General features: G+C 48.0%; 2 protein-coding genes across 4 annotated transcripts in view; both read left to right on the plus strand.

Annotated features, from left to right (window-relative positions):
• The first annotated feature begins 7,130 nt into the window (after nucleotides 1-7,130).
• On the plus strand, nucleotides 7,131-102,350 carry LOC144110716 (deubiquitinating protein VCPIP1-like). Of its 3 annotated transcripts, none has more exons than XM_077643784.1 (16): nucleotides 7,131-7,358; nucleotides 10,262-10,538; nucleotides 25,847-26,292; nucleotides 27,906-28,236; nucleotides 33,690-33,932; nucleotides 38,268-38,477; nucleotides 43,182-43,269; nucleotides 54,704-54,847; nucleotides 60,089-60,222; nucleotides 61,601-61,806; nucleotides 66,017-66,271; nucleotides 69,791-70,010; nucleotides 76,077-76,145; nucleotides 90,062-90,261; nucleotides 97,931-98,386; nucleotides 101,740-102,350. In XM_077643784.1, the coding sequence occupies exons 2-16, from the start codon at nucleotides 10,304-10,306 to the stop codon at nucleotides 101,815-101,817; spliced, it is 3,315 nt and encodes a 1,104-aa protein (XP_077499910.1). In that variant the 5' UTR covers nucleotides 7,131-7,358; nucleotides 10,262-10,303; the 3' UTR covers nucleotides 101,818-102,350. The 3 variants fall into 3 exon arrangements, with proteins under 3 accessions (XP_077499910.1, XP_077499911.1, XP_077499912.1); XM_077643785.1 differs by having other exon boundaries at nucleotides 7,133-8,126; XM_077643786.1 differs by having other exon boundaries at nucleotides 7,133-7,358; nucleotides 10,262-10,542.
• A 26,273-nt stretch (nucleotides 102,351-128,623) lies between these two features.
• Nucleotides 128,624-144,179, plus strand: part of LOC144109812 (endothelin-converting enzyme 1-like) — a 16,617-nt gene continuing 1,061 nt past the window's right edge. Inside the window, exons 1-4 of the mRNA XM_077642598.1 lie at nucleotides 128,624-128,977; nucleotides 129,947-130,174; nucleotides 133,765-134,175; nucleotides 140,416-140,705. Of these exons, the coding sequence (XP_077498724.1) occupies nucleotides 128,624-128,977; nucleotides 129,947-130,174; nucleotides 133,765-134,175; nucleotides 140,416-140,705 (1,283 nt within the window). The remainder of the gene's footprint in view (nucleotides 128,978-129,946; nucleotides 130,175-133,764; nucleotides 134,176-140,415; nucleotides 140,706-144,179) is intronic.

Genomic DNA, 144,179 nt, shown 5'->3' on the forward strand with positions numbered 1-144,179 from the left:
CATTGGCCATTGGCCCATATTGGAATAAATAATCTCCAGTGTTTCTAGGGTTTCCCGCGATAGCCTATCTCGTCCTCTGCTTACGATGACGCCACGAAATCGGGAGTGCATTTCTTTTCGTTGATGTCGATGCTAATTTTGCATTTCTTGCAGTGCATGACCAGATGCCCGCAGATGGCTACGTTGCTAGCATTGTTTTGCATGTTCTTCAAGTCTGATGTTCATAAACGTATACGTGTCTGACATATGTGCCTTATCCCACATTTTACCGGTACAGAACAGATTACTCCAGTGTCACAGGGGACGTAATGTTCGGAGAGCATCTGCCCGCACCCATGAGGGACTCTTAGGAGCCGAGAAGTTATATCTACGCCTGCGCGTTGTGTGCACACCATAAGGTTGGCCATATGCAAAAAGCGACGCACGGCGCTGTTGGTGTGCCGGCGAAGTTGCGCAGGTTGTATATGAGATGTCAAAGCAGACACCAGGTTCGCGCTGCGCCTAGAATGTCATGAAGCATAGTGCAGAAGCAGTGCCAATTGCTGCACGTAAGTTGTTGGGTTTATTTTTCAGCCTCTCAGTCTGTGAACACAGATATTCGCGGACGCAGTTTACGATTACGGCACTGCTTTCGGCAGCACCGTATGAGAGAGTGTCTGGTGTATCCTAAAGATGCAGAAGATGGAAGATGCTTCAGTCATTCCCAAAGAGTCGTTTCTTGCGATTCTGCCCTTTCCTGTTCCTCTCGTGCCTGACGAAAGGTAGTCCAGTCTACAAGATGAACCTTAAGTTCGGGCATGCGGCATAGTCATCGACAGAGATGTCCGTTTGCAATATACAATTAATGGTCGCTGCTGAGATTTTCAAAAGCATGCGTTCACACACAGGCGTGGCCACAATGTTAGGAGCGCTTCCAATTATGTTTCCAATAATTCAAATTTCAATTTTTCCTATTCTTTGACGGTTCTTTGACGGTTCTTTGACCCCTCCCCCATCAGCCGCGGCGCACTTGTGTTTTCTGCGCTTTTTCCTTCGTGACGTCAAGGAACCTCCTCCTCACTCCACTTCTACTCTCAATTCCACCCCACAAGAACAGGCGGACGCCTGGTTTTCCTTCACATGGCCGTTGTAATGCTTACGCATTAACACCGCATCCTTCGATAAACCTATCATTATCCCACGACGTTATCCCACGACAACAACAAGAATTCAGAACGGAGCGCAGCTAAAAGCAGAGCCAATGGTGAGATAACATATGGAACTGGTGAAGAAAGAGCAATGCTAAGGGCGGCAGCAAGAACAGTGACAGGTACATCGAAGCAAAATAAAAGTAAAAGTTAACAATTCGCTACCAAAGAAAATCAATTAAACATAAAAGGCAGAGCGAAAGCTACGCCAAAACTACAGCCGCCGGAACAAAAACACGCAGCAGTTTAAACCAAAAACAAACAAAAAAGAATTAACGCAAAAGCGCCGTCAGTAAATCGACCAAAAAGCAGTCTCTGCCAATCAGAATTTCAACTCTGCTTTGTTTTGCGTCATTAAATCCCAGGGATAGCCCCCAGATATCCTATGCTTGCAATCAGATATCCCTTGGTAAACGAAAATGGTATCGGGGACGCCCCAAGCATAACTTCATGGCCGCTTGATGCGTTGCCCGGAGAGATCTTTCCGCGTCCGCACGGGACTTATAAGGGACATATAGGGAGCTCTGTATATCTGATCTGTTTATTGATGCCCTTCACAATCAAGTTGTTATATCGCACTGATAATTGCTTGCTTCGAGGGAGGACTTCTTGTGTCCACACCAGATTGGGCAGGGAACGCACCAGGGCCAAATTCGACAACGGTTCCTTCGCATTTGTGAGCTGCGTTAACATGAATGCGACAGTAGTGCATTGGATTTCCTAGCGTATCTCGCGGAGCCAATGCGCAACTGCTTACACAAACCGCATCAAGTCTGGCGGGACAGTGACCCTTTACCCATTGCTCGCGGCAGAGCGCCCAGTCAACCCTATCTTGAGCGAAATCTGCTTGGAGGAAGGACTCTGTCCACCCCATTTCCATTCACAGCTGAAGTCGGCTTGCCATTCTCGATCTACCCCCGTCTGGCGCACTGATGCGACACGCTTTCTTAGCGCATTATCACCGTTTACATGAATTCGATGCGGCAAAAAGTTGGTGCGATGCGCTGCTGTCGTATCATGTAAACTCGGCTATGAACATTCATTTAGACACTCTACACCATTGCCTCGACTCGGCATGAAATAGTCCTTACACTTGATACCTTCTTTAGCTTGCTGTGAGAAATTTTGGTTTGGAAGTACCAAACAGGTGACAACAAAAGTTTCACGGGACACTTATCCACCGACCACAATCACATATAACGTTGGCAGACTTTGCTTTCCGAGCGGTAAAAAAAAAAAGAGCGTAGGAACGCGTCGGACCAGTCTGACATTTACAAGCTGCGCAGGCATCGTCCGTATTACTCTGGGATCACCTGTGGGAATGTCCCTATCAAGTGCGGTGCACTATCAGAACATTGGAAGGTGTTTTGGGTACCCCTGGGATGTGGTGTTTTCACTGGGTAGCTAGGGCTAGCAGACGGTAACGAAAGGAAACTTCGTCTCTGCCAAGCATTTTCAAATGATATCCCAAAGTCTGCTGCACTAGCAACTTGTCAAACATCATAGGCGCGCCTCAGCAGTGTGCGAATCTTCGCCAAAATCCTCGCTACTTCCTGCAAAGAACGCCTGCATGTTTTCAATTCTTCTGATAGCGCTAAACAGAACACAATGAATGAATGAATGAATGAATGAATGAATGAATGAATGAATGAATGAATGAATGAACTTTATTCCCGTCATCATGGGGCCTCAAGGTCGGGACGCAGCAATTAGGAGGGGGTGCCTCCCGGCCGGCTCTCAGCACCGGAGACCGCGGAGAGTCCTGTAGTAAGCTGTCTCCGCCTGACGGATGACGAGTCTGCTGATCCGGGTAGTGGCTCCGGATCAGCTCTTCCCAGGTGGCAGGGTCTGGGATGCTCTGTGATTTAGCCCCAGGAGAATCCTTACACTCCCAAATTAAGTGATTTTGCGAACTCACTTGACGCAGCTACTTTCGTACTGCGCGCCATATACGAAAAAAAAAAAAAACGGAACTACTCGATATGTGGTGCTTGGTATAGCGGAGCGGTGGCGCCACCTTCTTTCACCTTCTTTCACCGCAATTTTTCAGGGAATTTTTTTTTATTTACTTCTTTCTTCGATGATAGCATAAAAAAAGGTTTACTTTCATGTAGAATATAAAGTATGAGGTTTTTGCACTTTTAGTAAATTTAGTGTGAAGCAGCAGCTTAAAAATAAAATCTAAAATTAATACCAATATTATATTTTTCGTTTCCGTAAACGCGTGGGAAACTAATTTTACTTTTGATATGCTTTCAGAATATGCATCGCGTTGTCAGCTGCAAAACACAATTTAGCCTTTCACATGCCTCTTCAGGGGTTATTAATTAAAAGTTAAACACAGATGTTAAATAGACATGATCTTTTCTGACGAGAAACTTTCTGACGATGTAGTTTAAATTCTCTTACACATGATGGTCATGTAAACTAAGTTATTAGGAAACAAAACTGAAACCAAAGTATAGTTCTGGTTTTCACTTGCTATTGTAGTAGCGTGCTCTTTTACTTCAATGGCCGATGTTTGGGACGATGTATTGACGACGCATGAAGCAGTGCTGCCAACCCTAGGGATTTTCCCCTAGATCTAGGGAATTTGAACTTTGTTTAGGGGGAAAGGGATTTTTGTTGTAATCTAGGGAAATTTTACTTTCCGCATGTGTCTTTTTTATTTTTCGATGTGAATCGGCTCCTTATTCACTGTTTCTTCACCACCTTGATTTTGAGAATCTGGCTATGCGCCATGTGCACGAGGGGAAAGCGTTGTTGGGATCGAGGTGGCGTGGTCAGGCCGGGAGGAGGTACGAGGATGACGGGACTCAGGGAGACTTTGGAGGGACAACAAGACATTCTATTTACATGGTGAAGGAAATGCACGGACTGTACAGAGATGATGAGGGAAGCGCTGGTAGAGACTCGATGGGTAAGGCGGACGGGCGCCCTGAAATAGGGTTTGCCTCCGGTTCCTGCCTTCTTTACCCGTTAAGAAACAAGTCTGGCCACCGCCCTTGAACAGAGTCGATGGCGCATCTGCCTAGGCAAAAGTTGGGACGCTTCCTTTGCTTCGAATTTCCTGGTCGGTTCCTGGAACAGTCTAGCTTTAGCAGTACCAGAAGCACGCTGTCCAAGAAGCACGATTCCTCAAAATCACGGCTGAAGGTAGTTGGGTGTGTTTAGAGGAAACTGACGCCAACCAATATTTTTAACTTTAGCCAAGGTTTCTGGACCAACGCGGTCTCTTCTTCAGGGGTGACTAAAGTGTGCCAGCAGCAGCGGGTTGCTGCCTTCGTTCTCCGTTTGTTAGCGCGTGGCGCACTCCATGCACTAACGTACGCGGAGGGGAGTGTTGCTGGAGTGCTATTCATCGACACCTTTGTCAGCCGGATGTGCCATGACTCCGCAGTCGCCTCTTGAACCGGTTTGGCTCCACGGCCAAGACGCTCACCTCCTCGAAGGCTATCCTGTGGTCGGCGCGCTCGCAGTGTTCGGCGAGGGAGTTAGATTCTGAATTCATTTGCCGGATGTCATTTTTGTGTTGCCTTATTCTTTGGTGGAGGTTTTTTGTTTTGCCAATGTATGGTGCCGGGCACTTTGATCATAAGATTTTGTAAACGACACCTGGTTGTTTTTCTCTGGGACACGGTTTTTCGGTCATGGCAAGAAGCGGTTTGTTGTCGAAACAGGTTCGTGAGCCTATGTCGATTTCATGTTTTCTCAGAATGCGTGCGAGTGCCTCGCTGGTTCCCCTCACATATAGAAGCACAACACGCGCGTTTCGTTGTCTCATTGTTAGCTGGTTGCCCTGTCCTCTGAGCTTGACTGGCGACCAACGCGCTGAATAAAGCCACATGTGTAGCCATTCTTCTGTAGGCCGGCGAGAACGGTGGATTCTGCTTTTTTCTCCGCTTCAGAGGAGCAGATTGACTTTGCTACTCCAGTCAATCTGCACCGCACATTCTTCGTCACCACGTCATCATCATCATCATCATTTATTTTTCCCTTAAGGCCCCGCCCCTTCACAGGGTATTACATAAGGAGGGCTTCGTACATAGGAAAATACAAGAACAAAGCCAAAGAGGTTTAAAAAAAGAGATTTAGTAAAACATATATAAACATACAAAGAGGGAAACTAGGACAACGATACAAGCAGTAACATCAAATGAGAACACAATTAGAACAGTTAAAAAAATTCAATCGAGCAGAGAGAGGAAATTACAAACGAATTGTTTCAGCACTTTAATCTAAGGGTGAGCTGCTTGTTGGAAGGGCTGATCTAGGTTGGACTCTCTTGGCTGGGTTCCGGTGAAATTCCGTAGAAAAATTCGTGACGAGTCTCCTTAGAACCAGACCCCGTGACTCGCCAGTTGAAGGTGAAGTGGTTAGTCTTTTAGAGGCCCAAGTCGACCCGGATGCAAGCAGAAATAGTCGTTGCTCTTTCACAACAGCTTAGGCGACTTCATATGAAGTCTCACAGGCGTGTGTCACCACTTCGCGCACTTTTGCGTGCACTGCCAGACACCCTTAGAGCGTGTGGGGGTAGCGGTCTCGGTCACAAAGGAGATGCCCTCGACTTAGCGTGACATAAAGCCGATCTGTTTGCGGGATGTACCGTTGGAGCGTGTACCGTACAGAGACCCAAAGAACTTCATACCTCTTGAGGAGATATACCTCGGCGGAAAAGTGATGTCGGCACTGTCGGAACCTCACGGCATAGACCGAACCATTACTCATAACTTCCGCCTCAGATGTTTGGAATTTTATATTGAAGCGGCAAGCCAGATATTAACCAGATTCCTATTGGACAACGTCCAGATCAAGAGACTGGAGGCAATCGACCCGCAAGTTGTCATCGAAAAGCGGATTTATTCAATAGCCCCACTTGCCACATCATTCCCTTCTGTGGTGCCAGAAAGAGAAATGAACAAAACTGAAGCAGAACGGAGACTGCTCCACAATAGAGAAATGGACCTGCCGGCAGATGCAAGCGTTCAACGCTTTTGGAAACGAGTGAAAGACGCCTGGCAAGGAGATGGGAGCCCAATGTTCCCTCTCTTGAGCGACTTCGTCTACAAGCTTCTCTGTTTGCCGCACTCCAGTGCAACAGTGGAGAGAGTTTTCTCTCAGATCAACCTGATGAAAACAAAGACCAGAAACAGCTTGATGACGCAAACCCTGGCAGCTACGCTTCACGCCAAGCGGGTTCTAAGAGGGGCCAACTTTTATGACTTTGCAGTGAAAGAACGCTTAATTGGCCTCATGAAAAAAGAAATGTGTATGCAGGAGTGAAACTCAGTCGGGATGCCACCCGAATGACGTGTCCTATGTTTTAGCGTTTGTTTGTTCACGCCAACATTTGGGCACAAAGTGGATTTTCCCTCGCTCTTTGACTGCAGCCGGTGAGCGTAAGTGTTCACTGCGAGATTTTCGTTAATTTCAGGGCTTAGGCCAGGATTTATTAGGCTTTGATATTAACTAATGTTTTCTTTACCCGTGATCACGTGGTACGCGAGTTTGCATGGGAAATCAATGTGTTATTTATATCAAAGTTGCTACCAAAGTGTGGTAAGAGGGTCTCTGCGAAATATAAGAGTTCACAATTCAACTACGCACGTTTTTTCCATGCCTGAATATTTTTTTTCGCATCTAGGGAAATCTAGGGAAGTTTGAGTGAAAATTTGGGGGAGAAGTGGCTTTCGAGGTTGGCAGCACTGGCATGAAGACACTCTGTAATCTTTGTTGTCAAATAGCGTTTTCGAAATGTACTGATGAGATTTTCAAAGCGTTGCATTTCAATGTATTCTATTGAATTTCTGCTTCCTGAGGCCTCAGATAAATCTGCGATAGGACACATTTTCGGTTTTTAAGGCGGTTTCGGTTCTGCATCTTTGGTGACGTCAAATGAAAGAGAATTGACGGTGGCTTCTCTACCCTGGCGCTACAGCGAACGCACTCAAAGCCTGGCGTCGTTGTGGTTGCTGTGGTGGTGACTCGGAGCTTGGAGATTTTCCGGTGTCTGCCGGATAACCGCATTTTCCCAGCTGGCTGCGCACCCCCTATCAGCGTGCGTGCGGGAGCGTTCGACATCGTCGCGAATTGTCATGGGAAGCACGGGCAGCTGAGAATGGATGCGATGTTGCTTCTAGACCTCTCGACGGCGCGAGCGCCTCTACTCGCGTAAGTTCATTCTTGGGATAAAAACAGCCCGTGAAGCCTTCCGCCTGACTTGGAGCTATCTGTGCTAACTGCACCACAAACAAGAGGAGAACGCGTTACCAGCGGGCATTCGCACACTTCGCATGCATGGTTGTTGTTCCTTTCCTGCTGCTGTGATCATTTCGACGGTGCTGTGCTTTGAGAAGTCTGTTTGCTAAAATGCCTAAACGTGCTTTTCGTTTCGTAGCTTCGCGCAGCTCGTATCGGAACAGAAACTCCCAACTGGAGGAACTCGGCGCCCTGTTCTCGTTTCGCCGTGTTTGTGCTCGTCGTTTCCTGCTCGCTACAAGATTTTTGAGGCATGTTGCTCAGTGCGATGAAATAGCGATCCTTTCCGTTGTAAACAGCGGTCTGGCGTCCCCCAACGGAGTGTTTTTATTTTGTAGGACCCGTGAAAATTTTTCGCATTGTAGGTTTTAGTTCAAGGACTGACGCGCTGCGCTGGAAAGGCGTCCGCGTTTAATATTCAACCGCCCCAGATAATCCCTCCTTCGGACCTCGGCGTCGGTTTGAAGGAAGAAAATAGACAACCCTGCGCGAAGCGAATGCAGCGTGCTCTGGACAGAAGGGTAACGTTCTTTTGTTGACAAGTTTTCGACTCGCAGTCCGCGCGTTATGATTGCGCTGCGTTCGCTTAATTTCCGTTCCGTTTTTGCCGCCCTTGCTTAGTTGTAGCGAGGCGCTGTTTGTTTCGCTACACTTCTGATCGCGGCCCTTGAAGCTGACGCGGTAAGCACTATGGTTTGGCATGTTGCCGCGGGAGTTGTAGGCGTGTGTTCTAAATACTGGGCAAAGGAGTAGCTTCTGCCGAGTGTTGTGAAATTTTTATGTCGTTGTCATGGTCATCCAGACTTGTAATATTGACAGCATAAACATATGCTGATGTGCTGGATGGTTTTTCATACTCAGATGAACCGGAGCAGAAGAATACAAAGTTCTGTTTTTTTTTGTCCATCTGCTGTCATTTTGGCTGGTACACAAAGCGTAAACATTGTTATTTTGACGTACTTGTGTAATGTAGTAATAGCAGCTTCTGAACATTTGCATGACTGATCATTTCAAAAAAAAAAAAAGATTTTGCTGCAAAAATCGATGTTTAACCTCTTCTGTTACAGCATGTTCGAATGCTTGTTTAACTTAGATACCGAACCCTCTGCTAGCAAGCTCTGTGGCTGGTGTGAGTAGCACCTGGTTTGGCTTTTGTTTGTTCTCAACAAAATTCAAACATTTTATTGCAGTACTTGCAAAGCTCGCCACTTGTGTCAGTTGTGCAACAAACAGGCGCAACAATACGTGTATAGCGCTGTGTATTGTGGACGCTGTCTGTCTTAGGGAGTGGCCAAGCCACTCTTTTAAGACCATCCATTAGTGAGAACACAGCTAGTTTATATTATGGCAGAGATTCTCTTGCATCATGCAAAGCTATAGGCCAGACTGTAGCATCTGTTTACAAGTTTGAATCTCGGTGCATAATATAGCTATCTATTTGTTTTTTCACATCTTTTGCTACACCCCATGTTAATGTTTCTACTCAACGTGGAAAGGTACTGGCACGTGTGTATGCAGGACATTACACAAAGGCACTTACTTTCCTTAGGTTCTTGAATTATATTGCAAACTCATTTGTTTGTTTTGATTTCGATCGGTCTAAATTTTTCATCCCTTCTCCAAGACAATTTTAGTTGTTTCTTGAGACCTCTCACAGGCCTTGTGTTCAGAAAACTTGGTGGACAACTATATAGTTTGTGCCAGCGCTGCATCTTGTTATTCATTTGTGGTGACCCTGACATCTTTCTTCCAAAAACTGGCCACGATAGGTGACCAGGTTTTTCAAGTAGAGTTTCAAGTACTGCTTTAAAGTTGATGGTCTTTCAAATTCACAATTATTTATTTTCCTTGTATAGCTCGGAAGCAGAGAGCGGAATTTTCTCCTTGATTTTGTGGCCGCATAAGTAGAAATTGTCACATTCCGGAGGCTTGAATAAAATGAATAAGGCATTCGGCTGCCTAGCCCTTGGATTTGGGACATTTTGTTTTCAGTGAAATGCAAAATATGCCAGTCTGCTCTGCAGTGTCACTGCGTGTTAAACCCCAGATGGTCTAAATTATCCAGTGCCCACAACTTCACCACCTTTTGCAGCCTATGCACGGTTTTAGGACACACCGTACCATCATTTTGTTCAGTTCTATTAGTGCGTGAGCATTCGAATGATCAGTGCAAGTAGAAAGCGCGAGCATTGCTGTCATTAGCCGGTGGCAAGTGGCCCACCTGTAACGCTGGGCCACCAGGCTACGAATAAACTTCGCATTTTACCTCGGCTATAACGAACCTTAGTATGCCACCTCATCTATAATTATCTTTCATGTATTAACCTATGATATAACAAACCTTTAGTGTTAACCTCAAATACAACAAACCTTATTGTGTTAACCTCAGATATAATGAACATTTATGTGTTACCCCAGATATAATGAACCTAAGTGCACCACATCGGATATAACAAAGGTTTGGCTGCTAACACATTGAAACGATGCCCTGAAGATTGCTTAAGAGTTTTTTTTTCCTAGGACCAGAGAAGCTACTGTTCTATTTTAGTTCGCTAGTAGTGAGTGCAACCTGCCAAGGTGTGCATACGTGCCCACACACACCCACGCACACAGACAGGCACAGAGAGAGAGCCTGGGCAGGGTGTAATGACTTTACAAGGTCATGTGACTTGGGTGGCAGGTAGGTGATAAACAATGCAGCGCTAGCACACGTAAATTGGATTTGGCATAACTGTGCAGATCGACTGTCATTTTGTTTTCGCTGACTTAGCACTCAACTGAAAAGAAGATTTTCCTCCTCTTCTTCTCTTCTGCAGGTGATACCACTTGTCAGCTAGAGTGACTTTGTGGCAGTGGAAATGGACGCCACATCCGCGGGGACTCAGTCGCTCAAAGAGCCCGCGCAGCCCCGTGTGCTGAGTGCAACGTGCCCCGACGAGGCTTGCTGCGCGCGTCTCTTCTTCCCGTCCTACGACCAGAGCGTCGAGTGTCCCCAGTGTGGTCAGCGCCATGATCGCACTGCTCTGCGCGACGTCAAGGAGGTGTCCAACCCCGGCATCGCCTTCCACTCGCTCATCCGCAACATCCTCATCAGTTAGTGAGCTCTACAGTTGACTTGTGTCATTATGGCTTGCAGACACCAAATTTGGGTTGCATGTTCTAATAGCTGTGACCTCAAAGGTGGGTTTAGTTCACGTGAGGCATGAAAAATTGCAATACGATTGCTGCTTCGTCATTTTAATTCACTGCAACATTAAAGGGGTACAGACACAAAGTTTTTCGGCATTCATTTTTTTTTGCCTTGAAAGAGTCCTGTGGGACTAGTAATCATGAAAACGAGCTCTAAACAAATGCGTGGCGTGACAAAACCATTCTGTGTCGCCAGTTTTTGTCTCAGTCGGCCTTGGCGCTGAATTGCACCTTGATGTCACGATCGACTGGCCAACCTGGCTACCACATTCCTAATGACCTGCCGTGGTGGCTTAGTGGTTATGGTGCTTGGCTGCTGGCCCAAAAGATGTGGGTTCGATTCCGGCTGCAGCGGTTGCATTTTGATGGAGGCGAATTGGTAGTGGCTTGTGTAGTGTGCATGTCAGTTCATGTCAAAGAACCCCAGGTGGTTGGATTTTCTGGGGACCTCGGCTACGGCATTCCTCAGGGCGTGAGCCGCTTATGGATGTTGAACCGTATAAACCATAAACATTCTTAATCACGTCAGCGTTACCGGCAAGCACTAGAGTCGAGCCCACTTATAATGGCCGCACTTTTAACGAATGCTCGCTTATTATTGACGAATGGGGTGCCGCAGTCAAAATATCCATTATGGCAATGGGGCTACATCGCATACAAAGAACAGCCTTGGCAGCGTAACTTAGAACGAACTTAGAAGGTGCCGTAAACTCGTCCCCACAGTCTAAAAACCTTTGCTTTGGGTAAGCGCTGAGATCGAAGATGTCTCCGGGTGACCTTGACACCCTCCCACGGTAAACATGAGAACCCAAAAGTGCAATAAAAAATGGGGACATATTGCCAATAAAACTGCGTAGGTTTACCAAGTGCTGCTATCGAAAATGTTTGCCTTGAAAGATGATGTGTGCACTGATGAAAGACATGGCAAGGCATGTTAACATCCTACTTTGCACGAGCTTGTATTGCAACGACCGGCAGTGACCCATTTGCAATTGGCAAGTCTTGCACACTGCATTGGTTCGGCAGCTGCGTTTCAGTATGCTACAGGTTGACCACAGAGCCCTCAATAATGCTTGAGTTTTTGATAGTATGTGATTAGAGTGCAGCCAGGCATAGGTTCCAATGCCGCGGTGGGTATCGCGTATGATTTCGTTGTCAAGTTGCTTGTTGCGTTCGACCATGACATAGCGAAGAAAATATGAGCTCCAACTCGTGCTTGACAACTTTGAAACGCACCTTGTGTTGCTTTTTATGGCTGTGGTAACAACGTTCCTCTCTCCACCAAATGCCAAATGAAAGATCCAACCACTGGACATCGGCGTTATTCACGTGCTCAAGGTGTCCTATATACATGATAGGCGCATCATCCAGCTCATGCTGAAAGCAATTGACAAGCCAGATGGAGACGTTTCCGGTTCGAATATCTTTGTTTGCTGCTGCAGAAATGATTAAGGCCATGTGCTTGGAATTGATTGCAGAGTGCACTGGGAATTGCTTATGTAAAACATGGTCTGTAGGCCAAGGTATGACTGAGAACACTGTTGAACATCTGTGTACTTCAATGCATATTGGTTTGTAGCAACGCGTTTTTTATGTGCAGATGGCCGGACAGGATTTCGCCAGTTAAGACTTAGTGCAGATCGTGATGCGAGCATTGTAAAGCCACACACCGATGAAACCGTTGTACGTGAAGTACGAATGCTGCCCAACTGCCGAGAATCTGATGACAATGAGTACAGGGCCGACCTGCCACCAGTTTCCGTGAACGCTTAAACCCACGATTAGTATATCGTGTTCTTAATTAAAGCTAGCCTAATTGTTGGCTCTTGGGGCCTCGACGAGGAACATAAAGTATGACCTCTCTTGAAGGCTTGAGCAGTGCCTTGATATAATCTTCTTTGAAGAAGCCAGCACGAATGACAATTCTTTGTACAAGATAAACTCTGTTGGGCTTTGTATTTATGGCTGTAAAATGAGAAGTTCACTTAATACGAACCTCAGATACAACGTACGCAATCCGTGTGACCGATAGGTTTGTCATAATTGGGCTCGACTGTAGTTGCTCCTGTGAACCACTGGGTTTGTCGACGTCCCAGTAACTGGAGCAAGTGCAGCTTGACGTAACTCAGTGTGGGGGGAAATGCCGAGTGGCTCCTCAGACAACATTCTAAACTGAACTACATCCCTCACTAAGCCTGTGACTGAAACTTGCTAGATTTTGCCTCCTTACGCTGCTAAAACAAATCATACCATTTGTTTGTGTTTGAAATTTTGTGTGTTTACCCTTTTTGAGCCGGCCTGCCTCAAGAACCCGAATCTCAGAGTGGCAGCATGGTCGTTTGCGTACTTCATTGTCCGAGTCATCTTTTGGCAGTTGAAACTGAAGCAGCATGAGAGAAGGAATAATGAATTCTGTAGCGCTCATAGGTAGATACCACATGGTAATCCATATATACCAGCGTCTTAGTGCATCATTGTAAGGAATAAAATATTGCGATGGAAATTTGCTGTCTGAACTCTTTTAATGCAGTACATGTACCAAATCATGAATTGCAGTTTCCAAATATCCCTCAAGAAAAAAGTATACAACAGCTGTATCTTATCAGTACTCATCTGTGGGGTGGAAACGTGGAGGCTAACAGAAAGGGTGCAGCTGAAGTTAGACAACGCAGCGGGATATGGAAGGAAAAATGGTAGGTGTAACGTTAAGAGACCGGAAGCGGGCAGAGTGGTTGAGGGAAATAACGAGGGTTAACGACATCCTAGTCGAAATCAAGAAGAAGAAAAGTGCTTGGGCAAGGCATGTAATGCGAAGGTGCATCTATGCGCCGGTGCATCTGGGTGTCCTGGGCACGTTGTGAACTAAGAAATGCTCCCGTGAGGTTGCGCTGCCTCATTGGAGGAGATGTGGAGAGGGAAAAATCGGCGTGTGATGTGTGAGGCCGGGTGAACATGATCACCAATAATAATAATAATCTCTCAATGTTAGCGGCAGCATGGCGGCGGCAACGAACTGCATGACCCCAGAGAATTGTACTCGGCTTGCTTGTAAGTTTTGGCCTCGAATGCTTCCGTAGCATGCTGTGGCTAGCTTTTGCTTTTGAGCGGTGGGTGATGCAACCAGCGATGACATAAAGCGAAACCGACGCGGCGCAGCATCTCCAGCACTCCGAATCCAAAGCCACGCTGTCGTGCACGAGACCGTGACATGCGCGAAAAAACGAATTGGAGCTTTGGCTTTTGTTTGCGGCGCATATTTTACACGGTTTTCCAGTGCCCTTTGCATTCGATTGGTTGCAAGCAAAGAAGGCAGGCAGATTACGGTGTAGTAATTTAGAAATGTCGTCAGTCTGCAGCAATTAAGGCTTAAAAACGCTTCACTGTAAGATTGAAACTCTGTGGGAAGTAGACGGCAGTATGTTATTGAAAGAGGATATCGCCAAAAAGCAGAGTACTCTCATTGGTTTGGCAGTATGTGCGACTCGGGCTCGGAAAGCAAAATCGGGCAGATGTATTTGTGTGGCCGTCCTGGCGTCTTCTGTGTTTTGACCTTAACAATCGCGCAACCTCGCGACTCACAAGTGTGAATTCGTTGCGAGTCGCGGAGGTTGCGCTGTCATTTTGCTAAAAGCGGCAGTCGCGGAATGGTAGCATGCTGCTCGATTTTCCAGCCTTGCGACCATGCTCACAGACTGTTGCTCGGCCTACACGACTCCGGTGCAGTCCTCTGCTGTGCAAGTTCGGATCCGCCTCTCGCCTCTTCTGTTTTGATGATGAAGAGGCTTTCCGAAAAGTCCGAGCTTTAGAACAGAAGGTGTTTGCCTTCCAGGAAAAAAAAAGCAGAAGGTGATGACGAAATACTTTAGAATAAAATAACACGGTAATTTCACTACCAGGCTGCTTCCAAAATGTGTGTACTGCATATTCTGATAACTTTCATTAGTTCGAAGTTCGGTTAATTTGAACTTCATCGGTGTTGTGATGACCCCCATAATGCGCAGGTCCACACGGGACGGAGAGGCAAAGAGACACCGTATGGCTCAGTTTAAACAAACAGGTATATTCAATAAATACACATGATTAAGATTATACATCAGAGGCTGGGGCGTCCGAGCTTACGTGCCGACGACTTCATGGGGGCGATGGAGTGGCTCCGGAGTTGGGCTCGAGCGGTTGCTGTCAGAAGCTGCACGCCGTCGGGCTTCGGCGCTGAAGGCCCTCTTGGCGAACGATGTCGTCCTGAGCGTGCTTGCAGTAGAATTTCAATAGTCGTCCGTTTCTTCGAGGATGGTTCACAAACCCTTCCTCTAGTGTCGTTCGGCTTGGAAGATGAACAGGAGGCGAGCTTGTAGATGATGACAGCAGAGCATAATTTTACAACATACATATACAGAGAGTTAAACTGGAAAAAGCAGAACTGAATTTACAAAAGAACAAACTTTGCACTACTTTACTCATCGACCGGGCAGGTTAGTGCCTAAGTAGCATCACATTACATGCTAAGCATGGAGCCCCAGCTCAGACTGGACTGCATCCGTTTACATGTGCTTTTAAGCACTTGATTAACAGAGGACTAAGGGCGGTCATTTCCAGTGGCCCGCCCAAAGCATCAATTCTCCAATCCAAAATAACATGCGAGATGGGGACCACCCCTTGGGTTGGGCTTAGCCTCGAACCCAGAGTCTGTTAACAATACAAACTAAATAAACAAAAACGCCACCACTCTCTCTCAAGTGAGAGTATACACAGGCTCTCTCTTCGGAGCTAATTCACTAGCGCCTGTCTTTCCACATTCTTGGCGAGTACTGCCTGTCCGCCATGACAGGTGTCCGTCACGGCCCTTCTGGGAATGCGCTTTTGTTCACGAGGCACGGCGGGAAGCTGTGGGTGCCTTCCCGGCGATAGCCCACGTCGAAAGGGGAAGGAGGGAAAGAATGTTGTCTTCGCGGTAGCGCATAGCGTCGGCTGTGGTACGGCGCGCTCTGGCCCGCTGACAGCTCCCTTGTCCTGGAATGTGCCCGGAAATTGGGGAGGATAAAGCCTGTTTCCCCGCGGCGGCGGCGGCGGGTCCGGTTGTTCTGGTCGTCAAAGAGCATGGCTGGGTAATTGATGATGCCGCTGTCACGGCGGCGGGTCCCTTCGTCTACGCCGCGCCGTCGAACGTGGATCCTCGTAGCACACACAAAGAAATACCTGGGTTTCCGTCTACGCCGCGCCGTCGAACAATGTACCTCGTAGCACACAAGGAATGTCACACTCGCTCACCCTCCAGAAGAATGTTCTCCGAACATTTGAGTCCCTGCAGCTCCCCTTGTCTTTCAGAATCGCCTCGCACAGTGCGTCCGACAAAACACTTTTCGCTGCACTCAACACCACTGCACAACACCAATGCCTCCGCTGTCATAACTGGCGTCTCCAGGGGCAGCACTGATCTTCTTTTACAGATAAACATGAAACTCAGCACCCAAGCCTCTCCTTTCTAGTCCAAACTGGACGAAATAAATTTACCACAGTTACAAAGGAGCTCCCACTTCTAGCACGATCACGGCACAGACAAAAAAATAGATGACGAAAGGAAGTAGGGCAGGTTCTGCATGCGCTCCGCATGCTCTCCTGTGAAGGCGTTACTTAATGACAGAAAGGTTTAACTACTAACTCCGATAACTTACACATACGCATATAGCAATGTTATGAGCTGCGGCATTACACAATTCTGACCAGTTCACAACTCCGCTCTGTTTACACCATTAGTCCGACTTAGCTTTCCGATTTCGCAGCGGATATCGGCCTTCATGAGTCATACTAAGTAAGTCTGTGACCCTTTGTCTGCTTTGGGACTCGCGAGGGCTCGTGGCAGGAGCCTCCCCTGGCGTTATCTGCGCGGCAACCTCGCGCGCTTCTTCTTCTAGCAATGCATGAAGTAAATCCGGTGGCATTCCGGCCGTCACCTCTGGCGCCTGCCGAACAAATGCAGGAGAGGGCGTTTCTTGCGAACTATCTGCGCGCTCCGCTTCACTTCTGTCCCCATCAAAATCCGCGCTCTCCCTTTCCTCATTTCGTGAATACTGAACTGGTGCCGACTTGAGGCGATTTGCGTGTATCCTTATCAAGCGCTGGTTCACGTCTCGGACTCTGAAGTTTACCGGAGAAAGCTTCTCGACAACCTCGCACGGTCCTCTCCACTTCGTCTGGAACTTACGAGCTAGCCCAATCTGCCTTTGGCAGTTTTCAATGTACACGCTGTCCCCCACATTAAACGGCGCGTCTCTAGCACTTCGATCGTGCACCTCCTTCCTGCGCTTCGCCGCTTTCTTTAAGGCCTCTTTTGCGATGTCCCTCGCCACTTGCAAGCGCGATTCTAGCTCAACCTTATAGTCGTCCAGTGAAGCGTATGGGACACGACGGGGGCCCTCTGGCACTTCACTAGGCTGGTCCGGGTCTCGGCCGTAGAGAAGAAAGAATGGCGATTCGCCCGTGCTCTCGTGTGCTGCGGAATTGTAGGCAAACATTGCATACGGGAGCCACAAGTCCCAGTCCCGCTGGTCGCGCGAAACAAAATGCGACAGGAACCCGGCCACGGTTTGGTTCAGTCGCTCCACCGCGCCGTTGCAAGCCGGATGGTACGGTGTTGTCTGCTTCTTAGCGATCTTAAGCAGCTCGCAAACTCTCCTCATTAGCTGCGACACGAAGTTCGTTCCCCGATCTGTCAAGAGTTGCCTCGGGGGTCCATGTCGGAGCACGATCTGTTCGACAAATGCTCTTGCAACCGTGTCTGCCTTCTGATCTGGGAGTGCTACCGCTTCCGCATATTTTGAAAGGTGATCGACAAATACTAAAATGTACTTGTTTCCGGAAGTGGTCGTGGGCAAGGGGCCCATTATGTCCATACCTGTCCGCTCGAAGGGAGCCGAAACCTCAGGGAACGGCTGAATTGGAGCTGGTCTTCGTCCCTTGGGTGTTTTTCTTTCGAGACAGGAATGACACTTCGCACAGTAGTCTCTAACATCCTGTCGCATGCCACTCCAAAAGTACAAACGCTCCACACGCCTGCGTGTCTTCGCTACGCCAAAATGACCGGCGCATGGCGCATCGTGAAACGCGCGAAGAACCCTTTCTGTCCACGACCGAGGTATGACGACTCTCTCCCAAGCGGTTTTCTCTGGTCTCCCTTTCCTGGTTGGCCTCGTGCGCCGACACAGGGTGCCGTCTTTGCCAATGAAATAACCTAGCTGTTCGGGGTGAGACGGTGCGCCCTCTAAGCTTTCGATTATTCGCTTCAGGTCAGGATCTTTGCACTGCTCTGTGCGTAATTCGGCGGGGTCGACTACGGGGACAAACTCATCTATAGCTGCCACGGCAGCTGTAGATGAGTTTGTCCCCGTAGTCGACCCCGCCGAATTACGCACAGAGCGCGGCAGCTGTGCGGCTGAGTGCATCAGCATTCAGATGCGTCTTTCCTGACTTGTGCTCCACTTCAAAGCAGTATTCCTGCAGGTGTAGATTCCATCTAGCGAGTCGCGAGCTAGGGTCTCTGACACTCATCACCCATTTCAGAGGATGGCAGTCTGTGACTAGCTTGAATTTGCGGCCGTAAAGGTAGCATCTGAAGTGCTTTACTGCCCAGACAACGGCGAGGCACTCCCTTTCCGTAGCTCCGTACTTTTGCTCTGTGGGGCTCAGCTGTCGGCTAGCAAATGCAACGGGATGTTCTTTGCCCTCGATAACCTGAGATGGCACGGCACCAACTGCGAACTTTGACGCATCTGTGGCCATAACGAAGGGCAAATTAAAATCCGGGTGGCGCAACAGCGGTGCACTCATTAGCTTCCTTTTCAGGGCCCCAAAAGCATTCTCCGCGTTTTCGTCCCAGCGAAAGGCGACATTTTTTGCTGTTAAGGCGGTGAGCGGCTTAGCGAGCTTGGCGAACTCCTTTATGTGCCTTCGGTAGTAACCGATCAGGCCGAGAAACTGCCGGACCTGGCGGACGCTAGTCGGGGATGGAAAATCCGAGACACACCTTAGTTTCTCAGGGTCCGGTCGCACGCCGTCAGCTGAAACAACGTGCCCGAGGTATTTCACCTCGTTTTTGAGGAATTGGCACTTAGAGGGCTTCAGCTTGAGACCCGCTCCTCTTAGTCGCACCAAAACCTGCTCAATATCGCGCAAATGGTTCTCAAAACTGTCACTGTATATGATAATGTCATCCATATACACGAAGCACAGCCTCCCCAGAAGACCTGCCAGGATAACATCAGCGGTTCTCTGCCAGACAGCAGGGCTGTTGGCCAGACCCATCGGCATTCTTTTCCATTCATAGTGCCCTGAGGGCGTGTTGAATGCCGTTTTCTCGGCATCTGCCGGATCCATTGCTATCTGCCAGAATCCCCCCGCCATGTCCACTACCGTGAAGTACCTGGCAGAGCCCAGCTGAGAAAGCGTCTCCTGTATATTGGGGATGGGGTATGGATCGATGCGAGTTACGGCATTTAGTTTGCGGTAGTCCACTACCAATCGATACGAGCCATCTGGCTTTTCCACCAATAGTGCTGGTGCTCCCCAGGGTGACTTTGAGTGTTCGACAATGCCGCGATCAATCAGGTCCTGCACCTGCCGCTCCATCTCCTCACGTTGGGAGTAAGGAATCCTGTACGCACGCTGGTAAACGGGCGATGAAGTGCCGGTTTCTATCCTGTGCTTTATAACGCCACAGCAGCCCAAATCCAGGTTGGACGTGGCGAATACTTCCGAGTAGTCGTTCAGCAAACCAGCCAGAGCCTCCCTCTCCCTGGATTTTACGTGAGAAAGATCGAACGACACCTTTGGAGCAGCCGAAGGACTAGCATGCTCTACAGTTGCGAGTACCGTATCGGTGGGCTCACGTTGCTCTATCGCAGAGGTGAAGAAAGCCAATGTTTTGTTCTTGGGAAGGCTCAGTGGCTGCTGGCTACAGTTAACCACCCGTAGGGGCACTCTGTGGGCGTCATTAACTGTCACGAGGCACGCGGCTGCCTTCAGGCCATTGCTGAGAGAGTCGACCGGCTCAAGCACTCCCACGGCGCCACTCTCTACATCTGAAGGCACAAACGCGTACAAAATGTGCTCCGACCAAGGAAGGACGACCGCCTCCTCGACCAGCCGGACGGCAACCCGCGAATATACCTTCTCCAATGATCCCACTGTTTGACGGGTGTCAATATCGGTAATGCGAATCTCAGCCCCTCTCCTGTTCAAAAACGGAACTTTTGAGCCGCCCGCATTAACCTCTTCCTCAGAGAATGAGACTACTACCTTCCCTTTTCTCAAAAAATCCTGCCCTAATATACCTGACACTCCGTTTGGCAGAGACACCGTGTCCAGGCATACGTAGCAGGGGTGCTCCAATGCAATTCCGCCGAGAGAGAAGTGTAACCGGTAGAGTCCACTTATGCCAAGAGGATCCCCCGTTATGCCTACAAATTTGGTTGCCATACCACCAGACGCTTTCAACACCTCGCGGTCCCCCTTCCTTCGAAGCGTGTTAAAACTGCTCTCCTTAAGCAATGTCACCTTTGACCCCGTATCTATCAACAATTCCATACAACAACCATTTAACTTGCAACGCACAACAGGGCATGCCTCGTCGGCCACACAAACTACCACCACCTCATCATCTACTGCTCCCTCCCCACGCTCCTCAGGCTGGGGAGGACTAACTAGTTTTTTGTCTCGGTATCTGGAGCCCCGCTGTAGGCTTGCTTAGGGCGTGTCTCGCCTGCTTCTCTTTGTGGCTCCCCACGGCGCACGTTTTGGCAGAACCTGGCGATGTGTCCGCGACCCTGGCAAGCGAAGCATACGATTTCTTCAAAATCTCGCATACCGCGCCTGTAGCTTTGTGGCGGTCTCCGGTTTCCAGCGAATGGGCGCTGTTGAGCGCGCGCTTCAACCTGGCATTCTACCTGCTGAGATAGCAGCTGTTCTAAGCGATCTAACCGCTCTGTCAAGAGAGCAACCTCAGGGTTGAGCACCGCTCTCTCTATGACGCGTACTCTCGCTGCGGCTGTCGTTAACGCCTCATTTCGTTCCTCATCCAATGCGGCCTCCACGGCTTGGTCGAAATTGCTCGGCTTGCGCGAGAGCACGAACCGGCGCACGGGGTCTTGCAGACCAGCCACGAACAAAGCGGTCATTTCCTCTTTAAGTATATCCTCCGCGTATTTCTTCCTTAGCTGGTCTCCTTCCTCCTCCCTGCTTAACGTATCGCGTGCTAGGCGCTGAAGCCGCGACGCAAATGTTCGCACGTCCTCCCCTACCATCTGTCCGGCGTCACGGAACCTCTGTACCCGCACGTGACGTGGTTCAGTGTCGAAATGCTCAAACGCGAGCTTCTTAAATTTCGCAAATGATTTTGTGGATTTTACTTTTTCGTCTCGCCAGGCAAAATCATGAGCAGCTCCTGCCATCTTACACCTCGCCATTCCCAGCATTTGAGCATCGGACCATCCCCCCATTTTCCCAATCTCTTCTAGCATGGAAAAGAAATCGCAGATTGGAACCCCTGTCTTATCTGCCGTAAACGTCGGAATGACGCTTCCTAATGCCAGCATGCTTGCTCCGAGCGACGGCTGTGGAGTGGGAGCTCCCTCAGATACAGTCATTTTTTTTTTTTTTTCAAGCCCTCCAGTGCCTCAAGCCTCTCAAATGGGGGTAAAAGTCCCACAAATCAGTCCCGTGATTCCCTTTTGATTACAATTTTGAAGTCATGAATGTCACAGCATTTAGAGGACATTTGCTTTTGACACCCCACTTCTGACACCAGTGTGATGACCCCCATAATGCGCAGGTCCACACGGGACGGAGAGGCAAAGAGACACCGTATGGCTCAGTTTAAACAAACAGGTATATTCAATAATTACACATGATTAAGATTATACATCAGAGGCTGGGGCGTCCGAGCTTACGTACCGACGACTTCATGGGGGCGATGGAGTGGCTCCGGAGTTGGGCTCGAGCGGTTGCTGTCAGAAGCTGCACGCCGTCGGGCTTCGGCGCTGAAGGCCCTCTTGGCGAACGATGTCGTCCTGAGCGTGCTTGCAGTAGAATTTCAATAGTCATCCGTTTCTTCGAGGATGGTTCACAAACCCTTCCTCTAGTGTCGTTCGGCTTGGAAGATGAACAGGAGGCGAGCTTGTAGATGATGACAGCAGAGCATAATTTTACAACATACATATACAGAGAGTTAAACTGGAAAAAGCAGAACTGAATTTACAAAAGAACAAACTTTGCACTACTTTACTCATCGACCGGGCAGGTTAGTGCCTAAGTAGCATCACATTACATGCTAAGCATGGAGCCCCAGCTCAGACTGGACTGCATCCGTTTACATGTGCTTTTAAGCACTTGATTAACAGAGGACTAAGGGCGGTCATTTCCAGTGGCCCGCCCAAAGCATCAATTCTCCAATCCAAAATAACATGCGAGATGGGGACCACCCCTTGGGTTGGGCTTAGCCTCGAACCCAGAGTCTGTTAACAATACAAACTAAATAAACAAAAACGCCACCACTCTCTCTCAAGTGAGAGTATACACAGGCTCTCTCTTCGGAGCTAATTCACTAGCGCCTGTCTTTCCACATTCTTGGCGAGTACTGCCTGTCCGCCATGACAGGTGTCCGTCACGGCCCTTCTGGGAATGCGCTTTTGTTCACGAGGCACGGCGGGAAGCTGTGGGTGCCTTCCCGGCGATAGCCCACGTCGAAAGGGGAAGGAGGGAAAGAATGTTGTCTTCGCGGTAGCGCATAGCGTCGGCTGTGGTACGGCGCGCTCTGGCCCGCTGACAGCTCCCTTGTCCTGGAATGTGCCCGGAAATTGGGGAGGATAAAGCCTGTTTCCCCGCGGCGGCGGCGGCGGGTCCGGTTGTTCTGGTCGTCACTCAAAGAGCATGGCTGGGTAATTGATGATGCCGCTGTCACGGCGGCGGGTCCCTTCGTCTACGCCGCGCCGTCGAACGTGGATCCTCGTAGCACACACAAAAAAATACCTGGGTTTCCGTCTACGCCGCGCCGTCGAACAATGTACCTCGTAGCACACAAGGAATGTCACAGTGTTCAATTCAATTCAATTCAAGGATTTTATTTGTTTCTTTCAAAATACAAAACAGTTGCTGGACCCATAGCCATTGGTTAGTAAAGGGTCCAGTGATGAAATGCGATACAAATACTAACACAGCAGAGGAGGAATGTAATTAACAAATACAAAATTTATCCTTGACGCACACATCATAGGAAGTGCAATAATATTGTGCCACAATTTGATTTAAACATTACAATAGGTTTCACAAAGGTATTTCTTTAGAGTTTGAAATAATGAGCTTTTACTGAGCAGCAGCAATTATATTGCAGTTTTTTTTAAGCCTCACATGACCTAAACTTATATTCGACGTTATAGCCAGCGCTTGGCTGCTGAAACCAACCGAAAGGACAAAAAAAAAAATGTGTATATAAATTTTTTACATGCATGGGTGCATCTGCACTAATATCTTACGCTAACTTAAAAGAAAAAAAAAGGAAACTGCAACCTAAATGCTTGGACGACCGTTATCGGGCTTCTGCCTTTTATTGTCAGCTGCTGTCGTCGGCAGCCGCGCGCCGGAAGGGAGGGAGGTAGGCCGTGGGGGGGGGGGGTTAGCCTTTGCCGCCAGTGCTTCTGGGATTTTTCATGAGGAACGACGCGCAACGGAGCCATGGCAGTTCAAGGTCAGAAGCGTTAGACTGGGCCTCTTCGACTATTCGCCTCTGGCTGTCCGGCAGCGGGCTGCCAGAGCGCGGAGCCAGGTGCTCGATTTTCTTGGGCTGCTCCGCGCACTTCCGGTGGCGGCCCAGAACGCATTCGTTTTTCTCTGGCTGAGCAGTTTTGGGCTGCCAGCGGGCAGCCAGACTCGCCAGGACGATTTTGTGCTGGCAGCGCTTGGGCAACCAGCAGACGACGGAGAGGTAATACGGTAGTGGGAAGCGCGTGCGGCAATTTCTATATGGAGTAGATGGACTGCGGTTCTTCATGCAATGTTTTGTTACGATCCCTAGCTTGATGCAGGCGTTCATTTCAACTTGACCATGGTGCACATTGAGTGTGTCGCCTGCAATAACGCCTTTTGCAGTAGTTCTCACTGTTTATTAATTTGTTTTGCATGCATGCGTAGGTATGTGTGCGTGATTGTATCGCTATTCTTGCCACCTCAGAAGCAAAAATGCTCAATTCATATTGTGATCGCATATTTCGGATTCACAGAATATTTCGGCTGTTAATTCCTTGTGGCCGGCCAATATTACGATGATATTCGAGTCCTTTCTCGAGAGCGGCCACAGGTTCTAGTTCTTAGTAGACGCTCATACACTCGCGTGCATGCCTTGTATTAAGCACATTCTTGTTTTCTTCACCGGGGTAAGGTGGATATGCTTTGAGAAATGCTTGACTGATTGAAAGAACGTCCTTTACTAAAAGCCCTCGCATGCACATAGCTCGAGGCATCTGTACAAGCATATGTTAACCCAAAGCTGTCACAGCGGCCATGGTCGGTGCTGATTTGGTCGTCGCTGACTGCCGTAAACCTTGGTGCTCGGCCCTTTCGCCACAAGTGGTTAAAATATCAGTTTACTGTATACGTACATCGCCTCGCATTTGTCTCATTAAAGATAAATTTTTCAGTGCGGAGCACCACGCATACACATGCAGTGAAGCACCGACATACAAGGCCGGATTGTAACGCGTTTCATTCGAGTGCGCACTGTCTGCAGTAAAGCGATAGCATACAGATGCGATATGCGGCTAAATTTGTAGTGTACGTGCGCTTCCTCGAGAAAAACGTTCGACCAGCAGAAAGGCGCGTTTGTCGAGATTATGCATACATTGCTTGCTGGCAGCAATTAACAGCCAGCAGACAACAGACTTCAATTGGGCAGGGCGTATCGTGATTATTTTCTGCTTACAGCCCACAGGAATCAGTTCAATGACCACAGCAGAGCCAGTAGGCAGGATCGATCGTCTGCGGTCATATACTTACTGGGCAGTTAACACGCGATAATCAGAGTGTACAGCGTGTCGTTCGATGACAAATGCACGCGAAGTTTTTCCTTTGATGTGATGTCGAATGAAAGGCGTTATAGTTCGAATGCCCGTCACATGCTTTTGAGGATTTCTCGAAGCTTACATGCAGACTTCGTCAGGGATGGCGTAGAGGTAGAGCATCCGTCTCGCTTGCACGAGGACCGGGGTTCGAATCCCGGTGCTGTGCAATTCTACACTGGGTCTAAAAAAAACACTCCACATTCAGTGCAATTGCATAACCAGGCCTATGGTGCGGCCTGATCTCTGTGACCAGAACCGGCAACGCACTGCCTCACCAGAGCAGGATTTGGCCACCCTGGTGTAGTACTTGGCCACAACCTCCTATGAACAAACCAATTAACCCTTGGCCCTCAGGCCACCATTGGAAACTGAACCTGGCAATGTTTAAAGCTAGAGCCTTATCCAGTGAGGCTAGGCTAGCAGTGCTGTTCGAGGAACTAGAGGGTAATAAATGGGATAATAAAGCTTGTTGCTAGGTTAGTTTATGACACATACTTGAATAAAAAAGTAGCACAAAAAGACGACCACATGAGGAAGACACCACAAACGCCGCCTTTTTATTCAAGTATTAAATGGCATGTCATAGAGCTTAGTGAGATTAGGACAGATGAGGTGCATACAGTACTAAGGGATGGGCATGTGCTGTGCTGTCGTGATTAGATTAGAGGACAGACAAGAACTAGATGTAGGATTCCTCAAAAGTGTCCCCAAAAATTAGATGTCTATACTCCTTGAACTAGAGAAAAATGTGTGAAAAAAATCAAATGTTGACAGTGATTTATAATGTCAGGCAGAAATTTTTTATCGTTCCAAGTTTTTGTGTTGTATTTTTCAACGTATAGTAAATGTGAAGCTGTTATTTATGGTCATCAAGATTCCAGTATCCATTCACAAGCCTTTATTACATTCCTCATGGAATGCAGGGGTCATTAAAAATCACAAGCAAAGTGGTCGCTCTATCTCTATGCCATCTTTGCTTTGCTGTGCAGATAAGCTATTCAGTTTGTAATGTTGGAGAAAGAATGAAGTTTGACTGTGTGTGCTGCTGTTTCCAAGTTGCGTAAAAAGCCTGAAAATGCTGCATTCACATTTGGCTTCATCTTTGCCCTACAGGCAACCTGGTCCCCAAGCATGGCGAGGACACCATAAAGGTGCGTGGCCTCTCCAATTACCACTGCAAGCTAGTATCGCCGCTGCTTACCACGTACGGCATGGACAAGCAGTCTGGTAAGGCGCGGCCCCTGTCGGAGATGGGCGCGGGCGCCCACTTCGACTGTAGTGTGCTGGGTGGCCGGGCCTTTCGCATCGACCCCGAGTTGGTGGATGTGGCAGGCTATGGCAGGGACGTGTCGGGCAGTCTGACCTACCTGCGCGGCACCTTGGCGCTGGTGCGTGCCCACAATGATGGCGAGGACCGGCTGCTGCCTGTGCATGTGGATGGTGACGGCCACTGCCTGGTACACGCTGTGTCGCGCGCCCTGGTGGGCCGTGAACTGTTCTGGCACCCTCTGCGGTGCCACCTGAAGCGGCACCTCGAAGAGCACCTTGCCAAATACAAGGTAGGAGTGCATGAAGTTGTAGAGTGGCAGCTGTCAATGGCACCACCGCCCTCTTCCGTGACAGCATAGATCCACACAGCGGAGAAATATGAGAGGGGTAGGAGAAGAGGGTTAAGAGCATTAGGAGACGAGGAAACAGGTGGGGGCAGGAGATTGATGGTTTCATTATCTCAATGATACCCTTCTATAGCTTCTGCAGCACCACCTAGCGGCAAATAAGCTCCTGCTGGTTTTATTCACAAAAAAATGCTGCAGTTTAACCCTGCTACAGAGAATGTTGTTACAGTGAAATTTCCGCAACACCAAAGCATTTCTGTTCTCCTTTTAGCAAAACGTGATATGTAATCCGAAGATTTCTCCCCAGTATAAACATTTTTCAGAGGGGTTCCACTTCAACGAAATGTAGCCAGCACAATGGCTCAGTGGTCATGGTGCTGGTCTGCTGACCCGAAAGATGCGGGTTCGATTCTGGTCGCGACAGTCGCATTTCGATGGGGGCAAAATGCCAATGGCTTGTGCATACTTTGTGATGTCAGTACATGTTAAAGAAACCCAGGGGGTCAAAACTATCCACAGCTCCTCTACACAGCATCCCTCATAGCCTGAGTTGCTTTGGGATGCTGAGCCCCACAAAACCTACTTCAACAAAGCACTGAAATTGTTCCGTTACAAAACATAGAAGAAACAAAGGATGAAAGGCGGAAGTTAAGATGTCACAAGTGCTTGCTTTGAGCGGAAGTTTCATTACAGGCACACGCAAGCCAATGTCATCTGTGCAATTTACGGCCTGCGGTTTCAGCAAACTTCAGTTATTAACAGACTGCAAGGGTTGAAGCCTATCAGAGGGCAGGGTAATTTTGCCTGCAAATTCAAACCTCACTTGAAATTCAGCACTAGCAGAGTCTTTCCATTCTCCTTCATCCTCCCTTTTTTCATGCTGTTTTATTACTGAACAGTGTTTATGAAGGGCAGAATGGTTTTGCGAGTTTATTTCTGTAGTAAGGGGAATCGGAGTTGCCATCCCTTGATAAAATTGTGCTGCTCTTGTGTGCGTTTCTGATGAAATTTTATATTACGAATTTCGGCTATACCAAACTATTTTACGATTTTTACTGTTTGTTATAATGAGTTCGACTCGATAACACTTCAGATGGTGGCATTGTGGCCGATTAAAGCTGCGATGGAGTTCAAGCTCCTCTGCACAATACAGCACTGTGTAGGGGCCGCGTCCAGAACAAGATAGAAAACACCAGCGAATGTAAAGCATAAGCCGCATTGCTTGGTGGCATTTGATGAGGCATGGCAGGACATGCATGGAAGTGGTGCAACAACCTTAGATGACATCACCACCAGGCTTCTCTGCTTGGCACAATGCTGTATGCGGTAGCCCGATCATTGTCATGGCTTTAATCGGCAATTGCGTCACCATTTTACATGCAGGTGCACAGAAACATGGCATGATCTGCCTACATGTTTCATAGGTTGGAACCCTTGAAGCTCATTTGAATTTTGAAAAAAAAAAAAGCGATTCAGCTTCTGTTTAAGAATCCTTGAGGTGGTTATTGCCTTGCCAATTATCAAACAAGTGGCTTTCCTTGCCTGCACGTGACCAGGAGCTGCTGAAGGACTTTGTGGACGAGGAGGAGTGGCCGGCGATCATAGCAGAGTGTGACCCAGACTTCCTGCCTCCGGAGGGGGAGCTTCTGGGGCTGCGTAACATCCATGTGTTCAGCCTTGCCAATGTGCTGCGGCGGCCCATCATCCTCTTGGACTCGCTGGCCGGCATGCAGAGTCCCGGGGACTATGCCGCCCTCTTCCTGCCCTCGCTGTGTGCCCCCGACCAGTGCCGGGGAGGGCCTACCAACCGGCGCAACCCGCCCCTGTGTCTTTCCTGGAGCTCCTCGGGACGGAACCACTACATTCCTCTGGTTGGAGTCCGCATGGGTAAGTAAGCGGAGACTTTGCCACTTGTTCGCGAATGGAAGCCAACAGTCATTGAAACAAATTAATGCATAGGGGGCATAACCGTTAGAGTTGTCATGCCAAAACCCCACTTTCCGGTCCCCTTCGAGTTCGAATTAACAATCTTTTGCTGTATTAACATCTAGGGACGTGCGAATATCAAATTCTTGGTCTCAAGACCAGTCGTGAACCAAACGAAATTTTTTAGGATACTCTCGAATATGAATATAGGTAATTCAAATAACAGTTATGACAGTTCCTATAACAGTATAAGTTCCTACAAAACTACGATTAGTGTCCAATGGTCAAATATACAAAGTATCCATGTGATGTGATTAATCTGCTATCCTTTGTCTGTATGTAACCGTACAGAGACTGTGCTGGTGATCTATTATGAAGATATTGTACATAATCGTTTTTGCTTGTTTGTTTTTACTGTTATCTGCCATTGCCGTGTTGAACTGCTATGGGAGATGGGAGCTTTGTTAAGCTGCATGTGCGGCTTTCTTTTTTTTCTCATCAGCTATTTTACATGACTGAAATAAACGGAACTGAATTTGAACTGAACTGAACGCAGAACTCTTTTTTTTTTTTCCCCACAAAGCACAGCCATGAAAAGAAACTGGTGTACTCTTGCACACCACTTTTATTTTGTTCATCATTGTCTGTAAAGCGCACTCTCTTTGAATGAAACCTTAGGAGGCGAGGAAAATATGTTCTGTTTTAGTTGAACCTAGATGTAACAAACCTTTATGTAGTGAATTCCGCATCATCAATAAGTTTCTCAATTTCTCAATACTGTCCCTATTGAAGTGTGTGTATATTTGAGAACTCATAATCAAGATGTTGCAGCGGTTGACATTGGTACAATGAACTCGCTATGCCATCTGTCTGTTAGCTAGTGGTGAGTTGCTTGAAACTTGGCCAAACCACGCGGAAGTTTCATGGCGGTAAAACATGAATTGACGTGAGAGAAACGTCTACGATCGCAATGAGTGATGGCAGTTGACACAATGCGCCGTGCTCCAGCATCGCCGACACATATACATGTCAAGCACAGCAGTCTCCACTGCTTCCACTTTTGGAGCGTCACACTGCATGGCACTAAAACAGTTCATGCTCAGGAGCATCAAAGAATAATAGGTCATAGCAAAAAAGCCATGCAATGAGCAGTGCACATCCATGTGGTTGCTCGAATGATTTGCGCTTTTGTGCGTTGGGAGAGGGGATGGCAGGGAGTGTTGGTGACACATGGCATAGAGTGCCTGTCCGGGGGCAATGCTGGCGGGCACAGCGAGAGTGGGAACATGCGGAAAGAAGCAGCTGCCTCCACGGCCGGTCTAGTAGTGATAGTGCAACCACATATGCTTTCCTGTAGCCCAGCCATGGTACCTCCAGCTACTCCCTTGTCACTCTCCCCACCCATCTTGTAGTGACATTGTGCGAGCTGCGGCGGAGGCGGCTGCCACCGCAGTTGCGCTATCAATACGGTCGCGAAATCTTTCTTCGTGGCTTCAAGTGATGGTATTTACTATGAGCGTTTTAAAGGTGATTTCTCCTGCATTTACAGTTGAACATTGATATAATGGAGTTTGTGATGCAACAAACTTTATTTCATTCCACTTTCTTGCTTCTATTGCAATGCATGTATTTTTTTTCTTGATTTAACAAAGTAGTTTCATGCTACAGGTTTGGTGCAATGAAGTTCTTGCGCGCACAAAAGGCAGATTTGGGCAAATTCTGAGTTAAAATATTTTTACTTGGAAAAACATAATTGCTACTGCTACCAACAAACAAGTGTTCGTAGTGGTAGCAAGGCAGCAGCCTATGAGCACCACGTACCACACACTCTTGAGCGTACATCTGGCAAAAAAATTGGATGGGACACTTAAGCTCTGCCTTAAGGTTATGACGCGATAGAATAATTGTTTAATTCTCATATATGCAGGATATCATTCTCTTTGTGTTCATAGATCCGCGGGAGTCTTCATAGCCCTCCTGGCTTAGTGGTGCTGCGGTTAAGCGATGCACCACTGCTCTGCGATGGCAGGCGCGGTGGGCCTTGTGCAAGGAGCAAGACAATACAGGAGGTGAAACTTCCGTCTGTGCGAGCAAGCGCAGGCGGCCAGATAAAGTCACAATTGTATGCGCCGACTGGGTCGCATGCAGTAGCGGCACCATGCGGCGCCTCGTAGAAGCAGCAGGAAAAAAAAAAATGCAGCGCCCGGGCAGGCGGCTCCGGTGCGCTCTCTGGCGGCGCGCGCTCAAAGCAGACGACAAGCAGACGACACTTGTGTTCGCTTCAGCAGGCACGCCGGGAAGTTGTATTTCTGCGCCCTTAAGTCAAACAGCAACAGTTTTTGTCGGTGTCTCTTCGAGGGCCGTAATACTAACAGCGCTCCTACGCGCAGTACGGCCTCCTTCGAAATTTGCTAGACTAAGATGGGGCGCAGGTGTTTTGTTCGAAATTGCAAAAGCAGTTACAAGTGTTGCAGGGAGAAGGTAAGGAGAAGGTGAGCATAGGCGCGTGCAGCCGAAAGGAAGCAACACACTTGACCGGTTGCCTTGGCAGCCGAAACGGCAGTAGTTTCTTTCCAGGCCGCCTTACGCCGCCAGCATGATAGTGGCGCCACGGGCTTGTGACCTTTTCTGGTCGCCGCAGACAGCGGAGTTTCCACTCCTAAATAGTCTTCCTCCGTGGCCTTGTGCGACCCAGGTTGCTCTTCCCGAGCAACCAATTATTAATTTAACTGCCATATGCCACGGTGGGCAGTTTGCTATCGGGTGGGCAGGTTGTGATGACTCCGCAAGGTCACATGACCTAGGTGGCTCACCAGCCTCCTAGGTTGCTCTCTTGGGGCCATGTGCCGGAGCCACGGCAGTTATTTTTTGCTCACAGTGCCGACAATGCCGACACAGGATTTGATGGAGAATGGGGCTTTTAATGCTATCGTGTTAAAAAACTGACTTCTTGGCTGACTAGCTTCATGGCTGAAGTGGATTGCCTTGTGCAAAGCTTGTACAGTCAAAGTTTCCCGTTTGTGAGCAGTGCTTGGTATAATTCGTGGCCATCTTGGCCTGTCGTGGTGGCTCAGTGATGTGGTTAGGGTGCTTGACTGCTGATCCTGAGTACGCGGTGGCCGCATTTCGATGGAGGTGAAACCCAAGGCACCATATCCTATTGCGCTCAGTATGAACTACACCACGCTAGCGCCTGTCAGAGTGCTTGCGCGGTGTAGCTGTGCGGAGCGCGATAGTACCATGCGATGTCAGTGCATATTTAAGAACCCCAAGTGGTCAAAATTTCCTGAGCCCTCCACTATGGCATCTCTCATAGCTGATGTCGCTTTGGGATGTTAAGCCCGTTAGACCAATCCACACCAATAACACCCAGTCCCGTGAATTGTGGACGCAGTCTACAGTTGGTAAATCGCCAGCAAGCGTGCACACATGGTCGGTGACATGGTGTACAAAGCAAGCCAAACTGCACCATTATGCCGGGACCTCCTGCTTGCACGTCCCATTTCCATCGGTGGCTTGGCTCTGCAAAAAAGTTTGACTGAATCGATATTGAGATATGTGATTTCGAGGTAAAGAAGCTTTACTGGAATACTCTCGCCGCTTGTTTTGCTTGGTGCTTCTTCTAAAATCGTTTGTAATATCATCATGAACACACATGGACAAAATAAAGCAGAATGTGAAGGTTTTAGGAATGTTCAAGATTATTTGCACCACTGAAAAACAAAAACCTCAATGTAACGCAATTCGCGACATAACGAAGTTCAGGCTTTGCTAACTGTGGTAAGGAGTTAGGCTTTGGTAACTACAAGTCACAAAAATGTGGTAGCATTTTGATAAATGGTGTCTGACGTAAAGTAGTGAAACTTTGAATGTAGTGATCATGAGTTGTAAAAGTTGAAGCCTTCTATGTGGTATTACTTCAAAGAGCAGACTCTATTAGTATGCAGACCGGGCACTTGATTATAACAAAAGGAACCCCTTGTAGTGGCACAGAAGCGGGCTAAACACGGCTGACAGTGAAGAACGTGCCTGCTTTGGGTATGTAATCGCATTGATTACGTATACGTGGCCACTACTGCCTAAAGAGAAAAGGAATTGAAACAGCTCGCATTGTATCTCACTGTGAGCTCGCTAAGGTCTCCGTATATTTGCCATGCTACTAAGACAGGAGTCGGGGCAATATGTGTCCGTTTTTATTACGACGTTGGAATTCTGTTTTGCAGAGCGCCGGCGAGGGTTGTGCATTGCGGTATGTTAGGAAGAGGTTGTTGGTTGTGGTATAACATGCAGGCTGTGCAAACTGCTGGTTAATGGTCTTTTTTTTCACAGCTGCTTGGTCGTAGGAGTGGCATGAGCAGGAAAGCCAACTGCGAGCTGCCGCTGTAGGCACAGTTTGTGAGCAGTGGCACTGCATTTATGTAGTTTAGGAGAACTTCTACTATTTAAGTCAGTATGTCTGTTCCTTGTAAGCAGTACTGTTGTTCAGTACTAAAGGGCCACAGAAAGGTGTTTGAGCTTGGCTTTAAAATGCTTGCACTATGTAGAGTACAGGCCACCGGGCGTCCATGCCGCATACGAGACCTCAGAAGCGAGCGGGAAATTTACAGTACATTTCTAAAAATACCCGCTTTCGCACCTCGCAGCGACGCGCGGTGCCGGGCTTTCGCACGAAAACCTGGCTGACGACGTCACGTCTTGCACATGACGTCAGCAGCTGGGGGTTATCATTGGTTCACAGCGCCAAATTCTTTCAGACGTCACGTGCCACCGTGGCCACAGCCACTCCGTGCGCGCCGCAGGCGGCGGAGATGGGGAAGGGGCCGAGTGAGTGGGGCCGGCGGAGGAGCGCCGCCGTTTTGGCGTGCTAGAGGAGAGGGAAAGGCGCGAAGGCACGGAAGTTCAAATTTTGTCTGCATATAACTCAGCTTCCACAAATTGCATTAAAATAGTTCTTGCTGGGGGATAATTATCAACCGTCGTCGTTTAAAATCACATACATATCACACCTTTATTGAGACCCCCTTTCTGGGTCCCTTTAAAAAACTAGTCCTTTATATCCAAGTCATCTATACATGCTGTCCATTAAGAAAGGTAATTTAAGATTAGAAAATGAAAGATGGGTGGTGGCCTGCCCAGTGGGCCAGAATTTTCTTATTCCCAATTGTCTCTTGCAGTCATGCCTCTTATAAACAGGGTTCAAATGTATTCAGACACCCTTCGTTTTTGTTCATTTGACTGGCTTTAAAGCGTCACATTGCCGGAATCACACTATGAATGGCTTTTAAGGAGTGAAGTATAAGTTCTTATTTCATCTATATGGCGACTGTAAATGTGGATCATGTGTTCACGCAAATGGCATATTAACTGTACGCACAATAGCAGCAAGAGTTGTCTGTCGCCCACGCCTCCTGCAGGAGACAAGCTGCCGAGGCTGCCACGGTCACTGTTGCCCAAGGCGTGGGGGGTGCCTCAGAGCCTGGTTGACTCGTACATGGACTTCGACACCAGTGGCTGCTGTGTAGTGGGAGGCGACTACCAGCTGTCTGAGGGCTACCTGCTGCGGCTAACGGCTGCCATGGACGACGTCTTCCAGCGCAAGTATGGTGTGCACCCGACGCTTGTTGCTGATGTCCACCACTGCGTCTACAAGCGAACCGGTGAGCGAAGGAGCCAGCTCAGTCTGCTTGTCTCATCATTTGGGCCTCGATCTGTCCTCAGTAGAAATTGGCAAAGTAACTGAGTTCAGCAGCATAACGAGGGTCTCTGTCATGGTGGTCTTGGTGGTACAGGTAGCGTAAGAGGGCTCTTTCACGACAGCCACCCTGCCTATTTGACCACAGTCTGCGTGGCCTCTCTTGCTTTGGTTGGTGGCGGAACTGGTGAAAACCGTTAGGCTCCACGTAAAATGAATGCATTTCAACATTGAAATTTAGACAGCCGCTGCCGCTGCTCAGTTGGTAGAGCAGTGCGCATAGTATCTGAAGGCTGGGGGTTTGGATCCTACTGGCAGCATGTGGTTGTCTTTTCCTCTGCTTGTGTAAAATTATAACTTGCCTAAAATACTGTATATACTCTTGTAAGAGCTGCACTTGTTTTCTATGATTTTGATGAGGTACGGCCCTTACACAGGACCAGCATTGTTCTGTAAAATTTTTCTGACTATAGCAGAGCCCCAATAATGCGTCCTTTTTTTAAGCTTCAACATGCATTTTTAAGACAAATTAGCACAGTTCCGTCAGATCCTTCAATTAGATATAACGAATTGAAAGAATGGATGATTGGAAGTGCTCCCGACAGCCAGAGCGCAGAGTAAAACAGGTTGCCAGATTAGTTTACTGGCAAATAGCACGTGATTTTAAGCTATGGTCAAGATCCTATGCTCGACTCACGGTAATGATCATTGGCCTGGCTGACTGTTTGGAGCGGCGCGCCACTTGTGCGACCCACAGCCATCGACATGAAGTGGCGTTCACCTGGCCTGCCTTTCCCGCGTGCTTTACTGTCGATGGCCTTGCGGAAATCAATTAGTATGTGTTCATTTTTATTGCGAGATTATTGTGCAATGGTGAATTCGTAGCAAGGGTTAGACCTTTTATGAGAAATCGTGATGATTTTTAAAGCACTTTTGCTGCGGCTTCGGTGCGGAGCACACTAGGCCAACCAAACTGGGCGATTGGCATGTTACTATGGCGTGTATTGTCCGAGTCTGATGGGTGCGACGTCGCTGCAAGGAAACGTGCGCTAGCGTGGATACTCCCCACTCTAGTTTTTTGCGCAGCACAACATTGTGTCCATTCTGGTGTAAACACCAAGCGCACAAGACCAGTTAGCAGCGCTGAGGCACTGCATGTTTGCAGCTCCAGGCGGAGTCTGGCATGCGGGACAGCACGTGCGCTGTTGTATTGAGTGTCGCAGGTAGTTATCTTCTATCAGCTCCCAGTGAAATATACCACGTGGAAGCCTGTGTGAATCGATTCTTTCAGGTGACCTTTCTTTTTTTTTTTTCAAATTACCAGCTGCCAAGTTAGAGGTGCGGCCCTTAAACGAGTACATACGGTAATTGGACAGCCAATTTCAGACTTGATGAGCACCACCACAAAAAAAAAAAATGTTCCCCTGTGTTTTGTTGGTTTCAATGATTGTTGGCTTCTTTCGTATTCTGAGCAGTAGAGTGACACCCGCCCCAAATGATACCTACTACAGCAGACTGTTAATAATTCAAACTGATGAATCGAACTTTTTGTTATTTCAAGTAGATTTCAAAATTTTGGTTGTGTGGCTGTATTTTCAATGCATTTGAAAGCTGCTTCAGACATGGTAGTTCGCGAAACAAACACACACACAAAGGCAGGGTACGGGATGAGTGTGTGTGTTTCGCGCAACTAGCATGTATGAATTATTGAGCCAACTAGCCCGACAAAACGTTCTTCTTAGTCACATTTGAAAGCTGCGTAATTCGTATCGTGGATTCTTTTATATTTGCTTCATTCAAACTTTTTGGCTTGCTCCAACGCAACCAGCACATGGAAGAGCGGCGGCCATGGTCAGATGCGTGAGCTGAAAATTCGGCTCCTCCATATGGTAATCTATGACGTGCTGCAAGTGGGTCACGTCAATCAGTCGCCTTGTAGCCGTATAGTTTCATTTTCTGAAAGGCCAGCTGTGCGCCGGTTTGGATGCTGATTGGTGCGTCACTGGTGTATTTTTTAGTCATCTTGCTGTTGTGGAGCAAATGTGCATTCTCCTCGCTTCCCTCTGCGTGGTTGTGTGTGCCAAAAATGCATAATCAGTAGAAGAAGGGAGCTGTGGATACATATTGCACTATAGACAAGCGTCATGTTTGTAAACAAAGGTGGCGCTGCGGTCGGCAGCGATGCAGGGTGTAGGCAAAAACGCAGCACACCTACACTGCGCCAAGCGGCGCTGCCTTCGTAACCAGCTGGTGTATGCGAATATTTCAAAGCGTGCACGCCGCTTGTGGCTAGAAAATTTTTTGTTGATACTCGGAGAGGAGTTGTGCACTTTTTCAGCCTGTTCGCCAGACGGAATTAGTAGGCGGAGCCCTACATCAAGTGCTTTTTCGCAACAATTGTATAAGCGCAGCACTATACAGCGGATAAAAGTGCGAGGTATGGGGAGGAACTAATCATCCACAGTTCTCAACTTATGGGCTGATAAAGCATATCTGATTGCTAGTGCAAGATAGGACGACGTGATGCACGACGCGAATCGGCTTTCTCACACGACGAACCTTGTAATGTGCTTCCTACTTTCACCGAGCCGCTTCACTCCAGAGACCTTGGAAATTAATGAGCACTATAGCTACTTTGAATAAGGCAAATGCGATCCAAGAGCTCCACAAGCGCATGCATAGACGTTTTCCTGAAAACAGAAAATGAAAACAGAAAAAACCGTCGTGATTTCTACTGCCCAAGTCCGGCAGCTTTTTGTCTTTTTTTTTTTGCTTAAAGGGATGCTCGGGACGTTGTACGGGTGATGAGCATCTAAAAATGGCCCCCTGCGTTCAACTTACGATCTCAAGCACACGGGATATCGCGCCTAAACTTATGCTGAGAGCCCAACAGAATGAGTTGCAGGCGTTACTTGATTTTAGCACTGTTCACCACGCACCCGAACAGCAATGATGCGAATTCAGAGGCACGAACCAACTTATTAGATTTGAATGCAGAAACGCAATATAATAACACAACGGGCGAAACGAGCTCAGCGTAATAACCCACGAGCTCGGCGGTAATAAATGGCCCGCAAAGCCGATCTGTCACTGAACTTAATTTTCTTGCTCCTCGACCCCTGTCCGTCGCATTCGCACCTATCTGACTGCATAAACTTGTAGAAACTTATGCCTCTTCCTTTCTTCTGCATTGTGGCTCAACCAACCGCACCACAATTTGTCGGCACACCGTGAATTGTGCCCAAAAACACGCGAGCGTGGCGCACCCAATGCGGAAGGTCCCGCTTTTTGCCTACACAACGAAAGTCACTGCTGAAGCCAGCACCGCCGCATCTCTGACGCCACGGCCTGACGCTTGTCTATACCGGGTAGAAAAGAATGGGTGACGATATGGAAAGTGAGAGGAAATGGAAAACATGCTTTTGGAGTGTGATTGCAAGTCTACCATGAGAGGTAGGACATCTATATTATTTACTGATGTTATCAAAGAATGTTATCCTGCGATTGGGAGGATTTACTGGTGATTTTCGGAAGTACTGCAGAACCTGTTTAGAAGGACCCTGAGGGCAAGTTGAGGTTTGCCTGTGTTGATAAATTACTCTGGATTAAATACAGTGAAGCCAGCTTAACTAAAGGCTAAGCTATAAGGTGGAAAAAGCCAGAAAGTAAAAAACGGGTATTGCAAACACCAGCTGCTTTCATAAGTAAAAAACCACGATGATGGGGGCACATCCTTTTTTATTGTCGACCTTAGAGTGCACTATTGTTCATTTCCAAATAGTAATGAGAAGCTCAAAAGCGTGGCTTTTTGGGCTTGTTGGTGCATGATCAAGCAAGAGACTATAGCGCAGAGTAGACAGGACACAGAAGAAACGAACAACACGAGCGCTAACTTCCAACAAATATCATTTCACACATGCAACATATATATACATCAAAGACACGTCATCACTTGTGCTGTTGCATGTGTGAAATAAAATTTGTTGGAAGTTAGCGCTCGTGTTGTTCGTTTCTTCTGTGTCCTGTCTACTCTGCACTATAGTCTCTTGCTTGAGTAATGAGAAGGTTGTTTTCGGTGCTAACAACATGAATTTGAATTGAGTCATGGGAAGAAAAAGATGTTCCATATGCAGTCTGCCAATCAGGCATTAACTTAACTAGAAAGAGCCTTGAAATCCGTTTTTGCTACCAACAAGAATTATAAGAAGCTGTCCTCAAGTGTCCCTTCACAAGCTGTTGGGGTGCAGTCTTGTGTGCAGCGGCGTCCGCTACGCTCTCAGTTGTTGGTCTGTTGTTCCAGGCGTGGTGGGCATCCACCCTCTGCTGGTGGTGCGGGCAACACAAAAAGCCGTGGCGGAGCGGCGCCTCTACCGCTGCCTGACATGCAACACTGTGTGCGAGCACCACGTGTCTCCCGAGTGGTTCCGGCCAGGCGGCCTCCTCTACGCACAGCTGCAAAGCAACGTCGGGACCCTGCTGCCGGACAAGCTGTACAACTTCCGGCAACATGGTATGTGCTCTGTGCGCTTTGCATGCCAAGCTTCTGTGGTGCGCGGTCCGCATGCCAACCCTATGTCGGCGTATTTTAGTGTGATAAGTCCTATTCACGAAAAAGCTGGCATCCGTCCATGTCGCGAAAACGACCCGTTGGTCGACAAGGTCACGACATCTGTGGTGTTTCGTTGGCCGAGAGGGTTGTGACATCATCCAACCACCATTGCGAAGTGTCTCGGAAAAAATAAAAGCACTTGCTGAAAAAGAAAAAGGTGGTCGGGTGGGAACCAAACTACTGCCCTTCTACCATGCGCAAAACACAGGGATAGATATGTCTGTGGCTGGAAGTTTAAAAAAGGGTGAAAACAGGTCTCACAAAAAAAAAAAATTTAATAAATGAAATTACAATTCCGACACCTTCGGGCTGCATGTATTTTTGTGTGGCAATTCTAAATATGTCATTTAATTTAACATAAAAACAAGTCCTTGTGGACTTATGCAATATGTCATACACGATCTCTGTCGACAGTTTTTAAGAAAGTTTGCTGTAGGGAACTTGCTGCAATGCAATAAGGGTAAAATTACCATCCGGCCTATCAACAGAAATTGAGTACCGTGTCTTGAAGTTGCCTCTTCAGAGATGAAAAGTTTGTATTTCTGTTTCTGGAGTGGAAACTTCAGAACCCTGTAACTCAACTTATATGATAAGCACCTCTACACCACTACCTCTACACCACTGAGGAGCGTTTGTTCAGTGCTGTAGTTTAGAGGCCTTGTGTAACCACCTCATACTGCTGAGTGGGCAACGAACAGTTAAGCAGAGAAGCTGGCCTTAAAAAAAAAATAGTATTATAGTCGTGGCACTAAAATTTTCAGGCATTATGTTTTTGTATGCAGATTCAAGATTGCTTTTTAATTTCATGCAAAACTAGTGCTTATGCACTTATTTAATATGTTATAAAACTTTTTACTGAGAAGCTTCTAAAAAATTTTGCACAAGGAACTTGCTAAAATGCATGCAATTGCTTTTTCTTGACATCATGGAATGTTATAAAGGTAAAATTAACATTGTGCTTGTCATATAAGTTGAGTTACAGGGTTCTAAAGTTGCCACTCCAGAAACAGAAAGACAAACTTTTTATCTCTGAAGAGGCAACTTCAAAACCCGGTACTCAATTTCTGTTGATAGGCAGGATGGTAATTTTACCCTTATTGCATTGCAGCAAGTTCCCTACAGCAAACGTTCTTAAAAACTGTCGGCAGAAATCATCTATGACATACTGCATAAGTCCACAAGGACTTGTTTTACATTAAATTAAATGACATATTTAGAATTGACACACAAAAATACATGCAGCCTGAAGGTGTCGGAATTGTAATTTCATTTATTACATTTTTTTTTGTGTAAGACCGGTTTTCACCCTTTTTTAAACTTGCATTCACAGACATTTCTATCCCTGTGGTAGTCTTAGCCGCTTACATATCATCATAGTAAACTGTGGCTGCTATTAATGGGGATCACTGGTTGTGACCATAGGATCGCTGGGTAGAGGGTTATGTGCCAAAACCTGCTGCTGTGGCTCAGCTGCTGAGCCCAAGGAGGGCGGGTTCGATCTCTCTTGGGGCGGCTGCCTTCCGGTGGAGGCATGAACCCCATGGGCTGTGGGATGTTAGCACATGTTGATGAACCCTAGGTGTATCCAATCCAAAGCCCCCCTTACAACAGCACCCCTCATCATTGCCCATGTGGCAGCCATGTTTGAAGTGGCCGCCCCGCTTAGCGGGAGTGATAGGCGGGCTGAAAGACCATGGTGTGGTGGTGCTATCTGTAGACAAACGTCAGCCGTGATGCCACGGAGATGTGATGGCAGTGGCATTGACTGTAACTTTCGTTGCATAGGCATAATGTGGGGCCGTCCGCATTCGGTTTGCCACTCTTGTGTGTTTTTGAACATAATTCGCGGCATGCCAATAAATTATGGTGCAGTTGGTTGAGCCAGAAGGCAGAAGAAAGGAAGTGGCTTTAGTTTCCACAAGTTTGTTGAGGTCAGATAGGCGGGAAAGCGAGGGGCTGCACAGGTGCACGCTAGCATTGCATTTCCGCATCGATATCAGTTAGTTTACGTCTATTAATCCGCATGGTCTCTTTGGTCATGCGGCGAGCAGTGCATGAATCGGTGTCTGTAACTCATTTGCACTCTGTCATGCTCTCTCCATGAGAAATTTAGACATGATACATGTTCTGTGTGCATGCAATCGTAAGTGGAATGCTGGGGGACTGCTTTCTGGTGCCAGTCACCTGGATTGTGACAAACAGCTCTTTGCGCAAAAAAAAACAAAACAGCTGCTGACAGTCCCCTTGAACGTTCATAGTGAGTAGTGTGACATTTGAAGCAGCACCGGGCTCGGGTAATAGTATATGCAACACATAGTTTTTTTCTCTATTCTCACTTCCAAAGCTTCAAGAAGCGTGTCATATTAGCATCGGTGCTATAAAGGGATTACGACAACTCTAGGATCTTGACAAAGTCACGCAGTGTTATTTCCCAGATTATCGGATTTCTCCCCTGGCAGGTCGATCAGAACCTGGCGAATGCAGCAAATGCTACACCAAAGCCACTTTTGTTTGCGAACCTGATGCTTATACAGTAAAACCTCGTTAATTCGAACTCGAGGGGGACCGGAAAACTGTTCGAATTAAGCGGAGTTTGAATTAACGAGCGGGCGCTAAAAAAAGCGGCCATCACGCCCGGCAGCACGGGCCGAAGCTAAAACAGGCATATCTGAGATCGTTATCTCTTACTACGCGCTACTACACATTTGCGGCGGGCGATTGCGCGAATTAAAATCATAGAGCCCGAATGTCGAAGGAAATAAAGTTAATTTGTTTATGCGGTTGGAGCGAACATCAAAATGCATTCGCGTAAGCAGCAAGCTTAATGATTAAATATGACACTATGCTTCAAAAACATGTTTATTAACAGCAGATTGGCAAAGCATATCAAAGAGAAAAATAATCGGTGATGCGCATTTGTTTTCGTTTTCTTTGCCGTGACTCGACAAGCATCGTCTGCAACTTGCCCAACAGCTCCAACGCAGCGTCCGAATTATCATCGGCGGAGAAGTAGCGCGCAGCCAGATCGAGTGCTGACGCTGTTTCACATGCACTCGGGGGTGGCAATGGATCGTCGCCTCTGTCGGACTCGTCGTCGCTGTCAGCTGTGCTCGCCGCGCCGGAGTTGTGCGGCATCTGGTCACCGCAGGCCGCTTCAATAATCTCGGCATCGCTTAACGGCCCCGATGTCTCCACGCCGCTGTCAACGTCTACGAAGCTCTGGAAGTCAACACCCTCCGATAAAGCAGCGTAGGCAGGGTGCAGCGCGACGGAGTCATCACACTGAGCATCCAGCTCTGCCGGGCTGCAGGCTTCTGGGCCTTCAATGAAGCCGCACTTTCGATAACAGTTCGCGACTGTGTCCGCCTTGACAGCATTCCACGATGTTGCCAGCATGTGGCAGGCTCCGAGGAGATTGACGTCGTACGATTTGCCGCTGTCCATACACACAAGAATCCGCTCTAGGAGGTGGCGCCTGTGCAGTGTTTTGAGGTTTTTAATAACCCCAAGGTCCATAGGCTGCAGCACATCCGTAGTGTTTTTCGGCAGAAATGCCAGACGGATCGCCTTCAGTCCGCTGATGTCGCAATGGGCTGAACAGTTGTCGACGAACAACAGAACATTCCTGTTCTGTGCCGCGAACTTCCTGTCGAGTGTGCGCAGCCAATCCGTGAAAATTGCTCGCGTCATCCACGACTTTCTGTTGAAAGTATAATCAACAGGGAGAGTTTTTAGCCCTTTAAAGCAGCGAGGCTTCGCTGCTTTGCCTATAACTAGCAAGCGGCACCGTTCCGTGACAGTCGCGTTTGCGCACACCAACACCGTCACTCTTTCCTTGCTTCTCTTCCCGCCCGAACACGTGTCGCCTTTGTAACTGACAGTCTTGTTCGGCAGCAGCTTAAAATAAAGCGCGGTTTCATCTGCATTGAACACATCGCTGAGCGAGTAATCGGCAAGGTAGTCCTTTAGTTGACCTGCTGCAACGGCTTGCGCCGGAGCCACCGTGGCCGGAGCATAGGCGGCGCCCGCGGTAGGGCGGCTACCCGCGTGACCTCGCGTCAGCCAAAAATAGACAAGCCAATGCTTCGACGCTCCGGCAGCGAAAACCTGCTACGGCATGCACCGGAGGGTTGGTTCGGGCAACGAAATTCACGTCTCACCTCGTGCGTGCTGACATGCGTGCTGGCTTATTTTTTTTCTCATCAATCTGCATTTTTTTAAATTTTCAGCGCATTGTATTTGCTACGAGGTGACTTCTATATGCGAGGAGCAATGCCAGCCATCGGCGCCTAGTTCGAATTAACCGACGTGGATACCGGCATATTCGAATTATCGGGAGTTTTGACCCATTCAAATACACAGGGCTTTGCCGGGACCCGGCTGTCAGTTCGAATTAACAGGAAGTTCGAATTAAGCGATTTCAAATTAACGAGGTTTTACTGTATTTAAGCAGGCATTATGACATTAGTTGGTGCAAGATGGGTGCAGTTAGACGTTGTTGGAAGCGACCTTTGTCATGCTGCGGACTCAGCTCGGCTTTTCAATGATAAAGATGGTCCAGTTTTTGGTGGCAGTTATTGGAGCCTCTTGCTTCTTTGGCTGCAGGAGTCACCTGCTGGTACAGCCGGGAGAAAGACGAGCTGGTGCCGGTGATAGCCAAGAACACCCTGGAGCATTGCACTTGTTGCAAGAGGTATGGAACGCCTTTTTCCTTGCTTAGTTCATTATTGTGTTGGTGCTCTCGTACAGTGAAAAATCGTGAATTCGCTCCTCATTAATTCAAATTTTTGGGTAATTCAAACTGGACGACATGGTCTGTTGGAGTCTAAAACATAGCCTGTTAATTTGAATCATACGCTGCCGCGCCGGGGGGGCCTGCACACGTGGCGAACGAAAAAACATTCCCACGAAGCTGCGTTGCCTCTTTGGACAAGATGTGGAGAGGGAAAATCGACACGCGAGGTGCGAGGCCTGGTAAACGAGGGAGGGGGCTCTCTTTCTGTGTTAGCGGCAACTTACTGCATAACCTCCAAGATTTGTACCCGGCTTGCTTGTAAGTGTTGAACTCGAAGGCTTCAGTAGCTTGCTGTGTTAGCTGTTGCTGTTGAGTGATGAACGACGAGATGAGCGATCATCATCATCATCATCAGCCTTACTACACCCACTGCAGGGCAAAGGCCTCTCCCATGTCTCTCCAATTAACCCTATCCTTTGCCAGCTGCATCCACCCTTTGCCTGCAAACTTCTTAATCTCATCCGCCCACCTAACCTTCTGCCGCCCCCTGCTACGCTTACTTTCTCTTGGAACCCACTCCGTTACCCTTAAGGACCAGCGGTTATCTTGCCTTCGCATTACATGCCCTGCCCAAGCCCATTTCTTTCTCTTGATTTCGACTAGGATGTCATTAACCCGTGTTTGTTCCCTCACCCACTCTGCCCGCTTCCGATCTCTTAACGTTACACCTATCATTTTTCTTTCCATGGCTCGCTGCGTTGTCCTTAACCTAAGCTGAACTCTTTTCGTTAGCCTCCACGTTTCTGCCCCGTAGGTGAGTACCGGTAAGATTATGCTGTTGTACACTTTCCTCTTGAGGGAAATTGGTAAACTGCCACTCATGATCTGCGAGAATTTGCCATATGCGCTCCAGCCCATTCTTATCCTTCTAGTTATCTCCCTCTCATGATCTGGATCAGCTGTCACTACCTGCCCTAAGTAGACGTATTCCGGCACAATTTCTAGGCTCTCGCTGCCAATTGTGAACTGCTGTTCCCTTGCTAGGCTGTTGAACATTACCTTGGTTTTCTGCATGTTAATTTTTAGACCCATCGATCTGCTCTGCCTGTCTAACTCATTGATCATGATTTGCAGTTCACCCCCTGAGTGACTCAGCAAGGCAATGTCATCAGCAAATCGCAGATTATTTAGGTATTCTCCATTTATTCTTATTCCCAACTGTTCCCAATTCAGGCTTCGAAATACCTCCTGTAAACATGCAGTGAACAGCATTGGCGAGATCGTGTCTCCTCGCCTGACGCCCTTCCTTATTGGAATTTTATTGCTGACTTTATGGAGGACTATAGTAGCTGCGCAGTTGCTATATATATCTTCCAGTATTTTGACATAAGGCTCTTCTACCCCCTGATTACGCAATGCCTGTATGACTGCTGAGGTTTCCACTGAGTCGAATGCTTTCTCGTAATCAATGAAAGCTATATGTAGAGGTTGGTTATATTCTGCGCATTTCTCTATCACCTGATTGATAGTGTGAATATGATCTATTGTGGAATATCCTTTACGAAAGCCTGCCTGATCATTTGGTTGATTAAAGTCTAACGTTGCCCTGACTCTATTAGCGATTACCTTAGTAAATACTTTGTAGGAAACGGATAGTAAGCTGATCGGCCTGTAATTTTTCAAGTCCTTGGCGTCTCCCTTCTTATGAATTAAGATAATGTTTGCATTCTTCCAAGCTTCTGGTACAGTCGAGGTCATAAGGCATTGCGTATACAGGGTGGCTAGTTTTTCTAGCACGACGTCCCCTCCATCCTTCAACAGATCTGCTGTTACCTGATCCTCCCCAGCTGCTTTCCCCCTTTTCATTGCTTCTAAGGCTTTCTTTACTTCATCTTTCGTTACTGGTGGGATGACGCATTGCTGTGCACTGCTGTCTTTCTCATTAGCGCTCTGATTACATTGGCTACTGTACAGGTCTGTGTAGAACTCTTCGGCTACGTTAGTTATCTTATCCATATTGCTAATGACATTGCCCTGCTTGTCTCTTAATGCATACATCTGGTTTTTACCTATGCCTAGTTTCCTCTTCACTGTTTTTAGGCTACCTCCGTTCTTTATAGCATGCTCGATTCTCTCCATATTAAACTTCCTTATGTCGGCTACCTTGCGCTTATTTATTAACTTTGATGGCTCCGTTAGTTCTATTCTATCGGTAGTGTTAGATGCCTTCATGTTTTGGCGCTTCTTAATCAGATCTTTCGTCACCTGAGATAGCTTCCCGGTATCTTTTCGAACTGTCCTACCGCCTACTTCTACTGCGCACTCCGTAATTATTGATGTCAGGTTATCGTGCATTGAATGAACATCAAGATCATCTTCTTCAGTTAAAGCCGAATATCTGTTTTGCTGCGCTATCCTAAACTCCTGTGCTTTCCCTCTTACGGCTAACTCGTTAATGGTCTTCTTCTTCGCTAGCTTCTTCCGTTCCCTCTTCAAGTCTAAGCTAATTCTAGACCTTACCATTCTATGGTCGCTGCAACGCACCCTTCCGAGGACGGCCACATCCTGAATTATGCCAGGTTTAGCGCATAGTATGAAGTCGATTTCATTTTTAATCTCACCATTGGGGCTCTTCCAGGTCCACTTCCTGTTTTCTCGTTTGCGGAAGAAGGTATTCATGATCCGTAAATTATTTCTATCCGCGAATTCGACTAATAACTCTCCCATGCTATTTCTAGAGCCTATCCCATAGTCACCTACTGCGTGGTCGTCAGCCTACTTCTTGCCCACCTTCGCATTGAAGTCGCCCATCAGTACAGTGTACTACGATTTTGCTTTATTCATTGCCGATTCTACGTCCTCATAGAAACCTTCAACGGTCTGGTCATCATGGCTGGATGTGGGTGCGTAGGCCTGCACCACTTTCAGCTTGTACCTCCTATTCAGCCTAATTACTATAGCTGCTACCCTCTCGTTACCTTCTATGAGATGAGCGATGAGATACACCAAATCGGGCGTGTCGCAGCATCTCCAGCAGTCCGAATCCAAAACTGCATGGTCGTGTGTGAAACAAATTGGAGCTTTGGCTGATGTGTGCTGCGCGTCTTTTTCTTGGTTTTCCAGTGCCCTTTGCATGCAATTGGTTGTAGCCGTTGCGGTCAGCCCACAACAGTGTGCCACAGTGTAGTAATTTAGAAATGTAGTCTATTTCTGACACTTCAAGGGAAGATTGAAATGATGCTGAAGTAGATGCTGGTATGTTATCAAAACAGGATACAGTAAAAGCTCGTTAATTCGAACTCGTGGGGGACTGAAAAATTGTTCGAATTAAGCGGAGTTTGAATTAACGAGCGGGCGGCAAAAAAAAAAAAAAAAGATGGCCATTGCATTTGGCTGCTAGGGCCGAAGCCAAAATAGCCATATCTGGGATCGTTATCGAGGAATACGCACTACTACTCTTTGAGGTCGGCGATTGCGGGTATTAAAATCATGCGAGTCCAAACACCAAAGGAAATAAAGATATCCAATCAATTATTGCGCCTGGAACTAATGATAAATGTACCCACGTGAGCGTCAGGCTTAATGATGAAATATGACACTATTTATGCTTCAAAAGCATGTTTATTAACATAAGAATAATGATCGAAGCATATCAACAAAAATAATCGGTGATTTGCATTTGTTTGCGCTTTCTTCGCCGCGACTCGAGAAGCATTGTCTGCAGCTTGCCCAACATCTCCAGCGCAGCATCCGAATTCTCATCGGTGGAGAAATAGCGCGCAGCCAGATCGAGTCCCGATGCTGCTTCACATGCGCTCGGAGGAGGCAACGGATCGTCCTCTTTGTCGGACTCGTCGCTGTCAGGCGTGCTCGCCGCGCGTGAGTCGTGCTGCTGACTGGACGCAGCCTCGATAATCTCGGCGTCAGTTAAAGGCCCCGTTGTCTCCACGCCGTTGTCTACGTCGACAAAGCTCTCGAAGTCCACACCCTCCGATAAAACAGCGTAGGCAGGGTCCAGCACGATGGAGCCATCATCTTGATCCACTTGAACATCAAAGTCGGCTGTGCAGCAGGCTTCTGTGGTTTCACTGAAGCCACACTTGCGGAAACAGTTAGCGATAGTGTCTGCCTTGACGGCGTTCCACGATGTTGCCAGCATGTGGCAAGCTCCGAGCAGGTTGACATCATACGGCTTCCCGCTTTCCATGCATACAAGAATCCGTTCTAGGAGGTGGCGCCTGTACAGAGTCTTTAGATTTTTAATAATCCCGAGGTCCATAGGCTGCAGCACAGCAGTAGTGTTTTTTGGCAAAAATGCCAGACGTATCGCCTTCAGTCCATTGATGTCACAATGCGCCGAACAGTTGTCGACGAACAGAAGAATATTTCTATTCTGTGCCGCGAACTTTCTGTCTAGTGTGCACAACCAGTCCGTGAAGATTAGTCGCGTCATCCACGACTTCTTGTTCGAAGTGTACTCAACAGGGAGAGTCTTCACGCCTTTATAACAACGAGGCTTCGCTGCTTTGCCTATCACGAGCAAGCGGCACCGTTCCGTGCCCGTCACATTCGCGCACACTAGCACGGTAACTCTTTCCTTGCTGCGCTTTCCGCCCGAGCACGTATCACCTTTATAGCTCACAGTCTTGTTTGGGAGCAACTTAAAATAAAGTGCGGTTTCATCAGCATTGAAAACATCGCTGAGTGGGTAATCGGCAAGATATTCCTTCAATTCACCTGAGACCCAATTTTCGCAGGTTTCTTTGTCGACTGCGGCTGCCTCTCCGCAGACGTTCTTAAACGTCAGCCCGTGGCGGGCCTTAAAACGTGATAACCAGCCTTCCGATGCATTGAAGTCGCTGATGCCCATTTGGTTGGCGAAGTCCGCTGCCTTCGCAGCAATTATGGGTCCACTTAATGGAATATTCTTGCTGCGAACATCCTTTATCCACGTAATGACAGCAGTCTCCATCTCGGGGTGAGCCGACGTCCGTAGTCTTTTCCGCGAGGGCTCAATCTCCTTCTGGTAAGCATCGATGATAGAGTCCTTGTTCTTGATGTAGGTAGACAACGTGCTTTTTTTGATGCCATACTTCTCGGCAATCGCTGTCTTCGTTAAGAGACCACGTTCAACCGCCTGCAATATTTCAACTTTAGTCTTTAAATCCTTTGCCGAGTACTTTCCACGGCTCGCCATGATCGGCACAGTCGATGAGACGTCAGCGGCGAGATACCACACAAACGAGCAAGCTCACGCAAAATGCAACAAGAAAAGACTACTCATGCATTCCACCGATCGCAGCCGCCGCAGCGCAACGAAAACCTGAAACGGCTTGCTCCGGAGCATCGGCGGCGGCGGCGCCCGCGCGTCAGAGAAAACCTGCTACGGCATGCGCCGGAGAGTGGTGTGCAGCGAGCGATGAGCGAGCGCGGCTTCGGCCGCTTAATCTGTTTTTTCAGCCAGCGTCCGCTGCGGCGTACGCGGTTGTTGGGACGCGCGTCTTTTCTTTTCTTTCTTTCCTCTTATCTTTGAACTCTCCTCTATCTGCACGCGGCAGCGGTGATGGCTCAGCCTGAGCCAATCGGCAGGCCCGTGCACTTTCCTTTTCATCCTTCCCTCAGTCGCAACAACAACAACGCCGGAGGCTCCAGCAAGGAAATTGGCGGCTCGCCTCGTGCGTGCAAAAATGCGCGCTGGCTTATTTATTCTCGTCGCTGTGCATATTAAAAAAAAATTTTCAATGCATTGTACTCGTTACGAGGCGACTTCTATTTACGAGAAGCAATGTCGGCTGCCGGCTCCTAGTTCGAATTAACCGACGTGAGTACCGGTACGTTCGAATTATCGGGCGTTCCGGCCCATTGATATACATAGGGCTTTGCAGGGACTCGGGCATCAGTTCGAATTAACCGGCGGTTCGAATTAAGCGATTTTGAATTAACGAGCTTTTACTGTATTGCCAAAAAGCACAGCATGCTCATTGGTTTGGCAATTTGTGACTCTGGCTTGGAATGGCTTGGAAGGCTGGAAAATCTGGTAATGTATGTGTTGCCATTCTGGTTAACGGTTGTGCGACCTTAGCTTCATTCAATTTAGAGCTGGTTCACGGCACCTATCCTGAAAAGGTGTCAATGGTGCCAGCGCAGTGCAGAACCAGTTCTGTGCTGCAGGTGCAGCGCGTCAGCAGCGTCGTACCTTATCTGCGACAATTTTCAATCGAGCGCGTGCAAGCAGGTCTTGTTGTCTGCTCGCTGTGGATGTGTTCAGTGGTTCAATTCTCGTGTGTATTTTTTGTGTGCGGTCGCTTTCGTGCATGACGAGACTTGCGTCGGCCATGGAGTTAGCCATGGTCGACGACAAGGACATCACATAGTTCCTTGTTATGGAGTAGTTCTACTCTTCTGACAGTGAATACGAGAAAACCGACTCCGTGCTGTCATTTGCTGCAACCCACTTGTTTGAACCGATCGCAGCTGAATTCTGAAGTACTGTAAAAGTGTGGTTGCAATTGCTACTTCAATTTCGAATTCCTGAGGCTCTTCAGACTGTCTAGAGAGTCGTTCGAAGAACTTTTGGTGCGCTTCAAGGCCCTGCTTATATTCCGACGCCTGTAGGGGGGGGATGCCCATATATTACCGTCGAGAGCCCACCTCGCTCATTTAGCCCTTTGTAAGCAGTTTAAAAGCTACCTCGCTGCTTAGCGTGAGCCCCGGCATCCCCGTAGCCGAAGCAGAATGACCAGGCAGCGGCGAACCAGTAGCATCAGCAGGCAGATGGTACCGGCGCCGGAAAAACACGCCCGGATTCGCCGTGCCCGTATTTTTTTCAACAGCCCACACATCATTGTTGCGCCGTCTGAAAAAAAAAATGTTTTGTGTGAACTCGCATGCACACGGACGGCTTAGCTAGCTGTTACAAGTACAGTAGCTGACGGGTAATTCGGACTTTTAGGATATTTCGGACCTCGATGAGGCACCGTCAGTCACCTCATAGAAGCGCATACATATTCGTGACGAATATTTCGGACTTCCAAAAGTTCGATTTTTTAGACTAACTTCAGTCGCCTATGGGCCAAAATCGTCCATATTATCGGCTTTTCACTGGTGCAGAAGGCGCCATCTTCGATTGAGGTGGATTTACGCTGCAGTTGGATTGGCGTGACATACATTCGGTACCCCATTGTTGCCAGTAGAAGCCCCTGCAATCTCTGACACTTCGAGGTGGCAGCCGAATTGTCATCGCCGTCAACTTGCTTTTGTCGCCGATGTTGTCGCGGGCAACTATCGCTTGTCTCATATGTTGAAAATTGGTTGTTGGGGGAAGGAAATGGCGCAGTAACCGCCTCACACCTCGGCGGACATCTGACACCGCGCGTTAAGGGAAGGAATAAAGGAGGGAGTGAAAGAAGAGAGAGGTGCCGTAGTGGAGGTCTCCGGAATAATTTCGACCACCTGGGGATCTTCAACGTTCACTGACATCGCACAGCACACGGGCGCCTTTGCGTTTCGCCTCCATCGAAATGCGGCCGCCACCGTTAGGTTCGAACCTGGGTACTGCGGATCAGTAGCCGAGCTCCCTAACCACTGAGCCATCGCGGTGGGTCACATACATTCGTCATTCGCAGTTTTATCACTTTGATTTCTCCGACCACGTTGACCGAGTGGCGCTCGGTCTTCACGAAGTTACATATATAATTTTATAAACCGAGGCCTTCGGATGAACCGGCCATTTCTTCCGGTCCCTTGAACTCCAAATGAATGAGGTTTTACTAGTCATCGTGTTATTTTTTGTTGCCAGTCTTTTCATTTTATGGATTTTGTTTTGCATGACCTCATTATAGTTTGGATACTGTTATGCTGTCTAATCAAGTACAGTGGAACCCCGTTCATACGTTCTTCACCGGACCGCGAAAAAAAAACGTAACAGCCGGGAAAACGCAACAGTGAGGAAAGTTCCGAAAATTAATGAAAACAGTGCAGCTTTGCCTTGAAACAATTTATTTCGACATCAAGTGAGCTTAGGTCTTAAAATAATCGAGAATGGTCGATTGCCGTTTTTTCCACTCGCTGGAAAACGCCACGCGTTTCTCGATGGCCTGGAAAGCCGCATTGCTCTCAGCGTCGCTTTAAGGTGCGACGTGCCTGCGGAGGAGGTCCAGAGCCGCGACGGCTTCTCCAAAGCTCGGGTCCGCCAACTCCCCGGAATCATGCGGCTCGTGCTCGTCGTCGTCATCACAGTCTGAGGCTTCACTCGCGATCGAGTCTGCAACGATCTCGGCGATACTCTGACACTCGGACGTCACGACAGCAGCATCCACGGCGACGTAGTCGTCATACGTGACTCCCGTGGCACCCAGCGCATTCAAAGCTTCACTCAGCTCTTGATCATGAGAGGCTGCTTCCGTCTCTTCAGCTTCCGTGGCAGTTTCCTCTCCGCTGTCCATGCGAAAGCCACACCGCGCGAAGCAGTGCTGTGCAGTTGATGCGCTCACTGCAGTCCACGCTGAAGCGACGTAGTGCATAGCGTAAAGTATTGAAACGATCGTAGGCTGCTGTCCGCGATCAATACGTGCCAGACAGCGCTTTACGATGGACTTCCTGTACGAGTGCTTTAAGTTCTTTATGACGCCGGCATCCAACGGCTGCAAGTGGCTTGTAGTGTTTGCAGGAAAAAAAACAAGCTTAACGTTCCGAAGAAACGACGGGTCTCTTGGGTGGGCAGCACAATTGTCCAGAAAAAGGGCAACACTCCTGCACTGGGAGCCCATCTTGTTGTCGAAGTAACGAAGAAATACTTCGAACAAAGAACCCGTCATTCATGCACGACTGTTGCTTCTATAGTGACATGGCAGCAGGCGAATGTTCTTTAAGCACCGTGGGTTTCGGTATTTTCCGATTACCCATGGCTTCAGCTTGTCCGAGCCATCCATGTTGCAGCAAAGGAGCACCGTCAATCGTTCTTTGCTGTATTTGCCTCCGTGGCATGCTTCGCCCTTCAGGCTTAACGACTTGGATGGCTGCACCTGAAAGAAAAGACCCGTTTCGTCGGCATTGTAAATGTCATGAGGCTCATACCCCTCAATTATGGCAGATAGTGTGGCCTTCCAATCGTCGACTGTTTCCAAGTTTACATTTGCTGCTTCCCCGGATACCATCTTATACGCAATGCCGTGCCTCTTCCGGAAACGGTCGATCCAGCCATTTGACGCCGCAAAGTCACTGATGCCCAGTCGGTCAGCTATTTCCATCGCCTTCTCGCGCAAAATGCTGCCGTCGAAGTTAACACCGGCTTGTTAACGCGAGCTTGTTTAAACCAAGTAAGAAGTGACTCGTCGAGGTTTCCATACTTGGCGCCACGAGCCTGCTTAGCTTTCGGGCCGAAGAGCGCGGCATTCCCTTGTATCTCGACACGCTTCGAGACGATGCTGTTAAGCGTCGAGGGTGGCAGACCAAGATCCTTGGCGATGTCGACTCATTTCTGCGCTGGCTGCCTGTCGACTGCATCCAGCTTTTTCTCGAGGGAAAGCGCCTTGCGCTTGCGCGACGCCATCAAAGGACGACAAGTCGCTCGCGGTGTTAGCGAGGCCCGACGAGGCAGAGACAGCGTAGGTGTTGACGGGAGGACACGGACGACTCGGATGGGTTGAACCGCACAAACAAGAAAGACTGGATTAGCGAGGCCTGACGAGAGGCGTAGGCAGCGTAGCTGTTGACGGAAGGACACGGACGACTCGGATGGGTTGAACCGCACGAACAAGAAAGACTGGATTGCTGCGGGCCCGCGGGTTTTACTCGCTTTGGCTGACGAGGCAGTGGCCATCTAGTGGCAATCTCTCCAACTCGTGTGCGGCTTTTTATGGCCTCCGAGATCACCCACGCGCGTGCAAGGGGGTGATCTCGGAGGCCATGGTCTTGTAGCCAATTCCGTAGCCAAGCCTGGCCAAGACTCGTCAAAATGGCGGTTGGCGCACGTTGCCCGGCCGGGTTCGGGGTGCCAGGTTGCGACGTATCATGCGGGAACGTTTTCACAGCTACAACGTAACAGCGGGGTACCCAATACATTGGATCCTATGGGAGCTATGCCGGGACCGGACGAAAACGACGTAACAGCTGGGAAAACGCAGCAGTGAGGAACGTAACAGCGGGGTTTACTGTAGTATATATTTCTGTGCACATCATGTTTTTTTATACAGTACTGAGGCAGTCTAGTTTTGTTTATTTTAGTTGCATAGACCATACGCTGCTTTGAAAAAAATAAGGGCAAAACAGTTGCTTGTTTACCATTTTCAGAAATTTTTTTTGTACTGAACAGATATTCGATATTCGAAGCCATTTTTTCTTCACATTCGTATTCAATTCGTATTAGAAAATTTTAATATTTGCACACCCCTAAAAATCAGTGACATTTTTAAGCCGATGTCATCTCAATAAAGTGATTTTTCGTACTTCACGGATTTTTCAGACAGTTCGATTATTCGAACCATTTATCGGGTCCCTTCGAGTCCGAAAAATCGGTCGGCGACTGTAGCAGGTACAACAAAAAACACAGAGTGTTACCAGCTGTCGCGTGTACTCGTATTTCAGTGCCATTTTCTTCCAAAATGACATAGGACCCGTTGACGACAGCGAAGGCCTACCTCAATTCACCTTCAAAACTTACGAGCATGTTCTTTGCTCCAAAGTGGCACCACGGCTTCACCCAAATCAATTACGGACGGCGGTGCAGAGGCCACTGGGAATCGAGGGCTTTGGTGCAGCACACCATGAACTGGTGCAGGCGGTGCAGTGAACCAGAGCTGAATCGAATGCAGCTCTTGTGACTCACAGGTGTGAATTTGCGAGTCTTGGAGGGTGCGTGTCGTTTTAGCCAAAAAGCGGCAGTCAAGGAATTGTAGCATGCTGCCTTCGTGACTCCGGTGCAGTCCTCCGCTGCACAAGTTGGACGTGCTAAACGCTGCTTGCCTCTGCAGTTCTGAGGACGAAGAGGCCTTATGATAAGTTCGGGCTTTAGAAAAGAAGGTGTTGGCCGTTGCCTTCCGGGAAAGAAGGTGATGCCGGAATACTTTAGAACAATAAAATAGGGTATCCTGCTTCCCAAACACAGATTATTGCATGTTCTGTTTATTCGCAGAGCATTTTTTTGCTTTTGTTGGGGGCTCACCATTTTGAAGTGTGTTTTATTAGTCGTCATGTAGATAACAGTGTGAGCACAGGCTTTGTGCCTCACCTCATCTTTTGTGTTATAATTTTGTCCTAGCACATTTTCTTGCCAACCATTGCATTTAACCATCCTCAGCGAATAACTTGACATGCTGAATGAGAGAGGACCTGTTTCTGCCTATTAATTTGTGTTATATTAATGTGTGTTTTGTTGCTCTGCTTGGCACCACAGCACCCAGGTCCGGCACCTCCGGGGCGACGGTACCCTGGAACTGCGCAATGGAGACCGCACGCGCACGCCGTCCAATTCCAAGTACTGCAGCTGCGGTTTCAAGCACTACTGGGATGGCAAGGAGTATGACACCATGCCCCAGCAGTGAGTATTCCAGGGCAACTATCTACCTGCAGTTGTTTTGTAGCGATAGCTACATTACGGTAGCATTTCGAGCCTTCAGCGGGGTGGCGCTGCCACCCTGTGGCATCATTCTTGGTGCTGGCCTTGAGCAGCTGCTATGTCAACGCGCAGAACTGGCATCCCCTCACCACGCGTCCGGGCGGAGGCCGAGGGCGGCTATTGATAAGCAGCAAACTGGCACCCCACACGTGGCTGCTAACTGTGTTAAGTGGCTGATAAGTGGCGGTGACCCGATTCCACAATCGCGTTCTAAGGGAAGCTCAAGCGTGCAACAAGTTTTCTTTTTTACTTTCAGATGTGCACTCAGTGTTCAAGGGAGCGTTGATAGTTGATTAAAGGGCCGCTGTTCCAATCAAGGCAGCCCCCACTCGGAACAGCAGCTGTGCCAGGGGGTGTCGGTACCTGACAGAAGAGCTGACGCCATTCACGAGTAGTTTCTTTTTGGCTCTGACGCATTTGACTACTTCCGGCCACATTTCACAAGTTTTTAAAGTAGTGCTTCGTCAGTCTTCATTTGTGCTCCAGGACCGGCGAGCGACCGGCGCTCCTTCATGGCTACATTCAAGATTGCTGCCATTTTTTACGCCAAAGAAACGAACAGCCGCGCGCCGGGCCGCAAGTTCGACGTTTGCAACGGGTGATACCAGCTGCAGCGAGGAAAATTTTCAGCTGTTCCACGCAATGTTGTGATGTGGCTGCTTGCGGGATGCAGGATTTTGCTGCACGACGATGTTAGAACGATGAGCTGTGGGACCGCAGCAGCGATCATGACGGCAGCGCTAGTGTGGACGAGTAGTCCAGTGACTAATACCGTATTACTCGAGTGTGGCACGAGTTCTTTCCCGGATTTTTTTTCCCCTTAAAGTCCACTCTCGCGTTACAATCAAATACCACACTTCAGTTGGCCTAAAGCAGTGCCGCGGTGTAGCCATTTCAAAGCAATCAGCTTGGTTTTGGGTTCTGCAGTTTTGTGATCTTACGCTGGCAACATGGGTACCATGGAAGCCAAATCCTCATCCATCTAAAGTCAAAGCGTTGTTCTCTGTGATTTTTCTGTGTTCGTTGCGGTCTCGCCCTGAATGCCTTGTCGCTCATTTTAAGAGAAAAGCGATCCTGTTAGCTGAAGAGGTCGCGAATTCTGCTGCAGCTCGAAGGCTTGACCTCAACGAGTCAACGATCCGCGGATGGCAGCTGGAGCGGGAGGGGCATTTTAAATGTGAGCCCGACCACAAAGGATTTCGTGGGCCTTGCCACAGCCATCACGTCGAGCTGGAGATAAAATGTGGCGGACTTTATTATCGAGCAGCGCAACCCTCTCATGGGGGTCAGCGTCAAGCTGATGCTTTGGAAAGTTAGAGACGTTGCTCGGGAGATGGGAACTTCAGAGCATCTCATGAGTGGGCCCAAACGTTCCTGAAGAGGAATGGATTTTCTCTGCGGCGAACAACATCTATATGGCAGAAGTTACTGGGAGACTTCGATAGCGAAAAGGAGGACTCCGTAAGCGGGGGAAGATGAATAAACATGTTGGCCATGATTTCTATTAAAGGTAGTTTGTTTTGCGTTCTTAAGGCTCGCGTTACATTCGTAGTCGCGTTACATTCGAGTAAATATGGGACATTTTCGTTTTGGAATGTGCCCATGGGCACGCCCGCGCGCAGCAGCCGATAGCGGCTGGCGATAAATAATCCGCTGCTGGATAATGCTATCGCGTTCAACTATTCAAAGCCAAGCTTAAACAACCTCGGAAGTTTCTTTTTATTTTTCGGAAATGTGATTTGGAAGGTCGACTTCCAATCATGTAAATACGGTAGGTAACCTGTAAATTTGATGCAGAAAACGCGATCAGGTTCCTGGACCTTAAGCTGACTTTATTACCCAGTCTTGCATGCTGGACATGTCAACCACGTGACAGTAAACCATTGCTTCCGTTTGTATCATCACATTCTAATCTAGTAAAACGAGCTGTAGCCAAGTCCTGTTATATTAATGCACTTAAAAAATCATGCTTCCATTCCATGAAAAGTAGTTTCAGTTATTAGACCCATCGCATAGTGAGGGCTGGTTACCCCAAGCAGCTGCTCACTGAAGTAGCAGAATCTCTTCTTTCAGGTTTAAAGTCACACAAAGCGAACAAGAATGAGGCACTATCCGCAACCATTCAGAAAAGGAACAGTGGTTACATACATTAATGGCCTCTCGCACAAATTAAAAAAGATATGGAATGTTAAAGTTGTCTTTTTGGCCCCTGACAAGCTGGGGAAGATTCGCAAGAAGGTCAATAATGCTCTGTTCGTTGCACAGCGATGCTCCATAAGACACCAAAATTAATTTGTACCTTGTCATGAAGGCGTCTATTCAATCGCGCTTGTGCTGTAAACAGTGGTAGGCAAATGGGACGATGCCTCAATGAGCGCCTCAGGGAGCATCAGAACAGTGTATAAGAAATGGTGAAAGGGCACCTGCGCATTCACTGCAGGGACTGTAAAGATTTCACACCGCACTTCGCACAAATGAGTGATAAGTAGACATAACAATCGGCTTAGCCGTGAAATTCTAGACGCCGCAGAAGTCTCGAGGATTGAGGACCCATGTGCGTCGGTAGTGCTTCGTTAACATTAACAGCGAGGGAAATAAGGTTTTTGGGTGCAAGATAATGATGCCACTGTTGTCACCTTCAACAGTTGTTAGCATCTATCCGTTCATGCGACTGCCGTAATATATTTTCTTTTGTTGGTTGTGCCTGTTGTACATATATTTTCACGGGCCAATCAATAAAGCTTCAATTGAAAGCCAGCCCTTGTCTTTGTGTTCTTCTCTGTGTGCCAGTCTCTTGTGCGCTACCTCTCAATAATTTGAACTCCACTTAATTCGAACAATCTCCGGTCCCCTTTGATTTCGAATTAATGAGCTTTTATTGTAATGTCTTGTGTGTTAATTGTCATTTACCACTTTGTGGGCTTTCTAAAACAGTTGAGCCCCCACCCTTGGGGAAGTAAATAAGAATAGGGTTGTTTCTTCCTAGGGTTGTTTAGTTTAGGTGGCTTTAAAGTACAGTAATCCCTCGTTATAACGAAGTCAGCGGGACGGCGAAAAAATTCGTTATAAGCGGTAATTCGATATAAGCGACCACCTGAGAAAATCTAAAGCAGCCAAGCTTTAATTGCGCCGCAACGGTGAGGAAGTCAAAATACAATGTATTCAGTGAAGCGAAACTTTATTCATGTGCAGAAAAGGCAGTGAGCTTTGGCTGTTTTAAGTTCTTACCGGGCGCGTGCAACCCCTGCTCTAATCTGACCAAGCATTGCACGAGGCCGCGGTCGCCGCCCATGCATTCAACCTTCGGGGTATATTGAATCGCGAAGGCAGTGGCCGCTTTCATGCAAAGGGGGGGGGGGTCACGGAAATGCCGTGGCTCGAGTCTGAGGTTGTGTTTGTTGTGCTCAAAAAACGATTAGTGCCGCTCATTGTAGGTACGCAGCGTGATCGTGAAAACTGAATGGTTTTGCAGTAGGGGCTTTGCATGATTACAGGCAGTTTTTTTTTCCCAAGGTGTACAGCTGTGAAATTTGCAATTGAGTTTTTCGGCTACAGTTTTTCGGCGCACCGTTGTGGACGACACTGCGCTAATTCTACGGTTCGAGTGTCAGTGTTCGCGCAGTGTCGCGTCCACGCCATTGACAGATGTCTAAGAACAAAATTCAATGACCCTACCATGCATTTAGACCGTTTGTCTAATCGGATGCCGCGAATCAAGCATGACCGGCTCGAGAAAAACGCTGGGGAAGAACCGTGGTTGCGTTGACCCGCCATGTTGACAGCCCGACTCACTGCTGGCGACGCTCAGATTTTTCGTGTTTTCGGCAAGTTATCGGTTGATTTGCACCGTCAAAAGTGCAACGAAGCTAGGGGATGTGTTTTATTGCGATGCAGGCCGATTATGACGAGCGGCAAGCAAATTTCTAGACCGGCTTCCCCAAAATCGTCTTCCCGATTTGTTAACGTAGCTCCTCGCGTCGAACACTGCAAAGGGCGTGCGACCAGCAGTCGCTTGCGACCAGGCAGCAGCTCGACAACACTGTTGTTCACGCTTGGAAGCGCAACCTGCGGGTCACCTTGTTTGAAGCGAAAAATCTCGGAAATGACTTTGTTCACGCACTTTCGAGAGTTTCGTCTGCTTTGGCCGATGTGAAATGGTTAGGCTTAGCGACGACTATGGCAGGCAAGGAGCAGCTCAGTTCGCTGCCGAAAGCTCACCTAGCTCGCGACTCGCAAGTGTGAATGGGCTCATAATCGGAGGGACACTTCTTTTGTGCTTTTTGGCATGTTTTAGCACCAGAAATGTTCTTTAGAGTGGTAAAATTTTGCTCACCGAGCGCACCCCTGGGAACGCTGCGGCGCAAGTCTGCCCGCGCTCTTTTGGCCACTTTTCGGCATCCACGAGACCACAGTTTTCTGGCATCGCAAAGTGTCTCGAAAATTTTATTTTCGTTTGGATTCTATCACTGGGGACACCAGTGATGAGGCTGCGACCGATTCGCGTGCGCTTCCGTTCGCATCAGCTGTAAACAGCTGGGGCACTCAGCACTCGCTTGGTACCCGTTATTAGGCAGGTCATCGGTCGTAGGTTTGGTACTTTTGTGGCCTGTTCTTCTCCTGCCCGAGACTAATTCGTTGGCGGTATTAGTTTGTCGCTGCATGTGTAAAAGGGCCGCCACCGCAGTGGCGATGCCTCCGCTCGCCACTTCGCTCTAAGTGGGTCAAGCTCTTCGTGCGCTTCGAGTAATGCGGCTTAAAATGCATGCGTTTGGGTCGGGACCGGAAGAAATTTCGAATAAAGCGATCTTTCGAGTAGAGCGATTTCGTTATATAATGAGGGATTACTGTAGGTGCTAATGGCAGGTTATGGTTCATGGTTCTTCCTAAAAACTTGTGTTTGTTTTGTTGTCTGATGCAGGCTTTCTTGTTGAGGAAATCTTCCAGTAGATCTAGTCAGTTCTCAGTTGCATTGTTTCTTTTTTGTTTCTGAATTCACTCTCTCCCTGTTCAGTGTGGCTGGGATAGGCTGTAATTGCTTTTGACTGTTTCCCCTCCGTTGCCACCGATATTGCGTATTTCTGTGCCTTTTTTAATCTCTTGCTTACATTTGCATGTAATGTTGCAGCTGAAGCCACATTTCTTTTTCTTGCGCTCCCTCCCTAGGATCACAGTGTCCCTAGAATGGAACTCCAAGGTGGTCAAGGACACGGTGTTTTGGTTCCAGCACGAGAGTGACACCTCACTCAACAGCAACGTGTACACTGTTGCCTCCGAGGTCGTCAACAAGCACTTCCCCGGTGCGTGCTGCCAGACTGCCACTTGCTTTCTTTTTTTATTGTAGAAGTCAAATGATTCGAACTGTTCCATGAACACCGTGGAAGTTGCCGTTGTCCGGCTGGAACTTCGATAGCTTCCAGACAGTTGTGGTCGTCTTAGCAGCTTGGCGCACGTTACATCCTCCTTGTTACTTGTCGCATCCAGAAGCCGGGCCAGGGAACAGCAAGACTTTGTTTCCGAGGTTTGCACTGGCAGTCTCAAACATGCCAACCATGCACATGACATCAGCATGAGATTACTGATGAACTGCTGGCACATGGGCACTCAGACATGATGAGCAGTGAGACAGTCGTAAAACAAACATTGATATTCTTTACTACGATAAAAGATGACACTATGACAAATTTATGAGTCAATATAGTATTGTAATTTTTCTCATTAGTTCCTATTTCATTGCTATCATCTGCCTTGCCAGCTGGCTGACCTTGGTGAAATGGAGGTGCGGTTTCGCCTCATTCAGGGATGAGTGGAGAAAAAGAGCAGAATTCCAAATTGAATGTTTATAATATGCTGGCTGTGGATGTTTTATCTGTCTGTGAAAAGTGAGTTCACCCATCCAGCTGGTGCAGTAAGGAAATTGAGGCTTTAGTTCTTTCAACAGGTGTGTACTAAAAACTCGTGAGTATATATTTACGCACTTAAATTGGAGTTATGTTCTAAGCATAGTCATGAATCCCACCCAGGCCCAGCGTTACTATCGGCTGCGCCGTCAGCCAGAGACTCCCAGTAGTACTTGCGAAAGCACGTGACTTCCGGCACACTTTCTGACGTGCAACTCGGATAGCGAGGGCCTCTCCTGAGCTTTCCTTCCTCCATAGGGAAAGCTATTAAAGTACAAATTCATGACAGATTATTTATCTGTTGATTGGAAGCATTGCATGTTGTTCATTTATGTGTTTGCTCAATTACCATGCACAGCAGAAGGTAGCCTTCCTTTGTGGCAAAAAAAAAAGCGCTCGTGTTAATAGATTTTTCTGCCTTTCTCCCTTAGCGGTGAGGTACAGTGTAGGAGAGACGACGTGGTCTCTCCCACGCTGTACCTCGTCACATTGCCATATCAACTAGCCCCCTCCCAGGCACCACCTTAGCCACTTTGTGCTTTTTTATCCGGGTCCGTCATTAAATTTTTTGTCTGTTTTATTCAGAAATTACTTACTAATCCAGATCACAAAATGAGTCATTCGGTTCCTATCCTGTTTGCTTCAACGTTGTCTTATCTGTTTGCCAACGCGGAGCCATAACTCAGCCCAGCATAAGGGGAAATCGGAGTGACCTGTGCATTGCGGTAGATACGAAGGCAGTTGTTCTCCACTCAACTGTGACACGCACGAACTGCAGGCGTGTTTGGCTCGGAGCGCCTGCTGCAGCAGGTTGTGGACCAGATCTTGGAGCAGACTCGGTTGCCCGAGGATTCCATGGAAGAAGACCGATCAGAGGCAGATGGCAGCGATGGAGAGGTGGGCAAGCAGCAGCGGTGCCGGCAGCCTGGACCACGTGCTCCATCAGACACCGCGGCTTCCAAGTTCATCATCAAAGGCTACAAGGTGGGTGGCAGTGCTGGATAGAGGCAGCTTGTGTAGCTACTATTAGGGCTTTCATTGCAGTCGAACAAGCTGCAGCAGTGTGCTGGATTGTTCTTGCAAATAATTGGTAATGACGAGGTGTTACAAGGGAATGCACAAGAAAAGAACCATCCCTTTGTTTTGCATTATCTTTTGTTTTGATTGCTACATGAGAAGTACTTTGCACATGTCTACTTTGGGTTATACGGCACACATTAGTCTACTGTATTTAATCTCATAATGAATTTGATTTTTTTTTTTCAGAAATGTTTAGGGGAGGGTTTATTACATGCGGAAAAAGTTTGGACGGATTTTTTTTGCGAGAGTCAAAATTTGGTATCATGCATCCATTCATCCATTATCCACCCACCAGCCTGCTTGCTCATTTGTCCGCTTATCCATCCATCCATCATCAGAAAAAGCGTACGTCAACAAGTTGCACCCCCATGTCATTCGCTTTCATGTTCGGCCGGTGTTTAGCATCATTTGCTTGAAAAGCTATTTGCGGTATCGTGGCGCGATCCAGCAATTTTGTAATACCGTATAAACGCGTGTAAGGGCCGCACTTTTTTTTCCTGCTTTGAGGACAAATTTTCGAGATGTGGCCCATACACGGGACGTGCGAAAAAAATTATTTTTTAAAGTAAAAACACACCAATCAGGGAATGAGCGGCATTTATTCTGCGTTCAGTCGTCATTCGCAGAGTATTCCGACTCCGAGCTGGTGCTGTTCCCTGGTACATGCTCATGCCACAAGAAGTCGTGCAGCATGTCCGCTGTCAATGCGTAACCTAACCGTTGTTCCGTTCTTCCATCACTTGTGTTGCGCGAAAGCAAGCACGCGAAAAGCCGTCAGCAAAAAGAGATGCGCATGGAACAAGAAGAGCGCTACATCGTCGAGAACTACAGCTTCGGTGTTGCCGCAGGCTGCTGTGCCATTGGTGGATGCAGCCGTACTGAGCTCGCCAACAACAGCTTCGCCGGTGGATGCGGCTGGACAAAGCCCGTCGATGCCAGCTTCGCCGGTGGATGCACCTGGACTAAGCCCGTCGAAAACGTCAACTTTTGATATGCTGCAATTCGCTTCGAATACCGTGTTGTCGAAAGAGGCCGAGCCAGCTGACCTAAGCCTAACGTCGACTTCGGCGTTTCTGCACGTCGCTTTGGTGCCGACGGATGTGGCTGAACCGAGCTCGCGTGCTCAATGCTTGGATACTGTTTTTCACGGAGGCAGAGTGCCACGAGTGTCCGGGAATTCCAACATCACGCCCTTTGAGGTCAATTTGCAGGCAATGAAGTACAAAGTATAGGGAAGGGAGCGACTGCCCTAGCGGATTTTTGTGCCGCAATGAGCCTCTCTCACCGAGGACTTCACCACAAGACTTTCAGGGGGTACATGGAGACCATGGTAAAATCTTGCCATGCAGTAGCTACTGCTACACAAGCAGCAAGTGTCAAAGTGGGGAAGGACATGTACAAGAACTTCCCGAATCCACCAGGAAATGTAGGTGTTATATTTGATAGCACATGGAAAACACTGGTCACAATTCAAGTATTGCAGTTGGCTGCATCATAGAGCTGTACACTGGCCTAGTACTGGACTACGTTGTGCTCTCGAGGTACTGTCGTGGGTGCCAGGGGGCACCTGATCCCAGTGATGATGGGTACGGTGACTGGGCTGTGAACCACAAGTGTATGAGAAACTTTGACTGCAATGCCGGCCGGATGGAGACTGAAACAGCTATCATTTTGTTCAACAGGTCTCTGAAAAAAAAATGGGTTGCGGTATGCGGTACACAACTATAGTTTCTGACGGTGATAGCCGCACCTTTCATGTATTGACCTCGGAAGGCGCATGTGGATATATATCCATTGAAATGAAGGACTGCCTGAACCATGTTCACAAGCGGATGGGGACGGCTCTTCGCAACTTGGTTGAGAAGAAGAAGACACAAGGAGAATCTCTTTGCGGAGAGGGCAACCTCACCCAAGACAGCCATGACGTTGCAGGCATGAAAAAAGGCAGTGCATGCCGCGCTGTTGCACATGACCTCGACAGATGATGCCCCAGACCACAGTGGCAGTCCTCAAGGGGTTGATTCGTGGTGTGCCTTCAATCGTGCTTTGGCGAACCAAGTGGAGCCACCACCACACAAAAGTCCTCTGCCAGCCCACGTTCGCACTGCTCTTGAGGTAATCTTTGCAAGGCTGGGCGACGAGGCCCTCTTGGAGCGCTGAAAAGATGGCATGACACAGAACGCCATCGAGTGCCTACACTCTGTCATTAGGAGCCAGAGCTTCAAGAACACGCATGACTCTTTGCTGGCTGTTGGAAGAGCTGTTGCAGTAGCAGTTTCTCGCTTCAACCGAGGGATGGCAGCAACCAGCAGAGCTTGGTTACAGTCCTGGGAGGAGCCTTGCAAAAGATAAACAGGCTGTGCAGGTTTGATAAGGTCACACCAATGCTGAAAAGGTGAAGAGGATGGCCATGAAGCGCAAGCCTGACAGAACCCAGGGCTACTGCTCAGGACTTTTGTGAATGTATGGCAAATTCAAAGAAAATAGCAAGTGACTTTCTGAGATTTTTTTTTTTTTTTTTGTCAAGTGCCAATGCCATTACAGAGGTTTTCGCAATATTTACATGAAGAGATTTCTGTAAGTTTGGTGTTGTGTTCAGCAATAACTGGGCTGCATGCTAAAGCATTAAATTTTTCCGTATGATCAGTAAACAAAAGTGGCAGAGTAAGCAAAACTTTGAATGCAATTTTCCAGCTTTGTTTTTTCGATCAAATGCATTTGCCTGACGGAACTTTCCAGAATGTTTGCATGGACTGATTTTATTGAACTTGGCATCATTTTTTTTTTCAGTAAAACCTCAGCTACGTCCTAAAGCTTTCCATTTTTCATTAAACCCTATAGACTAGCAATTAGGTCAGATGTAGGCTGAAACTCCCACATTGTTTTTTTTTCTTTGTTATTCATTCATGACCTATATGATGGATGACTTTTTATAAATTTCTTTAGCTTTAGGATGTACAATAGGCCCTTGGAAATGACGGCATTTCTTTAAAACTAGTTTTTTAAATTAAGAAGTTACCATAAAGGCCCGTAAGAAAAGACCTATGTGGGATAAATTATTTCACCGTATCTTTATTTTTAGATGAGATATTTAAAATCTGAGTATATATTTGGGATCAGCATTCAAGGATGTATCAATTTTCAGGAAGATATGTTAATAAATAAAAAAGTTTTCAAAACCCTCATCCCCACTTAAGGTATTCATATGAGGCAAGTGCTTTCATCTTAACCCTTTAACAGCCAAACCCGAGCTTTACTCGTCATGGGAGCTTGTACTAAAATTGCCAATGACTAGTCACACTCGTCTGGCCTGATGTTGCTCTGATGCCTTCACCAAAGGCAAGTTACAGTCAGCAATTGTGTTGGTTGCAGTTTTCAACACTAGAGGGCAGTAGTTGCCCATGAAAAGTGTTTTGTTCCTTTAACGCGTTCTAAGCTTCATAAGTTGCTGTCATCAAAAATCGCGAAAAGATGTTTTCTTTTAATGTTTTTCAGTAATTGTTTTGGTGGTTAAAGGTTAATATGTGAAAAGGAAGTGGCGTAGAGCGAGGGAGGCCACCCTTACGCCAAGAATGTGAGCGCAAGAAAATGTTTGCTGCATTCAGCACCGACATCCTCTGCCTTCAGCACAGTCATCGTCCTTGTAAATCGGGGGCTTCTCTGGTAGCAGCCAATACATAGAAAAGTGCAGTCATATCCGCGTTAAAGTTGTCTTCCGGTTTGTATCCATTTAAGTGTTCGTGCAGCTTTTCTTCTTCCACGTTATGCATGGTTTTGCTGGTTTACCGATGCTTTTTCTCCACACACTCTTGAAAGCCAGGTCATGGCTCTCTTTAAAACATGTCAGCCATCCATCGGAAGAAGAACCAAATTTTCATTTTCATACTCTGTTCTAATGCACAATTTATTTTTAGGTGAGTTTTTCTGGAAAAAAGGTGCGTGTTTGAATCGAGTAAATATGGTACGACAGTCTTTGCAGTTCATGTAGAATAACTCTGATGGTACTCTGATGGATGCTCCAAAGGTTAAGAGTGGATGACTGAATGACCTTTGTTTGAAAACCTTATTTCAGTCTTAGCTGTGCTGTTTTTTTCTTTGTGAATCTTTCTCCAAGACCCTCCACAAGGAAGAGTTGGGCGTCAGTGAGACTGAGCGTCGGCTCCTCGAGCGCATACAGGCACATGGCGCCATGCAGAGGCGGAAGCACCCCAGCGGCTCGCCGGACCGGGACCGCCACTCTGCATTGTCCGGTGCGTCGGCCGCGTCGCCCATCTCTGTGGTCCCCAACTCCCCTTCCGGTCTGGCTCCCCAACCTTCGTTCGCTGAGCGGCCAAACTTTGTGCGGGTAGTCACCTCTGATGGCCGTCAGGTGAGTCACTTGTGCGTTAGTTTGACTTGAAACTATACTCTGCTGCTCAGAATGGGGTGCTGTCTCCGTGAAGCTACTCAAAATCGGCTAAACATGACTCCAGTGAGGAATTAGCCACAATGGGCACATCGATGTTCTAAAGTGACAAAGCGTTTGCTTGATCTCAAAATATGGTGTATTTGAAATAACTAGGGGTGTGCGAATATTCGAAATTTTGAATACGAATTGAATATGTTTGGTGTTCGGTTCATATTCGTATTTGAGAAATTGATGCTTGAAAATTTTCAAAATTTGCCACCGTTCGTATACCACGTCGATTTTCATAAATTTGACCTTGGCAAAACCATAATATCTGAGAAAATTATCCGTCAACTGAGTTTAAAGTGCCAGGAAAACAATACAAATGCGTCATCTACGCTTCGCTTTCTTCTCTGGAATTTGTCGCTTGTATTGGTGTCATTCATATGCTGCTAGGTTTGACCTCATGCGAAATTCCGCAAGTGGGCTTTCCCACATATCTCACTTAATGTGAACGAGATTGCCAACCACCCACTTTGAGCAATCACAACGTGAAAGCGCGCTATTTTTTCTTTGATCCTTCCATAATGTGATACATACTTAAGCCCACACCCATGGCATTCGTCCTGTCGCCTTCATAACTCTCCTAGCATGAACTCTGTCATCTCATTTTGATAAACTATGATATGCACTTCTGGAACTTAGTATGAGCCTTCCAAAGAGACGAGTCGAGCTGTCACAGCAGGGCAAGTGATCTTGTAAACGTCTTGCCTGTTGCATGATTCATTGTAACTAGGCCTCTGCAAATGTTCGATAATTTTAAATATTCGTTCAAATACTAAAGTACTCGATTCGGTCTGAATGTTTGGTATTCGAAATCTTGAAGCATTCGTCTTGAGCGAATAATGTTTCTGGAGAAGAACGGCAGATTGGGCGAGTTGGAAATGCTCCATAATATTAAAGCAGCGCTGTGTGTGTGTTCCTTTCTTTCTTCGTCCTTGTTGCTTAGCGCTGCTTTAATATTATGAATGTTTCTGGCTTGCTTTGGGTGGGCTCGGTTCAGTGCACCTCCTCCGGGATGGGTTGTTGCACGCGCACAACCAAAGCCCCAACTCCATGCCATGTGCCTGCGCTCCTGTGTGTACGCCAGAGGCGGACAACGCATGCTTGCAGCAACAGATGCGAGCAGGCGGAATGGCAAGGTGCCCAGATGTGTACCTACCAGGAGCTTGCAGCTGTGCTACCCGCACTGTGCACGCGCCGTAGCCAGCACGGCGGCTTTCATCAATAGAGAAATTTAGCATAATGTGATCTGCTTCCGCACTCTGCCAGCGCACATGCGCTGATTGGTCCCGATGGGGCAAGCTTGCTAACAGCTGGCTGGCGCCTGGTGCCTTGTGGCATCCTCAGGGTGATCTGCACATGTGCAGTAGCTCTCCACGGAAGCTTGTCACGATAGCAGCCATGGATCGCGCTATGCTATATTTCTCTAATCGGCTCCCTTTGCTTCTGCGGAATGAATGTGACCTGATTGCTCGGGCCGCAGCCGCACTTCTGTGTGTGAAATTCGAAAATGAAGCACACCGATGTGGGCTTAAGACGAAGTTAGTGCAAAACACATGGAAATGGGTGCCCCTTTCAGACGTGTGACGAAGTAGTCATAGTCGTCGTACAAAATCAATAGCTTTCAGCGGCGCATTTGCAAAGGGATATTGACCAAATCAGCACTCTTTTGAAACAGAAATGAGTGGATATTTTAATGACTAATTCTCAAACTACCACAACTAGTGGCCGCCTGTCAAAGCTTCAACAATATGGGATGTGACAACAACCCCACTGACGGCAAGGTATTGCCAGCATGGACCACACGGAAGTTGAAGTGTCTGACGTGCTTTTGCTTGTCGTCAAAAATTTAATTCATATGCCAATCCATTCCGTTAAAGAAAATTCAAATTATATGCTGTTTACCTGGCTCGTTCGCACTGGCTTCTTCAAATGAGCTATCGGTAGCGAGAGAGCAAACTTCTGATAATCTTCAAGACATACGTTGCACCAGAATCCGAAACCACAGGACTGTTTGCAGCTTGTATTTGGAGTCAACTTTTTTTTCTTTTTTTGGCCAGCAGGGATACAAGTTGGGGAGTAGACTTTTACATGATTGTTAATGGTAAATGGTTCACTATAGGGAGCGCGGTCCCGCAATGAAATTTTTTGCCTTCCAGTTTTTTTTTTGCCTTGCTCGGTTATTTTGAAAACCCAGTTAATTCACCCATTTTTCATGGTCCCAGTGACTTTGAATTAACAACGTGTTACTGTATTTTTTTTTTTTTGCATTGTGAATGCTAGTCTTTATTGTTTTGCGGCAGCATCGGTGTGTGAGGATTCACCTTGTTGATAGTGTTTTTGTTTTTCCATTTTTGGTTTGCTTATGTATGCTTGTGTGAGTAGGGTGCCAAATAAACGCCAGTTAGTGCTCAGCGCTTCTTTTCCATCTGCTCTCTTCTTCAGCATTGTGCCGTTGCTCTGTTTCATAACCATTTTTCAAAGTTAACTCGCCCATCAGCTCGTGCTTTCGTTTTGCATGACCACATTACAGGTTGCATACTGTTAAGCAGTGTAATCAAATAGTGCACATTGCTGTGCACATCATTTCTTTATGTGGTGCTGAGTCAGTCTAGTTTTTAGTTGTTTCTAAAGAGCATGCACTATTAAAAAAAAGGGCTGCAACATGATTTGCCTGTTTCTTTTACTGAAATACTTTTTCTCACTAAACAGATATTCGATATTCGAAGCAATTTTTTCTTCATATTCGTGTTCGATTCATATTCGAAAATTTCAGCATTCGTACACCCCTAGACATAACACATTTTCTTGATAACCTTTTGTGATCGAGAAATTTGTGCCCTGATAGTATTCTTAAGTTTCTGGTGTACAGCAAGACGTATTGTTGTAGCAAGAAAACTCCACATGGTATTACCTTCTTTTATGACTGACCGTGGTCTTAAAAAAAATTTATTAATGAAGTCACGATTATACAATCTACAGGGATCAGGTTCACTTGCAACATGCTATAGCTGAGGACAGCACAGCGAGCTATGGAAAGGAAGAAGACAGGTGTGTCTGAATCTGGAAGAGGGCAGAATCATTCAGGAAAGAAACAGGTATTAGTGATTTCATAGGAGAAATCAAGAAGAAATCATTGGTATGGACAGGGCATGTATTTAGAAGGCAAAATAACGAACTGGTAATGGAGTGAATTCCAAGAGAAAGAAGCACATCGGGGACATTACGGAGTCAGGGGGGTGGTTGAGGTTAGGAAGTCTGTGGGAGTAAGGTGGCCTCAGCTGGCACAGGACAGAGTTAATTGGAAGGTTATGGGAGAGGCCTTTGTCCTCCACTGTACGTAGTTAGGCTGACAATATTGATGACGACGAGACCTTTTTGCTGTGCCTTGCCATCGTCGAGGTTTAACCATGCCCTTCATCCACCGCTTGGCTGCAGGGCCAGCTGAGGCCCAGCCCCGCTGGTGTCACCCTGGCAGAGCTGCAGGCGTGGGTGACCTCCGAGTTTGGCATCCCCGCTGAGCGCCAGCTGCTCAAGAGCGGCATCCCACCGCGGGTCTTGGTGGCGCCTCCTGACGGCGGCGCGCTTCCCCTTGCCCACGGGGACCGGGTCATCGTCGAGGTGGTTGGTGGTGGGGACCAGTCTCCTGGTGCACAGGGTATGCCCCCACTTTTAAACTTGGCGTGCAGTCAAGCCCATTTACCGTATTTACACAATTGTAAGTCGACCTATCTTTCAAAATTTGAAAATCCGAAGTGGAGGGGGGGGGGGGTCGACTTAAAATCGAAACCAAAGTATTGCATCATAAATAAAGGCGAGACAAATGAGATATCAGGCATGCTACAGCGTGGTTGCATTTTTGCTACGTGGCTCCGTTGTATCGCTCTTGGTCCTGACCTTGAGCAGTTGCTATGTCAACGCGCAGAACCGGCATCCCCACCCTGCGTGAGGCGGCCGATGGTGGCTGTTAATAGGCAGCACCAGCCCACTCCCTACATGAGGCCACAGATTGCATCTGCTGACAAGTGGCGGTGGTGGCCTGATAACGCATTCGCGTTCTACTCTTAATATTTGTCGTCCAAGTTTTTTTTGTTGATGTGTACTTTCAACTGCGCACTTCGGCACTCAAGGGAGTGCCGATAGTTGATGGAAGGGCTGCTGTTCCAATCATAGCGGCACGCCCGCTCGGAACCAAAGCGGCCGAGGTGTGTCGGTAGTCGACGGAAGAGCCGACGCTGTCACGTGTAGTTTCTCTTTGGCTCTGATGCATTCAACTACTGCCGGCCACGTTCCGCAAGTTTTTAATGTACTGCTTGGTCATTTGTGCTCCGGGTCCAGTAAGCGACCGGCGCTTGTTAGCGGCTGCTTTCCAGATGGCTGTCATTCTTTACGCCGAAGAAACGAACTGCGAGCCGGCCGCAAGTTTGACGTTCGCGACGGGTGATACAGGTGTGGCAGCTGCAGCGAGGCAAAATTTTCACCTGTTCCACGCGATGTCATGATGTGGCTGTTAGCAAAGTGCGGGATTTCACTGGACGGCAATGTTAGAACAACGAGCTTTGCGGTGTCACAAGTGTGGACGAGTAGTCCAGTGACTAATACATTTTCGTTCTGGAATGTGCCCACGGACGCTGATAGTGGCTGGCAGTAAGCGGAGGTGGCAGGATAGTGCTATCGCGTTCTATTATTAAAGGCCAGATATAAACAACCTCCAAGTTTTTTTGTTTTTTGTTTTTCAAGAAATGTGATCTGGGGGGGGGGGGGGGGGTCGACGCATATTCGAGTCGACTTACAATTGTGGAAATACGGTATAACGAACTTGACAGTTGCGCATATCTTGTTTGTTTTGTTTCGAGTTTGCAATAATTGGAGTTATACTACAGTAGAATCTCGACGATACGAACCCGGCTGATACGAATTTCGGTGTGACACGAATTCGTAAAATTCCCCCGCCGAAATGCATTGTGTACAACGGGCCAAAATTCGAATGGTCCGAACACTTTTTCGCGTCGTGCCAGATGATACGAACTTCGGTACCGTGACCGTCGAGCCGCCACCGGCGCAGCTTCCGCCAGTGCCAGTTTGGGATTCCGCGGCAGCAGGGAGGCTGACGAGGCAAGCGAACCTTTCTCTCTCTCTAGTTTTTGGGGGCGGCCTCTTCGCCTTTTTCTTTTTACTCTTTTGTTGCCCGAGGCTAGTGCCGCTGCTTATTGGTCCGTTCGGCCTACAAACCAGCTAACCCAACCGGTCGGGCACGATTTGTCCTCTCCACATTTCTCGCGGCCCTGCGCACCCGTTCCACCGGTCTTTCCGTTAGAGCCAGCGCGCAGATCGTCACACCAGCAGCAGCTCCCGCTTCTTTGTTCCCCCGTGCGCGACGACTACGGAAGTACAGCGTGTTGTTTACGTGCGTCTTTTTACGAGCATTGATCGCGTCAGCTCAAATGGTACTGCAATCAGTACGGTGTCGCGAAAGCGGAAGGCGCGGTCCTTGAAGGACAAACTGGATATTTTAAAGAAGGTGGACGAAGAGCCCAAGAAAAGGCGCATTGACATGGCCAAGGAATTACGCCTCCAAATTTCTACGCTGTCTACGATCGTCGGTCAGCACGACCAAATTATGCAGAATGTGCAGCACTTTGGCGTAAACTGCAAAGTAGCGAAGACTGCTCACCATGTAAAGTTAGAAGTTCTCCTAACATGGTTTAAGGAGGTCACCGCGGCCGGTGTCAATGTTGACGGAAAAATTCTGCGTGAGAAGGCTGCGGATATCGCACTCACGCTTGGAATTGAAAATTTTCAGGCCTCTGGTGGCTGGATTCACCGATTTAAGGCATGGCATGACCTCTCCTACAAACCTGTTTGCGGCGAAGGGTAAAAGGTTGACGCCTCCGTCGTTGAAGATTGGATGGCAACCACGCTGCAGTCTTTCATCGCAGGATATGATGCTTGCGATGTTTTTAACATTGACGAGGCAGGGCTGTTTTACAATCTTCAGCCCGGAAGGAGTCCCTGCTTCAAGGGCAAAGCCTGCCAGGGAGGACAAAAAAAGTAAGCAGCGTGTGACGGTTTTGTTTTGCTGCAACGCTGACGGGTCAGAGAAATGAAACTGACCGTCATTGGAAAATACGAAAAGCCCCGATGCTTCAAGGCAGCCAGTCGTTTGCCCTGCACATATAGAGCCAATTAAAAGGCGTGAATGACGTCGGCTCTGTTCGTGGAGTTCAATCACATTCTTGAGCCATGCGATGTCATGCAAGAACAGAGAGATTGTTTTGCTGCTGGATCAGTGTGCGGCGCATCCAAAGCACATGACGCTACAGAGCATCAAAGTGGTATTCCTGCCCCTGAACGCTACTAGTCATTTGCAGCCACTGGATGCTGGCATTATCAGAAACGTAAAGCACCACTTCAAAGGTTTGTTGGTGCGCCACCTCCTTGCGAAGATTGACCGTAAGGACGCAAATATGCAGATTAGTCTTTTGGACGCTATGCATTTTATTGCAGTGACCCGGGAGTGCGTCTCCCCTGCAACCATCGCGAATTGTTTCGCAAAGTGTGGGATTTTTAAATCTACAGTGGCCACCACCTCACAAATGACACATCCAATTCTGGTTGATGTCTGGAACCAGCTTGGCGTTGACTGCAGTGCCTACGATTTCGTCACCGCGGACGACGATCTCGTCACCTCTGGTCTGCGCACAGTGGAAGACATCGTGGAGGATGTATCGTCGCAACTTGGAATTTCGACCAGTGACGAAGAAGACGAGTGCCAAAATGGTGATGACCAACCACCGTCAGCAGCCGAAACTATGCACGCTCTCGATATTGTGCGGCGTGCTGTGACATCCGAGACTGTGCTTGAGAACACTACAGCCCAGTTCTTCAGCTTCAAAAATTCTCTGCTGGCCGATTTCGCAGCGAAAAGGCTCAGAAGGACATATGTGACTTCTTTGCACGTAAATAAATGTTTTTTTTTTGTGCGTGCCTCATGGTTTCACTACGGATTTCACTCGTTTTTTGGTGATAACGAAATTTTCGGGTAATACGAATATTTTCGCCTCCCCTCGAGATCCGTATTACCAAGATTCTACTGTAATGCAGGAGCCAAAAATTCAGTCAAAGGAGTGTGCATTTCTGTGAGACCCGTTGTGAAAGTCCCGTATCAAGGTGGTTTCCAAGCTCTGCGGTGCAGTTATGTGCTCGCCGGCATTAGCTTTGGTATTGACTAGCTGTTTTAGGGGTTTACTGTCTTGTATATAGCAAAAATAAAACGTGGGCGCAAGCAGTGTGCACCATTTGCCACCGCTCGATTGCCACCAGTAGCTGTCGTTTGTTAGGAGTGGGCATGGCGGACAGTGCTGGCCATGGGAGGCGCAGAGTTGGTTTCCTAGGGCAGTGATCACGGACAGGCCAAGAGCTGAAACGTGGGAACGGGCAGGCGCATCCATGGCTGACCTAACGGTGGTGGCGCAACCACGCGCCCTCCGACTCCCTGCTTGCCCATCGCACTCGTAGCGTCATTGTGCGAGCTGTAACGGTGACAGCTGCTGTCGCAGTCCGACTTAGAGTAACAGGGGTTTGCTGTGAACATTTTCAAGGTGATTTCACCAGCACTCATTTCTTATTTTAGTTTCGGTTCTCCTTTGTCCTTTCAAGTCTTCACTCTTCACAGGAAAACATTGTGCAACGAGATGTAACGAAAAATCTCACTTTTCTTAGTTCTGTTTTATCCAGGTTTAAACTGACCATGAAATGATTTTGATAGTCGTATTGTAAAGCAACAGATCTGGTGAGGGGGCATTTGTGAGTATTCGAGTCAAATTTGAAAGCTCTGCGTGGACCCTATAGTAATTTGCAAATCGTTTTGAAAAACTGTTGCTTGCAACTGCAGGAAAACGCGGTTAATTCAGTCACGGGGACTGTGAAAGATACAGTAGAATCTCGGTGATACGAACACAGATAAGAATTTCGTGGTGATACAAATCCGTAAAAATTCCCCAGCCGGAGTGCATTGTGCACAATGTACGAAATTCCAGATGTTCCGAACTCTCTTCCATGCCACATCTGATGATATGAACATGCGAGCCGCAATCGCACCCTCGAGCACTAAGCGCGGCCCTCACATCGCCGAAATCACGATCGCTAATCGCACGGTACGCACTGCGAGCAGTGAGCGACGGTGCGCGACCCTCAGATCTCCAAAATCGCGATCGCTAATTGTGTGGTACGCACCTCGAGTAGTGTGGCCGCACGGCTGTGAATAAATTCCGTCAGATGTAAGCAGATCTTTGTTCATGCGTTTTCTATCCTTCTGCATATGAATTTTGTTCATTTGGATGATACAAAATTTTGGATGGTACGAATTCTTTCACGACCCCGTGAGATTCATATCACCGAGATTCTACTGTATTCAGTTTTTAACCGAGCGCAGCAAAAGAAAAAGGGACTCTACAAGTTACAAGAGCACCCGTTTTCGATCTCCGAGAAGAATTAGTTTTGGGACTGCGCGCAGCCAGGGTTTTCGGCCTTGAAGAAGCAGCTTTAGACGAGGTTTGCGAGCTCTCCCATCCCTGCGTGTTAAGTAGACATCACATGCACCTTGAAAACAATGGTTTGGACGATGTGCCAGAAGTGTGGCTGCTCTGGCCTTTCGAAGATGTTTTGCGGCATGCAGTACGACCATGCCAGCGACATGTCTCTGTTCAGATTTCCTCTAGCATGCGGTCACTGTGTGGCAGCAGTGTCTGTGCTATGAATTCGTGTCATAAAGGAAAAAAGAACAAAACATTATGTTCGCATGCAACGTGAATGCACCGGTGGCACGGCACTTTCTGCGGTGATGTGCGGCCTGCCGGGTGACAGTGCAGCGCTTGCCCCTGGCCATAGCCTCCTGACGTGCTCTTCACTGAAGCTGCAGCGGAAAGTGCTTTCGAACAAGAAGCATAATCATAGAAATGTATAATCCTGTTACAACCTTTAGAATAACTTCATGCTGGTTTGAATGTACATTTGATTTTCCTAATGGCCTTCCTCAGCGTAGCACGCAGAAAAACACCCCAGGCGAGCTGCCTCTCGCCAACGGCTGCAGGTTTCATGCACAGATCCAGTTCAAGCCATCAACAGAACTGTCATTGCAAGCCGTGGTGCTCTTGATTTCATTGTTCCACGCACATCTCAGTCTTGTTTCCAATCTGGAACCAACTTGGTTGACATCACGTCTTCCAGTAAAGGGCCCTGCTAGCATCCTTCATTCCAGGTGGTTCCCATTCGCCATCGTACGAACTAGGGCGTGCATATTTTTCTCTCATATAATAGAGGCTTTTAATGCATTATCCGGGCCCACACCAGTTCGTCGTTAAGTGTGGGTAGTTGCATGAACGGGGGATGCATAATCAGGGTTGCACTGTATATTGGACAAACTGTGAGATTATGATATGCTGCCGCGTAAAAGTCTAACCCCGACTCATAGCCTCTGGTGGCAAAAAAAAAAAAAAAGTTGACTCCAAATACAAGTTGGCGCATGCATCGCCCAACCTCTCCCTTCCCCCGCATCGTTCCGCCGTCATAGGCATGGTTATGTTACATTCGGGTTAATACAGTAGTTCTAATTTTCACTAATTTGTCTGTAAGCACAGCATTGTCAGATTGAAAGCTCCTTGCTTTTAGCAAAATTGCAGATATGTACGTATCACCCCATTTGTTTGCATTTTTTTTATATCAGGAGGCCCATCCAATGCAGCCAGTACAAGTGCAGGGAGCATAGAAGGCGAGATTGCAAGGCACCTGTATGGTAAGTGCGGGCTATACCACGCATGTTTTTGTGTGAATGTGAAGTGGCCTTAGACCTCGCTGCCAGTGGTTTCTGCAGAGAAAATCATTGACAAGCAAACATTGAGCATAAGGCACCTAAGAACAGCGTTGTGGAAGCTTTTAAAAAGTGAACTTGAATTGAGGCGAAAATTAGATCGAAGTTGAGGGTGTCTGTTAGGCTCTAACCGCTCTTCGCTCTTTGCGAGACATTGACTAGGCCCATAAAACGCTGGTGGGAATAATTTTTACTGCCTCATTCTGAGTTTGTCACCCTTTCTTCCACTGATATCTGGCAGTTGTAATTGGTAGCCGTCTCTGCCTGCACATTGGGGCATGAAACAATGAAAAATTAGACTAAGCGAGTGCACCTTAATGAGGTTTCACTGTAGAGTAGTCAGCATAGTGGAATAAAAGATGGAAGGCTTGCATACAAAAGTAGAAATAGCCATTTCTACACTGGCAATGGCACTTTGGCGGTGTACATCATTGGGTGCTCATTACAGAGTGGCATCTAATGGGGCAGGTTAGAACAATTCCATTTTAACAACAAGCATCTAGCATATTCAACCATGACTGGCCACATGCAAGGACGCTGTTCTATTGCCTGTTATCTCCATTTGCCTTTGACTGCTAGCTTTGTGATTGTACTGTTGCCTGTTATTGGTTTGAGCTGCACACGTGCCATCATGATAACTCGTGGAGAACTGCATAACGTAGAGTAAACCGCAATGGGGTGTGGGTCTTATATTTGGAGTCAGCTTTTTTTTTTTTTTTTGGCCGGCGAAGGTTGCGAGTTGGGGGGTCGACGCTTAGCCAGTAATATACAATATATGTTGCACATTATGACCTTTGTAGAGGTTTTCACAACGTGTTCACAAAATGTTTGCACAGCTTGTGCGTGAGCTTTATTTTAAAATAAAGAGTGTGAAAATTATGCAATTAGATGTGGCAACTTCCTTTGAATGGTTTGCTACTTTGCAGTCTTACAGACCCTATTCAAGCTATCATGGTGGCTCATGGTTATGGTGCTCAGCTGCTGACCCGAAAGACCCCAGCGGTGGTGGTTGCATTTCAATGGAGCCAAAATGTCAGTGCATGCTAAAGAACCTCAGATAGTTGAAATTATTCAGAGCCCTCCACTACGTCGTCCCTCATAGCCTGACTACCGTATTTACACGATTGTAGGTCGACTCGAATGTAAGTCGACCCCCCGCATCACATTTCTGAAAAATAAAAAAAAAGCTCGGAGGTTGTTTACAGTTGGCCTTTAATAATAGAACGCAATAGCACTATCCTGCGGCCTCTACTTATCGCCAGCCGCTATCTGCTGCCGCGCACGGAAGCGCCCATGGGCACATTCCAGAACGAAAACAGAACGTCCACACTTGCGCCATCGTCCTCACTAGCGCTGCCGTCGTGGTCGCTGCTGCGGTACCACAGCTCTTTATTCTAACATCGTCGTGCAGCGAAATCCCGCACTTCGCAAACAGCCACATCTTGACATCGTGTGGAACAGCTGAAAATTTTGCCTCGCTGCAGCTGCCACAACACCTGTATCACCTGTTGCAAACGTCAAACTTGCGGCCCGGCACACAGTTCGTTTCTTCAGCGTAAACAATGACGGCCATCTTGAATGTAGCCGAGCGCCGGTTGCTTACCGGACCCGGAGCACAAATGACGATGAAAGATTAAAAACTTGTGAAACGTATCCGGCAGTAGTCAAATGCGTCAGAGCCAAAGCGAAACTACGCAAGAGCGACATCAGCTCTTCTGTCGGCTACCGACACTCCCCGGCGCCGCTGCAGTTCTGAGTGGGGGTGCCGCCACGGTTGGAACAGCAGCCCTTCCATCAATTATCGATGCTTCCTTGAGTGCTGAGTGTGCGTTTGAAACTAAACAACAAAAAAAAAACTTTTTTTGACGGCTATTAAGAGTAGAATGCGAATGCGTTATCGGGCCGCCGCCGCTTAACAGCAGCCATAATCTGTGGCCACGTGTGTGGAGTGGGCTGGTTCTAGTTTGCTGCTTATCGACGGCCACCATTGGCCTCCTCGCGCGGGGTGGGGATGCCGGTGCTGCGCATTGACATAGCAACCGCTCAAGGCCAGCACCAAGAGCGATGAGACAAAGCTGCGCAGGAAAAATGCAACCACGCTGTAATATGCCTGATATCTCGTTTGTCTCGCCTTTATTTATGGTGCGATGCTTTGGGTTCGATTTTAAGTCAACCCCCTCACTTCAAATTTTCAAATGTCGAAAATGGGTCGACTTACAATCGTGTAAATACGGTAGCTTTGGGATGTTAAACCTGATAAATGAAACCAAACGAGACTCTTTTCATTCTCAGATTTGATGGGCGGCAGGATGCTCCTTCATGGCAACCCTTTATCCCAACAGGCGTCTTCGTTGTTGGGAGGGTTGAAACTAACCGTTGAAAGTGAGGAGCAGGTTTCCGAACAAAATAAATACAGTGAAAGCTCGTTAATTCGAACCTCGATAATTCGAATTTTCTGATAATTCGAACTACACTACTTGTCCAGCCAAGCTCCATACAGATCTGTGTATAAAAAAGCCCGTTAATTCAAAAGTGAGTCTGTTCCGCTACTGATAATTCGAACTACGTGCCGCCGCGTCTGGGCGGCACCGGAGGGTACGGGTTGGCAGCCGCCACCGCGGCCACCAACCCTCATTTTCGAGCAGCCTCCGAAACTCGCATCTAAATACTCGTTAATTCAAGCCCTGTTAATTCGAAAATACTAATAAGTACTGTTGGTGCGGTCCCAGCCAAGGCCCATGAAAGGCTATGACTTCGGATGGGTGTTACAATTTACGTGCGAAAAACTTTTTTTTTTCTTTGAAAGTGTCGTCCATCCTTCCACCCATCAGTCGCCAACGAAAGCACGCGGTCAGCCACGATCATGACGCCGGCTTTTAGCTTTTAGCTTAAATGGACAGTGAGGAGAACTCTATCAATTTTTTTTCGTTAGCAAAATCTGATAGTTCGGCATTTCATGGCTTTGTTGTCGCTTGTCCGGGAGCGAAAGATGCATCTATTTCAAAGAAATTTGGATTCGAAGTTGAAAAAGTTTTTCCCGCCTCTCCGATTCAAACTCGGGGCGCTTTTATGATGTCACGGCGTCCTCTTATGACATCATAGAACAGAGTGATGTGAAACGTGACATAAACGCAGACTCTGTGATTTCTGCCGGCTAGCGGTGTGGTCTAGCAGCAGCCGAAATGAAAGCTACCGCCGCCACACATTGAAGGCATCTATGGGGGGTCGCTACCGTTGCTGCGTTTGTTTGCACCAGTGTCTTGCCAGCGTTACGATAGATCCCGTTCCCGAATCCGACGACGAAGTTCTCGCAAAAACTTCGGCCTGCATTTCAGCGACCTCAGCCCCACAGCGTGTGCGATGCTTTTGAGGGAGCACGGTTAGGCTAGGCGCCGCCGGGTCGTTTCCGCTTTCACCGTGAGCAGCCGTTGCTAAATAAATATCGTAAACTCAGTGCGAGAAGTCGCGAGGGGCAAGGTCGGCGCATCGCGCCCATCGGAGGCTGGTAGGGGTTTGGGGCCAATGGATTGTGATTCCTTGAACGGCGCTGCTGTACGGTGCGGCAGGCGGCGTCGAGGAGGTTTCCCACGGTTGCAAGGGCCAGGCTATTTATTAATTTTTTTTGCGACGAAAAACGGATGGGTGCACTCGTGTTTAAAGTTGGCGCCTTGAAAGTAAAGCCGACGCACGATGCTTCAATGTGTTCCGCACATTTCCGGAGGTACGGGGTCCACTGGATCGGCTGTCTCGCCCACTTGCATGTACCTTCAGATGTGTGCTGTGAATGGATTAAATTAGCCGAGAGCTAGAATAGAACAGCTCCACCCAACTGGCGAAGCTATTGAATGGAGCCGCAAACAAACGAGTTGGAGGAGAGCAGAGTCACGGCCTCTGCAGGTTCCAGATCTCTTTTTCTTAACTGCCTTGTATCTTGTCTCCCGTTCCTAATAAGCGATTTCCGTTAAGTAGTTTGAAGTTGACTGGCAGTTTGAAGTTGACTGGCACAGTCGGGAACGTTTCGCCGGGCAAGCGTACGAAGACACAAGTGCTCTTTATACTGCTAACTGCCCTGTACGATCACCGACCATCCTGCCATCAGTTTTTCATCGACCGTGGCGATCATCTGACCAGCCTTGACAGGCTCCTTCAAAGGTTAACTAGCACTTGAAGCGGCACTTGGAGTTCCTGTGCTGTTTAGTGCTTGTAAATCGAGGCGCGTCAAAAACAAAACTACGGTCACGCAAAGCTCACAGACGTGAAGCGCCATAAAAAAATCGAAACTCTCCTGGCCGGCTGTGGCGCCGCCAAGCATCGGTTTTCTTTGCTTCCAACATTCAGGTTGTCTTTTGTCTGCCTTCCTTGTGTGATAAAAGTGCACTGTCGGTTTCAAAACAAAACTTACTTCAATTTTGAACCGTGCAACCTTTCTTTGTCAGCCTCAGAGATTCGTGGCATCCATGGAGTAAGGAAAATTCCTCCAAGGTGGCGTCTCTTGTCCTATGACGTCAACACAGCGATACCTGTATTTTGGTTTTTGCTATTTTCTACCTTACAAGAGCTTTGTTTTCAGTAAGAGTGGCGTTTTTGTGATCAGGAGCTGGTATTCTATCGATACAAGCCAACTTCAACTTCTACCCAATGACCCACATGGAGCGTTTTTCTTGCGGAAAACTGGTGTCTGGCCGCCGGCGGGCCGCCGGGCGGCCGTTTGCCGCTGATCAAGCCTGGCTAGATATGTCCGCGTGGCGGTCAGCCGCTGGCCGGAAGCAGCCAACATGGGCTATCAGCGCGGACCAATCAGGGCGCTTCCACGTCTGACTTCCGCCCGCTTCTACAACATGGCCGCGTCTGCCGATGTAGCCTCTCGCTTCTCCATGCACTCGTCGTTGCCGCTACACTGTGCCTCTCTTTCATGGCAACCAGAAGTCGCTTTGTCTGAAGATGCCCGCACCACAAAATTTTAGCGATGAAACGCGCCCCACGCACTCGTCGTTGCCGCTACACTGTGCCTCTTTTTCATGGCAACCAGAAGTCGCTTTGTCTGAAGATGCCCGCACCACAAAATTTTAGCGATGAAACGCGCCAGATTTTCAGAATGCTTCTGGATTTTCAAAGCTGCTTGGGTTAGCCACTACGCGTCGGTTGATGTCAGGAAGTGTGGGAGGTTCAAACAGGCTAACTATTTTGGTTCATAAAGGCGTCACAAAGAATAATTCTTCCTCTTGGTCGTCATTAAACAAATAATAGCTTAATTGTTAATGCGCAGCTGTTCTTTTCAGCATTTTACTAAGCATATGGAATCATGCCATTTCTAAATTCTGGTGGCTGCCACCCGTTTTCTGCCACTGTGGTGCTGCACGGTGGCGGTGTGGCGGCATTCCGCCGCGCCGCTCAAGATCCGTAGCGCAGGTTCGCTCCGTGTGGGTCGCCCTTAAGGGGGAACACTGGTCTTTGGGACCAAAAACTGACCCAAAATCAATTTTTTAAAAATAACATTCTTGGAGCGTGCAGCTAATATTCTTCAACTCTACCAGTTTTCTCCTGCAGGAAATCGGTATTTGGCCATAATATTAAATTTAGACCACTATGTGGGCTCAATTTTTGCAGGAGCAGGCGATTTAACACCATGAAAATTTTAGACACCTGGCTGTCTTAGTACGTCAATATCTCAACATCTAGGACAGATAAACATGTCATATTGTCACCGATAAACGGTGGAAGTACTCAAAACCAGGTTTAATAAGACGTGCTAGGCGTGCAAGACAGCAGGGAACTCGTGCGAGGAAGAAGACGAAAAACCTCTAGCCCCGCGAGTGCGCAAGGCATGGCAAGTCCCATTTAAAACAGTTTGGTCGCGGTATGGCGCCACGGGATTGATTGGGACTGTGGCATTACTCCCCCTCTCTGAAGGGCAATGACTCGATGCCGCAACAATGAGAAGCACAAAGACAAGAGACGGCACATGTGTCCGGCAGCTGGTGTGTGTATACGCCTGAAGCGCTAGCGGGCGTGGTACGGCTTCATCCGTGCACATGAACGACTTCGGGGATCGGCCGTCTAGAGAAGCGAACTGTACACTGGGGAAGAACTTCATAGTTTACCTCACTGACTTGGCGGAGTACCTCGTAGGGGCCAAAATATCGGCGCAGAAGCTTTTCGGAGCGCCCACGCATGCGTATTGGGCTCCAATCCCAGACTTATTCGCCGGGCTGGTAACTAACAGCTCGGTGGCGGAGGTTATAGCAGCGAGCATCGTGGGCTTGCTGCTGCCGGATGCGCTGCCAGGCGAGTTGGCGGGCGGCCTCGGCATGACGAACGAATTAGGCAGCACCCATAACAGATAAGGTACTACTAGTCGGGAGCAGCATGGCGTCCAGCATGGTTGTGGCTTCGCAACCATGCACTAAACAAAATGGAGTGAAGCGTACCGTTTCTTGTAGAGCAGTGTTATAGGCAAATGTGACGTAAGGAAGTATGGTGTCCCAGTTGCGGTGGTCTGCGTCAACATACATGGAAATCATGTCGGCGATCGTCTTGTTGAGCCGTTCAGTGAGGCCGTTCGTTTGAGGGTGGTAAGCGGTTGTCTTGCGGTGAGTGGTGCCACTCAGGCGCATAACCTCCTGCGTAAGGGCCGAGGTGAACGCCGTTTCCCTGTCAGTTAAAACGATGGTGGGTGCACCGTGACGAAGAACAATATTTTGAACGAAAAAGTTCGCAATTTCGTCAGCGGTACCACGAGGGAGAGCTTTTGTTTCACAGTACCGGCTGAGGTAGTCGGTGGCGACCACAATGTAGCGGTTACCCAGTGAGGACTCCGGAAATGGGTCGAGTAAGTCCATGCCGACTTGGTGGAAGGGGACTTGTGGCGGATTAATAGGCTGCAGTAGTCCGGCTGGCTTAGTCGGCGGCGTCTTGCGACGTTGGCACTCGCGGCAAGTTCTGACGTAACGCTGGACAATTGAAGCAACCCTGGGCCAGTAGTACTTTTGGCGTATCCGCGCCAAAGTGCGGGAAAAACCGATGTGACCAGAAGATGGGTCATCATGGCACGCCTGCAGAGCTTAGTCGCGCAAGGCCACAGGTACGACGAGCAGATAGGCAGTTTTTGTCGGGTTGTAGTTTTTCTTATACAGAACGCCATCGCGCAAACAGAATGACGACAGTCCACGTGATAAGATTCATGGGGGCGACGCAGCACTTCCTTCAAGATACTCAATGAGAGGCCGTAGTTCACTGTCATCCCCTTTGGTGTTGAGTGAGGACGGACGTGGAGATGGCGCCGAGAAAAATAGAATCGTCGTCGGGATCAGCTCTGTTATCCTCGATAGGAGCACGAGACAGACAGTCGGCATCACTGTGCTTCCTACTGGACTTATAAACGATGGTGACATCGAACTCTTGAAGGCAAAGGCTCCAGCGTGCAAGCCGTTCCGAGGGATCTTTGAGGTTCGCCAGCCAACACAGCGAGTGGTGGTCACTGACGACCTTGAAAGGGCGGCCATATAAGCACGGGCGAAATTTGGTCACTACCCACACAATGGCCAGGCATTCTTTTTCGGTGGTGGAATAGTTTGCCTCAGATTGTGACAAGGTGCGGCTCGCGTATGCGATTACGCGTTCGAGACCCTCCTGCCACTGCACAAGGACCGCACCGAGGCCGATGTTGCTGGCGTCTGTGTGCAGTTCAGTGGCGGCTGACTCGTCGAAGTGTCCAAGGATGGGCGTACTTTGGAGACGAGTTCGGAGGTCTTCAAAGGCCTTCTGTTGTTCCAGGCCCCAGGAAAACGGTTCGTAATCTTTCGTGAAGTGGGTGAGGGGCTCAGCGATCTGGGAGAAGTTCTGCACAAAACGCCGATAATAGGCGCAGAGACCCAGAAAGCGGCGCACGCTTCGCTTATCGGTGGGCACAGGAAAAGCAGCCACGGCAGCCGTCTTATCTGGGTCGGGGCTAACCCCTTCAGCACTCACGATGGGGTCCAAAAACTTCAACTCTTCGAAAGCGAAGTGACACTTTTAGGACTTCAGGGAAAGACCGGTCGACCGAATTGCTTCGAACACAGCGCGCAGGCGTCTCAGGTGCTCTTCAAACGTATCGGAGAAGATGACAACATCATCCAAGTACAAGAGACAGGACTGCCATTTCAGATCGGCAAGAACAGTATCCATCATCCGCTGGAAGGTTGCAGGAGCCGAGCACAGGCCGAAAGGGAGCACCCGGAATTCGTACAGACCGTCCGGTGTAATAAAGGCGGTCTTTTCCTGGTCGCGTTCGTCCACCTCGATTTGCCAATAGCCGCTGCGTAAAACTAGCGATGAGAAGTACTTGGCGTGGCGCAGCCGATTCAGGGAGTCATCAATGCGCGGCAGAGAATAAACATCTTTTTTTTGTGACTTTGTTTAAACGTCGGTAATCAACGCAAAATCGTAGGGTTTCATCTTTCTTTGCTACTAGAACAACAGGTGACGCCCACGGGCTCGTCGACGGTTGTATCACGTCGTCCTGGAGCATTTCTTGAACTTGGCGGCGAATGGCATCACGCTCCTTTGAAGAGATCCGGTAAGGGGGCTGACATAACGGCTGCTGGTTGGCGTCGACTATAATTCGGTGCTTTGTGAGCGGCGTCTGCCTAACCTTAGAGGTCGAGGCGAAGCAGTCACAGAAAGACTAGATAACGCTTTCGAGGCAGCGTTTCTGATTAGACGGGAGGTTTGGGTTCACGTCAGCTTTTATGGAAGTGGTCGGTGCCTCCACTGATCCTTAGGCTTCGGACAAAGCGTGCTGTCCTGCGAATTGGCCGAGTTCTTCGAAATACGCAATAACTGTTCTGCCAGGCAAACAATGAGGTTCACAGCCAAAATTGGTTACCAAGAGCTCGGTTCGGCCATTGTTCAGCTCGACAATTCCACGAGCAACACAGACTTGCCGACCAAGGAGCAGCGACATGTTGGTTTCAGCGATGCCACGAGTACCAGTGATGTTGTCGCAATCTACGGTAACAAACATGTTAGCTCTTGACGGGATTAATACGTGGTCGTCAAAGACGCGTTACTTTGTCCCGCGTGGCTCGTGATCGCCGTCAACAGGGGGTTGAGTGGAAAATGACACGACCAGCTCCTGAAGGTTGATGACAGCACCGTACTCCCGAAGGAAATCCAAACCAAGTATCAGGTCTTTGAGCACTTGGGTAGCACAGCAAAGCAACCAGGGAAAGTAGCACCGCGGATCTGGATTCGTGACGTGCAGACGCCTATGGGCGTAACCACATGGCCGCCGGCGGTGCGGATCTGGGGTCCAGACCAAGGGGTCAGAATCTTTCTGACGGCTGTAGCTAGCTGACTGCTCATTACAGAAAAATCAGCGCTGGTATCCACAAGTGCGGTCACATTGCGATTATCAGCGATTACTGGGATTTCGGCAGACACCAGTCGGTAACTGCCCGTCGTTGTCGTTGGGGTCGTCGGGTGAGGTCGTCGTCGGTCGGATCGTAGCCGCGAATCGTCGGGTGGAGGCTCTTGACTTGATCCAATAGCGGCGGCCCTACCCCCGGAGGACGCCGTCTTCAGTTTTCCCAATGTGGGGACGCGCCTCTGAACAGGCTAGGAAAAGATGGGCGGCTTGGCGAAGAAAACCGCCTTGGGGATGGCGACCGGGACTGGCGTCGCCGTGAGGTCGTTGGCTGCACATTATCGGACAGATACTGCTCGATGTCTCGCGGCTGTTCTCTGTAGCGTGGTCAAGGTGCGTCAGGTGGAAACCCCCTTAAGCCCATTCTGCGGTAGGGGCAGTGGCGGAGGATGTGGCCGGGCTCCCCACAATGGTAGCAGAGTGGCCTGTTGTTTGGTGTACGCCAAACACGCGCTGTGCTCGTGGTGGACAGGGCTCCTGCGGTACGACAGGTACAGCTGCAGTTGGGTACGGCAGTGATGGCACAGGAGCGACGGGAGAAAAGGCTTGTGTCACTGGACCAGGACGGCTTTGTAGTGCTTGACTGTATGTCATAACATAGGGCGCTGGCTGCGGAGCTGGTGGCGACTGAACAGCTCGCCGGACTTCCTCTCGGACCACGTCTGGTATAGCGACACTTGCCTGTGGAGCTTCGAAGCGAAGTTTCTCGAGTTCTTCGCGCACCAGGCTCCTCACAAGCTCTCGAAGCTCCTCAGTGGGTAACGACGTGGGCGTGCAGTGGTGAGCGGCTGCTACACTAGCCGGACAGCCGTAGTGCGCGCCCCGTTCTTGCAGAGAACGCTCCATGCTTGTTGCCTCCTTGGCAAAGTCGGCCACCGTTCTTGGCGGGTCACGTACCAGTCCGGCAAACAATTGCTCTTTGATGCCGCGCATTAGGTGGCGTACCTTCTTGTCCTCAGGCATAGCAGGGTTGGCGCGATTGAAGAGCCGGGCCATGTCCTCGATGAACATGGCGACGCTCTCGTTCGGCTGCTGCGACCTCGATTGCAAGGCAATTTCAGCCATCTCCTTTCGTTCGCTGGTGTTGAACGTGGCTAAGAGCTCTCGGCGAAAGATCTCCCAGTTATTGAAGGAAGCTTCGTGGTTCTCATACCACGTCTTGGCCGAGTCCTGTAGTGCGAAGTACACGTTCCGCAATTTGCGCTCGCCGTCCCACTCGTTGAAGCCCGCCACACGGTCAAAGCTGGCCAACCAGTCTTCGACGTCTTCAAACCTCTCGCCGTGGAATGATGGGGGCGACCGAGGCGTGTGAAGGACGAACGGCGGGGCTGACTCGTCTGGCTAGCTGTAGCGGACGTCATGGCCCTTGCTGGTCTTGCGAGTTGGCCGAACTCTGGCTGTAGGCCTCGCAGGCGGCGGCGGCTCGCCTTGTGTACTGGTGTTGTAGCCACGCATTGAGAACTGGCGTCAAGAGTGTCCTCGAGGTCAGCGTACATGGACTGTTACCCAGCATCTCCACCAAATGTCACCGATAAACTGTCGAAGTACTCAAAACCAGGTTTAATAAGACGTGCTAGGCGTGCAAGACAACAGGGAGCTCGTGCGAGGAAGAAGACGAAAAACCTCTAGCCCCGCGAGTGCGCAAGGCATGGCAAGTCCCATCTAAAACAGTTTGGCCGTGGTATGGCGCCACAGGATTGATTGGGACTGTGGCAATACTGTTTGCTAAGGGAAGCTGAAGGCACAATGTATGCAATAATCAAAGACAATTGTTCAATCACGCTTCAAGAATTTATGATTTTGCAAAGTTTATCTATACATGATATTCACAATAACAGAGGACGGAGACTGGCCAGAGCTAGACACCTCTCTAAGCGCTGGGATGGAAACAAGGACACGATCTACGTCGATGCGGCTGGACCCGTTAACGGAGTCGCGGCAATCGCAGCAGTTTCACCCCGGGGGGACATCATTGCAAGCAGCCTTATCCAAGCGGTGGATACCACATCGGCTGAAGAAGCAGCTATCGCACTAGCGATATCAAAGAACAGCGAGGCAACGGTTATGTCCGACTCACAAGCAGCGGTACGCAATTACCTCAGAGGCCGCGTTGGCGCTCCGTGTTGGGAAATTTTGGAAAGGTCTAATCCTTCCAACATCCAGATCTTCTGGACGCCAGGGCACCTCTCAACGACGGGCAATGAGGCGGCCAACACAGCTGCTCGAGCTCTCCTCCTCCGAGCATCTGGCACGCAGCCTCTCTCTGACATAGTTGACAACCCCTCTCCCTTACTAAGCTACGCAGAAATTACGGAGTACTATAAGATCATAAGAAGGAAATATCCTCTTCCTCACAAAACCCTAAGTAAATGTGAAGAGCACATAATCAGGCGACTACAAACTAATACTCTGCCCAATCCTTACCTAATGAGTAAATGGTACCCAGAAACCTACAATTCGTCCTGCCCCTTCTGTGGAGCAGTTGGCACACTCTTTCACGCGGTTTGGGAATGTCAAGAAAACCCAGACTTGGACAGCAATCCCGATCCGACTCATGAGCGCTGGGAGGCAACCCTTCATAGCCACAACCCACTGGACCAGAAATTGCTGGTTGAGAGGGGCCGGATTATGATGACGACCAATGGGTTCTCGTACTGAACCCACCCAGTTTTTGTGCTCTGAATAAATGTTTTCCTCCTCCTCCTGAATGCAATTTGAAAACTGCTTTGATTATTGCACTCTTTACTCACGATACTATGTAGCAATGGGTTGAAAATAATTTTTTATTCAGGATTTTTTTTTGTGCAGGGTAGTAATAGATGGCTAATTAAAATTAATTATCTTTAAATGACTAATTAAAATCAATTATTTAATTAAAATTAATTAACAGAATTAATAAAAGCAAACTCATATTTGCAATTAGTGTAAAAACTGAGCAAGGTGATACGGTTTCATTAGGATTGGACTAAAAATAAGGAAAATAGGTCTAAAACCAGTGTCCCCCATAAGGCAAACGTACTGAAAATGAGGCTTGCACAACCGGACAAATGCTGGTGCTCTGCAAGGTTTGCTTCTCCCCCTTGCTAGAGCTAACATCAAGTAAGCACACCGTGATGTTATCGCTGTGCAACATCTTGGTGCACTGCCAAGAAATGTGTTGTGGACCGTGACAGTGCGAAACGGAGGGAAGCGTTAATGACTGACACTTTTTTTTTTTTTTTCAAATTCTTAGACAAAAATTGGGGGTGGGTGGGTTCATTACGTGAGTGGGGGCGTTACGCGAGTAAATACGGTACATACACTGGTAATGCAAATTGTTCCTCTCAGTTCTTTCGAGGCCATCTGATAATTCGAACCTCGGATAATTCGAGCTTTTTTCCCGGTCCCGTGAAGTTCGAATTAATGAGAGGCACGACCTGGATAGTGTTAATATAAATTTGCCCTCCCCTCTACCGAGGGTGTGTGGGGTCATTGTCTGAGTTCCTGGAGAACGGGATTATGTTGCTCATGTGGCCGCGACACAGACCGCCACGCTGTTGAGCCGCTATGGTTGCCTGCATAGGTGCGCTGCACAGCTGATGTGAATATCGTATTTACTCGTATAATGACACCCCCAGCTTTTATCGTTGAAAATTTACTTTCTTTCTTTAAAGCTCTAGCTTTTCTTAGCGCTTTCCTCACTTGCGCACCGTCCGCAATGTAGACCTTGCTGCACACTGCTGCACAGAAGTCCAGTGGAGAGAAGCATTTAGAAAATGGTGATGGTAACAATGTACAGCTCCAGCCTACTTTCGTCTTTGCCATCGTTGCATGCTTTGCAAAGTTATTTTCGTGCCAAGGGCAATACAAATGCCGATACGGCTGCACAGGCACTAGACAAGCTCTTCAGTCATTGCACCAACGTGCTCAGACGGGTCATGGAGTGGCTTTAAATGTTTTTGTATTTCATTCTTGAGTCTTATTTTTCAGAATATTAGTACTTTAGAGGATGTTTGCCAGGGTGATAAGCATTTCCTCCACATCTCAAAAGCTACAACTGACTGTCCACTGTAAATGAAATTCCTTCACGTGCATTTTGTTGGCACGTTTTGTGTACAGACCAGTATCTGTTCTCCCTGACCCTCTGTCCTGGGCGTTTTGTCGCCGCCTTTCTCTCATCCGGGGCCGCCGCGGTGGCTGAGTGGCTATGGCGCTCGGCTGCTGGCCCGAAAGCTGCGGCGGTCGAATTTCGCGGTCGAATTTCGATGGAGGCAAAATTTGATGGAGGCGAAATTCTAGAGGCCCGTGTGCGGTGCGATGTCAGTGCACGTTAAAGAACCCCAGGTGGCCGAAATTCCCAGAGGCCTTCATTACGGCGTCTTTCATAGCCTGAGTCGCTTTGGACGTTAAACACCCATAAACCATAAACCAAACCTTTCTCTCATCCTGCACACAGAGAGCCAGCAGAGCCTCTCACTGGACGCCGGCCTGCGGGCGATGCTGGGCCACCTGAAGCACACGGGTGCATCGGTGTGGGCATACGCGCAGGAGAACGAGTGGCTCTTCAGCCGCGGAGGCCTGTTCTACGCGCAGATGCAGCGCGACGTGGGCCTCGTCGACGGCAAGCACTGCCACCTGCCACTCATCCCTGACAAGGCAGGAGACCTTTTCCTCTTCTCAGCCTGTAGCCGCGCTGTTAGGAGCATGCATGTCCAGTGTTGCCTTTCCTTTCTTACAAGGAAGAACATATGTTTTCGTCACACTCTTCTGTTTTTATAGTGTTACGGAATGAGCACGTGTGTCTCTTACAGTGATGCAGCTTGTGGCGGATTTTTTTTTTTTTTTCCGGAAAAACTGTTGTTTGCAAGGGGGTGTGAGCATATAGACCGGAAAATATGGTAGTTACGGATTCTGGCACTATGCGCATTTTGAAGGCTACTGGGAGTTTGTTTTTGCACAATCTACCACTGACTGCATCACCTTCATATATCGGCTGCATGTATATGTCGAGCCATCAATTTTGGATGGTCATTACTGCAAAAAAACAAAAATGGTCGGCCTGTACGTAGCAATATACGGTATTTTTTTTTTCCTGTTGACGTCAAGGCTGAAGCTCCCACTTCTCGTTAAGCTTATTTTTGCTTTATTCATGCAAGTATGGTAATAATTAATGCACTAGCATTAGAGTTGCTCTCGCTCCAAAATTCTGTTGATGTCAGCGATGAAATTCCCTGATTGGTCAAGAGAGGTCAGGTGACTGTGATTTCATCACAACGTGCCCGCAGTGGCAGGGAGCAGCCTGCCCACCGGATTGAGAAGTCACATGACCTTATCACCTCATCTGTTGGTTCAGCTGTGTAATCGAAGTGGGGCTTCTCTTCAGGTGTCTAAAGAAGCGCCCCGAAACTTGTGAAAAATGACACAGAAATGCCAAAGTAGGAATAGTGGGGATCTTTAATGCTATTGTGTTCCACTTTTAAGGTGCATTAAATGTCCCCCTTGTTTTAACCGTATTTACATGATTGTAAGTCTACCTATCTTTTGATTTGAAAATTCGAAGTTAAGGGGTCGACTTACAGTAGAAGCCAAAGCATGGCATCATCAATAAAGGTAGAGACAAGTGTGATATTAGCAACGCTATGGTGTGGTTATAATTTTGTTTCCTCTACAGCTGTACCCAGTAGCATTTGGTTACTCCGTGTGCTTGTTCGGAAGAAGTATTTTTTTTTTTTAACTTTTGCATTTGGTTACTCCGTGTGCTTGTTCGGAAGAAGTATTTTTTTTTAAACTTTTTTATTGTGCACTTTGTGCTCATGGGAATGTCGATAGTTGATGAGAGGGCCGCTGTTCCAATCATGGCAGCACCGCCACTCGGGATGGCAGTGCTTTTGGACAGTTTCAGTAGCTGACGTAAGAGCAGACACCGCTCATGCATGGCTTCTCTTCAGCGCTGCTTGACACATTTGACTTGACTGCCGGTTACGTTTTGCCAGTATTTACCAGTCATAAATGCTCTGGGACAGGTAAGCGTTCAATGCTCATTAGAGCTACATTCAAGAGCGCCGCCATTCTTTACGCCGAAGAAATGAACAACTGTGCTCCTGGCCACAAGTTCGACGTTTCGGAACAGGTGACGAAGGGGCCGTCTCCTGTCTATGCCATTATTTCTTGCAATGTTTTTTGCTTTTGCTTTATGTTAGAGTACCTGTTACCAAGAAAATTTAGTGAGGTTGTTGCGAGTGAAAAATAGGGTGGCAAAGAGCGGCCACCCGCTGGAGAAGCAACCTAAGTGGGCCACCTATGTCATGTGACTTGGCGTCATGCCCCACTGGATTGTGAGCAAACTGGCCACTGTGACAGGTGGCGGTTAAATTAATGATTGATCATGAAAGGTTGCACAGGAAAAGCAACCTGGGTCGCACAAGCCCTACCTACCAGTGGCAGCACCTGCCATCGCAGGGCAGTGGTGCATCCCTTAACCGGTTAGCTGCACCATTGCAGAAGGAGTGGTGTGAGTACTGCCAGGGACCTATGAATGTAGCGTTGACAATGACCGGCTTCACATTAAAGGGAGGAGCCTGGTCTTTAAAAAATAAAATTTATTAATGAAGTTACAGTTAAGAAATTTTCAGGGAACATGTATTTTTGTGTGCGGATTCTAGATATGTCATTTAATTTCATGTAAAACAGTTTCTTGAGCACTTGTGTAATATTTATGCATGTATTTTATGAAGAGCTTTGGAAACAATTTGCTAGGGAAGCTTATGAAATGTATGCCATTGGGTTCTATTGACACCAAGGAACACAATAAGGGTAAAATTGCCTTCCTGCTAATCGTACAACTAAAGTTATAGGGTTTTGAAGTTGTCGCTTCAGAAATGCGAAGAAAAGTGTGTATTCATATCTCTGAAGTGGCAGCTTCAGTACCCTATAACTCAAGTTCTATGATAGCCGGGATAATTTTGCCTATATTGTATTCCTTGGTATCAAGAGTTTACCGCAAAAAATTTTCTTCAAAGTTGCTCACAAAATACTTGCATTAAAATTACATAAGTGCTCAAGAAATTGCAAATCTGTCAAAATGTTTAGTTTTCAAGAAATTGTTTTACTCGAAATTAAATGACATATTTAGAATCAGCACGCAAAAATACATGTTCCCTGAAGATTTCACAATTATGACTACATGAAAAAAAATTTTTTTTTCATGTCCCCCATTAAGCACATTAACTCATTAACGCTATCGCATCGTATCCTTAAGAGAGAGCGTAAGTGTCCCCTTCAATTTTTATCGTACTGTGCAACCCGTGGCCAGTTATTAAGGCTGGCAGTATCCCATATATCAATACAGCATAGACCACTTATGACGCATACCGTGGGAGTTCGGAAAACCGCGTCGTAAGTGGTACTGCACTGTAACCAAAACGTAGCTCTTCCATGCATTCGCGTTTTCAGAGTGGCCAGCCTACCTTTCAAAGTGCACCTGACAATGCATCAGACGCACAACACTGCAATCACTGGAAACAAAGCAGTTTATTTTATCTTTTTGTCGAAGCGTCGTAGTGAATGAAAGAACGATGTTACCGTATTTACTCGAATCTAGGCCGACCTCGATTCTAAGCCAACCGCCTAAAATCCTATGCCAACAAAAAAATATATATATTGCCTCGATTGTAGACTGAACAAAAAAGTGAGGACAGCGTTCACAAAATACAAACAGCATTTATTGAATCTGAACGTGCAGAGCTCATTCAACGTCGTCGTCGCTGCTAGACTCGTCGCCGCTGTGTTCCTTGTCACTGTTACCTTCAAACAGTGCACTATCTTCGGTACTGTTAAGCGCATTAGATATGCTGCACTTTTTAAAGGCGCGCATGATCAAAGTACCAGGGATGTCGTCCCACGCTGCAGCTACCCAGCCCGCCAACTGCAATAGCGATGCACGTTTGATGTGGCCCGTTGCAGTTAGCTTGTGGTCTTCGTCAGTCAACCAGTCCGTGTAATATTTCCGCAGACGATCCTTGAAAGGTTTGTTGATGCAGACTTCAAGTGGCTGCAACTGGCCCGTCATGCCGCCCGGTATGACAGTGAGATCTGTTCGCTTGGGCGAGCACAGCCTTCACATTGTCGGTCAAGTGCCCACGATAAGAGTCGATGACAAGAAGAGAGTTCTTTGTCAAAAGGGCTCCTGGACGCCGTCGCCACACAATCTTAACACACTCTTCCACCATCACACCCGTTATCCACCCGTTCTTATTTGCCCGCAAGTGACATTTCTTGGGGAAGTTTCTCGAGCAAGCAGTGTCTTCCTTTAATTATCATATAAGGAGGGAGTTTATGTCCGTCAGCTATGCAGCACAGCATCACAATTGCACGCTGCTTCTCGTAGCCAACAAAGCGCACCATCACCTCCTTGGCACCCTTTTCATTCACGGTGTACGCCACTGGCATATCAAAATACACAGCCGTCTGGTACGCGTTGCTGATTTGCCCAAGGTTGTAGCCTGCCGCTTCTCTCTTTCGCAGCATGTAGCGCTGAAAAGCTATCAGCTTTTCTTCGAAATCGTTTGGCAGCTTCTGGGTGATTGAATTGTGACGTCAGAGGCTGAAGCCGAAGCGCTTCATGAAAGCAGCCCCGGCTGTCTGAAATCCTTTGGCATTAGGCCTCGCTCCCTCGAAAGTTCCCTAGCTTTTGCTTCGAGCACTTCTGTTTTCACTGGAAGGGCAGCTGCTCTCTGCGTCCGAACACAGTCGGCCAAAACTGTCTCCACTTTGTCATGACGGCCTTTCTTTGGCCCACTAAATGCCATCCTCTTTGCGCCACACGCAAAAAGCTGCTGTCGTTGTCCCCTCTAATGACGGACGTTTTTCTCGTCGACGCCGAAGTCACGCCCAGCTTGAAGGTTCGACGATGCCTCTGTGGCTATCACAACTTTTCGCTTGAAAGGGGCACTGTAGTGGCATCTCCTACTTGGTGCCATCGCGATAACACCACGCCGCACACCGATACAGCCGAAACGACACAGGTCAAAACGGCGACCTCGCTTGTGTATGGTGGCTGCTATACTGACTTTTCTAGATGGCGCTAGCAGTGCACCATATTTAGTAGTTTCAATGAAAAACTGGTGCGTTTTTTAAAATCCTCGAATCTAAGCCGACCTTAGAGTTTGGAATAGGATTACAGTAAAAGCTCGTTAATTCGACACTGACGGGACCGCGAAAAATTGTCGAATTAACCGAATGTCGAAATATAGAATGAACCACAAAAAACATGAAATTTGCCCCAGCATGACATACCTTTATTTGGCAAAGAAGTTTGTTATCGTCGTCTGCTTTTTCGGGCGAATTTGAGCGGCTACAATAGCTCTAACAGCTGCCAGATGCTCCGCGGCACGCGAACCATCCGGAATTTGTTCACAGAAGTCTTCCAGCACGGACAAGGCTTCTGCGGCTTCTTTCACCGTGCGCTTCGGCGTTTGGGGCAGGTGCTGACAATCGTCATCTTCCGACGAATCGTCGTCGGCGCCTGTCACTTATTGGATGATTTCGTCCTCGGTCAGCAAAGTCAGATTGTGACGGCTTCTGAAGCGAGCAAGCCAACCTTCAGAAGCTTTGAACTCTTCAAGGTTCATTTTTGTGGCGAACCTTTCAGCCTGGGCACAAATTAATGGCCCACTCACAGGGAGGTAGGCCTCACGTGCGTTTCTAATCCATCGCATTACGGCTTCTTCGAGTTCCGGGTGGGCTGCAGTCCGCAGTCGTTTCCTTTTGTCACCGTAGGCTTCACTGTCAAACGCCTCCATAATGCTGTTTTCATTCTTCATGTAAGTGGCCAAGGTGGTTCTTTTAACATCATACTTGACTATCACGTCAGAGCGTGAAACACCATCCTTCAGCACCTTCAATATTTCCACTTTCGTGGCTAGGTCCTTCGCCTGGTTGTACTTCGGCCGCTTTGCAGGTGTCGCCATCGGAGCAGGACGCGATGGCGAGGCGCGCAGGCACGGCGCGCTGCGCACTCGAAAACAGCACAGTAAACACGCTGGCAAAGCACGCAATATCCAGAAAAGGCGTGTTGGGGTTCAATAACCGCGATCGTAGCAGCAAGAAACACGGGGCAACGACGACACATGCCAAAACGAGACTTGCTGAAGATAGGGTTAACACGACGACTGAGCACTAACCTTGCTTCCCTCGCCCTCTCTCGCACTGCTGATGACGATGACCGTACGGATGGCCTACGCTACATTCTTTTTTTCCAACTTTACAGTAGCGCCGCTCTTGGCGGGCCGTGGAACTAGGTCGAATTAACCGATGGGCGGTAAAATTTGTCCGAATTAACGAGAGTTTTGCCCCATAGACTCCTATATATAATTGTAGGGACCATGCGTGCAGGTCGAATTATCCGATTGTCCGAATTAACGGGGGTCGAATTAACGAGCTTTCACTGTATTTGAAAAAAACTATCGGCCTAGATTCAAATAAATGCGGTATTTTAGTCTGGCGCTGCGACTGAACTGCATTGCTAATGACTTCAGTTTCGAAAACAGCGCAGCCTTTATTTCTGAGCACAGTAGAGGTGCAGTTTGTTGCAACAGTCGAGTGCGTCTTTGCACGAAACTTCTACTGCACTTTCACTCACTTTGTCGGACTCATCCTCGGTTAGAGGCTCATTGCGTCCGCGCACCGCTGCCACGATGTCTTCATTTGTGGCGGCTACTTCACACACAACGCCGTCGGGCTTATCTCGTGCCGGTCGTTGAAGCGTTACATGGAACCATTCAGTGGGTTGAAACGATCATGCCGGAAAATGTTTATCAAGCCACTCACAGGAACGCTCTGGGCCCACACCTCAAAAAACCATTCAAACAAAGCGGCGACATCTTCGTACTTAAACGCACGAATCCCGTTCCTTGCAAGTGAATTCGTCTTCCTGCAGCTGTTTTTGCAACTTGTCGCTGTTTTCCAAATGGCGGACACAGTAGCATCGGCAACACCATACTTTTTTGTCACCATAGCCTTCTTTAACCACTCTCGACGTCCCTCACAATGCTCTGCTTGGTTTCGAGAGCTTGCCGTTTCCTGCCTTTCGGCGGAGCAGACACGATCGGAACTGAAGACAGCTGCCGAGGCTGGTAGCCTTGCTTATGTTGTCAGCTGACTCGCCTACGTTGTGAACTTTTCGCTACTTGTGACGACACATATCTCGCTCATGGGCTCAGGCATGACAAGATGCTGCCGCACGCGCACGTGGTACAGGCAGCGCTTGCAGCGTCATGCCATGCGCTTGCCATCGCCGCCGCTCCACCATGCTCCAGTAAGGCCTTGCCATGTGCTTTCAATTTTTGTGCAATTGGTGTGCCCAACGGAGGTGCATCTGAGAGTGAAAGGAAAAACACCTGCTTTGCGACTTCTATTTTTGAAGCGAAAGCTTCACTACGCTATGTTTTCAAGAGGGCGGCGTCAATGCAGTCACGTGACTGGTGTCACGTGGCAGGTCATCTGACGTCATCACAATCTGCCCACTGTGGCAGGTTGCAACTGCCCCATCGGACTGTGAGCAACCTCCCCATCGTGGCAGGTGGAGATTAAATAGATGATTGGCCGAGAGGCCACGTGACCTTTTAACTTCATCTGCTGATTGAGCCATGTGATCTCGAAGCGTCCCGTCTAACCAGCGACGCTTCAACTTGGTCACTGGACGCGGAGATGGTTTCCAGTGAGACGGAACACCGGAAGACTGACTTTGAGATCAGACTCAGCGAGTGTGACTCGGCTACACATGCATTTCATCGGCGCTTTGCAGACAATCTGTTCGCCACTGTCCCATGCAAAGTAAGCTTTCGCTTCTCGGCAGGGTTAACCAAAGTTTAAACCACAGCAATTTTTTTTTTTTTCATCCTCTCCTGCCTTCAGCGTTGCCTTAAACCACGATGACAATGTTCCCCCGCCTCGCCTGTTGCCCCCTTCTTGCGCAATGTGGGAAGCACGCTCGTTGCACCTGCCAGTACTCACGGGCCCGTACTGGTACGCGGGCCGCCAGGCTTTCCAGAAACCGCACTATACGTGGTCTCTGGTTACATGCTGCCGCGTATTAAGTGGTACGCCAATACATTGAACTCTGTGGGGAGCGAAGCGGTTGTCACAAAAAGCTGCATATAATCCGGTCCTGCATTATAAGCGATTACGTTATAAATGGTCTGAGCTGTAAATATTAGTTAGTTCAAAGTACGGGTGTCTGACTGCATAGGCATTGATTCAGACTTGAAACGCATATATTCGTGCACCTCTAAAGCTGCAGGGCTCTTGTGCCACTCATTCATCGCAGGTGTTCACATACAATGGCACTCACGACCGCCTCGAGCTTTGCTTCGAGCCACATGGCCACTTTGCCATCGGCCCAGACGTAGAGGCCAAGATAGCCACTGGCCAGGTCGGCAGCACGGGCCAGCATCACCACCCGAGCCCGACATCGCCGCTCGCTGCCGCCACTGCGGTCGCCATGCCGGCTGTGGTGGACTCTGCGTCGGAGGCATCCGCGTCAAGCACCGCGAACATCGTGCCAGCGGACGCCAAGAGCAGCTCAGCAAGCACGGCCAAAGCAAGCCGGACGGCCATGCGCAAGGGGCCTGGCTTCACAGTGCTGGCCCCACCATCACCAGAGGCCAAGCCAGAGACCACACCACAGGTTAGGCCGGCAGTGTTGGTTCAGGACAAGGGCGAGGAGGAGCGAGCACTGGAGCAGCTCCGAATGGTTGCCGCGATGCTTCTGGATGAGAACAGGGTGAGTGGGATTGCACTGCTGTGCCTGTGCTCAGAGATTACGCAGAATCAGAGCCATTTGGCGGTACAGTTGATCACGGACGTATCGGACTTGGATTTATGCATTACTGTTGGTAGCAAACTGTCGAAACGTTTTCTAGAAAATGCCATGCAAGGGTATAGTACTCTGCTGGGTATGTCGATTGGCACGCCGTGCACGCTACCTGCGGCACTTCTGACGGTCCGCCCACAACCACTTTTCACACACCGAGCCACCACAACCACTTTTCACACACCGAGCCAGGTAAGCTGTGCAGTCTTTCACACACCTGCTGGGAAGATGCTATGAAATTGCATAATGAGAATATGGGATGTGGTTGGGCATAGCCACGTCCAGTTGTACTTATTGGAGCATTAGCTGCACTAGCGAAGGTTCCCTGGAGGGGGTTCCCGTGCCATGCTTAGTACAGTCGCCGACCGATTTTTTTAATTCAGTGGGACCTGAAAAATGATCCGAATAATAGAGCAGTTGGATAAATGTGTGGATTTCAAAAAAATCACTTTGCTAGGAAGAACTGGTTTCAAAATCACGAACTTCGCCATTCCCATGTTCCATTTGGGAAGTAGTAACATGAGATTGGTAATTGAGCCAAAGTCGTGCTTTCGTCACGGGCCACCTCATGCCACCATACCGCGTGACACGTCCTTGGGCCATGCTGCGAAAGCGCCACAATGCACGCCCCACGCTACTGTACATGATGGTACACTGTTAAAGGGAACTTGGGGTCGCGTGAAGTTGACTTTCCGCGAGGCGCTGCTGTGGAAAGCTGGAAAGAATGCCGTGCTGATTATGGTCCGGAGATTTTTCGGCATTCTGTCCCTTTGCATGGATCACATTTTTCACACCCACAACGTATCGATTACTTCTTCTCGCTGCTGAATTGGCTTTTTCCATTCTGTGGTCGCGTTTCGTGCGAAATAAGCAACATTTCCTCTGGCCTAGATTATCCACGTGTCAGTGCCTTGATTCATATGCCACTCAATGTGTACTGTCACGTCCAAGACACTGCAGAAAACAACTATACCAAAATATGAACGACAGGTTACAGTAGCCGACGGGTAATTCGGACTCCAATAATTCGGACTTGTAGGATATTTCGGACTTCAGTGAGGCACCGTCAGTCACCCCATAGAAGTGCATACATATTTGCGACGGATATTTCGAACTTTAATAGTCCGAAAGTTCGATTTTTCGGTCTAATTTCAGTCGCCTGTGGGCTAAGATCGACCATCTTATTGGCTTTTCGCCGGCGCAAAAGGCGCCATCTGGGATTGAGGTGGATTTACTCTGCAGTTGGATTGGCTTGACATACTTTCGGTACCTCATTTTTGCCAGTAGAGAGAGGTCCCTGCGATCCCTGACACTTCGAGGTGGCAGTCGGATCGTCATCGCCGTCAGCTTGCTTTTGTCGCTAACGTTGCCGCGGGCAATTATCGCTTGTCTCATACGTTGAAAATTGGAAAATTGGTTGTTGGGGGAAGGAAATGCCGCATTAACTGCCTCGCATCTCGCCGATCAGATTAAGGGAAGGAGTAAAGGAGAGAGTGACAGAAGAGAGAGGTGCCGTAGTGTAGTGGAGGTCTCCGGACTAATTTCGACCACCTGGGGATCTTTAACGTGCACTGGCATGTGCACTGGCATCGCACAGCACACGGGCGCCTTTGCGTTTCGCCTCCATCGAAACGCGGCCGCCACTGTCAGGTTCGAACCCGGGTACTGCGGATCAGTAGTCGAGCTCCCTAATGACTGAGCCACCGCGGCGGGTCACATACGTTGGTCATTCGCCGTTTCATCACTTTGATTTCTCCGACCATGTCGACCGAGTGGCGCTCCGTCTTCACGAAGTTACATCCATTTGCCGTTTTGTGATTGCGTCAGGATGTTCCACTACTTTGAACGAAAAGTGCCTTGTCTTTGCGTGTGTTCGATGAGCGGTGTGGTGCACACTCGGGTTGTAGACAACATGGCTCCGCCTGTGCCGCTGGGTCTGTCAAAGAAGCATGGGAAGTAATCAGCTAAACGCCGTGACCTTGCTGTCTAGCGTGTGCAGTAAAAGCACAACTTTGGCGCAAATACAGGTGCATATCGTCGCCTGCAAGAGAAATTTTCCGCAAGGTAAAATCGGTGACTTTTTGAAGCCGATTTCATCTCTATAAAGTGATTTTTTGTACTTCACGGATTTTTCGGACCATTTTTCGGGTCCCTTGTGGTCCGAAATATCAGTCAGCGACTGTATTGGGTTTATATGTACTGGTAACAGAATTACCTAGGCCTTTTTTGATACACTAAGGCTAAAGCACCATCTGTTGCGACTTCAATGCAAACTGGGCTAGGCCTGGCTACACACAGCAGTGTAATGCCAGTATGCCAGCAGGTGACAGACCACTGCACAAAGTGCACCACTAGTACGGATGCACTGTATTCATGCTCATAGGTTACAGGTGAGATTGTGCCGCTGTGGTGGCTCAGTGGTTATGGCGCTTGGCTGCTGACCCAAAAGATGCGGGTTCGATCCCAGCCGTGGCGGGTGAATTTCGATGGAGGCGAAATGCTAGATGCCCATGTGCTGTGTGATGTCAGTGCACATTAAAGAACCCCAGGTGGTCAAAATCTCTGAAGGCCTTCACTACGGTGTCCCTCATAGCCTGAGTCGCTTTGGGACGTTAAACCCCCGTAAACCATAAACCAGATTATGCGTTGTAATTTGCCCACCAGGGTGGCTTTTGCAAATTCGACCGCTGATCCCAAAGTCGCAGGCTTGATCTTGACCGTGGTGGCCATAATTCTATGAAAGTCAAATGCCAAAAACTCCTGTGCTTTGCGATGTCGGTGCATGTTAACCCCACATCTTCCGCTACGCCATCCCTCATAGCCCATGTGGTGCTTCAAGGCATTAAACCCTTCAAGTTACAATAATTTACTTGTTGCAGTGTTTCGTAAATCAAATTATCGATACTATATCAAAGATTTGCCCAGTCCTTCTCGATTTGGGTATATCTGATATATCTAAACTCTACTGTATCTAAAATGAGCTTTGGTAGGCATTACTGATTTATGGTACAGCTTTCTATTTACTTCATTTTTGCAACTGCGTAGGAGCACAGAATAGAGGACTGTCATTTTGTCATTTCGTAGTAGTTATATTAAAAATAAAACAGAAGATGGGTGCTGGCTGTGTAAGCTGTATCTAGTATTATAAACACCTATTCATACTTCAAATTTTTACCTTAGTGAAGAATTACCTGAAGCATGTGTGGTAGTCCTTGTGAAAATGCGTTCGGCACTTAACTTTTTGAACACCTTGTTTCTTGCAGGTCTTAACCGAGAGAAGCTACGATCACAGCCACAGGAAAGAGGGCAATGAAGATCCTGATAGCATGGACACAAATTGACCCGGCCTCCTTTCCATCTCTTCTCTCATCCAGTGGTCTTGGGTGAAAAAGAGAAAGGAAACGTGCTGCGTTGTGATAGACTTTTGTTTTGTACACAGGATGTGTATGTATACATTGTACGCTGTTGATAAGGAAAATGCTTGTAGTTCTAAATCTCACAAGGGATAAATAGACCATGCGATAATTGCCGTTGGTGGAGTGTGTGCAGCATTTTTGATGAGTAAAAAAAAAAAAGAGGGTGTGTTGAGAATGGGTAGGGTGTGTTTATATGACCATGGTCAACTATTTATGATGTCTAGTCTGTGTCACCGTTACCACCTTGCGGTGAGTATGATGGGCATAGCCTGCCAGGCTTTTTAGGAACCAGGGGAAGCTTCGGTGGTGAATTTCCTAACTGTTCATAATTGTATGTATTATACCGCGCTTATAAAGCTCTAGTTTTTTCATCTGTATTATAATGTTGGAAGTTGTGTGCGAGTTTGAGGTTTGCAGTGTGATTTGAGGCTGAATAAAATTTGATTTTGGGCTTTTTCCCTCTTCTTTGAGTTCTTTGTTAATATGGTACGGTGACCGCAGAAACCAGTGGATTAAGGCGTCCTGCGTGAGTACTTCGTTAGCGGTCACTAATTAGATTGTAATGCTTTATTGCCAATGTGTGGTCATGGGCATTGATGCGAGCTTTGCATCAATTTTAGACAATTTCAGACACAAGGAGTAGCTGAGTACTGTTGGTGTATCCCGCCATGCAACCACATGTACATAACCTAGCTGTAGCGCTCTGTGTAGGGTCTTAAGTTGTCAAGTTTGCTTGGAAGTGGCCTTGCATTTGCCTAGATTGCAACATTGCCAAGCCTTTGCAGCATGGTGGTATACATCAGTGGCTTTTGTGTGCATTCATGCATTAGCTCGTACAAGCGTGTGTATGTTAGCACAGAAATTCAAGTCCTGGAAGCATGTTCCAGACTGCAGTCTCATTCAGTGCAAAGTTGTTTTCTTGTGGCTGACTCTGCATTTGTTTGGTTCCTCGGTTTTACCAGCGTCTTATTGCCACTGTGCACATTTATCAACAGTGAGATGCATAAAATATATCTGTCCACTGAGTGAAAAATTCTCAAGAATGCTTTCTGGTGTTCCAAATTTTAACCACTGTGTAATTGTTTGGGGCCACTAAGGAATTGAGGAATGAGGAAGTTGAAAGATGACGTGTACCTCAGTAGAGGGTTTTGCATAAATTTCGATAACCAGGGGTAATGGATGACCTGGGATTCTTTAGAGTTACTGTATACAGTAACCATACAGTAAGTCTAGGGGGTTCTTTAATGTGCACAGATATCGTACAGCACATGGGCGCCTTACATTTCGCCTCCACTGAAACAACCAGAAGAGGAAGCCAAAGAGCCACAAGTGATCAGTTCTAGCTGGTTTCAGAATTGAGCAATGCAGTCATAGCGCCTGCATAACTGTACGACAATTGCATATGTTATGGGAGAGTTGCAGTGAGTGCCTTATGAACTGAGAGAAATGTCTAGGAGCGAACTGACGAATTTTGTCACACAGCATGTTTAGGGGCTACTTGGGTGCAGCACAGTGAGCACAATGCTCGACCCGAATGATGCGGTTCAATCCTGGCAGCCGCAGTCTAATTTTGATGGAGACAAAATGCTAGAGGCCTGTGTACTGTACGATGTCTGTGCCAGTTAAAGAACCGAAGTGGATCCTCTACGCCGTCCCTCGTACTAATAAAACTATAAAAACAATGCTCTAGTTTTTATAAAGGCATTCATAAGCCGCCTCGCAGCACAACTGACTTGCCACATCGGCGCTTGCAGTTTTATTGGAGTATGGCACTGCTACAAAAGCGCACACAAAGTTGCTGGTGGCTTGATCATGGCGCTACCTAACCTAAGCTTTGTTCGATTCAGTGCTGGTTCACGGCACCAATTCTGAAAAAGTGCCGCTGGTGCCAGTGCAGTGCAGAACCAGTTCTGTTGTGCTGGTGCAGCGCGTCAGCACCGCCACACCTCATATGTGAGACAATTTTCAATCGAGCGCGTGCAGGCAGGTTTTTGTCTGCTCGCCGAGGAGCTGTTGAGTTCTCGCGTGTATTTTTTTTTGTGTGCGATCGCTTCCGTGCCTAACGAGACTTCAGTCGGGCATGGAGTTGGCCATGGTCGACGACGGCGACATCCCATAGTTCTTGTTATGGAGTAGTTCTACTTTTCCCATAGTGAATACAAGGAAACCAGCTCTGTGCTGTCATGCCCCAGCTCACTTGTTTGAGCCAACGGCAATCGAATTCTGAAGTGCTATAGAAGCGTGGTCTCAAGCTGTTTCAATTACAAATTCACAAGGCTTTTCAGACACTTGGAGAGACGTTCGAAGAACTTTCGGCGGGCAGCATTGAATCAGCAGTATCTGCCTGCGTGTTTTACACAGCAGGCACAGGTACCGGCGCCGGGTGTAGCAAAACACACTCGGATTCGCCCTGCCCGCAGTTTGCCAACAGCCCACACACTGTCGTTGCGCTGTAAGTTTCGTGTGAACTCGCACGCACACAGATGGCCTGTCACAATTAGCATGGCAGCTACAGCACAAAACAGAAATTTGTTGCCTGTCGCGTCGGTTTCAGCGCCATTTTCTTGCAGAATGACATCGAACCCGTCGACGACAGCGAAAACGTCCCTCAATTCATCAATATTTACGACCTAACGTGCGTCGTCTGCTGAAAGCTGCCTGAATCTGCACTTCTTTTTTACACCTCCTTGGAGGCTGGTGCCGTGGTTCTTTGCACCAAAGCACACCAAGGCTGCACCCACCCAGATCAATCGCGGACGGCGGTGCAGAGGTCGCTGGGAATCGAGGGCTTTGGTGCAGTGCACTATGAATCTGTGCTGGCAGTGCTGTGAACCACAGCTGAATCGAATGCAGCTTTCACCCTTTCTCCTACCTTTCTACAGTAGGTGAAGTTCTAGCTAATATAACACACATGGTCTTGGATTGAGTTATGCCCATGAACTGCCCGAAGTTTCGGTTTTTTTACAATTTTTAGATCTTAGGCTAATGTTGTCTGGAGGACACAGTTGCTTGGACTATTCCCACGTGATAACCGCTAAAGAAAGCGGCTGTGGCTCAACTCACTCGGAAGTGGCTGTTGCGAAAGCTCTGCTGACCATGTATTACACACGGTTTAGCTTTGGTTCACCTTTATTTTTTCAAGACTTCAGCGAGAGCAAATCACCACGCGCCATAGGTGCAAGAGCTAGCGTCTAGAGTGGCGGTCGGCGCAGCGGCGGACGTGACACTGACGTGCCTCAACTGGCGGGGAGGAGCGGCCGTGCAGCAGCCAGCGCAGCGGCGGACGCGGCTGCAAAGTGCGCAACTGTGGCGTCCATGAAGAAATTCGAGGCACCTGCGACGCGCGATTTTGCACATGCGGCGCGCCTCCCCGTTAGAGGTCAAACCCAAGAGCCAGATGACCCTCAGGCTCAGCAGGAAGGGTAGAGCTCTTCGCTCCAAAAGAAGTTTTTGCCGTAAGACTATGCAGTCAAAGACTATTTAAAGAGGAATAGCGTCGCTCTGAATGAAATCCGCTGTGCAGATATGCCCTCGCCAAATGTTCCGACGTTTTATTAGCAATCAGGTGTTTTGGCTGTAGGGTTCCGCTATGCAGTCCTGACTGCAGTTTCTGAAACCCTCCTCCAAGCATTCAAACGTGGCACAGAGAAAAACGGCCGAAGATCATCGGAAGGCCCCTACGCCGGTGGTGGTGACCTATATCCTTTAGAAGTTTCGCCCAGTCTAAAAAAATAAAATGTGGATATACAAAGCGAGATTGAGGTCTCCACGGAGCCGGTTGTGCGCCTTTCGTTTCGTGAAAATGAACGGCCTTTGCAAAGTTGTCAACGCCAATGAACTCTATGAACGCTGTCGGCTCACTTGTTTATTTTGGTTTTTGAGGAAAGGAATCTCGGTTTCAGGAAGGATCTCGGTTGACACCCGAACCGCGCCGTAAAGGAGGGGTAAAGGAGCGAGGGAAAGAAGAAAACAAAGTTGGATTTTCGAGGAAAGGCGCGGCGCTGCGCAGCGGCGGAACACCAGAGGGCCGGTGCTACGAGTGACGCATGCGCAGTTATGGCTAGGGAGCAAGAGAGAGAGAAACGAAAGGTCAGGCGACGGAGTCGGCTGCGGCCACCTGCGCCGTGCGTGACATCACTCGTGCTCCGACATACACAGGCTCGCGCGAAGCGCGGTGTTGACTAGCGTAGTGAAGCTTTTCGCTGTGGTTTTCCGGTTCCCAATAAACAGAAATTCGTCCCCACATACTTGCAATGTCAGAAAACATGGTCGTCAGAAAAATCATGAAAACGCCGTTTGTCAAGTGTACGTTCCACTGGAGGGGTGTATTTATTCTCGTGTCATGGGGGAAGTGAAACATCGGCCAAATTGGACATTGTACCTACGACCGTTTACAACACGAACGAAAATGAGAAAACCTAAAAGGTAAGTGTGCACATTTAGTTGCGCACGTTTAGTATGGCCCGATTCGAAGGGACGAAACTTATTCTTGGTGAGAGCACAGATAAGGCGGGACGGATTAGTCTAGAATCCCGTCACAAGGAAATTTGGCAGTGAGTGCTTTAATTCTCCGGTTTTTTTTTTGTTTGCGGCTGAAATTACCTTTTTAGAAGCGGCCGAACTGCTGGTCAAATGAAATGCGAAACTACAGAAAATTGATTTACTCCGTTACACCCTTACACCCCTCTTTGCATGCGAATGCATTCTGCTATCTTGGTTATATGTCATCAACACTTGTTACCCCATTATGCCATCTTTCTCGAGCAACTCTTTGGCCTATACAAGGTGCGACCTTCCACCTATAAAACCATTTGTCAATAAGCGCTTGTGTGTGTGTGCGTGCGTGTGGTTTTTAATGCACTAACATTACTGGCTTGGGTGAGCGTCATACAAACAAAAAGAAAATCCCAGAAAAAAAATTTAGGGGAGCACTTTGTTGACCTAAAGTGCAGTGAGGCGAAAGCATTTTGTGCGGTGTTCCTGCTTGTGTCACTGATGTGTGGTTAAGATGTTAAGTACACAATTGTTTGTGAATCTTAAATGCTGGAGACACAGGAGGGTGTTTGGGAGGCATCCGTCTGATTCGACGCCTTTCCGCAAACACTCTCCAGCGTCCTTACGCTAGAGTTTATTATTGAGGGAAAGTTATCGTGGGACTGTAAAAAAGAACGAAAAATAAAGTGTCCCTGAAGGAGAACTAAACATACTTTCGCAGGAAGTAGCGTAGTCGTTAGCACGCTAGGCTGCGGAACGGAAGGATGGGTGTTCGAATCCCGCTGTGCACAAGGACTTCTTGCGAAAGCAATACTGCTCGAGGTCGTAGTCCTGGAGAATCCACCATTGACCTTTAGAGTGACCTATGTGTGACGTCATACCAGCTGTGGAAAAGCGGGGCCCCAACTCGGCTCGTCGCGATCGTCCCAGCGAATCCTCCATGCTGCAGCTGCGCGCCGCTGCCGCGAGGGGCGCTCGCTGTACGTGACGTCATGCCAGCTGTGGAAAAGCGGTCCCCCCAACTCGGCCCGTCGCGATCGTCCCAGCGAATCCTCCACGCGCCGCTGCCGTGGGGGAGGCGCTCGCTCTACGTGACGACATCATGCCAGCTGTGGAAAAGCGGCCCCCAACTCGGCTTGTCGCAGTCGTCCCAGCGAATCCTCCACGGTATGTCGGATGATGGGTATAAGGTGAAGCTGCAACGATGTGCTGCAGCTAAGAAGCGGCGGCGTGCGGAAGAAACGAATGAAGAGCGGGAACAACGTTTAGCTAAACGGCGTGCATATTATGCAGCCAGGCGGATGCGTTCAACATCTCTTGATCTGAGTGCATCTACAAGTATCATGCATGCTCTCAATGCTGACGCGACTTTGGCGACACCTGATCTGGAACGACAGAACGAAGCGAGGAAGAGACAACGCGCTGAAGAGACGCCAGAAGAACGCTCCGCACGACTCGAGAAACGTTGTAACAGAGATGCGGCTAGAAGTCGTGCCACGTCCCGGAATGACTCGAACTGCGGAAGAGACCGCTTTGAGTTTAGGAGAGCGTCAGAATGAGACGAAACGAAGCTTTCGCAATTCACTTGGGTTAACCAGAGCTAAACCACATCCAATTTTTTCTTATGAAGTTAATTTAGTCATTGGCGTGACGTGACCTGAGACTGGACAAGGTCATGGCCGCGTGTATGAGACATTCAAGGCATATCGCCTTAAAAACCGCATGGGTCGGATTGGAACCCAGGAATTTCTCGGGGGAATCGAGTACGGAACCTCATAGCCCCGACGAGCTTAATGTATAATGGTGAACGTCTGTTCTAGTGAGTGAAAGGTAATTTAACGTGATATAATAGAAAGGAGCGGGACGGATGATCAGAAGGTGATTGAAAGTGATTACGTGGAGGTGATGAGATATGACGAGGCGGTGATAGAACAGCAATGGCGGCGGAACTTTCCATGACGTCCTCCTAAGCGGCGTGAGCAAATACAAGGTGGATGGCGCATACAAACCGCCTCAGCTGATGTCATGGAAAGCTATTACACGTCGCCCAGCCGCACCGGCCTTGCGCCAAACGGACCAGGCAGAACCATCGCAACATTTGCTACAGCTTGCTAGTGTATTAAACCTTGCTCTTGCAGAGCATGACCTGTCATTTTTCGTTATGGTCTGTGCCTGTTTGCGCTACAGCTTTTTCAAAATCGATATATGCATCAAAACCCGAAAAGAAGTTTCAATAACTAAGATAAAGTAGCGTGACAGAGATGTTAAGGCGGGCAGTGTGAAGAAAAGGCGAATGAGGGTACATCGCGCAGTGCTCCTATGATGGTGATCTTACCGAAAGTGGCTGTAATTTTAATGTTGCTAAAAATGGTCTGTGCTCTTTGTGCATGCATCATCACTGCGAGCTGGTTGGAAAACTTTCGGGAAAGTATCCTTCCGGAAATGAATAAGAGTGCACAACTTCTGCAAAATTGCGAATAAATAGCAACTTGCAATTTCTCATCCGCCTTGAATGCGGGAGGTGCTGGGTTCGATCCGCAGTGCCGCTGGGTACTCGCCGGTGATTCAACGGGTACAAGCGTTCCCCTGGCCTGGCGCTCGTCTGGTTTGTTTAGGGTGGATTGCTTTGGAAATGGGTCTTCGACCCCACCTTGCGTAGTGAAAACACAAAGAGCACCATGGCGCTCTTCGGCCGTAGATGCCCTTGCACCATAAAAATTCATCATCATCAACTTACAATTTCTGCAAAACGATGGTAAAGTTGTTATTTTAAGGACTGTGCACTTGACGTCATTCAATAGATGCTGCCAGTTGAAAAAAAGCTACAGTTCGTCTAATCGCTACAGTGCTGAGCCATTCAAATACATCATGCATATTTGTGCGGCATATTAAGCAGTGTCCTATTATCATACCACTTCCATCGAAACAAAAATTGAACTGTTAGCACGAAACGAGAGAGGCGAATTCCGCTAAGGCGCCGGCGTGCTGTGCGATGTCAGTGCATGTTAAAGATCCCTATGCGGTCGAAATTATTCCGGAGCCGTCCACTACGGCACCTCTTCCTTTCTTCTGTCACTCCCTCCTTTATCTCTCCTTACTGCGCGGTTCAGGTGTCCACCGATATGTGAGACATATACTGCGCCATTTCCTTTCCCCTAAAACCAATTTTGAATTTTAAACTGTTAGCACTAAGAAGTTAGCTTGTGGTGGTGGTAGGTGGTAGTGGTTATTAAAATAATAGCAAAAATTAAGGAAAAGATTTTTGCTAGCCCCGGCATCTGCCTTCGATACTGAAGCACCTGGGCTGGGGCAGCGGAAATAAAGGATAGCAGGCAGAATGGAGAAATGAAGTGAAAGAGGTGAGAGGATAGGAGGAGAAGTAATATATACAAACTACTGCTTGTGGAAGTGCGTTTTACCCGCTGTTACAAAAATTTGTTCAGACAGTCTGCACACTGTGCATAGACGTTTGTGCATAAATTATATGGACAAACCCTGTAGAGTAGTTTATAGGCACGAAAAATTCTATTGAAAGACCATACAGAATCTTTTGATATATGGCTGTACACGTTAGTAAACTTTTCTTCTATAGAATATGAATAGACAAATATGAGGCCGTGTCTTCCACGTCACGCATCATGGGATGCTACTGCATAAACAGCCGTGCTCTCTCCATCTGTCTGAAGTTGCTGTTTAAACCATTGGTACCACAACGCTAGCTTTAGTCCTGTGAAAATGTTCTTGAATGCTCCTCACGAACCATAATGACCAGTGGGACGAGTGGATTGAATGTTAACGTCGAGACCCCGAGATAGCATTTTTTAGACGTCCCTTTTACTTTTGTTTAAGTTTTGCTGAAGACGATTTCTCGAAATCGTATCTGCGTTCGTTTAGACTGCGTTGAGCGCAAAAATATGCCAGTTTTAAAATATATAAAGGTACATAATGAACCCTTGAACACTCCGATACGTTCTGTTTCGACAGCTGTGATTATGGTGAGAACCTTTGTAATGTTTGTTTATGCCTAAAGCCGCTAGCACACGGCTTTCTCCCTCTCTGGGACAATATGCAACCACATTTATATCAAATGATTGCAGCCCCGCTAAACTGCCTCTGCATTACGCGAAATTGTACTAGGTCGTTTCGGCGCCTTATCTCGAACGTTCACCGCCAGCTAAATAAAACGCTGCCGAGGGCGGCGGTGATTCTGTTCTTAGAAGACTTCCGCGCCTACGTTATACTGTCGCCGCCGTCGAGTTGTTCAGTAATTTGTGGCCGAAAGTAATCGCGATCAGCAACGGCTTAAAGGTGCACTAAAGAGGAATCTGAACTCGTCTTTTGTGGCGGGAGCTACATTAGGCTACCAGTCGAGCATTTCGCGGTACATGCGAGAGGACAGTTGTGCGCATGCGCCGTTACCATGGCAACCGGAGAGGAGCAGTGGGTGCGCCGCGCGCTCCGTCGCCGCGGCCACGCGCCCGCTGCACCGTCGAAGGTGAATGTGACGTCACGCGGATGAGCATTTGTGCGCATGCACCGATACTATCGTAACCAGAGAGACCCCATAGCTGCGCCGCGTTCACCACCGCCTCGCTGCACGCCGCTCTATCACGCGAACCGCGCGTCGTCGTATGCGCAGCGTTGCGTATAAAAGGCGTAGATGTAATGGGCGTCTGTATCACAACGTTTGACATGCATGCAGAGAAGGAGAGTCCAGCCGCTGCTAAACGGCGGTATGGACAAGAGAGCAGTAACTCTTCCGATCCTGAGGTTGTCGCCTGGCAGTAGGCTACGCAACAAAGAATGAGCGCAAGAAGGCGAAGAAAGCAGCGGAGACGCCCGAATAGGAGAGGAACGCCTTGCTAAACGGAGACGCCAGACAGCCGAACGTAATAGACGGTGCATAGCCGCCGAGATTGAGCCTATGGGAGGCGTCAATCAACGGGAACCAACCGAAGAGGATGTGAAGGCCCGTCGTATGACTGGTAACACCATTCGAGTTTCTGAAAGTGCATCTGCGACCCATACATTTGAAGCAGACTTTGTGAACAATCCGTTGGACACATTTGTAGTGCGTGCGGCAGACTGTGGCATCAAACGGACTTGACACCAGTGAGTAATCCAATGTATGACACTTTGCGTTTGGCAATACCAGAACAACAAGCTCAGCGACGGAAACGTACCTCCCGCTACGTATAACCTGGCATAGCGGAGATAAGCGCGCCACTGCTAATTTTTTTTTACCGCGGTAACTATACACGTTCCGTGCATTCTTAGAAACTTCGAATTATTGTCCTGTGCGTCCGATTGTCCTAATTAAATGGGATAAAATGTCCCGGCTTCCGCCTTTTTTTTTTCTTGAACTCAGCGCTGTAGGTAGGAGGAGTCAACCAACGCGTCGGCCAGTCACGTGGCGGGTTGCTGCTCTGCCATCGGCGGAGTGATACGTAAATCAGAGTCCACGTGTATCATTATTTCCGTAGGCCTAATTTGCGGCTATATTGTCTGTGACTGTAATTGTTTATTCACAGAAACCTAGAAAACTAAATAGAAGTGAAAGCGAAGCCGCCACTGGACTGGCTGAAAAGCACTTCACGCGTTGGTTGACTCCGCCTATTCCCACTGCGTTGAGTTAAAGAAAAAGTGGGATCCGGGACGTTTAATCCTATTTAATTAGGGCAATCGGCCGTACAGGACAATAATTTGAAGTTTCTAAGTATGCCCGGAACGTGTAGAGTTCCCGCGGTAAAAAGACGAGTTCAGATTCCTCTTTACAGCACCTTTAAGGCACGGGGCAGCAGGACAGCAGAAACTATCGGAGTACTTGACTGAGGACCTTCCCAATAACCCATTCTAATAAAAGTTTTTCACCACTGCCACCGTGCACCATCACCGAAATAAGGATGTTGTTATCCTCATAAAATGGCTCATGCCCACGCGTACAGCGGAATCGGCCAAGAATTGGGGTGCGCAGCGAGTTTTTCTGATTAATTTTTTCACTGACTAAAATAAAATGAATGCTGAGGAAGAGAGAAGTAAACAAAAAGCAGATCTAAACACCGAAATAAGCCCCGCCGCGGTGGCTCAGTGGTTAGGGCGCTCGACTACTGATCCGGAGTTCCCGGGTTCGAACCCGACCGCGGCGGCTGCGTTTTTATGGAGGAAAAACGCTAAGGCGCCCGTGTGCTGTGCGATGTCAGTGCACGTTAAAGATCCCCAGGTGGTCGAAATTATTCCGGAGCCCTCCACTACGGCACCTCTCTCTTCCTTTCTTCTTTCGCTCCCTCCTTTACCCTTCCCTTACGGCGCGGTTCAGGTGTCCAACGATATATGAGACAGATACTGCGCCATTTCCTTTCCCCCAAAAACCAACTATTATTAACACCGAAATAAAAGAGGAAATGCATAACGCAAGCAGCAGATGGACACTGGAATTTGTAGCCTAGTGATTAAAAATATTAATAATAGTAAAATAAAAACTGTTAACAAGGCAGCTGATAAAATTCTACTAAGAAATTTTGAATGGCGGTAAAAACAGACCTTGTGGCTTTCAATGTTACTAGAAACGTAGGATGAAGAAACACCGAAGGACAAGGGCGCGTTGAACTAGAAATATAACTGAACAAGGTGATGGTTCGGGCTAGTGGATATGCGGTATGGATCATAACGCATACCCACTAGCCCGAACCATCACCTTGTGGCTTTACCAAAGTATGGTGGCGCCAGACGACATTTATGATCGGGCTGCTCAGACTAAGGCCAAGCTGTCGCAATGGCTTTTCTAAAAACCGTCTTCTCATCATGGTGAAGCGGCGATAAAACAAACAAGGAATGGTCTATTGATTCCTGTTCACCACAGAATGCGCAGACGGCAGAAAGCGCCAAACCACACCTATGTAAATAAAAATTTAAGGGTGAAATCCGGCAGCGCAGCCTTGTTAGAGGGACCTCAAGCTGCCGTGAATTACATGATTTCCTGCTCCACGAATGCCTCAGGTGCAGGTAATCATCAGATCTTAAAAGATATGCAGTTGTCATGCTTGGCACAATACGTCTTCGAAACCTCGCTGCTGCGATGTACGCTGTAGCCGGAAGGATAGGCAACTCGGGCCGTTGAGGGAAGCCTTTGCCAGGCTATCAGCAACTTCACTGACTGTCCCACTGCTATGGTCCGGTACCCATTTCATGCGGACAAGACTCAAATGCGGAGGGACATCGATAGGAAGGTGTTCAAGATTGGAGAAACCATAGTCGAAGCAAGGGACGAGCACAAAGAAAAAGAGTCTGTACTGACAGCCACTGCAGAGAAAGTTGGGTAGTGTTTGCGAAGAGCAAGCACTACCGCCAGAAGCTCCTCTCGGAAGGCGCACAGGAAAACACCAATTTTCCCACCCCTGCCTTTTCATTAGATTAGGAGGCGTCAGTTGCTATCGTTGTGCTAATAGGTGGGCTTTGTAAATGGATGAGGATTTTGTTTCTGTGTCACGCGTGCACCAGCCTCTTCGTCTTTTGTCTTCGATGTCGTCATCACCACGCGGCAAAGTGTCCTCTAATCCTCCGGCCAAAGACGCGGTGTGTGACACTGCAGTTCTCGAAGTGGGTGCCCGCCGAATAATGTGAAATGAAGGCCACTGTTGCATCCAGGGTTTTCTCCTTTTCGCCCGTGTGTCTTTCGTTAAGCGCTGTGAATGTGCACGAGAAGAGCGCGCCAAAGGGACGCTCTGTTCTAAACAACGCGAAGGAGAGGAAGACGTGGGTGTGTGTCATGTTTTAAGAGGAAGAAGAAGGAACGGAGGGCTTCACGTTTTAAACGGCCTTCTCTCTGATCGCATAGAGGAATACCCCTATCATACGGTGTTTTCTATCGATGCCTCCGTCAGCTGCCAAAAAGCTGCAGTTGGCATCTTTTCGCAGGATTTGGCCTGGAGCTATTCTGTCCGCATCCCTGATTATATTCCTATATATTCTTTGCAGAATTTTTGGCTCTTGGATTGGCCCTGCACAAAAGTCCATGTCATGTGTCTCACGTTATTATTCTCGCTGATTGTCAGTTTTAGTCTCCCTTGGAACATCACAAAAAGATGCTCTGAGCCGTTTTCTGCGATTTTTTTTTGTCCCATGCACTTTGAAGGAGGTCCGTTTGGTCTGGGTCCCTGGCCATGCAGGTATTCATTCAATTGAGGTGGCTGATTACTTAGCAAGTTCGGCTCTTGACGGCTCAGTGACTCATCTTGTCCCTAATTTCAGCCTCCTGGCGATTTCTAGGTTTCAGTGGTTCCAACACATATCAGCCCGGTTACGTGATCTCTTACTAAATGCCACTGATCATCAGCACTTAGCATATAATTGAAACGTCCGTTCGTGTAAAACAGGCTGTGTGAGGTATCAATGACGCGGTTGCGGCGTAGGATTTCCAGTTTGAATTTGTATCTATGCAGGCGTGGGTTCACACCGACAAACCTATGTGACGCATGCGGGGAAGTTGAATCTGTAGGCCATTTTCTCGTCTACTGTCCACAGTTCGCACTTCAGAGGAAGATTCTCCTGGAGGTTCCTCTCTCCAGGTTAGGGCTCCAGTTATCTCTGCCATTGTTATTATCGTTCGGTGCGAGCGCCAAAGGATTTGCATTGGCTTCAATTTGTGGGATTCTCCATAATTACATAATTGTAACTGGTAGACTGATTTGCTAATTCTTTTAAAATTCTTCGAGCTCTTCTGTTTTCTCCAAAATGCTGTCTGTTATTTTAATCTAAATATTTTTCTGTCGTTTTTATCGAAGCATCCTTCAAAATTCAAGCTTGGTGCTACAATTTTGTCGTAATCTTCTATGGAAATTTCCTTGTTTATGCCACTACACCTTGGTTAATCCCCCATGTGGGTATGTGCCATGCCTTAAGAGGACGAAGAAGAAGAAGAAGGACCAGTGCACAGCATCTGACACAGCAGTGGCAGCGTGGACATCTTGGTAAGCAAATCAAGCAACTGTTGTGCGTTTTAAGATCGCCATACATTATCCTGTCCTGTTTAAAGAGCCGGGCCCGATGAAGAAAATTGTTGGAGAGAATTAAGATGTGGACGTGGGCTAGTGTTCTTAGTTGTTGTGGTCCTCATTTCCGTGAAAAAGTTTGCACAACGATCGAGTTCGCGTATTCGAATCTGGACATCGGCGGCAGCATTTAGATGAAAAAAAAAGCTTTGTGTAAACAAGCTCGTGTAATGAGATTTCGAAGCATGTTAAAGGAACGCTCTGGACCGTGGTGATTACCACCTGCGTGCTCTGCAGCATAAAGGCCTCTCTCACTGATACTAAATTAGCAGTCTCGCGCCCAGCCGCAGCCACGCTATCACCACGAATCTTAAATTATTCGGCCCTCATGACTCTCTGCGGTCCTCGGGAGTTTGCCGGTTGATTAGTGCCGCGTCGTTCTAAAGAACGCCATGACTTGCTAGCTTGTTGCCGGCCGACTGCAGTATTAAACACAATGCCTTGCCGGCAGCACACCCTCATGACTTGCGGAAATGCGTGATGGTCAGTGGTAGAGGACCCTGTCGTTTTGTTACTGTAGTTGGGCTGGTGATGAATTTCAAAAGACGATCAGTCTAAAAAATGCAATGGAACAACTGAAGCGATGAACACATAAAGGTACAAAAGATGCCCTGATGATAGCCGATATTTTTATCTGACGGTGATCTGTCTTTCTTTGTCTTCTACAATACAGTGGCGATCCTCACGGTGCAGTGATATGGGGGCAGTCTGGCGTTGCTATTTATTACACTTGCGAATAATACACAGAGCAGGTCAGCTAGCTACAAAACATCAAAGAGGCATTCCTCGGAGGTAGCCTGAGGGAAGTGTTTGCTGCGCTTGCTTCGCTGCCCCTAACCAAAAGTCCGGCGGCAGGGTGCGGTATAGCTTCTCGTGCGTCTGGATCTTACCCCATGAGGGAGCGTACCCCTCGCCCAGCCGGTGCTGTCCCCTGACCACGGTGTAAGAATAGCCACGGCCGGCCTTGACGAGCGCTCTCGCTCGCGCGCGCTCCCTCCGAGACCAGCCGTGGCTATTCTACGGCCGGTCTATACGAGCGCTTTCACTCGCGCTCCACTCGAGCCCAGCCGTGGAATAGCATACTCCGTGCCCCCGACGCATGGTGATGATGATGGTCGGCCGCGTCGAGACGGAAGGGAAAACAAGTTTTCCACAACCGAGCAATACTTCACGGGCACTGAGCCCGGATGAAGAGAATCTTGAGTCCTTGTCTGCCGCTCTTACAGCTGGCTAGGGCGTAAGGCACATAGTCGTTAATGACTGGAGCCAAAAAATCGGCAGTCTCACTTTCGACTCTCTCTGCCGACTTTGGAACGTATAGAAAGGGAAGAGATTGGACGCACTTTGATAAGTTCTGCAAACTAGATTATTCTCGGAGCAATACAGCATTCAGTAATTACGAATGCCACTCTCGTGGTAAGGCTTAAAAAGTGATAGCGAAAATTTGACTTATTGTTCGGATAAGCATGACCATTACACATTTTGTGTGCGCCAAGCCCATTATACACCAGCGAAGGCATTCTTCAAGTGTCCATCATAATATTTTTTTTTTAAATTAGCTTTTAAAGATAAAACAAACGTCAGCCTGTAGTTAGTAAGGATTTATTCCCTCGCTGTACCCTGCCGCGATCAGATAGATGAAAAGAGATATTGTGTCATGGGAACGCGTTAAATTCTATGGAGGAAAACTGCTATTTCTCATTGCATTTATAGACAATCATATCACCTCTCTCTCCCCGCCAAGATAACGGCCCTGTTCGATACGGCGGAGGGCCAGCCGCCTTCTACCAAGCATGCATACCTAAGTCGATGCCCCCGCAACCTCCGATGCTGGCCACGATCGCGCGCCCAGTAACAAGACGTGCGAAAATAGTGAGAATAATAAAGAAAGCAGTCACGTAGCTATTGCATCAGCGGCGTCCACCAGCACGAAAGAAGCGGTGAAGCTCTTCCCGTTCGTCGAGCGACTTCCATCTCCAGGCAGCGACAGTGCCGGCAGCGATGTTCGAATGGCGCAACGAGGGATGCGTCGCGATCCAGCAGCAGAGAATCGCAGTTCACATTGCGATCCATCTACACCTGCGATGGTCGGATCCGCTGAGGCGGCGACTCCATCCAAACACCGGCGAAAAGTCCACGAAGAGTCCAAGGACGTGCCTGGGTCTCGACGAAGGAAGCACACCAGAAGGCGAGGGAAACACCGACACACGCACAGGGGGGATTTCGAGAGTCCACCCCCCTCAGGGAGTCCGGTCCTTGCCTCACGACACAAGCGACGACACAAGGTGAGTCCGGTGGGCAGCGTGGCCAGTTCCTCCGGCTGCAAGACGGAGAAACCACGGACCCGTTCGTCACCGCCGTTCGACTCGAATAAGGACGCTGTCAACAAGGCAAGGCAGACCACACAGCATTCGCCAACCAGACCGATCACACCCTCGAACCTGGGAGGAAAAACAGCGGCAACTCTGGCTCTAATAGTAAGCGAACAACTTAGTTTCAAACTGTTTACTATTTCGTTACCGTGAAAGCTGTTTAGTGTGTACTTCGAAATGTTTACAACACTGCCGGAGAATACCCAATGGACGTTGACCTGTAAGCATGCCAAATCAAACAATAATAATAATAATTGGTTTTTTTGGGGAAAGGAAATGGCGCAGTGTCTGTCTCATATATCGGCGGACACCTGAACCGCGCCGTAAGGGAAGGGATAAAGGAGGGAGCGAAAGAAGAAAGGAAGAGGTAGGTGCCGTAGTGGAGGGCTCCGGAATAATTTCGACCACCTGGGGATATTTAACGCGCACTGACATCGCACAGCACACGGGCGCCTTAGCGTTTTGCCTCCATAAAAACGCCGCTGGCGCGGTTGGGTTCGAACCCGGGAACTCCGGATCAGTAGCCAAGCGTCCTAACCACTGGGCCACCGCGGCGGGTCAAATCAAACACCAGAGTCTGAATCAGGAACACGTGCTGTGCGGACCTGTCCCCTACAAGCAAGTGCTAAGTAAGCGTGGAACGATATGTGAGGCTTTACATAGTGTGCTTTGCTTTCAGAACTGCTCACGACACCATTTTGAAAGAGGTTTAATTAGCGCTCTGTAGACCTTGAGAATCACGCCCTATTCTGTTGGGCACTTTATGAGCTACGCCGTCTCTAAAGAACTTCACACCGTAGCACAAGTATAGCGATTTAAGAAAAAAAATACTAACACCACATATGTCCATAGCACAAGTACGCGCTCTCCGTCAATTCACTCGGAAACTCTCAAGAATTTAAACATGCCCAACAATTCTGGACAAGAAAAATTTTGAGCGGCAAACAGTTTAGGAGCGCAATTTTTCAATATATATTGCAAGATATCACTATCACAATCAATATAACCGCATATCTTCGGTTGGTGGGTTTGAATTTTTTCGCTGTTTATTTATTTATTGATACTGTAAGTCCCATCAGGGACTGTAACAGGAAAGGCGGTGAATAATACAACCAGGTGTAGTGCACATATTGTTAAGTAAAACAACTTGAACAATAACATATGGTACAAAATGTTACAAAATCGGTTAGAATTCAACTGTTTATGTTTTTGCTGTCTTAAAAGACTTCCCTGTAGATTTTATATGGCAGTCTTAACTGCTCGTTGCGAGCGATAGAAGCACTAAGAGAAAAATTTTGTTTCTTCGGAGAAGAATGGACCATTACCTTCAATAGTTCTACACTAGTACCTCACAGTTTTCCAATAATGAATATTTTTGTCCAAAAGTTTTGGACGTCGATAAACTTAATGGGTGGGCCCATAAAAGCGAATCGAATATCCTTCTATTAGATTCCCAGAAAAAATCAAATAGTTCACGTTCGAAACTAATCGAAACGAATCGGATACGTCCTCATATTTTGAATAGTTCTTCAACAAGAGACACGAAGTTCGAATAGAGCATGCCGCAGATTTTTCTGCGCCTTTTTCAAAGAAAACAGCAGGGCCCACTCCGACGCCACAGAGGATGTTGCCCCTATCGGTCTGTGTAGGAACTAATGTTTCAGCGGGAAGGAAAGTTTAGCGCCATGACGGTGTTCAAAATGCTCTTATATTTGTCCTTCGAAATTAAGCGAAGCAGCAGGATTCATTCAGGTTTAGCGAACCTTGCCTTTATGCAGGACATCTAAGGTTTTGTCGGAGATATAGGAACGAACCACAGGCGACAGTGTTAAAGGGACCCAGAAAGGGGGTCTCAATAAAGGAGCGATATGTCTGGGATGTTAAAGGACGATGGTTCATAATTATCCCCCAGCAAGAATTATTTTAATGCGTTTTGTGGAAGCTGAGTTATATGCAGTCAAAATTTGAACTTCCGCGTCTTCGCGCCTTTCCCTCTCCTCTCGCACGCCAAAACGGCGGCGCTCCTCCGCCGGCCCCACTCACTGGGCCCCTTCCTTACCTCCGCCGGCGTGGCGCGCGCGAAGTGGCCGCGGCCGCGGTAGCGCTTGACGTCTGAAAGAATTTGGCGCTGTAAACCAATGATAACCACGGGCTGCTGACGTCATTTGCAAGACGTGACGTCGTCGGCCAGCTTTTCGCGCAAAATCCCGGCACCACGCGTCGCCGCGAGGTACGAAAGCGGGAATTTTTAAAAATGTATTGTAAATTTCCCGCTCGCTTTTGAGGTCTCGTAAGCGGCATGAACGCTCAGTGGCCTGTACTCTACGTAGTGCAAACATTTTAAAGCCAAGCTCAAACACCCTTTTCTGTGGCCCTTTAATTTTAGAACTATTCTTTCAATCGCACTGCGAGGTGAGTGTTAACATCGATGGGCGCTGCACGTGCAGCGAGTTGTGGCCTGCGGCCAGAGTGTGCCTCTATGGGCGCTATAGGGCTCCCCCGCTTATAGCGTAGCGGGGCCTGCGGCCCGAGTGCGACGCAAGGGGCGCTATGGTTAAAATCTTCCCACTCCCACCTTCTGAGATGTATAGCTATGCTCTATTTTTATCGCTATCGGAAGCCAAATATAGTTTTCTGATGCGTGTCACATGGCGGTCACTTAGTTTATATACTGACTTTTTGTTTAATGCTCACTAACGGCGAGGACTGACGCATTTTTCAACACCTTCACCTTTAACTTTGTTACTTAGAGCGCCGCCACTTCGATGTTTCGTGTAGATATTTGTATTGAACGAGTAGTCACAGAAGCAGCGAATAATCACACAGATATTCGATTTATATTTAATCCCGTTGTTAAGTACACTATTCCTATTCGATTCGGTAGCAAAGTTGGCCTATTCGTATTGTGCTTCGGTGCACCTATTAATTAGAACCGCTGGGGTAATATACGAATCTGAAAGGCGTGCCTACCGTATTAAAATTAAAAAATGCAAATTGTGGGACACATGGACAATAAGAAAGACAGTAGGGGCGAGCACCGGAATAATCGGAAGAATCACCGGAAGAATCACATGGTCTTACGACATTCCCATCGGATGCCATCACGTGGCTTCACGTCACCCCATCGGATGTGCTTAAGGTCAAAGGTCAACCAATGTCACAGATCAACTAAAGTTCATGGGTCAAGGTCAGGGGTTCGACACCATAACTGCACTACATATGACCATACACGGCTATCCTTGGTTCGGCTGAAGGTGGTTAACGGTCGTTGTGCTGCCTGCCAGAAGACTGCGTTACCTAGCGTAGCGAAGCTTTTCGCTTCAAAATCAAGGGCCGAAATTTGGTACCATTTTGCTTGGAGGAAAAGTTCATCACTGGGTAGCTGTCATTGGAGGCCGACGTTGTTGTGCCTTTGGGAATCATGGCATGTTTAAGCATGTGAATAGTCTGAAAGCCACGACTCTGATTTGCTGACGGCGGGCCCTGTTTTTTTTTTGTGGGAAGCGTGCGTTAAGTGGACATATCCACTTCGGTCCACGCCGATTGGTTGGAGCTGCAAAACAGGAGGTGACGGCTCCTTTACGAGAGATGGAGCACCTTTCCTGTTACGTCACCTGTTTGTATTGTGTCAGCAGTTTGGAACACGAATACTACAAGCCTTGTTCTTAAATGCTTCTGTATTAAACTATTCGGAAACAGAAACAGGTAGTTGCGTTTGGTTGAAAGGCAGCGTGAGGAGCAATGCAAGTAACTCAGTCAAAAAAGGAGGCGGTGGTGTTTGCAGTTTCTTGGAGGAATGAAAGCTCCTCTGTGGAAGCCACGCCGGACGTGTGCACTTATTGAACACTTCGAGAATACAGGACAAAGTGTGATTTAACTTCACTTCCAGCGAACTGTGAGGGACAGCTCACGTGCTTAAAGTAACGCGAACTGCAGTCCGAGGAGGTCTTAGCTGACACTGTGCGCGTGGTTCTTCGCCAGCACCCGGTATTTTTGTGTTGTTTCGCATGACCGGATGACTGAATACTTACGCTAAAAGTATACGCGGTCTGCTGTGTCGGCCTTAGTGTTCTTCTTTTCCCGTTGCAGTTGTTGTACTCTTAAGGTTGATCGTCCCTTCCCTGGTAGCGCTCTGGCATACGGAGCACCAGCACCCACCAGGATGTTACGCTTGCAGGAAGCCAAGAGGTCGCCTCGTGCCAAGCAAGCGGCTTTGCCGGGTGCCACGCCGTCACTGCCCGCGGCATGGTCCGATGCGGAACTGGGAAACGTGCAAGTGGGCGTCAGGTACATCGTGACACTCGCAGTGGCGATGGCTGTCTTCGTCACGCTGGCCACGTGGTTCCAGAGCAGGAGGCGAGCTCTGGGAGGCAGCAAGACGTGCCTCTCCGCGAGCTGCATACAGAACGCGGCCGAGTTCTATGGCACGCTCAACTACAGCGTTGACCCGTGCGTCGACATGGACGCGTTCGTGTGTTCCGCGTGGCGCAGTCGCCCCGTCGGCGGCCGCCGGGCCTCCCAGAGCCTCTTCGCTCACGTGATCAGCAAGCACGAGAGGGGCATGGCGGACCGGCTCCTCAGCGGCAGGACCACATTCGCGGCGTCCAGGTGAACCACTTCACTTGCGCACTTAGCTACGCCTGCGCATCTGCGCCTCGTTATTGAAGGCTGCTTGTACAGGGTGCTTGTATGCTTGTTCCAGAATATTAATGCGAAAGCATTTATAGGCTGTGTCGACGGAGTCGTGTCACCAAAGCGTGCTACCAAAACATGTCCGCAGCGATTGTGACGTTCTAAGAAAAGGTAGCTCCAAACGAATTGTTGTGATCGATAGAGGACCTTGTGAGGATGAGGCGCAAAAAATTCGATTTCAATATGGTGGTTAGTTAAATAATTAGAGCCAATAACGTAAAACAAGTCGAAATAGCGCGGACGTCGATATAGTGATTGGACGGGATAACATCCTTGGACGGCAAAATAGTGAAAAAATAGGCAAAGAAGTGAAAATAAAGTTTGAAATTGTTTGATGAGCGATAATTAATCGAACAAAAAGCTTGACATATATTAATTAGTTAATTAGAAGCAGACGTCAATGGACTCAAAGGAGGGCAATAAAAGCGACGAGTGTCGAGGAGGCGTCAATTCTTTCGCATTCCTCCAATGTGGGTAGCCACAGTTATCTCTAACGTTTTCTAGCTGTAACGCTTGATCGCGTGGTACAGGCGGTCGAGTAGTCCCACGTCCGGCCGTCTAGCATAATCAGCATCACCGTACGGTGTGACCGCTTGGCAGTGCTCCAGCTTTGCGAGACGGCCCCCAGCTCAAGCTGTGGGTAACAGTTGAGAGCTGTGTGGTGAGGACGCAAGATTCGTTGGGATTATAGTTGGCGACCGGGCCTAGGCGGACTGACGACAGCGGGAGCGACGTCACAGCTTAAAAAGGAGAGTTCTTTCTTTTATTATTTCAACACATGCACGCTTGGGAGCAAAATTTAGTTCTAGCAGCCAGGTTACTAGAACCGGAAAATAAGATTTTACGGCTTATTCGTGTGCCAAAATTTCAGTTTGTAAGGCGCAATTTAATTTTTTCAACAATTAAGAAAAAAGACAGTGCCCAAAGTTTAGTTATACATGTTATACATGCAAAAACTTAGGTGTATCTAGTTGTACAGGTGAAAAATTGCGGACACTAAGAACTGCATTAATTTAATTTAAAAACCTCACTTTTAGATGTCTATAGAAAATGGTAAACAGAAATCAGTAAGGGACTGTTCTTTGATAATTAAGAGGCAGCGTCCCACTCTTTGATGAACGATCAGGTTCTCTCAGAACACGAAGGTACAAAAAGAAATTTGATCAAGAATCTGATACAAGTGTAGTGTGTGGTAAATACATAGAAAGAACTGCATATTTTACCAGACTGTGCCACTATGTGTCCAGGTGCCGACACAGTACAGTACAGTCGCTCTGCTTTGAGGCCTTACGGTTAAGAGATAACAAAAGTAATGTAACTGAATCTGCGGTAGACGGCAGCAAAAAGCAATTGGAGCCGCCGCGGTGGCTCAGCGGTTATGGCGCTCGGCTGCTGGCCCGAAAGACGCGGCTTCAATCCCGGCCGCGGCGGTTTAATTTCGATGGCGGCGAAATTCAAGAGGCCCTTGTACTGTGCGATGTCAGTGCACGTAAAAGAACCCCAGATGGTCGAAATTTCCGGAGCCCTTCACTACGGTGTGTCTCATAGTCTGAGTCGCTTTGGGACGTTAAACCCCCGTAAACCGTAAACCGTAAAAAGCGATTGGAAGATTGGTGGCTCAAAAGCAGGGCGGTGACACAAGGGTAGAAGTTCAAGATTAAAATTTGATGAAATACAAAAGTCGACACGAGTTGCATCTAAAAGAAAAATGGATAATTTATTGATAATACCATTAAGTTCGACAGATTGGTTTAGAGAAGCGTATAGAAAAAGATATATTGAGAGTGGTTGCAGGTTTCAAAAAAGATGCTCCTAACTTCCATCTATCCCATTCATCCAACTACGCTGTCAAGTGTGCTGCGACAAATGTGGTTCACTCTGTACACGCTCTTCCAATGCGACCGGAAACAAATTGGTTTTCTCGAGACCGTGCGACGTGATGAGATACGAAATTAGTTGAAAATTTATGCTACTAGAGTAAGCGTTAGCGTAATACTAATTACCGTTTGCAATATATATAAGCACACATTTACGGCACACTTAAGGTCTCTTCACACTTTATCGGTCCGTTATTCGTAGTTTTGCGGAGTGTTGCGACTGGGCTGTGAATCATAGGCGCCGTCGAATCTCGAAGCAGTCGTGCTTGTGAAAATGTGCTTTAAGTTCCCTTAGTATTTTGCGCGTTTTTTGAGACTGCGGCTCCGGTGAATGCGTTGTTCACTTAACTGCTGCACTCTTACACAGTCAAGGCAACGCTTAAGAAAGAAACCTTAAGCACTCCACGGTGATGTCGCAAACGATGCATACTTTCTTTATTTCGTGGACAGCGAGTTGAAGTAAAATTTCGCTGCAGCTCAGTTCGTCTGACAACGATCTGCTTGAAGAGAGGCTGGGTACGGAAGAATTATTGGTGAGCGACTAGACCAAAAGGAGGGTGGGCTTCGTACAGGAAAAACGAATTAAAAATTCATCAAATTAGGTCGAACATGTGGCCTAACTTTATCAGGTGATGATGAGAGAGCAACATTTCTTTTTCTAGGAACTTTCTGGCGCATTGAATGGCACAGCTGCTGCGTGAAGAAGAATGATATAAAAAAGAAAGCCTTTCAAATGTTGTATGCCAGCTTTGTGTAAACGGGATAAGCCGTCCATGCGCTGAGGCGGCACAAATTGTCTAGATGCAGGGTAGACACGAGGAGTGTATTTTTGACTTTCTGAAACGTCTCTTCCAGCTGGACTGCAATCGCATGCAGATCGCACACCAGGTGGTCTACAAGTTCTTCAATGAACTGCCTTCTAAATTGTATTCATTTTATGCAGGATAGTCACGGAGTTCTTGCGGGAGTGCACGGACTTGCGCGCTGCGCGATCTCTGGAGGCCTTCCGGGACTTTTTCAAGCTTGTCTCCCTTCCATGGCCTTTCGACTATAACGTTAGCGCTGAGCCACTGTTGCACCCTCTGTCGGCTGTGCTTAACTTGAGCCTGGTTTGGGGCCTGGACACCTGGTTTCACGCTTACGCAGACACTGCGGCGATCGGCGATCCTGGCGCTACCGGAGCCCCGGCATTGTTTATCGAGGCAAGTTTAACGGGACGTTTGACTCAAACCTCGTTCCATGCATGCTGTACAAGGATGTTTCGGTACTGCGGACTACTATCGGTAGGCAAAGGCAGATGAGTTTGTATTACTTGGTTTAATGAATACCAGTTAATAGTGAATGATTCCGTCTCTTGATAGCATTTTTAATAGGAAAAATACACCTTAATAAGGAAAATGGTCCCAGAATAAAAAAAAAAACCATCACGCGTACGTAAGTTACTGCTAGCTTGGAACCCAGCAGTCGGAAAGGCCACGAGGGCTCGTTCAATGCGTGCACAAAGTTGTAGCGAAGGGTGTGCATGGGTCTCTCGGGGAAGTAGCCCATAATGAACATATCAGTGAATAACAGTTCGGCTTACCGAAGCCATCGACTTTTCTGGAAGGGAGTGCGAATTGAGAGTGAAATAAGCACTTTGATTACGTGGGAGCGTATGCAGCTGTCAGCGTTATAGGGCCCATATGAAGGACTGGTAAGCGTCTGTCGCGCCAATCAGTATGAGGCCGGCACGATGAAGGAAATGATTGATTTACTGGCTGAAGTGGTGGCGGAAGTATGATGGCGCGCAGCCGAACGGCGCGTGACGCCGGCACGAGGAGGGAGCTCAATTCGGCTGCACTTCGGCGTCATCATCTTGGGCGGCTGGTTATGCTCCTGCTGCATAAGGCTTCTGCTGCTGCTATAGACGTTCGAGGCGATCCATCAGCGCCTGTTTTTTGCACTTAGCTTTGCCCTATATTCTTCAAAAGAAGCCACCAACAGTTGTTGCCTCAAAACTGCGTTGCGATGCGTTGCAGTTTGACAGCGCTACGTGCCTCGGAAGCACAGGGAGGAAGAAGTCCTCGTGTGAATGAAATGTATTAGCAACTATAGCCCAACGTTAAACTTTGCTAACAGTAGTAGTAGTAGAAAAAGTTTATTCAACCAAAAGGTGTTAGCGAGTTAAGGGCTGGGGCTGGTCGGGTCCTCATTCCGAGACTCCCTTGGCTAAAGTCGATGCCCGAGCTCTCTCAACCTAGGACTTTTGAGCCTCGAGGTCGCAGCTGGACATGGCCGTCCCGCAATGCGTCCGCGTTGATTTCGCTAAAAAATATGTTGGCGAGCTTGTCATATCAATGAGCCAGTTTCCGAACCGCAGCGATGTTAGAACTATTTGAAACGGTGGTAAGGGATATTACAGCGAGCATAAAGAGCTATGCGGTTCTTTTGTGGCGCTTATGCATCTTCAACGTCGGCCACACACGATGAGCGTTTACAAAACTAAAGACAAAGGTTTGGAGTTATATCACGAACGAACATCCCACGCATTCTATCACACGCCTGAATTTACAAACATACAAAAATAAGCCTGGACGGCACCAAGCGAAGAAAAAAAATATTAGTTGTAAGCTTACCAGCTTAGCTCAGCGAAAGCTTAGATCAGCGAAAGCTGATTGGCATTAGCGGCTTGGAGGTCTGGAGTGGCAGGCCCATTTTGTCGTTTCACAGGCGGCTTCCCGGTTGGGGCGTCTCACGGGCCTGTTTTGTCATCTATACACTCGCGTGCGTACTCGGCCTTCTTGTGCTTGCGGTCCTCGGTCCGGTCGCGTTCCCAGCGCACTGCGCGGAATACAGGGCCCGCTTGCACGAAGCAAATAGTCTAGCTCCCAGCGTTTTCGTATCGCATCTAAACATTCCCTAAGAAAAGTTTACAACAGCTATATCTTACCGGTACTCACCTACGGGGCAGAAACGCGGAGGCTAACGAAAAGGGTTCAGTTTAAGTTAAGGACAACGCAGCTAGCTATGGAAAGAAAAATGACAGGTGTAACGTTAAGAGAACGGAAAAAGACGGAGTGGTTGAAGGAACAAACGCGAGTTAATGACATCCTAGTCAAAATCAAGAGGAAGAAATGGGCTTAGGCAGGGCATATAATGCGAAGGCCAGATAACCTCTGGTCCGTAAGGGTCCACCTAAAAAGGGCGCACAAAAAACATGAAAAACACAGGGAGAACAGGATGGACAAGAGAGGCTAATAAAGCGGATTCCAAGAGATCGCAAGCGTACCAGGGGGCGCCTGAAAATTAGGCGGGCGGATGAGATTGTCAATTATTTTTCCTTGGAAAAGGAGGAGTACAGGACTAAAAGTTCGATCAGCTTGATAAGGTCCCGATTTTTACGGGGATACGGTGGCTGCAGCTGGCAAATGACAGGGTTAATTGGAGAGACACGGGAGAGGCCTTTGCCCTGCAATGGAAGTAGTCAGGCTGATGAAGGTGATGAAACCCTCGTTTGGTTTTGAGGAAAGGAAAGGGTCATAACTTGCTCACTGGGCCAATAGACACCTCGCCCGCGCCTTGAGGTTCATGGCAGTGGTGTCCACTTGACGCGTTACGCGTAACGCGTTACACGGCTGCCGTTGTGGCCCATAAATTGCTTAAACTATACAGCCTGCACAAAGCTGTTACATCTTTCCTTGTAAAATATTCTTGGCCCTGGCTGCTGTGTGTGCTAATGCGCGTATTCACAAACACGAACATTTAGGGGCTGGTTAGTGGCGCCTTTTGTACATTGCAAACAATGAGAAAGCAGTCAACTTGTATATAACACTGCCATTTTAGCACACCGTATTATGCATACAGTGCACATTTTAGTACAATGTACATTATATAAAAAACATTACTTGACAAGAACACGGCAGTCATGGGGTTTTCGCTCCAACGAGGCTTCTGTGCTATCAATTCTTCAGAGCGCACACAAAGGACACGGACGAAAATGACACCAGAAAACGCAAACAGTGAATTGAATCACGTGCAACCACCCAGCAGTTCGTGTTGAACAAATTCATTTCTGTGCTATAGCATAAAAGGCAGGAAAACATGTGCCACCCATAGTGACCTCAGCTGCATCCTTTGCCTCCCACAGGTCAGTGCTCAACCTTCCTTGTTGCTGGACGTAGTGCGAACCCAGGAAGCGAATAATGGCCGCCGGCTCTACTATCAGCACATGCACGAAGTCTACGGAGCACCCATGCCCGATAACGGGAGCATGGCACGCCGCCTGCACATCGAGAAGCACGTCCTTTCCATCCTGGATGCAGTACGAGACACTAGGATACAAGCGAGGCCAGCGGTGTCCAGTCTGCGCAGGATTGCGGCCCCCGTCCGTGAGGCCACTCTGGCCAACTGGCTGGAACCACTCCAGGCCGCGTTTTGGTGGGGCTCTTTTGACGAGAACATGTCGGTGTCGGTGCAAGACGTGCGTGTTCTGCTGGCGGTGGACCAGCTTCTCCTCAGTCATAGCTCCTTAGATCTTTTGGAGCAGCTGTCCTGGTGGCTCGTACAGCGCTTGACGGCCTTAGGATGGCCCCAAGGCTACATCGCCGTCGCTGGAGGAAAGGAGGTGAGATTACCTTGCAAATGGATTATAAGTGCACCGCAATTAAGCCTCTCACATCTTGTCGACGTTAGAGGGGGAGCTGGGAGCTCGAGGCCACAGTTCCCACATTTCTGGAATTGACTGGGGAGCCCGTGACAGCAGCAGACTTGTATAACCCCCCGCGGTGGCTCAGTGGTCAGTGCGCTCGGATACTGATCCGGAGTATCCGGATTCGAACCAGACCGCGGCGGCCGCGTTTCGATGACGCGAAACGCAAAGCGCCCGTATGCGATGTCAGTGCACGTTAAATATCCCCAGGTGGTCGAAATTATTATACCGGGACCCTCCACTACGACACCTGTTTCTTTCTTCCTTTCTTTCTTTCTTTCTTTCACTCCCTCCTTTATCCCTTCCCATACGGCGCGGTTCAGGTGTCCGCCGAGATGTGAGACGGATACTGCGCCATTTCCTTTTCCCAAAAAACAAATTTCAGTTTAACTCGTCATTTTGCACTCATAACATCCATTAAGCAGCGAGTAGCTAGTGAGACGAAGAATACGTTCGCCGGTAAACATTGCCAGGTAATTTCTAAACTTTGGAGTGCTAGTTTAGCTTGTGTTAATTTTCTTTATCCTCATTATCATTATCCTCATTATCAATTATCCTGAAGGTGAACGAGCCAAATAACAGGAAAAACTGGAGTGGAAGACTTTCTATTCTTTCGTAACATTTCACGCCACGCGTTTTCCCGCTAACAGCGCGGGTTTCCGCATCATGCAGCAACAGAGCAAAAAAAAAAATACTTTGTATTTTTCGTGCAACACTTCGCTGACAAAGCTGCTGCGCTGTACGGCTTCACTCGATGAAGTTTCGATGAAAATAAAACATCCGTATCAATGATGAATTGTTTTTATTGTCATGAGATGGACGTAAATGATCACTGTATTCGTTTAATGCTCAAGGTCGCAATAGAAGTAACCGTCTTGTACGCAGGTGGCGAATCACACTGTGAAGGAAGACTGCTACTCCCTGGCCGCCACGAGGTTCGGCCTCCTGCTGGCCTCCGAGAGCGCCGTCAGGCTGTTCACGAGAGACTCGCGTCGCCAGGCACAGGCCTTCCTCAGGGACCTGCTCACCGTGTTTCGGGAATTGGCCGCCAGTGCTTCCTGGCTGAGCGAAAAGGCCCGCGCTGTGGTCAGTAAGACGCTGCAAGAGCTCCAGGTTCGTGCGGAAATGTCTGCAGGTTGGCGTGTGCATTGACGCGTTAGAGAAGCGTCGACAGTTCTGTGAATCAATGCATCAAAGAAGGGGGCAACGATTGAAAGAGTTAACGAATGAGTGAAAAATAAGCAAGCACAATGAATTGCTCCAGGAGAAAACATGAAATATTTGCTTATGCCAACTGTAGCGGAGTACTTTACATTATTTTACAACACGTTAGGTCTTTAACGCGTACCTTTGTCTCGTTATATAGCCGGTTTACAACCTCTCGTGGACGACGCTTGGCTTAAGTGGTTTGTCTGTACATACAAGGTCGAGACTGCTTGGAACAGTTGGTAACGCTACCGCTGAAAATCTATTCGTGGCCAGGTTGGATATCTCCTACAAAAACTGTTACTAATGACCTGGTAGACGAGTACAGCGCCAACAAACACGGATACAGTGTGAGAACAGGCACTTCCAACTGTTCTTTTTGGATGCTTGTGCTTGTTCAAGCTGTATTCGTTGAGCAAGGATTACACAAACCCAGCAAACCATCTTGACGTACTTATAACCGGCAAATTTCTTTTCGGCCAACACCTTCGTGTTTTTTCAATATTCTGCCAACTCAAACATATTGAGAGTCTTATGTTTCTAGGCTTGAGGTTGAGTATTCGATGAAGATAATACACGTGCGATAAACAACAAAATGTGAGACCAGGTGGATCCAGGTTTCAGGCGCTCAGGGCTATGCGCAAGTATTGAAGTAGCGCAGAAGCTGCAGCAAACGAATATTCATTCTTGCGTATTTGGACAACGTGTCCGTTGGCCAAGCCAGGAAAGGTTGGTCTGGAATCTAGGAAATCGTCGTTTTGCCATTTGTTGTAGAGCTACCGAAAAACGACACAATCGCCATTAAAGAAGAAACAAAAATTGTGGCTCCAATCCACGATGTGAAGGTGTTTGGGCAGCGAAGTTATAAAACGGCACCCAGTTACGCATTGCGACGTCATTTGAAAATTCACACACGTGGCTCTACAAAAAGTGAAACCAGAGACAAGTGAAATGTACTTATATTACACTTTATTACTTCGAATCACGTCTGCTTTATGATCAGTATGATATACACTGAGATTTTAAGTTTTAACTGTAGAAATATTCTAAGCCAAAGTTAAATCAATGCATGAACCATGAATGGTGGTTGGTTGAGCTGCATTGGTGAAACGGTGTAGCCATTGTTCACAACGCTCCTTGTGATCCATCATGTGGTTTTGGTGCTTTTTTGTGTTTTTTCTTAATTAAAACGTGTACTAAGCTGTATGCTGCGTTTCTGTTTTCAAAGGAGAGTTACTAATTTTTTATATTTTAAATTTTCTTTTCATTTTAAATTTTTATTTTTATAATTTTTTATATGTTATGCATTTTTGAAATTTTCCATTTTTATTTGTGTTCATTTTCCTTTTTAAAATTTCTAAATTACGACTACACTAAGATCAGAGTGACATACGATTTCTATGCTGTTGGGTACTTTTACACTCTGAGTATCATTCAATTTTTAGCCTGGCGTTTTTTGCTGACGACGCCGACGACACGAAAATTTCCTTGGACGGTAGAGGTATACTGCTTCACTGTAAAACACGCACGTAGTGAAAACATTCTAACAATTAAGAACGCGCAGGGGTTTTCCGCACCATGATAAATTGATAATTGACGGAAAAGAAAGGAAAGCCGCTTCCCTGTCGCAGCCAGCAACACACCTACAGTGAAGAGGGATACGTTTCTCGGCTGTATAGTCTGTGCAAGTCAGCTGAATTCTTGGCGTAAAATGAAGACCGGAACGAAGATAGGGCAATAAAAGTTCGTGTCCTTGTGTGGTTTCTATTTCTGTCATGTTGCGCGAAGAATATTTTGACGACAAAGCATAGCAGCTCTTCAATTTGCATGTCAGAAGCGTGGTAGGAAAAGGAGTGGTGTGAACATCACCTCGTATTCTTGCTCAGGTACCTTTAACGGTGGGCCACGACGCTCAGGAATAGCGTGCGGCGGTAGCCAAAAGCGAGAAAGAGGTTACTGCCAAGCATTTAAATTAAACGCAAAAAAATAGTCAGTGGTTTAGCTCAGCTATGCCAGGATATACGTAGCGAAAGCTAAGGCATAGCTTGGTTAGCCTTGGTTAAACTTGGCTGCAAGTCCAGGTTAGCCTGGTTGTCTGGCTAGTTATTGTCACTTGGTTCGTCACGCGGTTTTGGTCACGTGGTGCGGTGCGACCACGGTGGGAATGCGAGCACGACGAAGCTGCGAGTTTGTGGCCAATGTAGCTTCGCTATAAAAGAGTTCAAGCTTATTTAAGGTCATCACTTGCTCACAATCAGTGAAGGTTAGCGTAGTGTTATCTTCGGTATTCTTTTGCGGAAGGTACTGTCGGGGTTAAGAGTAACTGAAGAAACCCCCCCCCCCCCCCCCCCCCCAACAGGTTCCGAAGCGAGCAGAGCAGCAGGAAGGTGAAAGTGAAAAATGTACTAACGGGTACAGAAATAACTGCTCCCCCCCCCCCCCTCCCCTCCAAGCTCCGAAAACTGCCCCGCTGCATGAGGGCGCCATATGACGATGCGCTCTCAACGCCAGGAGTGCATCGCCAAGTGGTGCCCGCTTGCAATGCGGCACGGTTCGGACTTTGAAGGGGGGGGGGGGGGGGGGGAGGGGGGGGGGCAGTTACTTCTGTACCCGTTAGTACATTTTCAAGAGATAGACCTTCCTGCTATTCTCTGAACGAGCGCTTATGAAGCCGGGAGAGAAATGAAGGGCAAGTCCTTCTCCGTAGTGATAATCCAGGAATGACCGGACATATGAAAAATGGCTAGACGCTTAGGCATTCGTGTCAGTGGGTAGTTGATGTTGAGTGTGATGTTGATGATAACGCTTCATAAGAAAAGTTGAACCCGTTTTTCTAAATGTTAGGGCTGGGGAGCATGCTTGTACACGGAGAGCGATGAAGCCAGGCATAGAGCAGTGCGCGTAGGATTCCCGATATCGCGCCGAACGCGATCAGCGCCCTTACGACGCGCTCAGGTTCCGACGACGCATGTATGCACTCATCGAAGCGCGACTGGGTCCCGGTGCTTCTGACGCTAATGAGCGAAATTCAAAATAATAATAATAATAATAATAATAATAATAATAATAATAATAATAATAATAATAATAATAATAATAATAATAATAATAATAATAATAATAATTGTTTTTTGGGGAAGGAAATGGCGCAGTATCTGTCTCATATATCGTTGGACACCCGAACCGCGCCGTCAGGGAAGGGATAAAGGATGGAGTGAACGAAGAAAGGGAGAGAGAGGTGCCGTAGTGGAGGGCTCCGGAATAATTTCGACCACCTGGGGATCTTTAACGTGCACTGACATCGCACAGCACACGGGCGCCTTAGCGTTTTGCCTCCATAAAAACACAGCCGCCGCGGTCGGGTTCGTAACTTAGTACAGTCCCGACGCAATTTCTTGAAAGCTGGCGTGGGCACTGTGTTGCTGACAAAGCTCAGCGTTTTAAATGCAGAAAACATTAACACATCTTATTTTTTCCTCTTCTTTCTTTAAACAAAGATCGTACTGTGGCCTCCCGACGTTGCTATCTCTAATGCATCGCTGTGGCAATTGTACTCCAACTTCTGCCTCACGTGCGAGACGGCTGACCAGGCTGCCGTCGATGGAGGCGCACAAGCTGAGTTGGCATCCGATGGGCGTCCAACAGCGATGGACCACTTGATGCACGCGAACCGCGCCTTCAGTCGGCTGGACCCCTCCCTGAGGGAGCGCATGCAGATCCTGTGGCAAGGCGGGGCTGCCGAGCCTTTCGTCTTCGAGCACTGGAAGAACCGGCTGCGAGTGTCCCACGCTGCGGTTGGCACTCCGCTCTACCACGTGACCTCGGCCGAGGGTGGGGGAGAGGAGGCCAACTACGGAGGCCTCGGGGCAGCCTTCCTGTCTCACGTGCTGCGCAGTTTCGATCCGCCGGTGAGCTGCGCTCTATGTCTCACAAATTCAATCATCCGGCAATAGTACACATAATAAAAATAATAATTGGTTTTTGGGGAAAGAAAATGGCGCAGTATCTGTTTCATATATCGTTGGACACTTGAACCGCGCCGTAAGGGAAGGGACAAGGGAGGGAGTGAACGAAGAAAGGGAGAAAGAGGTGCCGTAGTGGAGGGCTCCGGAATAATTTCGACCAACTGGGGATCTTTAACGTGCACTGACATTGCACAGCACACGGGCGCCTTAGCGTTTTGCCTCCATAAAAACGCAGCCGCCGCGGTCGGGTTCGAACCCGGGAACTCCGGATCAGTAGCCTAAACAATTTCGCATCCACAAAGGTGCAAAATTATCTTGTCCCCAGATGAACACCCGTTGCCACCTATTGGGTGTTAAAAAAGGAAGGGTGCACTTCATGACACTTTAGAGGGCGTAATGGTTGCACCCTACTATTTTTCCATAACACCTCTACGAATGCATGTTGGAATGTTGCTCCACACTGATTCACCCTTGAAGCAAAAGCCTTGGATTGATGCGCACCTTCTAACCTTTCAAGCGGTGCAGCCTTCCTAAAGGCTGCTGATCTCTGTACCCTTTCACAGCACCCAACAGGTGCCAATGGCTGTTCGTCTGAGGACAAGCTGATTTGCACCCTTATGGGCGCGAAAGTGTTTATTGTGTATTGTGGGTAGTCTCTCAGTAACCAGATAGAGGAACGGCTTAACTGCACTGCATTCAAGTCGAGCATTCTTCGAGAAAAATTTTGAATATTGTAATATTGTGAGGTATTGTTATGGAATTGTTAAAGGTAATGGTCCATACTTCCGATATGTAGCAAAATCTTTCTTTTAGAGTGTTCCCATCACTCGCACTGAGCACTTCAGAGTGCCATAGAAAACCAATTTGGAACATTTCTGATGATAGCAAAGACTAATAGCAAAAAAATGCATGCCTGCAGACCCGAGATTTGCGTGTATATCGATTATTATGGTGCAATATTACGTCATAGGAAAACATTCTGTACATAAACTGGTTCCCGTTCAAAAATGCTTTTGTCCAGAATTACTGGGTAAGCCACGGGTGATGTGCCAGTCGTGAAGTGGAAAGCGTGGACTGCGTGAAAGCACCCCAGGGGTGCGGGATATTCGAAATGTTATTTAACAAGGTGGCGTTGTGGTCATTCATACCCAACTGCAAATCATGATCAATGAGTTAGGCAGATCAGAACGCTGGGTCTAAAAATTAACATGCAGAAAACCAAAATAATGTTCACAGTCTAGCATTAGAACAGCAGTTCACAATTGGCAGCGAGGTGTAGAAAGTGGTAAAAGGATACATCTACTTAGGGCAGGTGGTGCAAGCTGATACAGATCATGAAAGGGAAATAACTAGAAGGATAAGAATGGAGCCGGTGGAGCGCATATGGCAGGTTGTCTCAGATCATGAATGGCAGTTTACCAATATATCCCTCAAGAGAAAAGTGTTCAATCGCTTTACCTTACTGGCACTCACCTACGTGGAAGAAACGTGGAGGCTAACGAAAAGGGTTCAGCTTAAGGTAAGGATAACTGAGCGAGCTATGGAAAGAAAAATGATAGGTGCAACGTTAAGAGACCGGAAGTTGGCAGAGTTGGTGAGGGAACAAACGCGGGTTAATGACATCCTAGTCGAAGTCAAGAGGAAGAAATGGGCTCGGGCAGGGCATGTAATGCGAAGGCAAGATAATCCGTGGCCCTTAAGGGTAACGGAGTGGATTCCGAGAGAAGGCAAGCGTAGCAGGAGGCGGCAGAAGGTTAGGTGCGCGCATGAGATATAGAAGTTTGCAGGCAAAGGGTGGATGCAGCTGGTAAAGGACGCGGTTAATTGGAGAGACATGGGAGAGGTCTTCGCCCTGCAGTGGATGTAGTCAGGCTGATGATGATGATGAATTCTGGACAAAGCCATTTTTGAACGGAACCAGTACGTGAACCTAATTTTTTCATATATTGTAAGATTTCACTACAACAATCAAGGCGCTATTGTGGCCGCAGGGCAGTGCGCGCACTCGTGAGCGAACTTTGGTGAGCCTCTGTGCATTCCTCGAACACACGGGCTTGACGTCCCGTCTGTTCTCCGTCAGGTAGTTACACGCAGTGAACGAACGCTCCGCGAGTTCTACCTTGAACGATTAATAACTTGACGCCCCACTCCAGTTGTAACCAACACAGTGCTGTGCGCGTGTGTGATTTAATTCCTCTAAAATGAACTAATCACGCGCACAACCTGGACACATTTCATATTGTGTAAATAGTTTGTACATATTACTTCTCCTCCTATCCTCTCTTCCTGTCCCCTCAACTCTTTTAATTTATCCATTCTGCCTAGTATCCTTTAATTCCGCTGCCCCAGCTCAGGTGCTTCAGTATCGATGGCAGATGCCGGGGCTAGCAAAAATCTTTTCCTTCCTTTTTACTATTATTTTTAATAAAACCACTGCCACCACTACAACAATCAATATATCCGCAGATCTCCCGTCGGCAGGCCTGAATGTTTTTGCTGTTAACGTTTTTGTGTTCAAAAGCGTTCCCCATTGATTTTATATTGAAGCCTTAATTCTTCATAGCGAGGGATAGAAACACCCTAAAAGAAAGATTTCGTTACATGTCGGAAGAAGAGGCCATTACCTTCAATATTTACATAAAAATACCATACAATATTTTTATTGCGACAGTGTGCCTGCTGGCATAAAGTAATATTTACGAATATATTTACACACTGGACTCTCGACGAAAGTCTATTAACATCCGGTGTTGCGGCCAAAAAATCCAATCTTTTACATCTGGAACATTTTGTGTACCGCCTGATGGCGGTACTGAAAATTTTTGTCTAAGAATGTTGGACATGGTAAAATAACCGTACTTTGATTCGAGTTGTTCCAATGTTAAGCGCATAAAGCCGTGTAGCAAACTGTGGCAGGCCACCCTTAGGTCCCGAGATCTGGGGTGGTTAGGTAGCCTAGCCTTTCATAGTTTTACGGCGAAAGCCGTTAATGGCTCATCGTTTGTCCGTCCGTCCATCCGTCCGTCCGTCCATCCGCGAAATCTGTCACACTATAGCTGTCACTCAAATGACGTCAACTCGATACGAAAAGAAATCCTTGTGCACGGAGGGATTCGAACCACCATCCTTTCGTTCCGCGGTCGAGCGTGCTAACGACTACGCTACTTCCTGCCAACGCATATATATTTCTCCTTGTGGAGCGTAAGGAAGGGCAAAATTATTTTTCTTTCTTCTCTCTGCCCACACTAATATATGTCTAGCGTAAGGACGCTGGAGATTGTTAGTGGAAAGGCGTCGAATCAGACGGATGCCTCCCAAACGCCCTCCAGTGTCTCCAGCATTTAAGATTCACAAACAATTGTGTAATTAGCCACCATCTTACATCAGTGACACAAGCGGCAACACGGAGCTAAAGGCTTTCGCCTCACCTCACTTTAGGTCAACAAAGTTCGCCCTGAATTTTTTTTTATTCGGCCTATATACCTTCCTATCAAGAGAATCAACCTCAGCGTAAAAACTAGACCCACTCGTTTGTATCATTCACAAGAATTGCGCCTTAAAGTGTGAAAATATGGTTACCGATGGGCGTGCAGGCACCGACTGTTGTCTTGGCTGGTACAGTTTACCTTTGCTTTCACGTGCGAATATAGAAGAATAACTGTTAGTTGCTTATTCTCACACAGCGGTGACAACCAGCAGAAGATAAGCATGATGACGACTGTGAGGTAGGCGAAATTAAAGTTTGGTGGTGAAATTTATTTCGTGGAACCAAAGATTCTCTCTGTTAGGCTATAATGGAATCTGAAAGAAATTAATTTAGGCGAACTTGCGCGAGAATGAAAGAAAGAAACCCGGTGCCGGCGTTAGCAGCACACGTGGTTGGTTGCGGCTGTCAGACGCTTCGTCTGCGTCTTCGGTCGCGTAGTCGTCGGCGGCGCCCTTTTATACATGACTTTTATACGCGTCTTTGTCCAGATAACGATAGAGTCTTTGTCAGAATATTAGAGGCCACCGCTGCCCTACAGAGAGAGCTGCCGAGAGGCGGCGCTGGCAAGTGGCGAGGTTGAAGGAGGTCAGGAAACATGCCTGACTCCCTCTGGCGAGACACGCTATGAAAAATTAGAGATCACTGCGGCTACCCGCACTGGAAGAATGCGAAAGCGTTGACGGCTCCTCGACACTGGACACCTTTCAAATTTTGCGCCATGGTTGTTTTCTAGTTCACTTGATTGATTCGTTTCATCCCGGCAACCATTTCGAGTTCACAAATTTTCCGCCACGCTTCGTTCCCGCTCACCCACTATATACCCGTGCAGTCTATTTGCCCGTCCGTTACCGTTGGCTTCTAATTATTTACCTGATTGCCTCTAATCTGTCATTCTTTTTTTCTATTTCCTGGTTATGTATCGATCACTTATCAGTGTTCACGTGATTGCACATTTCCTGTTTTCAAACTTGTCACCACGCTTTGACTCCCGGTTTTACAAATTTGGCGCTACGCTGTAGCTCTGCCTACTTCCGGCGTTTTCAAATTTTGCGGCACTTTTGATCTGAGCTCGCGCACTTTTTGGGCATTTTTGGCTCTAGTTAATTAACTATTCATCCGATTTTGATTTTTTTTGGGCAGCATCCTCACATCATCCTCTTTCGATTACAACCACTCGTTTGACGCTACTTCTTCTTAGTTGCCCACAACTGCTGCCGGCACATTTTTCGGACACGATACCGGCCGACATAGGCTAGTGAAGTTTTCGCTTTAATAAGAGCCCCGTGCCACTTCGTCCGGGAGGCTGTGTACGCGCTCCTGCTGCAGTCGCGGTTGGCTCCAGTCTTGTTATATAAAACCCATGTTATATAAAACCCTTGTCCGTAGCAAACTAGAATACGCATCTGCAATTTGGGACCCCAGCTACGCAAATTCAATGAATGCGCTCGAGCTTGGGCCAAATAACGCCGTCTGTTTCATCCTACTTAACTTTAATCGTAGTGCAAGTGTTACCTCCATGAAAAACTCGCTTAAACTTTTACCTTTTGCCTCCCGTCGAAAATTTTCACGTTTATGTTTATTTCATGTTTTTTTACAACTGCCTCAATGTACGCGATGAAATCATATCTACTCCGTCTTTCATGCCTCCACGGGTAGATCACATTCACAAAGTCGGCCTAACGTGGTACGAAACAAAAGCGTGTTCACAGTCTTTCTTACCCCGTACATCAGTAGATTTTATTTATTATTATTTCTTTTTTACCGAATACTGTAGGCCCTTCTGGGCCCTAGCAGTAGGGGCAATACACTGCAACGTGAATGTACACATAAACACTAAAGAAAATTCGAAACACAAAGCCAAATAAGTTTGATGGCGTCATTATTCTATTTGTTCAATGGATTTTATGTCACGTAGTGCTGTTAAAGGTAAAGCATTCCATTCAGTAACGGTGCGAGGGAAGAAGGAGTATTTAAATAGGTTAGTTCTGGCGGTGAATGGAGTTAGTTAATCAGAGTGACGATGTCTTATTGGTCGTGGAGCGGAAAATGGCTTGACGTAGGGAACCGGGAGATTGGAACCACCTTCTCGGATCGACAGCCTGCATTCAAGGCAACCTGCGCTTCCGTAACAGTTTAGCTAGCATTGCATACTAAGGCTCACAACAAACGTACTTAGTATTCTCAATTACCTTAGTTTACCTTAGTTACCTTTGTTTGTTCTATTATCTTGCGCTTACAACTATGCTTACTTTTTTATTGAATTCATAACCAGGAACATAACGCTTGTATGTTGAAAGCCGCCACGGTGGCTGAGTGGTTAAGGCGCTCGGCTGCTGGCCAGAAAGACGCGGGTCAATGCCGGCCGCGGCGGTCGAATTTCGATGGAGGCGAAATTCTGGAGGCCCGTGTACTGTGTGATGTCAGTGCACGTTAAAGAACCCCAGCTGGTCGAAATTTCCAGAGCCTTTTACTACGGCGTCCCTCATAGCCTGAGTTGCTTTGGGACGGTAAACCCCCATAAACCAATAAACCAAACCTTGTATGTTGAATTTTGGTTTTTGTTCTCCTTGCATAGGTTTTAACCATTCCCCTCTGAAATGCCTTTGGCCCTGATGATATCACTAATAAATAATAAATGAATACAGTATCAATTTTGTGCGATCGCCAAATTTGTAGACGCTTAACTGCGATCGTAGGCGGAGAACATCGACGACAACCTGGTGCCCTGGATAGAGATTAGCGGCGCTGCGTACAAGGCGGGAAGTCTCAAGTGTGGCGCCGACTTCATTCCCAACCTCCGGGAGATCGCCGCACTGGGAATTGCCTGGCATGCGCTCAAGAAGCGCACAGCCGCCGCCGTTAAGGGCAGCGACTCCGACGGGCGGCGTCAGCTTCCGGCAACTGCTCTGTCCATCCCGGATAGTAACGGAGAGGTGCACGTGTACACGGGAGACCAGCTGTTCTTCCTGAACCACTGCAGGAGCAGGTGCGATGGCAGATAAGCTTGTACCGAATTTGGTGGTTTTTGAGAAGGAGATGTCAGTGCACGTTAAAGATCCCCAGGTGGTCGAAATTATTCCGGAGCCCTCCACTATGGCACCTCTCTCTTCCTTTCTTCTTTCACTCCCTCCTTTATTCCTTCCCTTACCGCGCGGTCCAGGTGTCCAACGATATATGAGACAGATACTGCGCCATTTCGTTTCCCCCCAAACCAATTAATATTATTATTATCATTATGTTCACTTTACTCGACGTGAAAGGTCGGTAATGGGCGCTTTCTTTTCGATTCCAAGAGCTCCTTCAGATCTCGGTGAAAGCCAAGTGCACCTGACACCCAGACCGGCAGTCGTGTACCATGGACTGTCTTTCATTGAACTCTGCAGTGCTAATTCACAATGCGGGCAGTCCCAGAAGTCTAGTGCTGACGCTTTGGGAAGTCACCAGATAACGAGCGCTCCACTGCGCTCGCCTACCTTAAATGATGGTGACCAGAATCCACGCGACCACCTTAAAAAAAATCAATTTCTCTGTTATATTTAATCTACTACCAGCTATACGTCGCACTAATGATTGGTTATCAAAAAATGAAAGGCGTCGGAACTGTCTTACATCTCGGTGGACACCTCAACGATGCCATAAGCGAAGGGAGGAAGGTGGGAGTAAAAAAGAAAGAGAGGAAGGGGTGCTATAGTGGAGGGCTCCGGAATGCGGTATTCAGGCGTCTTACCGGTATCTTAAGCAGCTGCATCTTGCCGGTGTTCACGTATGGAACAGAAATTCTTGGAGGCTAACGAAAAGGGTTCAACTTAAGGACAGCGCAGCGATCTATGGAAAGAAATTGATAGGTATGTTGATTATGGATTTTTATGGCTCAAGGGAATCTGTGACCGAAGAGCGCCATTGCACAAGGTATTTTTCTTCTACTCAAGGTGGGGTCAAAGACCCATTTCCCAAGCATTTCACCCTAAATAAGCCGGGCACCAGACCAGGCTTATTGCATCACCAGTGGGTACCTGGCGGCACTAGGGATCGAACCCCGCACCTCTTGCATGCGAGGCGGATGCTCAGACCACTAGGCCTCCGCTGCGGAAAATAGATAGGTATAACGATAAGAGACAGGAAGAGGCCAGAGAGGGTCAGAGAGGAAACATCGGTAGTGACATCCTGGTCGAAATCAAGATGAAAAAATTCCCTTGGGCATGCCATGTAATGCGAAGGCAAGATAACCGCTGGTCCTTAAGGGTAACAGTCTAGATTACAAGGGAAAGGAAACATAGTAGGGGGCGGCAGAAAGTTCGTTGGGCGGATGAGATTAAGAAGTTCGCGGGGATACGGTGGCCGGAGTTGGCACAGAACAGGGTTAATTAAAGAAATATTGGAGAGGCGTTATCCAGGAGTGGCGTACACGCCGATTATGATGATGATGATTCAAGTGTCATCCCTCAGCCATTTAGAACAGGAGACCCATCCGGTGCCTAGATTCTAGGATGCTGGCTCCCGTGGTCATGTAGCGGCCTTCTCATCGCGCGCCCTGCGTCCACTGGCTTTGAGCATCTCGAGGTCTCACTCATCCTACGCATCCATCCCATTATTTTTGACGTTGCGTTCCTTTGCTGTAGATAGGCTTTCTCGATCTTTCATGTCTGAACTTCTTAGTGCGTTTTAACAGAAAAAAATAAAAACGTCCGCTACAGATAGTGCAAAAAAAAAGAGCTAGTTCTAGTTAATGTACTGTAGCCTAAATAGAGACTTCTTATAGAGCTGCGGTTCTTGAGCTTGCTTGCAATTAGCTCTGCTAGTAGGAGAGCCGAGGTGTGAGCACGCGAAAAGCACGATCATCATCAGCCTGACTACACATACTGCAGGGCAAAAGCCTCTCCCATGTCTCTCCAATTAACCCTGTCCTTTGCCAGCTGCGCCCACCATATGCCTACAAACTTCCTAATCTCATCCGCCCACCTAACCTTCTGCCGCCCTCTGCTACGCTTGCCTTCTCATGAAATCCACTTGGTTACCCTCAAGGACCAGCGGTTATCTTGCCTTCGCATTACATGTCCTGCCCAAGTCATTTCTTCGTCTGGATGTTGATTAGCATGTCGTTAACCACGTTTGTTTCCTCAACCACTCCGCCCGCTTCCGGTAGTCCTGGGCAACTGGAGTTTCCTCCATGAATTTTTGATTTGCGAGGGCAAATAAAATATGGGCCGAGGCACCAACTGGTAAAACAGCGCCTCCCGCATACGCGCCGAGCACCTCAGGCTGACGGGGCGGATGCGCTAGAAACTAGACCACAGTAGCGGTGGCTCAGTGGTTACAGCATTCACTAAATAACGGGAGAAAGACAATGAACCAGGCGCGCTTCAGTATCTAATAATAGAAATTATATTTTCTTCTGTTGCTTTACTGGAAGGGCTAATTTTGTTTGTGCGATCTGCTGGCCTTAAGGTACACTGATATCAAATTGAAATTTACTTTAAACCTCAGACTGCCTCGTGTGGTAAAAGCGGAAAAACACCGATCCCGCTTAGAGTTGTTCACAAATTCGACCTCGCCCTAACATCTGTTTGCAGTCTTGGTAAGCTTAGTTTGTGGAGTGACTGTCCCAGATAGGGTGTGTTCCCGACTAGTTTTTTCTCAACGATGAAGCTTCTTAAAAGGCTGCATAACAAAAGATAAAAAGGAAAAACTTTGTGTTCAAAGTTCAAATACCAAATTTCCCTTCCGCTTGCCTGTAGGTACAAATGTCAGTTGGCGTAGTTTGTTTAATCATTGACATATAGTTAGCCATTTATTTTTTCACTGCTGTCTCTTGTGGCATGCATCATAAATACAGCGTAAGCCGCCGTGGTGGCTCAGTGGTTATGGCGCTCGGCTCCTGACCCGTAGGACGCAGGTTCGATCCCGGCCGTGGCGGCCGAATTCCAATGGAGGTGAAATTCTAAAAACCTCTGTCCTGTGCGATGTCAGTGCACGTTAAAGAACATCAGGTGGTCGCAATTTCTGGACTCCTTCACTACGGCGCCCCTCATAGCCTGAGTCGCTTTTGGACGTTAAACCCCCACAAACCGATAGATACAGTGGAACGTACGGTGAATGCACGTGTTGCACATTGGTTAAACCTCACTTTTGCTCAAAGCTTGTCTTCCGACAATGCAAACGAGGGCGAAATTCTTGCTCATACTAAGCACACTAGCGAGTACAGATTTCATAGTGACACATCTAAATCTTTATTCTTTCCGCAAGCCATGAGAGGTTGCAATACGTTACCGAATGATGTCACCTGTAATTCCTTAGATGCTTTTTTGGAAGGACTGTCAAATCAAATAGAATGCGAATAAAAGCACAGTTATGGACTTGTCTGTTTTTATTTTTTTTCTGTGTGCGTGATTTATCGCTTTGCATTACACTGCCTTTTGTAGCGAGAGCTACACTGGGTTACCAGTCTAGCATTTCGCGTTAA

Source organism: Amblyomma americanum, chromosome 11 (assembly GCF_052857255.1).
Source record: "Amblyomma americanum isolate KBUSLIRL-KWMA chromosome 11, ASM5285725v1, whole genome shotgun sequence".
NCBI lineage: Eukaryota > Metazoa > Arthropoda > Arachnida > Ixodida > Ixodidae > Amblyomma > Amblyomma americanum.

What these genes read in the sequence shown, in the direction of transcription:
- LOC144110716 (XM_077643784.1), top strand. Translation starts at nt 10,304, where the DNA reads ATGGACGCCACATCCGCGGGGACTCAGTCGCTCAAAGAGCCCGCGCAG. An exon ending in TATGACACCATGCCCCAGCA is followed by an intron (nt 54,848 to 60,088) that starts GTGAGTATTCCA and finishes CTCCCTCCCTAG; the next exon opens with GATCACAGTGTCCCTAGAAT. An exon ending in CGTCAACAAGCACTTCCCCG is followed by an intron (nt 60,223 to 61,600) that starts GTGCGTGCTGCC and finishes CACGAACTGCAG; the next exon opens with GCGTGTTTGGCTCGGAGCGC.